General features: G+C 38.2%; 4 protein-coding genes across 7 annotated transcripts; 3 read left to right on the forward strand and 1 right to left on the reverse strand.

Annotated features, from left to right (window-relative positions):
- Positions 1 to 46,131: 46,131 nt before the first annotated feature.
- Positions 46,132 to 86,524, forward strand: LOC114242859 (uncharacterized). 3 transcript variants are annotated; one of them, XM_028174154.2, is made up of 4 exons: positions 46,132 to 46,286; positions 83,786 to 84,013; positions 84,773 to 85,784; positions 85,859 to 86,524. In XM_028174154.2, the coding sequence occupies exons 2-4, from the start codon at positions 83,839 to 83,841 to the stop codon at positions 86,031 to 86,033; spliced, it is 1,362 nt and encodes a 453-aa protein (XP_028029955.1). In that variant the 5' UTR covers positions 46,132 to 46,286; positions 83,786 to 83,838; the 3' UTR covers positions 86,034 to 86,524. The 3 variants fall into 3 exon arrangements, with proteins under 3 accessions (XP_028029955.1, XP_028029958.1, XP_028029956.1); XM_028174157.2 differs by having other exon boundaries at positions 46,142 to 46,286; positions 83,799 to 84,013; XM_028174155.2 differs by lacking the exon at positions 46,132 to 46,286 and adding an exon at positions 46,332 to 46,530.
- LOC114242860 (trypsin, alkaline C) lies at positions 63,417 to 76,130 on the reverse strand. Its single transcript, XM_089727457.1, has 4 exons — positions 75,776 to 76,130; positions 73,190 to 73,361; positions 68,460 to 68,718; positions 63,417 to 63,759 (listed from the first exon to the last, which is right to left on the reverse strand). The coding sequence occupies exons 1-4, from the start codon at positions 75,819 to 75,821 to the stop codon at positions 63,469 to 63,471; spliced, it is 768 nt and encodes a 255-aa protein (XP_089583583.1). The 5' UTR covers positions 75,822 to 76,130; the 3' UTR covers positions 63,417 to 63,468.
- Positions 86,525 to 87,478: 954 nt separating the features above from the next.
- Positions 87,479 to 89,109, forward strand: LOC114242842 (uncharacterized). Its single transcript, XM_028174138.2, has one exon. The coding sequence runs from the start codon at positions 87,573 to 87,575 to the stop codon at positions 87,852 to 87,854; it is 282 nt and encodes a 93-aa protein (XP_028029939.2). The 5' UTR covers positions 87,479 to 87,572; the 3' UTR covers positions 87,855 to 89,109.
- Positions 89,110 to 92,771: 3,662 nt separating this feature from the next.
- lft (Limb expression 1 family member lowfat) lies at positions 92,772 to 113,481 on the forward strand. Of its 2 annotated transcripts, none has more exons than XM_028174168.2 (5): positions 92,772 to 92,932; positions 105,968 to 106,152; positions 109,549 to 109,742; positions 111,042 to 111,242; positions 113,245 to 113,481. In XM_028174168.2, exons 1-5 carry the CDS (start codon positions 92,857 to 92,859, stop codon positions 113,411 to 113,413), a joined length of 825 nt encoding a protein of 274 aa, XP_028029969.1. In that variant the 5' UTR covers positions 92,772 to 92,856; the 3' UTR covers positions 113,414 to 113,481. The 2 variants fall into 2 exon arrangements, with proteins under 2 accessions (XP_028029969.1, XP_089584020.1); XM_089727894.1 differs by lacking the exon at positions 113,245 to 113,481 and adding an exon at positions 111,724 to 113,185 and having other exon boundaries at positions 111,042 to 111,326.
- The last annotated feature ends 30,698 nt before the right edge of the window (positions 113,482 to 144,179 follow it).

A 144,179-nucleotide genomic window follows, 5' to 3' on the forward strand; every position in this document is an offset into this window, starting at 1 on the left:
TTTAAAACAACTAAAAAAAATCACGACGTATTTTGTTTTTAATCAATGTCCATTAGGATATTCGCTTCTCATCAAATAACAACATAAAGTAGTAAGCAGTGCAAAAGAGGAGAAAATATTTAAAAAAATAATATTTATATTAAGCTTAAGTTTCCTTGGAAAGCAGGCCTGCAAAAAGGTTTTACTTGGTTTTGTCTAAATAAGATTACAGATACAATATAATTATACGACATACAAACACATCATAATGTACAAACTTGATGTGTGGCGTTGAGTGCTTGTGGTAATAATAAGTCAGATTATTATTAGGTACTAGCGACCCGCCCTCGCTTCGCTTCGGAAACTGTAATTTATTATTGATTTCTCCACTATTTAATGGATGTTATTATACACATAAACCTTCCTCTTCAATCATTCTATCTATTAAAAACCGCATCAAAATCCGTTGCGTAGTTTTAAAGATTTAAGCATACATAGGGACAGAGAAAGCGACTTTGTTTTGTGCTATGTAGTGATTCAACAAAATACACTATATAGTTGCTTTCGCCATTGCGTGTTTCAAAGCTTCAGAGATGTCGAGTTCGTTAAGTCTGTTATTGTGGCAGATTAACGTTTTCTGTATTTCTACTCGTTCTAGTAGCTAAGGATTTGTTAATTATGAACACTATTATTTAACGGGTTCGTACTTCGTAGTATTATGGTAGTATCTGTTTACTGGTGGTAGCACCTCTTGTGAGTCCGCGCGGGTAGGTACCACCGCCCCGCCTATTTCTGCCGTGAAGCCGTAATGCGTTTCGTTTTGAAGGGTGGGGCAGCCGTTGTAACTATACTGAGATCTTAGAACTTATATCTCAAGGTGGGTCGCGCATTTACGTTGTAGTTGTGTAGTTGTCTATGGGTTCCAGTAACCACTTAACACCAGGTGGGCCGTGAGCTCGTCCACCCTTCTAAGCAATAAAAAATAATAATTATGTGTTCCCGATATACCGGCGCTGTTGCAGTGTCATGATTTTTTTATGTCTACCTATTCTAGTAACCTCGAGGGGTTATATTAAATTCACCGAACTCGTAGACGAGCTCACGGGGTTCATTCTGGCGAATTTGCTAACACTAGTGTTACAATGGGGAGTGTTCCGAGGAGTTGTTCAATTTAATAGAAGCCGCTGATTTCCGCAACCGATCGTCTCGCCGGAACTATCATCCGCACCATCTGGATGATTGGCGTTCCACTACAATGCGTTTTAAAAACAGTTTTCTGCCACGCACAGTAAATCTCTGGAATTCGTTGCCATCAGCGGTCTTCCCCAACAACTGCGACATTGGGTTATTCAAGAAAAGAGCATATTCTTACCTGAAGGGTAGGCAACGCACTGGCGTCGCTGGTGACCGTGGGCGGCGGTGAATCACTTACCATCAGGTGACCCGTCTTGCTCGTTTGCCTCTTAACTGTTATAAAAAAAAAAAAAACTAGCCCTAGCAAGGGACAGTGCTTCGCTGAACCTATCACCGGATCGTAATCGCGGCTCACTGAAAAGATTCGGCGAGAAACACATTGGGCTAAGCGTGACGATCATAGTACAGGATCCCTGGTACACTTTTCATCATTTATTACTGACAAGCTGATTTTTCGTGAGTAGCTTCCTTTTGACTAGACGCCCAACTTTTTCCTTACACTTGACGTTGGTAAACGGTAGCTTACTGGGGGTAGCAAGAATAAAATATGTTGATTTCACGAATGAAGGGTCTTTGTCGCTGTTTGTCAATGTCGCAATGTACCGTTGAAAAATATTTTACTCAAAATACCAGATTTTCTTTAAAAATCAACCCTCGGAGTTTACGTATCAACGATGTCTGGATTGTGTTTTAGCTAACTCGCTGGATATAACAGAAGGTGCGATCTCTTTTAGTGCCATTATTGCGTTGGTTATATAACGTTTGTTACATAAACCTCTCATGTTTACGGTGTGTAGTGTAGTGTAGTGTAGTGTAGTGTAGTGTAGTGTAGTGCATGGATTATTTGATATTTCTGTACTACAGAGATCGGTATAACCGTGGATGATAATCGCGAGAAATATTTAATGTTGGCGCAGATTCTTTCATTTAAACTAATGTAGACAAATAGATAAAAATATAATTTGGGTAATTAATGGTGGTAGGACCTCTTGTGAGTACGCATGGGTAGGCACCACCGCCTGCCTATTTCTGCCGTGAAGCAGTAATGCGTTTCGGTTTGAAGGGTGGGGCAGCCGTTGTAACTATACTGAGATCTTAGAACTTATACCTCAAGGTGGGTGGCGCATTTACGTTGTAGATGTCTATGGGTTCCAGTAACCACTTAACACCGAGTGGACTGTGAGCTCATTCACACCCCTAAGCAATAAAAAAAAACAAAAAAAAGGCAGAGGCGATACATTCAGTATTTATAATAATACGTTTTCTGTACATTATTATGTACGTTTAAGTCTGTCCTTACCACGATCTTTTTGGAGTGTATTTGCTCACGGTTACCGGAGCCCATAGACATTAACAACTTTAACGCCCCCAGCTACTTTGAGATATGAGTTCTAAGTCTCAGTTCCGCAGTTTAATGACAGTCCAACCCTTTAAATCGGAACACATTACTGTTTCGCGGCAGAAATAAGTGGGGTTGTGGTACCTATCCGGTCAAGTTCACAAGACGCCCTACAAGTAAATGTGTAAAATTACCAATATTAAAATAAATTATTAATTATATTTAGGTCGTGATCAAAGAAATTTATTTGAATTTAATGTTACAACTCCAATATTACATAAAAGTTACTTAGCAAACAAAAATATCAATGCACTGTACGTGTAATAATTTATATGAATATCATATTGTATCGTTTATGTATTTTTAAGCTATTGCATAGCTTCTATCGCGGGCCTTGAGCGCGGCGACTGAATCAAGAAATTCCGTAACGAAAATAACCTGACACCCCCACTACGCCTACTATGTAGCTCGCGTTCAACACATTTACACGTTGCGCTGGTGTAGTGTTTGTGAATAAGCGCGCGGCGTAACGTCGCACTGCATGAACATCATGAAAAGTCTGCCCATCTCTCTCTCACGCGGTCTAGCTTATGAGTGTGAAGGGGACAGTTAATATTTTGCTTTTGTTAATGTTTATAAATATAGCGTGGTCTTATTTTTATTATTGTTTTAATATTAAATTATTATTTTCTAATTGTAATTGCATAAGTTGATAAAAAATGCTTTGCAATAGCTTTACCGCGGCAGTCCCCGAGTGCCACACGTCTTTTTTATTTATATTCAATCGCCCGTGATACTCATACAAAAATTAGCATAACAGCCAATGAAAACAAAAGATTTTTATCGGAAAATTTCCACGTTTCTTGAGAGTTTCTATTCAGCCTTTTATTCCACTTCGGAGAGAGCTCGTCTAAAATCCGTTAAGCACTCAACGATGCACGTATTTTGTATCGACAAGGGTCTCATGAGCCAGAAATGGTTTAAAGGGTAGCGGTTACGGCGCTTCGGGTAGAACGAGTTTTAACGCTTTTGAGGGCTGAGATTAAGACGCTTTACGTTCTAATGGCCGTGTTTTGAACGATTAATAAATTCGACTAATGTTGCGTTGTTGTGAATGAAAGTGGACTGTGTTTATTAGTTTGATATATATTTATTAATACGTAAAGCAAAAACTTTGTATCCCTTTTTACGAAAATTGCGCGGACGGAGAAGTATGAAATTTCGCAAACTTATAAAGAATATAGAGAAGCAGTGCACAATGCTAATATTTTTTTTAATTACGCGTTAATAATATATTAAATCAATAGAAAAAAATTACACACACTACCATGTATTTGACATATACGCATATAATTATATACTCTTTGCTTATTGTCAAACTTTTGTTATTGCTTGAAGTCTGTGGTCAAATTGAGAGTAGGAGAGTTTTAGTGGTAGGTATCACCGCCCTGCTTGTTTCTGCCGTGATGCAGTGGGGCGGCCGTTGTAACTAACTATACTTGAGACCTTAGAACTTATATCTCAAGGTGGGTGGCGCATTTACGTTGTAGATGTCTATGGGCTCCAGTAACCACTTAACACCAGGTGGGCTGTGAACTCGTCCACCCATCTAAGCAATAAAAAAAAAAGTGACAAACTAAAGATATATGAATATAAGAAATATGAAATAGATGTGTCGCCCTTGGAGGCTGGAAATGAAAAGGGGTTAAAGCGTCATAGCGGATGTCGCTCGTTGACACTTGAGGTTCCGAATTCAAACAACTAAAAGTAACCAGTTTTTTTTTCGCCAACCATCACTTTATGGCACACCATCATGCTTGTGTGTAAACTGAACTGTTTTTTTAAGTGCAGTTTTGACGATGCGTTGCTCCCGTTTTGGTTTACATTTTCGAATGTATTTTTGGACAGCAAGCATTGAAAAATAAACGAAAAGCTATAATTATTAAACTTATATATCGTTTGGCGATTTGTTGGCCGACAGACAAAAAGTGTTATTCTCGTATTAATAATACCTAGTACTTGCTATATAATTTAAGCATAAAAGTAACTAACTTCCAAAAATATTTACAAGAATTTCCAATTTAAAATAACCCATCAAACACGATCATCAATAATGACACAACTAAGACAAAAAAGAGATGTTAAAGTTTATTGAAAGCGGATATTACATGCAGTGGAAACATTTTTAGCACTCCTAGTAGCAAAATGTTAAACAAGATATACATATAAACTCATTAACCTGGACCATAGACAATAATATTCAGTTCCACCTAGTAATTCTTACATTATGTTTAGTTAATGGATGAGAGTGTACTGTGAGGGCGGAGAACAAGATAGCACTCATGTCTGTGGGTCAAAGACATTATCACTACACGTGTGAATAATTGTCGTAAATTAATTAATTTGTATCAATTTGCATGGCCAATAGTGGTCGTCTTAATTAGATAATATAAATCTATCTAGTTATGCATCCACAGATTAATTTGTATTATATGCAAATCTTAAACAGACTTTTGTCTGTACCTATCTTTCCCTTGATTTTAATACCAGTAAAGAAACTGTGTCTAAGTTTTTGTTTTACACGTTCGCTCATACCGAAGCTATGCTTTTAAACGAATAAATTTAGGGTACTATTTTATTAATCTTTATACTTAATAGTCTAGGTTTGTTATTCAGTGTAGCTTTGTTCAAATGTACTGCAGGATTAGGATTGGGCTCTCAGTTAAAGTAGATATTACATCTTGCCACTGTAGATAGACCTAATGGTAAATAGTCATTGTAGATGGAGTCAGTAATACCAGACGTACAGACCAACCGCTGCGGACATTCATGGTATTCAGGGTGTCTGTATACTTTTCATTATATTCCGAATATTGAATATTGAATATGAAATACCCAAAACCGAGTACGTATTTCCATCGCCCATAACATTGAGTGATATCTTAGCTTCGGAGCGTTAAGCGTTTGTTTTTTTATAAATAAACCTATACATTTATGAGTATAATTGGTTCTATTGTATAATAGATTATGTTGTTCTTTTTTCCTACCTATTAGCTGGTAGCCTAAGCGACTATACCAACCACGCCCGGACGGGCAAGTGAGCTAATGGGCTCAACTTGAGAGAATTTGCTATCACTAGCCCTAGCAAAAGTAGTGCTTCGCTGAATCTATCACCGGATCGGGATCGCGGCCCACTGAGAAGATCCGGCGAGAAACTCAGTAGACTGTGTCAATGGGTCAGTTTGCTCGTCGAACGTAATCAATGATTCGACGAGAACGATGTCCGGTGGCGCATTTCGGCATTCGATTCCCACGTCGGACAAACATTCGTGTGATGAACGGACTTGTTTGCTCTTTGTCTGTATATGTCAGTCTCTGGTACCCATAATACTAAATTGGGGCCGGAATACCATGCGTGTTTTGTTCACAGCTATTTATTAATCTATATCTATACTAATATTATAAAGAGGAAAGATTTGTTTGTTTGTTTGTTTCGAATAGGCTCCGAAACTACTGGACCAATTTGAAAAATTCTTTTTCCATCAGAAGCCGACATTGTCCCTGATGAACATAGGATACTTTTTTTATTTTTTTTTTAATTTTTTTTTTTTGGTTTCATGTGTATTTTAATGTTTCCGAAGCGAAGCGAGGGCGGGTCGCTAGTTAATATATATAAATCTACAGTGGTTTTTACGGATGTTCCGTTATAACCATGCATCCAATTGACTTGAAACTCGGTATATATGTAGAAAATACATTTACTTAATGGATAGGTTAATATTTATATGAGTGTTGTACTCCCTACACCAGTTCCAGGGGCGTTAATGATGAGAATCTTTGTGGGGGTGAGAAATAATAATGTTAATTTTAAATGCCTAGCGAAGCGGACGGGTACAGCTAGATATTTATAATTACAAAAGTAAGCCCAACTATATAATAATATAGACTTTCGTGGAATTTACATAAAATAATAAGTATGAATTATAAATCACGATAATATAAATGTAAGCTATTCACCTCGACATTTTGAGAATTTCTATCAGTTATTAATTTCTGGCGTGCTTGCCAAATATAAAAATATAATGTACATGAAGTGGTCTGATTATATTTCAGATTTAGGGCCCTCTGCAGACCCTATTATTATATTATAATAGTATATCGTTGACCTGTAGCGTGTCTTTAGTCACTAATTTTTGACCTAAAATGGGTAATTTACTTAGGTTTATTAAATACCCTAAAATAACTTTCTTACTGATGGTAGGACCTCTTGTGAGTCCGCACGGGAAGGTAACACCACCCCGCCTATTTCTGCCGTGAAGCAGTAATGCGTTTCGGTTTGAAGGGTGGGGTAGCCGTTGTAACTATACTTGAGACCTTAGAACTTATATCTCAAGGTAGGTAGCGTATTTACGTTGAAGATGTCTATGGGCTCCAGTAACCACTTAACACCAGGTGGGCTGTGAGCTCGTCCACCCATCTAAGCAATAAATAAAAAAATAACTTAAAATATTTTTTATTTTTTTTATTATTATTTATATGTATATGTGTCTATATTTTCAGATACGTATTTATATTTCAGCTAAATTAACAGAACAATAGAACAAGTTTGCTGTGTAATTAATTATTATTTTAATTCATTATGTAGACGTTGTGATAGATGATGATCTGGAAAAGTGAAAATCACACAAGTATATTTAACTTCGTTTGTAAGTTTGGAGAAACTTTGGAATATAAATTAATCTCTATTATGCTTTGCTCATTACTGTATTTAATTTATATGATTTTTTTTTAATTAACTTCAGAAAAAGTTAGAATTGGACTTAATCTTTATACTGTTTTAGGAAGGTACAGGATTGAGCGAATTCAAAGTGCTTAGACAATAGTGAATCAGTCCACGTTCTTTTATTTATTCTAATTCTAAATTATTTAAGTAACTTCATAAGCGTCAAGAGTCCAGAAACAATATACACTTAAATATGAAGCAATGCTAATAATGTTACTTAGTTTTGTCTTTTTACTAATAATGAACTTTAAACTGCGTACGATTTGTTGACATAAAGTCTACTGTAAAATATCAGTAATATGTCTATTGTATTTATAAAGTGGAATTTTGTATACATTAACATTACAATGCGAGGGTCGGCGCCTATTTTGAGATATAGTTAATATTATTTAACATATAGATTATATTTCATCCCATATCATCTCATCTTATTTCATTTAATTTCATGCCAATTGATTAAGGTTTCAAATTACTAATTAATTAATCAAACTAATTATTAATCAACTTCATTTCGTAAGTTAGAGAACAAGAGTATGCAAGCGTGAGTGTGTCAAATACATGGTAGTGTGTGTAATGTTTTCTTTATTGATTTAATGTACATATCTTGTTTGAATTATTAAAAAAAAAATTAGCATTGTGCACTCCTTCTCTATATCTATACTAATATTATAAAGAGGAAAGATTTGTTTGTTTGTTTATTTCGAATAGGCTCCGAAGCTACTGGACCGATTTGAAAAATTCTTTTTCCATTAGAAGCCGACATTGTCCCTGATGAACATAGGCTACTTTTTTTATTTTTATTTTTATTTTATTTTTTTGGTTTCATGTGTGTTTTAATGTTTCCGAAGCGAAGCGAGGGCGGGACGCTAGTTCTCTATAAGTGTGGGAAATTTCATATTCCTCCGTCAGCGCAATTTTCGTAAAAATGGGTACAAAGTTTTTGCTTCACGTATTAATATTCTATTGAAATTACTGAAAAGCGGCTTTACTACCTTTTAAATCGAAATGTAGCACGGCTTGGTAGCAAAAATAGGCAAGTGTGGTTTTACATTACTACCCGAGTTCGTCCGTTTATTTGGGTTATTATGTAAAGTTTGAATCTAATTCTAACATTCTGAATATGTGTTCAATTCAGTCCCTGTAGAGATTATGACCATAACCTATCGTATTATGGGCTTATTACCAAAGTGTAGTTGTAGTTGCTTGCAATAAGCAATATTCAACTAGCGCTTGTGTCGATCATCTATTGTGTCCTTGTTACAAAGTTAGTACTGAATCGCTTTGTCCTCTTACGTCGTTTGAAATGGGAGTAGCAATTCTAGTAGTCTGGTTCAGACAGCTGTCAGTGCGTTAATGTTCTTGCATTTATAATAGCATGAATACAATATCAAGTGGTATCAACTAATGAGGAATCAAATATGTATGTACCCAATTGATCTATTAATTTTTGTAGATCACATATTAGTGGCAATTTTATTAAACCTTGTTTTAAAAAGATAAACTCTAAAGTGTTTAAATGACACTGTTTCTTTTTGAGCAAAGAATTACAGTAGCTCTTTATAAATTACACAACAACTGTATTCGGATGATGGGGAATTTATTGTTCACAAACATGGCGGTTTTTTTTAAAAAGATTTTATGGTAACAAGACTTTTAAGCCAAAATATGGGCGAAAAAATTAAAACAAAAACGTAGTTTTTCCTCGAGTTATATGACTGTCCCGCTTATAAAATATATGTACATACAAAGCAATTTTACTCTTGTGTTTAAATGTTAAGAAAGTTATTGACACTTTGATTGAAGTAGGTAGCGAGCGGCTCGAAGTTCAAAAAACTATGTATTCATGAAATATTTCTTTGTATTTTACACGAGAAAAACAAACATATGAAAACATATAAACTAAAACAATAAAAATAAAACAGTGATACGTTTTCAAGATTAAAATCACTAGGAAGTTTTTACAACTCTACTACAATGTATCTTTACGACTGAATCGCAACAAAACTGAAGTTTAAGCTTAGTGAGGCGTAAAATGATCTTGTTTGTAGAATATCTTGTTCGAGAACAACTTAGCCGTTTCAATGGCTTGAGCTGAATCAACATTGTAAAATATATGGAGTGTTATAAATTGATTATCGTCTGTGACAAAACTTTGTATAGATATTATAGACTAATTTTCATGATTAAAGAAGTTGTTTCTTCGTACTTGTAACGTTACAAAGAAATATTCTTGTAAATTAGTAAGCACGAAACAGAATTAATGCACAAGATGTTTTTAATAGCAGACGTTCTTACGACACACCTCAGGGCCAAGCCAAAGTGAAATTTATTAGCGTGTTGAAAGTATAGAAATGTATGGGATTGACATAAGCTAGGCCAAGTGGCTTTTCGTTAGCTTTAGACGCTAGCGGATTACACTTTGGCTAGGCCCCTTGATGTCTCAGACATGGGATTGAAGACTGATAAAATAATATATTCTAATTTCATTGCTTAAGTTTGAGATCGACGAGTTATATAACTAATTTAGATGTTTTGGATTTTAATGACAAAGGGAAAATCTTCCACTGAGCGAGCGTAATTGCTCGGTTGTCGGGACGGTCTAAATATTTGTTTTTTCCTACCTGAGCTGATAGCTTTGAGAGCCTATGTAAATGTAACCTAACAAGTAGCTGACCTTACGGGGCTCTAATCTAGCGGCGTTGCTAACACTAACCCTAGCAAGAGCAATGCTTCGCAGAACCTTCCATCGACTCGGAAACGCGACCCACTGAGAAAAGAAACTCAGTGGGTTGGTCCAAATGTTGTTCGGATATATGCAAGCTAATCTTGAAAATGTGGTTAACGAGATTCAGTCATCTCTTTTATATCTTGTATTCTATGATAGCTACCGGACGATAGTCGAAATAGACTATCATTTTTTGTTTTTATGTTACGTATTTGATTTTATTCGTATGTATTTTCCCACTCCAGTGAAGATTTGCAAACAAAACGCGTTGTTGAGAGTAGCCTTCGTTGCTCTATTTGCGTCGAAAGAGCGTTGTTTACCCGGTAAATACGACACTAGCTAATCAGAGCGCTCGGGTAAACAGTGCCCGGGTCAGTTCAGCCCGGATAAGTAATAAATTCAAAACTTTTGACACGTGCCGCCCGCCTGCCAGTCAAATCAGCAGTGAATTTCCGTAATTACCGGACTTTCGGAGCAGGGGTGTCAAAGGTCGTATGAATACTGAATACTTATTTACATACATTATTATTATCTGTAGCGCAAAGTATAAAGAAATTTACGAAATTTAATTTTTTTTGTATTACTCCTTTCCTACACTAAAGAGATAACAAATATTATTTAATATTATTTAGATAACAAATATTTTTACTGGTGGTAGGACCTCTTGTGAGTCCGCGCGGGTGGGTACCACCACCCTGCCTATTTCTGCCGTGAAGCAGTAATGCGTTTCGGTTTGAAGGGTGGGGCAGCCGTTGTAACTATACTTGAGACCTTAGAACTTGTATCTCAAGGTGGGTGGCGCATTTACGTTGTGGATGTCTATGGGGTCCAGTAACGGCTTAACACCAGGTGGGCTGTGAGCTCGTCCACCCATCTAAGCAATAAAAAAAAAACATTTTTTTACAAAGCTGTGTAATTGTGTAACCTATACTATATATACATATTAATATGCGAAGCAAAAACTTTGTATCCGTTTTTACGAAAATTGCGCGGACGGAGGAGTATGAAATTTTCCACACTTATAGAGAATATAGGGAGTGCAGAATGTAAATGTTTTTTTAAATTGTACATAAAAAATACATCAAATCAATAAAAAAAATATTACACACACACTACCATGTATTTGACAGACACAACCACACATATACCTAGTCAGGTCATAAATTCTGTCACATGTTTAATGTAAAATAATTGAAACAAGTTTATTCATTATGTAACCATTCATATACCAAAATGAACTTAATAAAACATAGATTCTTATGACACTAAAGTTTATTCAAAATGACCTCCGTGATTTTGAATACAGGCCTTCAATCTGCGCGGCCAGTCGTCTAACGCAGCACGAACGAGGTCCATGTCAATATCGGCGGCTGCTTTAATCAAGGATGTCTTGAGTGACTCGAAATTGGGATGAGGCTTTGAGCACGCCTTTTCCTCCAAGTGTTGCCATATATTGTAATCTAACGGATTCGAATCTGGACTGGAGGAGGGCCAGTCTTCGTGCCGGATGAAGTCGATTTCACGCGCCGCCAGCCAGTCATGTGTGCTCTTCGCTCTATGAGCTGGCGCCGAATCTTGTTGGAATACCCAGTGCCTGTTATTGAACATGGTATGAGAAACAGGTTCCACAAGGTTCTTCAGGACTGTATTTTGATACACAACTGCGTTCGTTTTTACACCTTTCTCACAAAAATGTACCTCTGTTAAGCCCCAATAAGAAACTTCTAACCATACCATGAGCGAGGATGGAAAATAACCTCGTTGGACACGCGGAATACGGTTGCTCGCTTCTTCACTACTGTGTGCGTACACCTTATCATTTTGTTTGTTGTAGCTCTCTTCTACGGTAAAAATTTTTTCATCCGAAAAAAGAATTTCCCGATATTTTTTTCCCGCGTACCGCTTCAACAAAGCGCGGCATCTCTTCAGTCTCAGGTCCATTAGACGAGCATTCAAACGATGTCCTGTTTTTCTTCGATATGCCCGAAGCCCTAAGTCTTCATTTAACACCCTTTTCACCGTGGTTCTGCTTAACCCCAGCTGAAGGGCCAACACTTTCTGCTTACGTTTGGGATTTCTTTGAATTCGCGTCTTCACAGCTTTTATCACTGCTGGAGTCCTAACAGACCGAGGGCAACCACTTCTTGACCTGTCATCTACACTAGAGTCTTCATTGTATCGTTTGATGGTACGATAAACGAATCTTTTGTTTATATTCAAAATTTTCAGTATGTTAAAAATTTGAATTGGCGCGTAACCGCAACGATGCAACGCAATAACTGCAACACGGTCTTCTTTAAGCGTCCACTCCATATTTAAAAATGAGTAAAATTCTAAAAGTATACATTTTTATTTTCATGAACAATTCGAAATTCGAATTCAATAAACTTTTTTGTGGCCAGCATTCTAAAAGAAAAGTTTTTACTGTGTGACAATACTTATGACCTGACTAGTTATATATACTCTTTGTTTATTGTCAAGCTTTTGTTATTGCTTAAAGTCTGTGGTCAAATTGAGAATAGGTTAATATTGCTTATCTTTAATATTATTTGTCTATGGTTGTAGTCTTGACGAAATCTGTGATTATAGAAGTATAATAGTCATTGACAATAGAACCATAATAATGTTCAAACTTATAATTTCAACAAATCTAAAAGGAAACACCATAAACCTAAGAGATAGATAGATAGATAGATAATTTCAATTATAGTCGAATTTTGACTACTGCGGGACCACTAGTATAACTATAATAACGTGTTCTTATTAACTAGTAATTTAGTATTTATTAACTGTTAATCCTACGATAGTTTTTATTGTTCATTGGAGCATCTGAAAATATACGTACATACATATTACCATAATGTAAAATACATACCACATTGGAAGTGAAAATTATGATTGACATTGATTTTAACCGGAATTAATAGGAAGTTTGAGTTTTATGTGTTATTCGTTAATAGAAACAAGGTATTTTATAACTTGTTAGTTGACGCGACGAATAGCCAGTATTAATACGACCTTACTAATAATAATAATAAGTTATCCTGTTCAAATTAGGATTCCGTGTGCTATGGGAAGCAGAGACTGCTAAACATATTTACATGTTTAAATAAATAAATAAATTGCTTAGATGGGTGGACGAGCTCACAGCTCACCTGGTGTGAAGTGGTTACTGGAACCCATAGATATCTACAACGTAAATGCGCCACCCACCTTGAGATATAAGTTCTAAGGTCTCAAGTATAATTACAACGGCTGCCGCACCCTTCAAACCGAAACGCATTACTGCTTCACGCCAGAATTAGGGGGGGTGGTGGTACCTACCCGTGCGGACTCACAAGAGGTCCTACCACCAGTAAAGATGCATAATAATATGCTAATATGCATATATAGATAATAATCATTCGAACTGAAATGAAAATGAAGTTGGTAAGAGAGTATTAACTATGAATGTGGAAGGATATAGAAGAAGAGGTAGACCTAAGAAGAAATGGATGGATTGCGTGAAAGACGATATGTGTAAGAAGGGAGTGAGCGAAGAAATGGTATATGATAGAGGAGTATGGAAGAAGAAAACATTTTGCGCCGACCCCAGGTGACTGGGAGAAGGGCAGGAGAATGATGATGATAATAGATGATCCAGAAAAAGAGTATACAAATCTGTTCATCACACGAATGTTTTGCCCGGTGTGGGAATCGAATCCGCGACCCTTCGATTCAGCAGTCAGGGGCACTAATTACTGCACCATCAAATTGTTAATATTTGCCAAAAGCTCTTTAACGAATTAACCTCTCAGATAATATAAGATTAACTTGTAAGTTTTCGCACTACTGGGACATGATTGGAAATACTTTCTCCCGATAGTCAGATTAGCGTCAGCCCTGTCTTCGCGTACGTTCCCGGATATGCTCGTTCCGAACGTCACTTTCAAGCTCCTAATGCTAACTAATCAGAGTTTTTACGCAGTTTTTCCTTTCAAGAATTTACCACACTGAAAATCGTGAATTATGTCAGTCACTCTTAGCTTACATGGAGAGGATATCAATGAGGGAGCTTCGACGGTTCAGTTAATGAAATTTAAATTAATGTTTTTTTTTTCTCCCATGTAGGCAGACGAGCATACGGCTCACCTAATGGTGAGTGGTTACCCATGGACTTCAGCAATGCCAGGAGCAGAGCCAAGCCGCTGCCTACTATTGGCTGCTGCATTGGCTTTTAAAATGTGAGTCTTGAATAGAGTGTAGTGGTACTTCATGTTTAGAGAAGGACTTTTTGTTTACGCTTTTTATTTTACGTGAAAACTTTACTGGTCTTTGCTTTGTTTTCCTTTACATATATATTTTACTAGCGACCCGCCCTCGCTTCGCTTCGGAAACTGTAATTTATTATTGATTTCTCCACTCTTTAATGGATGTTATTATACATATAAACCTTCCTCTTCAATCACTCTATCTATTAAAAAAACCGCATCAAAATCCGTTGCTTAGTTTTAAAGATTTAAGCATACATAGGTATACAGGAACAGAGAAAGCGACTTTGTTTTATACTATGTAGTGATTGTTATTTTGTGTCTGTTTTGTTGTCTTTTGAACTCTTTGAACATAATGATGTGGATCTATCTCTGTTTTGCTATTGCGGTCCAAACCTTAACAATATAACCCATGTATTTTCGATACATATTAAATTTTCTATTCATTAGTAAGCTTCTAACATTTTACTTAGCACTTAAAAATTTAATAATATTTACTTGTGGTAGCACGTCTTATGAATCCACACGGGTAGGTACCACCAAACAGCCTATTTCGGCCGTGAAGCAGTAATGCGTTTCGGTTTGAAGGCTGGGGCAGCTGTTGTAAATATAATGAGATCCTAGAACCCATGTCTCAAGGTAGGTGGCGGCATTTACATTGTAGATGGGCTCCGGTGACCACTTAACATCAGGTGAATCGTGAGCTCAACCACCCAAGCCTCAAAGCTAAGACTCAAAAAATATGTATACCCAGAGCACCTCATACTAGAGTTTTGAGATGATATGCCCCTCTAGTGGCGATATCAACGTGACATAAATATTATCAGGCCAGTAAATAAAGTAATAAGAAGAAAATTATCAGAAGGCAATTTTACAACTTATCCAATTTCATATTACAGAAAAGCTATCTTACAGTTCATTTGAACTTTTCGTATCGGACAAAATTACTTTGTTCTGTTTTGCGGAATGTATCAGTTTTGAGCAGAAATGTATTTATTTTATTATGTTAGTTTATTTTGAAAACTCTGTGAAATTGCGCATCACATAATTGTATTATGGGGTATATGCACCACGGGGTATATGCACCACGGGGTATATGCACCACGGGGTATATGCACCACGGGGTATATGCACCACGGGGTATATGTGGTTTCCGTTGATTTAAATTTACGTTTCTACAAACGTTTACGTTTTCTGGCGGTAGGACCTCCTCCAGGTGGGGGGTAGGGACCTGCCTATTTCTAATTCTAAATTTTTTGCTATCACAGAAGCGCTTCGTAATTATTATTTTTTTATTGCTTGGATGGTTGGACTGGCTCACAGCCCACCTGTTGTTAAGTGGTTACTGGAGCCCTTAGACAAAGTAAATGCGCCACCCACCTTGAGATATAAGTTCTAAAATCTCAGTACAGTTACAACGGCTGCCCCACCCGTCAAACCGAAACGCATTACTGTTTCACGGCAGAAACAGGCAGGGCGGTGGTACCCACCCGCGCGGACTCACAAGAGGTCCTACCACCAGTAATTACGCAAATTATAATTTTGCGGGTTTCATTTTTTATTACACGATGTTATTCCTTCATCGTGGAAGTCAATCGTGAACATTTGCTGAGTACGTAATTCATTAGAAAAATTGGTACCCGCCTGGGATTCGAACACCGTTGCATCTCTCAACACGAATGCACCGTACGTCTTATGCCTTAGGCCACAACGACTTCAAAATTATTACGTTTTTTTTCAGTTAGTTAATCTAAATTATTACGTTTAGATTATTTTCTGACTAGACTGCGCCTTAAATGCTTACCGGGTGCTATAGACACTTATATGTGGATGTGGTCGCCCACCATTAGCAAAGTCTCAATGTACAGTAATAGCTGCTTGATCACGTCCCAAACCGCAACGCATCGTGACTTAAATAGACAACGTGAACAGTAGAACGTTTAGTCTATGCAGATCTATAGGTTATGATTTTATTGCTTCAGAGAAATTCGGCGGCGTGTTGACATATAAATAAAATTGGAATGTCTGTTTGTAATATTGAAATAACCGCTTTTTACTACATGCATATGAATATATATACGGTACATACACCAAAACAACATTTTTTACAATTTTTGTCTGTCTGTCTGTTTGTTCCGGCTAGTCTCTGGAACAGCTCGACCGATTTTGACGAGGCTTTCACTGATACGTAGCTGATGATATAAGAAGTAACTCAGGTTTTTTTAGACTAGCTTCGCCTCGCGGGGTCACTCGCGATACGACAATAACCGCGGGGAGCAACGCGGGACTCAGCTAGTAAGTAATAATTATATTATACATGTAACACGTCTCAGGGTGGACTGCGATCTTCACATTGTGAGTATGAAGTCCGGTATCCTTTAAGCAAATAGTCTGCCGTGTCTATAGTTAATGCAATAAAATACAATAAATACGTACATTAAATTACTGGTGTGTTACGTTTCCTAGATTATTCGTTCAATTCTACAAAAACTGTTAACGCCAAGAATACTTAGTCTGGCCATAAATACTGTTACAATTAAAAATAAACAAAATATTACATTTGAATTTGGAATCTCTCATTTTTATATGGTTGCTCATTGAGTTTTCTCATTTTGGCGCCAATACATTGTACAATGTTTTGCGATATTAAAATGGAGTGGGGTGATAAAGAGAACCGAATCGCTGTGATTGCATTACACAAAGTAGGTATGGAGCCAATTGCAATTTTTAAAACTCTCCATACGCTTGGTATTAGTAAAATGTTTGTGCACCGGGATATTAATAGGGGCAATGAGACCTCCTCTGTTTGTGACAGAAAATTATCTGGCCGTCCACGTAGTGTTCGTACGAAAAAGGTGGTCAAAGCACCAAGGGAAAGAATTCGAAGAAATCCTGTCCGAAAGCAAAATATTTTATCTCGGGAGATGAAGATAGCACCTAGAACCATGTCGCGTATTTTAAAAGATGACTTAGGACTTGCAGCCATAAGAGACGTACTGGTAATTTCCTAACTGATAATTTAAAAGAGAATAGGGTGGTAAAATCGAATCAACTTCTGAAGCGGTACGCAAAGGGAGGTCATAGAAAAAAATTGTTTACGGATAAGAAATTTTTTACAATTGAGCAACATTTTAACAAACAAAATGACCGTATTTATGCTCAAAGCTCTAAGGAAGCTTTCCAATTACTCGATAGAGTGCAACGTGGGCACTATCCGACTTCAGTGATGGTTTGGTGGGGTATTAGCCATGAAGGAGTGACTGGGCCATACTTTTGTGAAAAAGGTATCAAAACATCGGCACAAGTGTATCACGATACCATTCTTCAGAAGGTAGTGAAGCCCCTTAACAGCACCATGTTCAATAATCAAGAATGGTCCTTCCAGCAAGACTCGGCGCCAGGTCATAAAGCTCTACGCAGTCTTGGTTGGAAACGAACGTTTCCGACTTCATTAGAGCTGAAGACCAGCCGTCGTCTAGTCCCGATCTTAATCCGCTGGATTATGATTTATGGTCATTTTAGAGAGTACGGCTTGCTCAAAACGCCATGATAATTTGAAGTCCCTGAAACAATCCGTACGATTGGCAGTGAAAAATTTTCCCATGGAAAGAGTGCGTACTTCTATTGATAACTGGCCTCAACGTTAAAAGGACTGTATTGCAGCCAATGGAGACCAATTCGAATAAGCTTTTTATACTTTAAATTGTTTTATATTTATGTATTAAACTAACACACTGCAAAAGTAATAAATGTTATTTGCCATAGATGTTTTTTTTCCTTTGTAACAGTATTTATGGCCAGACTAAGTATATTTAAACTTTGTATTTTAATTCGATCGTATTAACAGCATCAACAGATCAAGTCAGATCCTCCTCCTCCTTCAGTCGATCACTCATTGCTGAGCATCGTGATGCACCCGCCTGTTTCAGATACTAAATTCAGATACTAAATGAATTAAATGTTTACCGCCAAAAAAAAATCCTAAACTTAACCTAACTTTCCTAATAACAAACACTACGAACAAAATTATTAGTTTATTAGATGAAAGGCAGACAGACACAAGATACAGTAGTGTCGAATTGAAAATCTTCCCATTAAAATGACATCCAATCTTATATTATTATAATAAATTATGTAAACGCCTTCACACATAAAGCAATTTCTGTTATTTCGCGCGTTCAAAACCTTTTTCATTTCCATTCGTTTCGTTGTACGTACGTTTATGGTTCCGGTTCAAAGACTCGTGACAATGGTTGCCAGCTATTTGTGAATACTGAAATCTAATGAAATTTAATAATTTGAAGACCTTGATTTTCCAGAGCGCGAAACTTGTTTATGTTAGTATTAATTAAGCAATTCATGAATTCTATAGATAGTTTTTATGTTTCAGTTAGTTCATAGTATAGTATTGTAGTGTTTGTTATAACCTATTAAATATAGCATGATAGGAGATACGTTTGGGACAGTGATCTTAATTTATGGTAGCGATATTTGTAAGGTTTGATTCTGTTCGAAAAATCTATTGTCGAACTTTAGTTTAAAATGAAATGTCATTGTATTAATGTTGATTTGATTTGCTATTATATGTCGTTATTACTGAGCAAACTAATGCTTACGGAAACTTCATTGCTTGATATATTTAGCTTAGTTATCATAGCTAGATTTTCATAAGAATCTTGTGTTAGAATTTCGGTAATAAATGTACAAAATCATTTTCTTTTTTTTACGACCAATTCGGATCCACCAATCGGCAAGAACTTGTTCCTATTTTCCAATATTGGTATATTTTGTTTTTTTTTTATTGCTTATATGGGTGGACGAGCTCACAGCCCACCTGGTGTTAAGTGGTTACTGGAGCCCATGGACATCTACAACGTAAATGTGCCACCCACCTTGAGATATAAGTTCTAAGATCTCAGTATAGTTACAACGGCTGCCCCACCCTTCAAACCGAAACGCATTACCCGCGCGGACTCACAAGAGGTCCTACCACCAGTAAAAATGTATGTACTTACATCAGATACAAATAAGATTTTGTTTTGGATTAAAATTTCAAATGAATTCAAATTCATACATTGAAAATTTTCTTAATAATCAGAGCTTCAGTATCCCCCACCAATTACATAATATAAATATAGAGAGCATTTGTTCGCGTTGCCTTTGTGTGGCGGTGACGGCAAACAATTTGAAATTCGCAACTTACAAATTAGGGCATACAACCGCTTATAAATAGGTTCAAGTTCGCAAGCAATTTAGTAGTAACAGGCTCAATGAAAGATCTACGCTGTTATATCCTAACAATCCACTTGTAGGATTCTAGCAGGAAATTCTATATGTATACCGTGTATATGTTTCTTTCTGTAATATTATTATCAACGGTTATTTTCGCAATAACTAATGCACCTACTACAGGATTATTTACACGACCCCTGGTTGACTGGCAGAGAATGCCCCAGGCATTAATTCCGCCATTGTACATTTGTGCATGAAGTTGAATAAATAAATAAATATGTACGAGACAGCTTTTTTTTTATAAATTCGGTATTAAATGCGAGTTGTAAGTATGGCAACTCCGATCTAGTTACGAAGCACCGAGATTTATTTATATTAGACAAGCGCCCTCCCGCGGCGCCGCTTGTGGTTGCTCGACAAAGTGTATAGCCTCTGAGCTTCGCAGCTTTTAACATAAATTTACCTTTGTGCTACACGATAGTTTTAGAGCACGTTCGTTTTGCATAGAAGTTGGAATTTTAAACTTCGTTTTATACTTTTGTTGCATTTTTTTTAAATAACATTGTGTTTGAGTGGCGGTCTTGCGTTCATGTGTTAGAAGTTTATTATTGTTACGACATTCTTGGTTTTAAACTGCATAACCTTAAAAGTTCTTGATTTTAACTGAATTTTTAGCTTAGTTTATTAATTATTAGGGCTGTACATGGATTTAAATCCCTCGAGGTTATTGAAGTTTATTTAGAAAACACCATTAAGAAAGGTTTCGTGACATTTCATTTCTAATGTGTAGGAGTGATGAAGCTTACATAAAATATTTGTTTTTCATATCATGTTTTCTTGATTTTTCTATTCCTCGCTGCCGTCGTAATACAAAAGAAACAAACAGGTGCTTGTTTCATTATTTTTTCCTTTGGGTAGAAGGTGGGCGATAAAGGTTACGTATTTATTAATCTTGTAAGTTATAATGTTAGAGTTGATTTGATTTCTAGCTACTTATTAACCGACTTCAAAAAAGGAAGAGGTTCTCAATTCGACTGTGTGCTTTTTTTATGTTTGTTACCTCATAACTTTTGACCGGGTGAATCGATTTTGATGATTCTTTTTTTTATTAGAAAGCTGACGCTTTCCGTGTGGTGCCATTATCAATTTGGTCCAGTTCTGATAATGGTATCCATGAGAAAACCATATGTCTTAAATTTGCATTAAGTACGTGCGCGATAAATAGATGAATAACTCAATATCACACCAACCGATTTCGATGATTATTGTTTTTAGTGTATATTCATTTGTTTTGGAATATCTTTTTTTTTTCTATTTGAAGTCGGTTTTTGTTAAAGCATGTCTATTTACAATTATTTCTGCTTCGAAATGCATTTGTATTTGAAGAGTGGTACAGCCATGATACTATAAATTTGAAAATTTTACATCTTTACACTTCGAACTCTCATGTCTAAAGTTAAGTGGTGTTTTTTTATTTTTTTTATTGTAGGACGAGCTCATGGGGCCCCCTCGTGTTAAGTGGTTACTGGAGTCCATAGATATAAACAACATAAATGTCACACCTCACCTTGAGACATGAATTCTAAGGCCTTAGTTTTTATAATACCAAGGCTGATCCAAACTTCAAAACGTTTTATTGCTTCACGGTAGAAACAGGTAGGGCGGTGTTTCCTACCCGTGTGGCTTTTCAAGAATCCCCACTAAACCACTTAACGCCAAAAAATGCATTATTCATCTTTTTAGTGAGCAAGGCTTCTAAATTAATTAAAAGGTTTATGATAGATGTTGGAGAGGGGGGACTCCTTAACAAAATTTTGTAAGACTAATATTTTTTCACGTTATTTAGATAATTATCTCAATAATTAACAAACAAAAATTCGGTTAGTAATAATTTTTTTAAATTCGTGTAATCAACATATTTTATCCTTGCTATCCCTAGTAAGCTACAATTTACCAACGTTACTGTAAGGAAAAAAGTTGGGCATCTAGTCAAAAGGAAGCTACTCACGAAAAATCAGCTTGTCAGTAATAAATGATAAAAAGTGTACCAGGGATCCTGTACAGATGTGAACAGCAGAACTAGTCGAATTGATAATAGCTTGACGATGTCCAATTTACGATAGGTTAAAGTTGTCAGATTACGTATCGCACATGATTTTTTTAGTTGAAGTGGCTTTAATTTGCGCACATTGGATTAACGAATGAGTTTTCATGTGAGAAAATTATCGATATTTTTCCCTTTTTAATACGCTTTTATTACATGACTAGCGACTCGCCCTCGCTTCGCTTCGGAAACATTAAAACACACATGAAATCAAAAAAATAAAATTAAAAAAAATTTAAAAAAAGTAGCCTATGTTCATCAGGGACAATGTCGGCTTCTAATGGAAAAATAATTTTTCAAATCGGTCCAGTAGTTTCGGAGCCTATTCGAAACAAACAAACAAACAAATCTTTCCTCTTTATAATAGTAGTATAGATTGTTGATATTATATAACATGATTTTGACCCCTTCAAAACGTCGGATTAACTCGAAATTTGGTATACTTATTAAGGGCCGATGACAATTCAATATAAAAAAAAATATGAAAAAATAATAATTGAAAACACTAAAATTCAACTAAAATATGAAATATAAATAATAGTTTCATAAAACTATAATAACAACATACGCTTTTATAGAAAATCCAACTAAAAAATAGAAAATAAATGTTAACAAATTTGAATTAAAAATAGTGTAAGATAAAATGATTTTATTGTAAAAAAAAGCGTGGGATGCATGGTATCAGTAGTTATAAATATTTTATGAACAGATTAAGTAGAAGGGTTATTTGGATAATATCCTGAAAAACACCCCACGCTTTTTTACAATAAAATCACTTTTCTTACACGATTTTTAATTCAAATTTATTAAAATTTATTTTCTATTTTTTAGTTGAATTTTCTATAAAAGCGTATTTTGTTAGTTTTTTTAAGCTATTTTTTATTTACATTGATGTCTTCAGCATCGATAATGGGTGTGGCAGATTTTCGAAATAAATATATTGTCCTCGCAATCTTAGACCAATTGCAAAATTTATACAACCGAAACGGATAGTTCGAGGAGGGTTTGAAGTCAGCGTCGGAACGGTACTTCGATAAGGATATGCGTCATGATCATCGCCTTATCGTAGCCGCCGCTGACTACTCCCCGAATCCTGATCATGCAGGAGCCAGTCACCGTCGACGCCCTAGACACGTCCTTACGGATCCATCAGATCCAATAACCTTTGCACTAGACGCCTTCAGCTCTAGGAGCAGGCTTAGGGACCTCGGTAACCGTACTCGTCGAACTCGACAAAGAGTTCGCCGTGCAACCTAACCCATGAATCAGCTCGCTGAGTTTCTCGCCGGATCTTCTCAGCGGGTCGCGATTCCGATCCGGTAGTAGATTCATTCGCGAAGCAGCTACTCTTGAGTTGTTAGGTCTCCTTCGGAGGCGCTCGGGCAGCTGTTAGCAAATCCCACCCCTCCTGGCTGAGCCTTTGCTCGCCCACCTGTCCTGGTGAAACTGGAAAGGCCTCCGGGCCACCAGTAATCCTTCAATCATAAAAAAAAAAAAAAAAAAAAAACTAAGTGAGAGAGAGAGTAGAACGTTAATTGTTCGGGTATTTAATGAGGAGAGATAATTCATTGCCTTGTGATTGTGATGTATTGTGAAAGGATGTCTTTGGGATTTGTGTTAGAATATATTGTGTATGCCAGTATGTATTACTGTACGGAATCGTAGAGCAAAAGCGTTTGTGGGAAATCGGTATAAACGAAATATCTATGAGAGCTTTTACTTTTTTATTTTTTATTGCTTAGATGCCACTCACCTCGAGACATGAGTTCTTAGGTCTCCGTTTTAATAGTACAACGGCTGCCCCGTCATTCAAACCGAAACGCATTACTGCTTCATGGCAGAAATAGGCAGGGTGGTGGTCTTGTGAGTCCGCACGGGTAGGTACCACCACTCTGCCTATTTCTGCCGTGAAGCAGTAATGCGTTTCGGTTTGAAGGGCGGGGCAACCGTTGTAACTATAATGAGACCTTAGAACTTATATCTCAAGGTGGGTGGCGCATTTACGTTGTAGATGTCTATGGGCTCCAGTAACCACTTAACACCAGGTGGACTGTGAGCTCGTCCACTCATCTAAGCAATAAAAAAAGAACCTACCAGTGCGGACTCACAATACGTCCTACCACCAGTAAAACCGGTGTTCGTGAAACGTAAATAAGACTAATTTTACAATCTAATCTGGATTTTTTTATTATTTTTATATTATATCGGACGTTTCGAATACTGCACAGATTTCGTGAGCACGGACGACTGATCATTAGTACGTCAGTCAAATAAAGAAAATTAATTGAACTATTACCATCCTTCAGTCTTTGCCTTCGTAGTTGAAGTGGTAATTGCTGTTTATTCGTACCATGGCTTGCGATAAAAAGTAGCCTTTCTGTCTAAGCTGTGATACGAGAGGCGTGAAGATATTCAAGGTCGTGACGTATAACGTATATGTATTACTAGTGGACCCGCAGTAGTCGAAATTCGACTATAATTCTTCGACTATATTATTATTTCTTTATTATAATTTAATCATTTTCAATTTGACCACAGACGTCAAGAACAAAAGTTTGACAATAAATAAATAGTATGCATGTGTGTGTGTTTGTGTCAAATACATGCAGTGTTTGTAATGTTTTCTTTATTGATTTAATGTATCTTTTATGCATTATTAAAAAAAAAATTAGCATTGTGCACTCCTTCTCTATATTCTCTATAAGTGTGGAAAATTTCATATTCCTCCGTCGGCGCAGTTTTCGTAAAAAGGGATACAAAGTTTTTACTTCAAGTATTAATTTAAGTATTATAATAATCTAGTCAGTAAAGCTGAAGGCCTTGACATATTTGGCGATTCCCTTCCAATATTCAGGAACAAAATTATAAAAAGTTGTTGTTGAACCTCAGCCTCAGCCTTGGTCTGAGTACTCAGGTATTACTGTCCTTGTTGTCTTTCTTTTGTTTTTTTTAAATATTATTATTATTATTATTGTTAAATCTCTGCTGATATATTAATGTAATGCATGCTGTGATTGCCTCTAATTAGAGTTGCAGTTATCAATTGCTCTATACATGTCAATGTTATTTTATGTCTTACTGTAAATCCTATTGGTAATCCTTAAATAAATGTAACCTTTGTGTTGATGTTGACGTTGACGTTGACAGAAACATTAACATTTGGGTATGTCATGTATTAGTTTAGCATTCAACGATAAGAGGGAGGCACAACTGGGACAAAGAAAGAACATTTAACATTTAAAGCATGAACATTTAATTGTCGATTCTCTGTTTTAAGTTAGTAGTTATTGTATTAGTTGATATTTGTTAAGTAAAAGATATCTGTATTTAATAAATAAAACTTTGTTTTAGATGAATCACATAGTGTTTTGCTTTAACAAGAAATATAATAAATAATCTTATATAAATAAATAAATAAATATCGCATTTTACCTTCAGGCATGAGGTCATATATTCTTAATTATTTTGCACGGATCTTAGCGGTAAAATAGGCAGAATGGTATACTTACCCGGCGGGCTTACAATAGGTACTTACGTCAGTACATGTTTTTTCTCATGCCCAATCATTCCGACTATGCCCGTTTTCGCATTTATCGAATACTTTCCACATTCCAATCGAATTGGATTTGAAACGAACAAAAGAATTCCGTGAGCTTAACTTGATATAAATTACTATGATCACATTTTTAGCTTATATTTAATTAAATTCCCGGCTAAATTAATTTAAGAGTGTCGAGGTCATCCTAGATCGCTTATTTATACACCGAGACGTAAAACTATTTCGATATATTCAATATATAAGTAAATTAAAACGTAATTAGTTCTAATAATCCAATCTAATTTTTTACTGGTAGGACGTCTTGTGAGTCCGCACGGTTGGGTATCACCGCCCCGCCTATTTCTGTCGTGAAGCAGTAATGCGTTTCGGTCTGAAGGTGACTCCGCACGGGCGGGTATCACCACCCCGCCTATTTCTGTCGTGAAGCAGTAATGCGTTTCGGTGTGAAGGGTGGGGCAGCCATGTACTGTAAAATTTAAGACCATAGAACTTATGTCTCGAAGTAGGTGGCATTTACGTCGTAGATGTCTATAAGCTCCGGTGGCCACTTAACTCGAGGTGGGCCGTGAGATCGTCCACTCACCTAAGCAATAAAGAAAGTAGTAGTTGTCTTATTCTGACTAACTTTCATTATATTAACTGTATTCATTTTGTGCTACATTATAATATTTGTGTAGTTTTTAAATGAACCACAAATCAATAACAGTAGTTGTACCTACATACTGAAAACCGAATAATGTTTTTTAGTCCATTTAATATTAATGGAATGCAAAACGAACTTCAGTTTCATTGTTATTTAATTGCATTACCCAAGCTTAGCGCGCGTAACTAATCGATAGTGTACGAGTAACCTAGATATACTACGGTTAGAGCTTCTATCTATAAGCTCTCCATGTCAGAAACAGGGCTGTATCAAGATAAGTGAACTTTTCGATGAATCTGTGGCGGTAGTCATCATAAAACGCAAGATATTTGACAGATGCCGGAATCTCGCTTACGACATTTTCAAGATAAGCTTGCATATACAAGTTCCGAACAACAACATTCGGACCGTCGGTCTACCGAGCAATGTCACCCGCTCGGTGGAAGATCTTCCCTTTGTCGTATACCTAAAAATCTAACAAATACCTCGTCATATTTCCATTATAGAATGACCTATGACTGAATGGAACTGAGAATTCGATTTCGGACCTCGATTGAGCGGTGACGCTTATCTTCTGTTACCTATGGGATTCGGTAACTCCTTAACGTCAGGTGCTACGTGAGCTCATCTTTCATCCACGCACATGAGTTACGACACGAAAGGAGACGAGAGCTTTCGTTTAGGAGTTCGAGAGCATTGAGGCTTTTTTGGGGAGGTAGTTCAGAGATTGAGAGAGAGATTTAAAGGTTACTGGTGGTAGGACCTATTGTGAGTCCGCACAGGTAGGTACCGACACCCTACCTATTTCTACCGGGAAGCAGTAATGCGATTCGGTTTGAAGGGCGGGGCAGCCGTTTTAACTATACTGAGACTTTAGAACTCGTATCTCAAGATGAGTGGCGGCATTTACGTTGTAGATGTCTGTGGGTTCCAGTAACCAGTTAACACCAGGGTGGGCTGTGAGCTCGTCCACCCATCTAATCAATAAATAAATAAATCAATAGTACTTTACATTCCACAATAATTAAACAGTTAATACGTAAATTTCCTTGAAAAGCAAATTACTATTAATTCGCAGTCAGTTATCCGTTTCAAAGCGGGACGTATGAATATTGTATGTACGCGCTGGGAACATAACACCTTGTGCAACTCCTATAGGTCGCCACTTTAATTCATATTGAGCTGTATAAAAACCGTTAAACGTTAAACAACAAATCGTTGCCTAGCAACGCTTTACTAGTACGACTTTGTGGGCTGTATGGGTATTTCTAATGAAGGAAGTCCTTAATTCACGCCCAACTGCTTGCTTACTGTCAAATATTCGTACATAATACAGACATTAACAAAAAAAATAAATATATTTTATTTCCAGCCAAGACTTTCACATTACCGAACTCTTGGCCATTAAAGGGCGGTAGGACCCCTTAGCATTTGGTACGCTTCGAAAGCCTTGAAAATTCGAATGCACCATGTGCTAATTATTATCCTAGTATAACAGCCATGACTATCATAATTCGACACGGTAGGTGGTACTGAATTACCAGTAAAAAAAAACTTTAGCATTGACAATGGTGTACTGTGCTTTTTGTTTTGCATGTGGATTAAGATGAGGTCTTAGCAGTTAATTAATTTTATAGAATGTGTATTCATTCGTATGAAATGTCGTGGGTATTAGAATTTAATAGTTTAATATAATCTCTCAGCGGTACCTATGACATTATATGTGTGTTCAAGTGTATATTTAAGCATTACAGTACAGTTTTTGTGACAAATTTTCCGTGAACAATTACTACGCTCTCCGTCACGGCAAACGTTTACACATTACGAATAGAATTTACGACACGTTAACTGAGTTTAAATTGGGGTAATCGAGCGATCACGACTAGCGTGAAATATGTTCGTCCAAATCGTAGTTAATTTAACATTTTACAGTATGTTGTTTACTCGACTTACATTGTTATTTCTTTATTTATTTAAATAAGTACTGCCACATCACAAACATCTAACATTGAAAATAAATTTAAACTATTTAATTTATGGCCTGATGCATGTGACCAACAATGGCGTACATAGCATTGGCAATTCATCGGCTCGAAAATGGAATACAATAATAATAATTTAAAAAAAAAACAGTACTATTTGTTGAAATATTAATAAAAATGTCTAGAAATTTCATGTCATATCAAAAAGAAGAAAAGAAGAAATGTTAATACAATGTCAAGCAACAGCAAGTCAGTTATAGAACAACAAATGATTAACGATTAAAGTTAAGGTGCGTTTTTTCTTTCTTTTCCTATTTTGTCCTTAAATACACGCAATTAATCACGCAAATTTCACGGAACTAATGTTCTATTAGTTTATTATTAATATTTAGAAAAAGAAAAAAACGTGACTTTTATGACTACAATACGTTTCTATATTCAACCTGCGACCTAGAAACAAGGAAGTACGTTTTTACGTTTCAAATGGACCGAAACGAAAAAGAATCGTTCCGATTTCACTCCCGTTTCCGACTGATTTCCATAATGATGCGGAAGAACAGGAAAATATAACGTCGCCTTTTGTCGCAGCTGTTCAGAGCTCAAATTTTACAGGTCATTTAAAGGAACCGAAAAAGTTAAATCTAAGTCGAGCCCGTCTGTGTTTGCTATGAACTTCTGTCGCAGAGTCACGATGAAACCCTTTGCGCTCTTGACATTTGAGAATAGTCAAATGTTTTAATTATTTTACTATGGCAACATTTGGATTAAATGAAAGGAGGAAGCAGCGGGCCGCGCAATTTTTTTTTTTCGCGAATCGTAGACTTTTACGATTTGATCTGGCGTTTTTATCTATATATTAATACGTGAAGCAAAAACCTTGTATCCCTTTTTACGAAAATTGCGCGGACGGAGGAGTATGAAATATTCCACACTTATAGAGAATATAGAGAAGAAGTGCACAATGCTAATATTTTTTTTAAATAATGCATATAAGATACATTAAATCAATAAAGAAAACATTACACACACTACATACCATGTATTTGACGCACACACGCATGCATACTATTTATTGTAAAATTTTTGTTCTTGACGTCTGTTGTCAAATTGAGAATAGATTAAATATTGTTTGTCTTTGTTAATATTTTTTATAGTGTAGTCTTGGCGAAATGTGTGATTATAGAAGTATAAAATACAATCATAATAGTGTATAAACTTACAATTCCAATTAATTATAGTCAAATATCGACTACTGCGGGAAATCTAGTTTTCATTAAATTTCCATCGTTTCGAATATTTTACAGTTTTCAAAGTCACGGGTGTAACTTAATTATTTAAATGTGTAGAAATTTTATGTATTGACGCACTGTTGTCTGAGTAGTCGTGATCATCATCACAACACTGGTGGTGGAACCTCTTGTGAGTCCGCGCGAGTAGGTACCACCGCCCTGCCTATTTCTGCCGTGAAGCAGTAATGCGTTTCGGTTTGAAGGGTGGGGCAGCCGTTGTAACTATACTGAGATTTTAGAACTTATATCTCAAGGTGGGTGGCGCATTTACGTTGTAGATGTGTATGGGCTCCAGTAACCACTTAACACCAGGTGGGCTGTGAGCTCGTCCACACATCTAAGCAATAAATTAAAAAAAAACTAGGTTTTTGGCTTATTTCAGAATTTGCGGTCAGTTGTTTTCATTTACCCAATTGTGCATCGCGGCTTTTTCTATTTGGGGTACCGAGTTTTCGCTGTTCCCTTGTAATTAATTTCTACAAAAGCCAGACCGGTTTGATGGCGGTAATATTTCCGTTAGCTCCGACTTCCCGCTCGAAGCCGACATAATGTAGCCGCGTGGTGATAACAAATAGCTTGCAATGTTTTTTTTATTATCTTAGCTTCCATTTGTTTTTCGCAAGCTATTTTCCGCGGCTTTCTCTTCTAGAAAATTCTGCGTACTAAAGTAGTGAAAAAATGTTTTTGTATAGTCTATACTAATATTATAAAGAGGAAAGATTTGTTTGTTTGTTTGTATTCAATAGGCTCCGAAACTGCTGAACCGATTTGAAAAATTCATTCACTGTTTGGATACACTATTCCCGAGTGACATGGGCCATAATCTTTTTTGAAAAAAAATTGTGATCCTTACTAAGTTTCCAATAATTTCCAAAGGTGTAAAAATTACCTAAAATATTCTTTATATCGCGTGCCCTGCGAAAACTATTGCTGATAGAATAAAATAATGTACTACGACTTTGTAGAACACATTATTATTAACAAAAAGTGTCGTGGCAGCATATGTCTAACTATTATACTTATGCCGCTATAAGTGTTCTTTTATTTAAAAAAATAAAACAACGTCGATTATCGTTGAAATTTTTGTTAAAGACCCGAGCGGAGCCGGAGCGGGCCGCTTGTACATAATAAAGCAGTAGAATCCGGTATGTTTGAACATTGAAGAAACTTATCAAAACCAGAAACTATTAATAAAACATATGCAGCGTTTTTTGGGTTTCTTTTCTCTATCTGAAAATTTCTTTATACGGTTCGATGTTATATTTTTTTTATTTTTTTATTGCTTAGTTGTATGGACGAGCTCACAGCCCACCTGATGTTAAGTGGTTACTAGAGCCCATAGACATCTACAACGTAAATGCGCCACCCACCTCGAGATATAAGTTCTAAGGTCTCAGTATAGTTACAACGGCTACCCCACCCTTCGAACCGAAACGCATTACTGTTTCACGGCGGAAATAGGCGGGGTGGTGGTACCTACCCGTGCGGACTCCCAGGAGGTCGTACCACCAGTGATTACGCAAGTTATAATTTTGCGAGTTTGATTTTTATTACACGATGTTATTCCATCACCGTGGAAGTCAATCGTGAACATTTGCTGAGTACGTATTTAATTAGAAAAATTGGTACCCGCCTGCGGGATTCGATCACCGGTGCATCGCTACATACGAATGCACCGGAAGTTTTATCCTTCAGGCTACGACGACTTCAAAAAGCGTGTTAAAAGTTACATAGCAAATAATATTATCAATACGAACGTACCTCTGCCTGTCTCTTACGTTTTTATACCCAAACTACTGAGCTGACTTTGACGTAATTCGTTATGGAAATAGTTTGAAACCTAGTAATGAATATAGGCTAACTTTCATAGCACACCTGAGGACGGGTCTCTGCTCACGTCATGTAAAGTGTAATCCACGCATGCGAAGCTTCGATCGGAACGCTAGTACATAAATAGAACTTCATTACATTCGCATGATTGATCGTTATTACCTTAATATTTTTATTTCCAAAGTTTATATATATATATAATTTTTTTTTATATATTTTTTTTCTAAACGTTCGGCAGCGGTTTATCTCTGCCCTTGGCATTGCTGACGTCCATGGGTGACGGTAGCCACTCACCATCAGGTGGGCCGTACGCTTGGCTGCCTACAAGGGCAATAAAAAAATAATTCAAAACACTTCGTTTTGCATTGTTTTTATGATTAGGTTTGGAAAATCTGTATTTAACTAAAATGAGTTAGGTATTTGAATTGTTATCAATCTCAAACGGAATTGAAGTCACTTCTGCTAAAGGCTTCCATACTTCCAGAACTTTCCATACGAGTGTACAGAATACATAATAGCGTTTCCTCGTTGTTATAATGTGATATTATTTATGATGCCCATCCTGACGTTAAGTAGGCAATCTGTGAATAGATTTTCTCGTGAAACTGCTGCAGACCTTCAATAAAGGTGATTGATAGATGTATGACGTTCAAAATTTCTTAGTCACGTTTTGCGAAAGAACATTTTTATATTGCTATTTTAATGTATTAATTTTGTTACTATTTTCTGGAACGTTAATCATATTTTTTGTGTTTATTTTAGAATTTCTCATTATCTAATTGAAAATGGAAATTGTCAAAAGTATTATCAAAATAACTAAACGAAAAAATGAATATTGATCACGCATATTGTCCATTAATTTCGTGCTGGTATCACTATGCCTACCCTTAACATAATCCAGAAGTAGTAGAAATTCAAATTTCTTACAATTCCTGCTTCGTAGCTTCGCTTGTGTTTGGAGGGTGGAATAAATATCATTTCCACATCCTTAAGGATCGGATCAGGTCCAATAACTCTTGCAAGAGACGCCTTCAGCTCTTAACGCTTGGAACAGACTTAGGGACCCCGGTAACCGTACTCATCGAACTCGGCGATGAGTTCCACGTCCAACCTAACCCATGCATCAGCCCGTTGAGTTTCTCGCCGGATCTTCTCAGCGGGTCGCGATTCCGATCCGGTAGTAGATTCATTCGCGAAGCAGCTGCTCTTGAGCTGTTAGGTCTTCTTAGGAGGCGCTTAGGCAGCTGTTAGTTAATCCCACCCCTCTTGGCTGAGCCTTTGCTCGCTGTCCTGGTGAAACTGGAAAGTTCTCCGGGTCGCCAGTAATCCTTCTATCATAAAAAAATATATCATTACAATGTAGTTGACACATCAAGCTCAAGCTCAAGCCTCAAGTTTGACAGCAGCATGCCTGTTCTAGTTTCTGAGGGCGATCTCAAATATGGCGATCGATCTCGTGTGCGTTTGTAAAAAGGAGATTCTATAAATGTATCAAATACACGAAAGACATTTACGAACCCCTTTATTTCTTTATAGAGATTAAGCCTAACTATTAGAAATATATATCAGTATCACGGTTTATTACCCACGGCCTCCGCTCCAGTGGAAAAGTTATGCCTTGGAAATCTTTAATCCCTCCAGGCTCTTTGTTCATAGTTTCTAACAACTTCAACGTAATGCGAGTTTTGCTTTTGTTTGCAACGCGGATCGTTACTAATCAATTTGTTAATGTTTCGTAATATTATAATATTATGAGTGGCTCTTACGTATTGCGCTAGCCAAAGGTTGCGGACTGGTCAATAACCAGTGTAATTTGAGTTTTTTCCAAAATTCAAATAGCCATTTTTTTAGGTGTTGTATTCATGTCTAGTGATACACCCTGGCCTTAGATTAAACTCGGGGTCAGGCAGACGTGCAAATGACTTCCGCAATGCATGAGAACATTATGTATATCCTAAAATGAAATTTACTGAATTTTTTTGTACTTATTGATGTGAAGTATTCGTGGTCGATTTTAAATCGTGAGCCTGAAATCAAAGACACCGACTCCGACGATGGACTTCGTATCACATTGGGCAGTTACTAACCACAAAGTTACAGAGGTCACCCGATTTTTTGCTTACCTCGGGCATGACACCGTCCGGGAGAGTCCATTAGACATAGGTATTGTTTTTGGCTGTTCTCGTTTTGCTAATGGCGAGTACTTACTTTGCGTAATTACTGGTGGTAGGACCTCTTGTGAGTCCGCACGGGTAGGTACCACCACCCTGCCTATTTCTGCCGTGAAGCAGTAATGCGTTTCGGTTTGAAGGGTAGGGCAGCCGTTGTAACTATACTGAGATCTTAGAACTTATATCTCAAGGTGGATGGCGCATTTACGTTGTAAATGTCTATGGGCTCCAGAAACCACTTAACACCAGGTGGGCTGTGAGCTCGTCCACCCATCTAAGCAATAAAAAAAAAAACTTGCATAAACACCACCAAATGGCTTATCCATCAACAGTTCGCCCTGATATGGTTTTGTTGATTCTGCTGTACCGTTTTACCAATACCAACCTCAAGCATTGAAAATGGTGTGTGCGTCGAGCAGTATTGGCAAACAAGGAGTAATTAATAAAATGTTTAGACCTGGCCCACGAGACTGCCGCAATGTGGTATATTGATTCAACCATCATTGTTCCGATAATGGAGTCGGTACCCAGTTTGATAGCGAAAGGTTTCGTCCAACATCTTAAGAAACTTTTATTATCCAGCTGGTTATTATTTAATAATTATAGTATAATTACAATATCTTACGACAATTGCCCGATTTGGGAATCGAATCCACGATCCTCAATCTTGCAATCGGGCAATAATAATGACTATGCCACCGATCCAGTCGTCACTAATAGATATTGCTAATGATTCAATGTACCTCGAGTGCAGCTGACGAGCACAGTTGTATATCCAACAAAATAAAAATAAAGCTATTTCTAGTCGATATGGACAAAACCTAGCGAAGAATATATCAAGTCATTAGAAATAACGTTCGTATTCTACGTGCATTAGATGGGCTGTTGAATTCACCGCCCATTTGGTGTTAAATGGTTATCAGAGCCTATAGAATCGCAAAGTAAATGTCGTCTCTTAGTTTTGGAGATAAGATGGAAAATTGCATAGCGTCATAATACTGTGCTACTCTTCAGATCTGAATCTACCCATGCTACAAAATACGTAGGATAGTTGCGGGTACACAATAATACCAAGTGTGTACTCCTTTCATGGCTTTTCCTGAATCCTGTTTTTTTCATATCAGGTTTGAAAGGTACCTCATAAGACAGTGGCCTGTTTATAACATTGTTATTGTGCAAGATCTACGGTGATCTGGCGACTGGTCAAAGTGGTCCTGCTTCCGAAAACAGTAAAATAGTCATAAACGAAACTAGAAATGCATAGAAGTTACGATCGCGTCTTTACAACACTGTTGCTTCCTAGACACGGTTGATTTCACCAACGTTTTTATAGATGTAAGATTTGCGAACATAAAATGTCTGGTGGTGATCTCGTGACTCGAAGCGCGTTTTACGATTGCATTTTACGTTCATCTCTGAGTATATGAAATTCCTTGTGACATTTCTCTGTTGCCGGACCAACGATGGTTTCGACGCCATATTGGCCCTCTCTCGTTTTTAATAACCGCGTAGAGGTGGGCGTTAAATAAATATTTTATGGTAGGGACAGGCTTTTCTTCCCGGATGCGTTCTTGATGTTTTTATCGCTGAATTTCGACGGCGCGTAACCTTAATGGCACAACCCGAAGACGTGTCACGTAGCGATTCTCGTTTTTCGATACGAGTTTTATTTATATAAAAAAAAAACAAATATATCTATCTCTATTGTTTTGTTCATGATGGAATAAGTAAGTAAATGCAAATAAAGGTATTACAAGCGTGGCAAGAACAAACAATCCGAGAACACAAATATTAAATTTAAATTTATGAATTTGTTTTTTTTTTGTTTTTCAGCCCGATTCTTGGAATCAAATCAAATCAATTTTTTTTATTCAACATAAATGAAAGCACATACTTGTTGAACGTCAAAAAGAATTACTGCCAATTCACAAAAACTAGCCTCCGTCCTGAGAAGAACTGGCAAGAAACCCAGCGGGCATGTCTTTTTTTTTAAATATTAGAGTTTTTTTTAAATATTCATTTTTACAAAGAGTATTGTATCGTAACCATTATTGCAATATTGAAATGCCCGGAGTGAGCAACTCATTCCCACTTTGTGCAATCTTCTAGATAATCATCGACTTTATTGTAAGCTTTATTGCACAGACGTTCTTTAATAGTTTTCTTAAACCTATGTATATGTAGATTCTGAGTATCTTATAGGATTTTGTTGTACAGACGTACAGACAAACACCCGAAAGAATTTCGTATCTTATGTAAGCTACTCATCGGCACATGAAGCTTGTGCTTGTTCCTAGTATTTCTATTATGTAAGTCAATCATAATAACTTAAACAATGTGGCAAGATGGGTTGCCCAAGCACATGGCCTACATGATGAAGTTGTAGTTATCAGGCTCAACGATAGGGACACAACTAAGCCCCTGCAAATAATTCGAATTTTATATCGTTACATTTCTTTCAACTCCCAGAAACCATGAGTACTAACCACATCTGTAATGCAATTTGAACGAAAAGTGAGTAAAAATTCATAAAACACTATTATCAAAAAATATCTATTTCTATTTATGTGACTTATATCTTTGCAGGACAACCATGGTCAGGTTTTATATCATTATTCTCCGTGACTTCAATATACGGTTCTCATTATTAATGAACAATAGAAAACCAATCACAATGCTATACAATAGACGGATCGCAACCCCTCGATAAAAGACAAGACTATGCGGGAAGTTTTATATGTGTGTACACTTTTACTTAGTAATGGATATTGGATGCTCGTGGCAAGTAGTTATCGCCCAAAGAAACTTAATGAAATCTCTCTTCAGATAAAGACTCCATTTATTTACGGTTAACAGCATTAAATTGTCGGATATTTGGTTGTTAATATTTGTAGGATTATCCCGTAATGAAGGTAGCGTTGTCAAGTCAAACTTTTTAAATTGTTAAGTTCTTTTGTTTTATTTTATTTTAATTGTTTTATTTATTTATTTTACACGTCTGAATACCATCATAGGATAAAAGGATAGATAAATGCTAATATTGTTTATCGCTCAGACAAAGCCTTGGATGAGACGGGGCAAAACAGGAAAATAGGAAATTTTTTTATTTAAAAAAAATCATAATGTTTTTTGTTCATTGCTTCGTTCGAGCTGACAGCCCATCTGGTGTTAAATGGTTACCGGAGCTCATAGACATCTTAGACCACAGACAAGGTAAATGCCGCCATCCATTCAAGCTCGAGATGCAAGCCAAAGATTCAAGCTCGATCTAAGGTCTCAGTTTTATAGTAGAACGGCTGCCCCATCTTTCTTATCGAACGGCAGAAATAGGTAGGGTGGTGGTAGATAACACGCCTTACCATCAGTTTTAGATTTAATCAAGGTAGAGAGCTTGAAGCAAAATACGTTATGTATGCCTATCAATAAAATCGTTCATATAGCTCTCACGGTCAGGACATTTTCTGCACATTTTAATCATAGTTCATTGAAATATATGATAGATATTACAAAAAAATCTTTACGTAAACATATAAATCCGTTATTTTAATTATCTGCGATCAGCCCTGGACTATGAGCAGATGCGTTGCGTCATTCCGATAGAGGCACCCGTCACGTGCGGACGTGCTCATCGTCCACTCGATCGCCCGGTCTTTGTTCGCCCGGCTTTTGTTAGCCCGGCCATTGTTCGCGCGGCCTGTGTTCGTGATACATCTGCCGACCAAGTGTTTTCCTGCAAGTATTTATTTGTTTTGTTTCTTTTTGTAATTTCTGTTTTGTTGTGCTTTTTCTTTGTCCTGTAGTAATCGCGCCGCATTGCCACCTGTGTTCAATAGAACCGCTCAGGTCCGAGAAGTTGGGGCCTCGCCGCAAGGCGAGTGTTTTCAAGACCCGGGGCCGCCCCACCTGGGTACTCAGCGATCATGGACGCTGTATTCGCGGAATTCCTCCGACTTCGCCACCCACAGCTCGCCTCAGAGTTTCTGGCCTTCAAGGCCAATCACACTGCGAGCCCTCTCGAGGACTCCGCCGCGCTCGCTGCTCCTGCGTCGCCTGTACCTGCGTGTAGAGCTTCTGCATTGAGCACCGCAGCCTCTGTCGTGCCTGCCGCTCCCGTGTCGCCTATACTGGCGAGAAAAGCTGCTGCGTCGTCCGCCGTGACCATCGTTTCAGCTGAGCGATCATCCGCGGCCTCCGTCGCGCCCTCTAAAACACCTACACTTGCTCGTAGGTCGCCTGCACCCGCCTCCTCGTGCTCCGACTCTGACTCGGACATGGAGGTCGACCTCGCCCCCGCCTCATCGACGGATGGATTCACCGTGGTACAGAAGGGTAAGAAGCGTGCCGCGGAGTCTCGAGCTCCCGCGGCCGCTAAAATTAGCAAAGCCGTGAACGCGTCGCGCCCCCGCCCTCAGACTCCCGTTGCGCCCCCAGCCCGTGCCACTCCGTCGCCGCGTCCGGTGGCACAAAATAAAACCCAGACCCCTCCCCCGGTTATCCTTCAGGAGAAGGCAGCTTGGGATCGAGTTTACCTGGCCCTTAAGGCCAAAAATATAAATTTCACGAATGCCCGTAATCTCGCGAACGGCATTCAAATTAAGGTTCAAACACCCGACGACCATAGGGCCCTCTCTTCTTACCTCCGTAAGGAACGTATAAGTTTCCATACTTATACGCTCCAGGAGGAGCGCGAACTCCGCGTTGTAATACGCGGAATCCCTAAAGAGTTAGATGTAGAGCTCGTCAAGGCCGATCTGTTAGAACAGGGCTTTCCAGTGAATTCTGTGCACCGTATGCACACCGGTCGCGGTAGGGAGCCATATAATATGGTTCTAGTCACCCTCCAGCCTACCCCCGAGGGTAAGAAAATCTTCAACACACAGACCGTCTGTAGGCTCTCCGGTATCGCCATCGAAGCCCCCCATAAAAAAGGCACTCCTAGCCAGTGCCATAACTGCCAATTGTACGGGCACTCTTCCCGTAACTGTCACGCGCGCCCCCGATGTGTTAAGTGTTTGGGCGATCACGCCACGGCCCTCTGCGCTCGCGACCAAAAAACCGCGACCGAACCGCCTAGCTGCGTCCTGTGTCGAACACAGGGTCACCCCGCGAATTACCGTGGTTGCCCCCGAGCCCCTAAAATAAATCGCCGCGTCGCCCGCCAAAACCGCCTCCGAGCTTCCGGCCCAGACATCAAAGCCTCGGCACCCTCTGCGTCGCAGGCTAAGCCAGCGTTCGTTCCGGCGGCGGTGCCCAGTGTCTCGGCCTGGGCAAAACCGCTGCCGTACACGAACACGGCTACAACTCCCTCCTCCGCGATTCGTCCCGCCCCCGCGACTCGTCCCTCTCCCGCGACTTGCCCTTCGACCGCGTCCGAAAATCTCGCTTTAGCGATCGACTTCTTTCAGTCGATCAACTTTGAGCGCGTTAACGCTTTGGGCGACGCCATTCGCGCTGCCTCCACTGCACAACACTTTATCGCCGTTGTGCAGGAATACGCCGACGTATACGCGTCATTAAATACGTACGTCCTCCCCTCACTCCGCCGGTAATCAATGGCGTATATAAGTAGAATAAAGCCCCTATCCGTAACGATAGGATTTTTTAACGCTTACGGTCTCGCAAATCAACGTGATCAGGTTTCTGACTTTTTGCGTGACCATCAAATTGATATCTTTTTAGTGCAGGAGACCCTACTTAAGCCCGCGCGCCGTGACCCTAAAATCGCGAACTATAACATGGTCAGGAACGACAGGCTCTCTGCCCGTGGTGGTGGTACCGTCATTTACTATAGAAGAGCCCTGCATTGCGTCCCGCTCGATCCTCCCGCGCTCGCTAATATCGAAGCATCAGTGTGCCGAATCTCACTGACGGGACACGCGCCGATCGTTATCGCGTCCGTTTATCTTCCACCGGATAAGATCGTTCTAAGCAGTGATATCGAGGCGCTGCTCGGTATGGGGAGCTCTGTCATTCTGGCGGGCGACCTAAATTGTAAACACATCAGGTGGAACTCACACACTACAACCCCGAATGGCAGGCAGCTTGACGCGTTAGTCGATGATCTCGCCTTCGATATCGTCGCTCCGCTAACCCCGACTCACTACCCGCTAAATATCGCGCATCGCCCGGATATACTCGACATAGCGTTATTAAAAAACGTAACTCTGCGCTTACACTCGATCGAAGTAGTTTCAGAGTTAGATTCAGACCACCGTCCCGTCGTTATGAAGCTCGGTCGCGCTCCCGATTCCGTTCCCGTCACGAGGACTGTGGTGGATTGGCACACGCTGGGCATCAGCCTGGCTGAATCTGATCCACCATCGCTCCCGTTTAACCCGGACTCTATCCCGTCTCCTCAGGATACCGCTGAAGCCATAGACATCTTAACGTCACACATCACCTCGACATTAGATAGGTCATCGAAACAAGTTGTAGCGGAGGACTTCCTTCACCGCTTCAAATTGTCCGACGATATTAGGGAACTCCTTAGAGCTAAGAACGCCTCGATACGCGCCTACGACAGGTATCCTACCGCGGAAAATCGTATTCGAATGCGTGCCCTACAACGCGACGTAAAGTCTCGCATCGCCGAAGTCCGAGATGCCAGATGGTCTGATTTCTTAGAAGGACTCGCGCCCTCCCAAAGGTCTTACTACCGCTTAGCTCGTACTCTCAAATCGGATACGGTAGTAACTATGCCCCCCCTCGTAGGCCCCTCAGGCCGACTCGCGGCGTTCGATGATGACGAAAAAGCAGAGCTGCTGGCCGATACATTGCAAACCCAGTGCACGCCCAGCACTCAATCCGTGGACCCTGTTCATGTAGAATTAGTAGACAGTGAAGTAGAACGCAGAGCCTCCTTGCCACCATCGGATGCGTTACCACCCGTCACCCCGATAGAAGTTAAAGACTTGATCAAAGACCTACGTCCTCGCAAGGCTCCCGGTTCCGACGGTATATCTAACCGCGTTATTAAACTTCTACCCGTCCAACTCATCGTGATGTTGGCATCTATTTTCAATGCCGCTATGGCGAACTGTATCTTTCCCGCGGTGTGGAAAGAAGCGGACGTTATCGGCATACATAAACCCGGTAAACCAAAAAATCATCCGACGAGCTACCGCCCGATTAGCCTCCTCATGTCTCTAGGCAAACTGTATGAGCGTCTGCTCTACAAACGCCTCAGAGACTTCGTCTCATCCAAGGGCATTCTCATCGATGAACAATTCGGATTCCGTACAAATCACTCATGCGTTCAACAGGTGCACCGCCTCACGGAGCACATTCTTGTGGGGCTTAATCGACCAAAACCGTTATACACGGGAGCTCTCTTCTTCGACGTCGCAAAAGCGTTCGACAAAGTCTGGCACAATGGTTTGATTTTCAAACTATTCAACATGGGCGTGATCTCTAAGCCGAGTAAAATGTCCCTTCGGAATTTGAAATTGATTTTCAAACTATTCAACATGGGCCATGATCTGTAAGCGGAGTAAAATGTCCCTTCGGAACAAGGTGACACTTTACAAAACTTGCATAGGCCCGTCATGACTTACGCGAGTGTGGTGTTCGCTCACGCGGCCCGCACACACATAGACACCCTCCAATCCCGCTTTTGCAGGTTAGCTGTCGGGGCTCCGTGGTTCGTGAGGAACGTTGACCTACACGACGACCTGGGCCTCGAATCAATTCGGAAATACATGAAGTCAGCGTCGGAACGATACTTCGATAAGGCTATGCGTCATGATAATCGCCTTATCGTTGCCGCCGCTGACTACTCCCCGAATCCTGATCATGCAGGAGCCAGTCACCGTCGACGCCCTAGACACGTCCTTACGGATCCATCAGATCCAATAACCTTTGCATTAGATGCCTTCAGCTCTAATACTAGGGGCAGGCTTAGGGACCCCGGTAACCGTACTCGTCGAACTCGACAAAGAGGTCGACGTGCAACCTAACCCATGCATCAGCCCGCTGAGTTTCTCGCCGGATCTTCTCAGCGGGTCGCGATTCCGATCCGGTAGTAGATTCATTCGCGAAACAATTGCTCTTGAGTTGTTAGGTCTCCTTCGGAGGCGCTCGGGCAGTTGTTAGCAAATCCCACCCCTCTTGGCTGAGCCTTTGCTCGCCCACCTGTCCTGGTGAAACCGGAAAGGCCTTCGGGCCACCAGTAAACTTTCAATCATAAAAAAAAAAAAAAGATGCGTTGCGTGTGCCATCGCGTCGAAGAGGCTCCTCACCGGGAGACTCCTCATTAATCACCATCTGTCACCAACTCCCTGTATATCATGGCGTTTCAGTCGTTTGATGTAACTGACTTTTGTCAACGCATTAGCTAGGGTATTTGGGTGGTTTTCCAGCCGAGTTCTGTACTTAGTCCCTGTTAACCTTATCTCTTCCTTAACAGTTCTCATGTTCATGGCTTCATGGATCTCAGTGCTTGTCACAATGTATTATGCATATGCGTTACGCAAAGGAAAATGTGACAGCCAATTTAAGTTGCCATGAGGTGTGAATTCGGGTCGCTCTATCCGCCACACTATAAAAAATGACAGATTTCAGAAAACAGTAGCGTGTAGCACCTTTAAAATTCCTCCCTGAAACCTGATTCATTAACGTAGAACAAAGCACTGCATTGTCGGCATTAGGGTGGGGAAACAAGGGGGAGATTATTATATTTAGTAGCCCCCTCGTGGTATCAGAAACGTTAAGGCTTCGACAGACGGCCAATTAAGGCGTTTGGTGTGGACCGGCCGTGCCTACAGATCGTTAATGAAAATTAGATTAGTTCGGGACGCGTTCTCCAATATATCCCGGGACTCGTCTATACTAATTTCATTTGACTCGGTACTGGAAAGGAAGCCGTTGAAGACTGACACTATTTTTTAGTAAGTGTTCAAGGAAATTCTGAAAATAGCAGTGATAAAGTATAAACGTCAATAAATAATAGTACATTAATAATAATAATACATTTACGGAACGTACCGACACATTTTTGTTTTTTTTAATCATGCACGTACCTATATAAGTATAATACTAGCGGACCCGGTAGACGTTGTCCTGCAAAAATTCATTCAAGTCGATCCAGCCGTTTAGTTGTAGTATAGATAAATAACCTCGATACCGACTGCAGCGCCATATACCGGGTTGATTTGTAAATCTAAACCATCCAGGGTCCACCCAAACGCATATGAAGAAAATCATTCAAATCGGTCCAGCTGTTTAGGAGGAGTTCAGTGACAAACACACGCATAGAAGAAATAAGAATAACTAGCTGACCCGGCAGAGTTCGTAGTGCCTCAATCAATAAATAAAAGACCTAAGATTTTGTATAAAATAAACTTAAAACAAACAAAAGGAATCCGTTCGACGGGGGACACATCAAAAGGAAAACAAAATTATTATTTTTATTTAATTTCGAGCATTTTCATATTTATCTACCTTTTAAACCTTCTTTGGACTTCCACAAATAATTCAAGACTAAAATTAGCTAAATCGGTCCAGCCGTTCTCGAGTTTTCAGTATTAACAATAACGCATAGTCATTCTAGTGGTTAGTATCAGAATTATTTAGTAGTTCGTTACTTATTTATTGAGGGATAAAGTAGACAAGGAAAATACGATGTCATCAGTTTCAGTAAACATCTTCTTTCCAAAACGATTCTTGTTTACGTTTACGAAAATAGCTCGGATCAAGATTTTAATTTAAGGTTGTCTAAGGTCTTCATAGATGTGAAGTGGTGTGTTTGTGGATGCCGGATGTAATAACTTCACGTTTGAAATCATATATCATAAAAAAGTATCGAATTTTTTTAAGGGATTTTATGACCCGGTAGCGAAGGCCTTTAAGTCATGTCTTTTTTAATTTATATTCATAATTTTATGAAAAGTGATAATATGGAGTGAAATGAAATGAAATGAAGATGGTTAATTTGAGACATTAATCAACTGGGATGAAATTAAATGAAAGGAGATGATATGGGATGAAACATAACTTAAAGTAAAATGGTGGTCTTTTACTGAAATTTTTTTCAGTGGTTTTTTTGGACGATCAGGAGAACTTACGTCCAGCGGCTTTGTTTCATTTTCCCACACTTGTGCACATTCATAGATATTAAACAGATAATAACACTAAATAGACGAAATAAAACAAATCACAAAACTTCACTCCTCGCGTTCCCGCCAAAAAGTCCGTATGGAAATTTTAATATATATTTTTTGAACTACCCGCAATATGAGACAATTACAATTCAGCTGTCGCGCAGGTTTAGTGGCCTAGTGTGACGCAGAAGGTGTCCGAAAGTTACAATCGTTTTTGGGGCTATGTTCACGAAATATAAACTAGGTTAAACAAAAGGTATTTCTGGCATAGGATGAGCCCTTGGTGGGGAAAGCCACAGCCCACCCCGAAACAAGAGGTGGAAGTCCCAATGACTTTTCAATACGACTGTTCCGCTCTTCAAATGGGAACGAAGATATAACATTAGGCAGATATAGTTGGAATAGTTGTCCCACCCCTATTGATTGGGTAATCCGCTTTACCATCAGTAAAAATGGTGGAAATTAATCTTTTCCGCAGTCTCTTTTGGCTTCGGGAATGACATCTATTTATATACAATACTTGTCTGCTATTCAATTTATTATTTAGGTATTATTATATTTAGACGACAAGAGATGTGTTCGAACCAAAATATCATTTTTAGGACAAGAGTGTCTCCGTTAGAGTCGCTATGAGTACATAATAAACGGTTTATGTTTACTGTATTAATAATGGTTGATGGCTATTAACATGATCGTCATCATAAAGTTATTAATTAGACATCAACTGATAAACATGGAGGAATTACGAAGAGAATAATAACTATTTTAACCTTTTAGGAAATTATCTATTATAAATAAGAATTGAGTAAAATTACAAGTAGCTGATGAAATACAGTAGCAAGTTATAATTCTGCTTAGATTATTAAATAAAAATGCTTTTTCTCTTTGGCTTCAAATAAGTCAGGTGCATTCGTATCTAGCGATGCACCGGTGTTCGAATCCCGCAGGCGGGTACCAATTTTTCTAATGAAATACGTAACTTCTTAACAAATGTTCACGATTGACTTCCACGGTGAAGGAATATATATCATCGTGTAATAAAAATGAAACCCGCAAAATTATAATTTTCGTAATTACTGGTGGTAGGACCTCTTGTGAGTCCGCACGGATATGTACCACCACCCTGCCTATTTCTGCCGTGAAGCAGTAATACGTTTTGGTTTGAAGGGTGGGGCAGCCGTTGTAACTATACCTTAGAACTTATATCTCAAGGTGGGTGACGCATCAGTCCAGTAGCCACTTAACACCAGGTGGGCTGTGAGCTCGTCCACCCGTCTGAGTAATAAAAAAAAGTAGCGTATTTGTTTTCACTGCACAGAGGATATCTGCAATGAAGAAGTGTGTGGTGTGTGTGTAAATACGAGTAGTTGCACGCACGCACACAGCTGCAGTCCTGTATCAAGGGAATGCCACAAATCGATCGGATAACCTCCTTTAATAGGTTTTCGCTTTGAGTTCACAAGCTTGAGTGGTTCGTTTTAATTCTATCAACCACTTTTCAGTAAATATTACTAGCGCTTAGTTGTGGGATTGGTTTTCGATATTGGGGTTTCGTTCGTTCGTTTTTCGTTCGAGCGTTTTACCTTTTATAATGAGTTTCATATGAGCTGGATTAGAATTAACGCTCCAAATCGGATAATATTAAAAGCTTGCAATAATTTCGAATCTATCTGCGAACCGAGAACAATAGCAAGGTTCACACGATTAGTGCAAACGTGAAATATAGCATTTCGTATTAAATCCGCATTTTCAATTAGGATAGTCATCGTAATTTAAACTCACAAATTACAGTTAAAAACTCTTTGGTGAAATAAAAAAAAAAACGATTTCATATGCAGCACTGCTCACCTAGTTGAAAACAACTACAGACTACCTATTCTCAACTTTCAGCACGATCTGCCCAATGGAAATTTGAAAAGTTTCACATGAAAATATCTCCGAGTTTCATTTACAGAGTTACAAGTTTTAATTTCGTTTACATTTATTACTAACGTTCTAGGGCGTAATTTCGAATAAACTTTGTTACGAAAGGAATTAATTATGTTAATAATTCCTTTATTCTTTTGTCGTCGGTACACACGAGGCTAGAGAAACGCGTCAGATTTTATAAGGAAATCAGGATAAAATGAATGTAACTTTTATCACCTATGAATTATTTACGTGCGCGTTACGAGGTACGTGTGGGATTTCGACATGATTATTCCATAAATTATGTTTGTAATAATTCTCAGAATGTATCATGCTTACATTAGCGAAACCCACTCCTTCTAGGAATTTTAGATTCTGACGATATATGTATAAATGCATATAGAAAAAGACTATAACAGAATTGTTTGCTTTCATAAGTAATTAATTTCGGTTGTTTGTCTGTTTATTTTATTATCGGTGAACGCTATTCCAAGTAAATGAAGTTCTAAAACGTCTGAAGTTGTGTTCGCGACGGGAGCGTGAAAATGACGTTTGGTAATTTCATTTTAAATTGCCCCGCATGACTTCTTTTCCATTGTGCACGTTTGCAGACGAGTTGTTTGCGAAGTGCGAGGGTGCGGGCAGGATCCGGGAGCGCAGCCTGCCATCCGGCACGGGCCGGCATCTTCCGGCATTTCCTCGCTCCACAATCTCTTTTCCCCCTGCTTCATTATTCGGGACCCGGCCGGGTCGGAGGGGCTCGGGGCGGGCGCCAGTGTTGCTAGTCAATGCATCGATTTTAGACACATTTCGTGGAAATTTACGTATGAAAACAAAAAATAATTTGGTAACATTTTGTATTTGCTTAAGTGATCGTTTTAGTCCGGAACAGTATTCTAAGCTTTAGTTATGTCAAGTGATATGTTTGTCATATTTTAAATTAGAATATTCTTAAGGTTAAGCTTACAGCTTTTTCAAATTGTAAAACATACAAGCCTAACTAGATAACAGCTACTCATACATTTTTTGTTTATTTAAATATAGGAATTTTGATTGGTGGAATATGGCAACCCCGTGATCGGTGAGGCTGTGACGGTGCGCGCGGTGGCGGCCCGCGTCAGTCCGCGTGTAGCGGCGCGGCGTCTTGCAGTCCGGAGTGCCGCAGCCTCCGGACCCCCCCGCACCCGCCGCCCGCCTTCAGGTACCACGCATGCATCGCACCTATCCGCCCTGTTGCGCACTGCACACCACTGTTTACGTACTACGGCGGCTCTCACTTCACTGCCAACATTCTTTATTTTTGGCGGGCATTTTCCCAAGTCTATCTTTATCTACTCTGTTAATTTTACTTATTTGTATTTCTGTACTGTTTCCGAGACTTTTCAATGTTATTCGTAAACGTAAAAATAAAGTAGTTACGATCGAACCCCTATTGTGTTAAGCGGGTAAGTCACCTCTATGAAGTAATAGACGTAGTTAATTATTTAAGTAAGATTTGTGGCCTTTATTCAATTTAATTTTAATTAGAGGAATATTCGTGAAGTAAAAGAATACTTCATGAAAACATTGTCGAGAAGGACGTAACTAATTAAAAATGTATTCACTATTACGAGTTCTAAGATTCATGATTTACAATTGAAATGGAATTCATTAACTTCGAAACTAAATTAAGAAACATTGCCCGAATCCTCGCTGGAATATTTGAGATAGGTATAACATATTTACCACGAGTCAAAGGCGCGTGTTTTTCATAATTCACATTCAGTTTCATGAATGTTTTATGTATTTACGCTTTACCAAGAAAAGTCGCGCATATATATATATACACTTACTATTGTAAGTACACAGTGAATTAATCTTGCTATTTACTTCAAGAGGCTTATGTTTTATTATTTGTTATTTTTGTAGGTACAAATTGAATTTAGTTTATCGGTGCTACTTGTGTTGTATGAAATTTATAAGGGTACAGGTAACCTTTCAGATTACAATAATAATTATTTGCAATAGAGTTTGCAAAAGGTGTGTGTAGTATTTTAGATGTAAACAAAGGGAAGCGGGTAGAAATTCCTAGGTTTTTTTCAAAATATTCTTGTCTTCAGTGCTGATTCCTACATAATTAGGATATATCGTTTTAAATCTTTTGTTTATCTAAGGCCTTACATTACTCTTGAACATTACTGTCATATTATATTCAATTTTCAAATTTACATCAAAGCATTTTCTTGACAGCTTTAAGACAAACAGCATTTTAATAGGTATACAATTTTGAGATTAATCGCTGTTCCATCTATTAGCTATATTTTAAACTACATTCGAGGTTAATAGCTTATCGGTAAGTGACTAGGTTCAATATTAGCTTTTGGGGACATTTAAAATTTTCTAATGTATCGAGTAAAATATATATTCTAACGCATTTACAGTTATATCAAATGATGGCAATGGCTAATCTTGTATAATTATGTATATAAAAAATAAATAAACAAAATAATATATATAAATATAATATTATGCTAAGCAAAACTTAATTGTACTAGATAGACGGACGAGCTCACGGTTTTAAGTGGGTAACAGAGCCGATGGGAATAACAATGTTGTTGTCACCGCCGCCCATCTTGACACAAGAGGTCGAAATCTCAATTAAATTGTGTATCACCTATGGCACTTGCCTGTACTCAAATTCGAATGCATCACTGATTCGTAGTCACATGTGCGAGCTTACCACCTATCCGCCTACCTTTAAGGGGGGGCGGTTTATACTTTGGAGTACATTTCTCCTCGTTACCCTACCCTGACGAAACATCACATTGACGGTCATCGGTGCCACGAAAAATGGATCCGACGGTGGACCATGCAAAGCCCTTCTAGGTATATGTCTCCACATACATCCCACGGGATATCCCGTATAGACAACTGCCACACAAATTCCACGATTCGCCTTAAGACGAGGTCACGAAATAAGAATCTAACGTTTTCTTTAGGACAGATCTAAGAAGTTCGTAAACCGTACCGGCGAGTTTACCTTATATGTATTTACATACCTACCATACGGATATTGGATCGATGTACAAAAATATTAAGCACATCAAATGCTAAAGGATAGATCTTATGAATATTTAATGGCTGGAATAGTGGGTAGAGTAAAAATAAATGGGTCACACGACAGGCTCCGTTTCGGGGGAATTCCTCTGCGTATTGGCGTCTACGCTGTAAGGTTTATAGCGGTCATCATAAAGCCTTTTTATTATTATTGAGTGAGGAATGCTATGACTAATGACTCGGGATAGTTAAATTGCGGCTCACGACCGCTATTGGCATTGGTAGGATTCGTCTAGCACATGAGATGCGATAAACTTTAAATTTTCGGGTTTGAAATCACCTCTAAATACGCCATTACTTTCATCAGGTCTGCTTTGCATATAATTACATAAAAACGTTCCGAAAACAAAAAGTGTATTTGCTAAATAGCTTAAATCGCATAAGATTTTATTCTAAATGTTTCCATAAAACACTTTTAAAATTTCATATCGTTTATTCTTTGTTCGAACATAAAGTTTTGTATAAAACAAATTTATAGCTTCATAATATAATAATAATTATTCAAAAGTGCTCTGTGAATTATTTAATACTCTGAACCGCAAACTCATGAATGTGATTGTAGACTAAGTTTTATGCTTCAAGTTGATATTGCAAATGTATTTTTACCCCTCAATTGAACTATTGTGTTTCATACAACACATAAAATCAATTCGTGACTGTTGAAACTGGGGAATTATACAATTCAACCGCACCGTTCGATATAACGTTTGATTATGACAACACACAAGTTCCACAATGCATTCATCAAACAAAGCCTTAATTTACATTCTGTCTGTATAAGCTTTATTTATTTATTGTTTTCATTTTTCATCGCGTACATTAATATTGGTTCGTTTGCATATTTGTTCGAAGTGTATTTTGGACGTGTGGCGATTTTTCACCAAGCGGGTGAAATTGCTCTGTAGACCGACGGTCCAAATGCTACTGTTGGAAACTTTTATATCTACAAACTTATCTTGAAAAATTCGTAAGCGAGATTTAGGCATTCGTTAAATATCTATATATCTATCTATCCATATATATAAAAATGAATTGCTGTTCGTTAGTCTCGCTAAAACTCGAGAACGGCTGGACCGATTTGGCTAATTTCTGTCTTGAATTATTCGTGGAAGTCCAGAGAAGGTTCAAAAGATTTTTAGATAAATATGAAAATGCTCGGAATTAAATAAAAATAACAATTTTGTTTTCCCTTTGATGTGTCTCCCGTCGGACGGATTCCTTTTGTTTGTTCTAAGTTTATTTTATACAAAAGTTTACGTCTTTTATTTATCGATTGAGGCACTACGAAGTCTGCCGGGTCAGCTAGTCTTGTATATATTCTATGGTGACTATCTCCATAGACGTCAAAACTTTTTTGTTGGTGAATTGGAGAAAGAAACAGACTTTATACATGCAGTAGAGTCCTCGGACTCCAATCACAAGGAGTTCACGTCGTAATGTCTATTGTCCGTAACCACCTAATGCCGAGCAATCTGTGAGCTTGTCCATACAACTAGTGCAAAAAACAAATGAGTTATTTTTTATGTCTGGTAGCTAGGTAGGACTGGTTTCAGGCTTAAAAAAATTCTAGACAAATTTTCAATCACGAATATGATAAAACCTGTGAATGGACTAATTTTAGAACACCACATTCGCTTAACAAGGAATCAGGTTCCAAAGACTGAATATAAAGACCAACGCTTTGAACTTTTTTTTTTGTTGTTGTTTATATTGTTGCTTATATGTGTGGACGAGCTCACATCCCACCTGGTGTTAAGTGGTTACTGGAGCCCATAGAAATCTACAACGTAAATACCTCGACCCACCTTGAGATAGGAGTCCTAAGGTCTCAGTATAGTCACAACGGCTGCCCCACCCTTCAAACCAAAACGCATTACTGTTTGGGAGGCTTAACGACAAAGGGAAGATCTTACACCGAGCGGGTGATATTGCTCGGTAGACCGTCGGTCCGAATGTTGTTGTTCGGAACTTGTATATATGCAAGCTATCTTGAAAATGTCGTAAGCGAGATTCAGGCATCTGTCAATTATCTTGCGTTGTATGATGGCTACCCGCCACAACTGCTTCACGGCAGAAATAGGCGGGGTGGTGGTACCTACCCGTGCGGATTCACGAGAGGTCCTGCCACCAGAAATTACGCAAATTATAATTTTGCGGGTTTTGATTTTTATTACACGATGTTATTCCTTCACCGTGGAAGTCAATCGTGAACATTTGTTAAGTACGTATTTCATTAGAAAAATTGGTACCCGCCTGCGGGATCCGAACACCGTTGCATCGCTATATACGAATGCACCGGACGTCTTATCCTTTAGGGCACGACGACTTCGAAATTACTTGAAATTACTTAATCACATTAATACGTAGTGTATTTACATGTTAGTTTTTTTTAATTACTAGGTGATTTTCTGTTTAACACTAAAAGACGTAACGAAGCGATTTCAGTAAAGCTAAACTTTCCTTAGCTGTAGAAGATAGGGTTGTTGACTTAATCGAAAAAGTAGATAGATATGAAAATAACGTTTTTGCTATTTTGTGATTTACATTTTAGTAAGTTGGGATTTTGTTCAATCTTTAGGTCTTACGATCACGGTCTTATAGTCCACCTGATAGAAAGCGGTTACTGGAGTCTCTTGACATCACAATGTGAATACTGATTGCTACTTTCAAACAATAGCTTAAAGTCTACGAAGCTCACGTTGTTGTGTGGACTCCGGTGGCCACTTAACACCGAGTGGGCTGTAAGCTCGGCCGCTGATGCAGACAACAAAAAAAAACTCGTGTTGTTTAATAACTGTTCAGCGTTTCAAATCAGGATGGATAGCTACCTCGCGGTGCTGATAGGCGAAATATTAGTCCCTACCTCAGTAATTTAGTAATCAATTAAATTTGAGATATATACCGCGATCAATGTAGCTATAAATTTGAGCGATTGACATTTGTTCTCTAAAAAGAAATGCAACCGATTTTTGGTGACGCACAGATAAAGTATTTTCGAAAAATTTGATACGGATCATTATATTAAGCACTCAGTTTCAATTCATGTTTAAATAGATGAAAATCGCAGAGTCCGAAACGTTCAATATAATATTTAAAATCAAATTAAAAACAAAAAAACAAAATTCCTACATAATATACCATACTAAATTTTATGTATAGTACTAACAGGAATTGTTATTAGAATAGGTCGATTCTAAATAAGATTCTAATATTAAGATTTATAATCCGCCAAACAGTTGTGATGGTATAAGACCTAACAACCTCATATGCAGGATGCTCGGTTGATACAATATTTTTTAATTAAACGCGCGAACTGATGAATAAATTATAAAGTGTGTCGTATAGTGTCATTTCTCTTGTCTGAACCTGTGCTCGCCCAACTGTCCTGGTGAAACTCGGCCACCGGTGGCCTCCGGGCCACCAGTAAATCTTGCTTTTTATAACCAGGTGTCTGCTAAACTAATATCATATCATTGGCTTTTCCACAAAACAATAACACAATTTTTCCACAAAACAATAATGCTTGGACAAACCCTGCGCTAAGATTATTTTCTAGATGGGGCTTCAAAAGTATTACGAGTTAGGTAGCGGCTTAGTTTTGTCCCTCGCACTGATGATGTACGTAAAGGTATAAAATAATAACGGTAAATGCTTTCGATCGCGCAGAAGGTCGTCTCCTATCGTTGATTAAAAAATACGATTTGCTGTCTCATGATTGGAGATGGCATCTGAAGGCCTACGGTTACGAATAGGACTATAGTTTTTGTGGGTCTTGAGCGAGTTGCTTTATATATATGTCATATAAAAATTACAGTAAGCTGAGTCGACTGTTCAGCTTAAGACAATTTTGTGCTTTAGTTGAGTCTTAAGCAGCTACCGACGTTTGTAGATGCTGCATCGTAAATTACGTCCCTTGAATAATTAGGTCGAAGTCACTTAGGACGAAGCTATATATACTTGAAACCTGCAATTGCTTCGCATTATAATAAACAAGACGGTGTTACTAACTAGGTGGGTTGACCGCGCGCTCTACAACCAGTGTCAAAGACACCAATTGAGTGATCGTGCAGCCTTGCAATGATTGTACACCAATTCGTTAATTTATTTCTTCTTCTTCTTCTCAATTGTGTTACTCTTGACAGATTTGTTTTGATCGTTATTTATTGTTAGATATCCCTCCCTGCTCAAGGGCACTCATTTAAACGACCTCTTACTGTAGTTTTAATTTGGTCGGCCCACCGTATTCCCCTTCTCCCTTCCATGTAATCAAAACTTTATTTATTTATGATCAGAAAGATCAACTGCAATATTTTTATACTGTAGTTAAGTATGAGCAAACTGCTTACCTTGTATTAGATAGGCATCAAAGCCAAGAGGCATCTGAACCTGTACGCTGCTACCAGTCATGAAACGTGGAGTCGAAATCTCAATTGTATGGCTTGTACCTTTGAACCTTCGCGAATTCGAAATTGCTCCACGACAGAAATCTGTAGAAACAGGTTATGCACATACACGTGCGCATGGTAAAACCTACCACCCCGTTATTGCCTAGTATATGTTCTCAGAGAACGTGGTTGCCAATTAAGTGACTTTTACAACACCTACAGGAACAGACGAAACAATAATAATAACTGGGAACAAATCACACACGGTCATCCGGCCTCAAAATTAATGTTCCCTGTGTTAAGCGTAACAGACACTGGCATACATACTTAAAATTCGAATATACCTAGTCTTGCCATAAATACTGAGACAAAAGAAAAAAAATACTATTGCAAATAACATTTATTACTTTTACAGTGTGTTAGTTTAATACATAAATATAAAACAATTTAAAGTATAAAAGCTTATTCGAAGTGGTCTCCATTGGCTGCAGTACAGTCCTTTAAGCGTTGAGGCCAGTTATCAATAGAAACACGCACTCTTTCCATGGGAAATTTTTTCATTGCCAATCGTACGGATAGTTTTAGGGACTCCAAATTATCATGGCGTTTAGAGCAAGCCGTACTCTCTAAAACTGACCATAAATCATAATCCAGCGGATTAAGATCGGGACTACACGACGGCCAGTCTTCAGCTCTGATGAAGTCCGAAACGTTCGTTTCCAACCAAGACTGCGTAGACCGAGCTTTATGACCTGGCGCCGAGTCTTGCTGGAAGGACCATTCTTGATTATTGAACATGGTGTTGTTAAGGGGCTTTACTACCTTCTCAAGAATGGTATCTTGATACACTTGTGCCGATGTTTTGATACCTTTTTCACAAAAGTATGGCTCAGTCACTCCTTCATAGCTAATACCCCACCAAACCATCACTGAAGTCGGATAGTGCCCACGTTGCACTCTGTCGACTAATTGGGAAGCTTCCTTAGAGCTTTGAGCATAAATACGGTCATTTTGTTTGTTAAAATGTTGCTCAATTGTAAAAAAATTCTCATCCGTAAACAAATTTTTTCTATGACCTCCCTTTGCGTACCGCTTTAGTAGTTGTTTCGATTTTACCACGCTATTCTCTTTTAAATTATCAGTTAAGAAATGACCAATACGTCTCTTATAGGCTGCAAGTCCTAAGTCATCTTTTAAAATACGCGACATGGTTCTAGGTGCTATCTTCATCTCCCGAGATAAAATCTTTTGCTTTCGGACAGGATTTCTTCGAATTCTTTCCTTTACTGCTTTGACCTTGAGACGGTACCCCTTGAGCCCGGTACAGCGTATGGAGAGTTTTAAAAAATGCATTTGACTCCATACCTACTTTGTGTAATGCAATCACAGCGATTCGGTTCTCTTTATCACCGCACTCCATTTTAATATCGCAAAATATTGTACAATGTATTGGCGCCATAACGAGAAAACTCAATGAGCAATCATATAAAAATGACAGATTCCAAATTCAAATGTAATATTTTGTTTATTTTTAATTGTAACAGTATTTATGGCCAGACTAAGTAGATAAACACCCTGACGAAGAGTAAAAAACCTGTACATCACACAATTTTTTGTCCGATGTGGGAATCGAACCCACGACCCTCGGCGCTATGGTCTGGGGGGCTAGATACTGTACCACCGAGTCAGTCGAATATTGCTATACTCGTATATTCTAGGCCAACACATCACACCCAATACACTTCTCAGCGGGTCGCGATTCCGATCCAGTAGTAGATTCATTCGAGAACTAGCTGCCATTGAGTTGTTAGATCTCCTCCAGAGGCGTTCGGGTAACTTTTTATTTTTTTATTGCATAGATGGGTGAACGAGCTCACAGCTCACCTGGTGTTAAGTGGTTACTGGAGCCCATAGACATCTACAACGTAAATGCGCACTCCACCTTGAGATATAAGTTCTAAGGTCTCAAATATAGTGACAACGGCTGCCCCACCCTTCAAACCGAAACGCATTACTGCTTCACGGCAGAAATAGGCAGGGTGGTGGTAACTACCCGCGCGGACTCACAAGAGGTTCTACCACTAGTAAATTAGCTGTAAAGCAGCTGTTAGAAAATCCCTTCCCTCCTGGCTGAGCCTTAGTTCGCACATCTGTCCTGGTCATACTGGAAAGATCTCCGGGCCACCAGTAATTTCCATTCCTAAAAAACACATAAAGCGGTTGCACAAAGGCTTATGTACACAACAATTCGTTGCCAGAACGCTGCCTAAATAAAATTATGTGCCTATCAGAACAAGTTATTGCATGTTTAATTATCCAACGAAGCGTGCTACCTCGTACACAATGAAATATTGTTTAATTAATGGCACAAAGCAGTATATAGCTCGGTCACAAACACGATGCTTAAAACGAATACAGACAAGCGCCTTCATAGAATAATATGTATAGATTTATGTATAATTAAAAACCTTTTTTGTTAGGGCCATGGACGACCGTGAAAACTAAAAAACCGTCAAAGCGTCGAAAATAATATAATGATAATAAAATATATAAAAATTTAAACCGTATAAGTAGGTTTAATAACTTTTTTTTATTGCTTAGATGGGTGGACGAGCTCACAGCCCACCTGGTGTTAAGTGGTTACTGGAGCCCATAGACATCTACAACGTAAATGCGCCACCCACCTTGAAATATAAGTTCTAAGGTCTCAGTATAGTTACAACGGCTACCCCACCCTTCTAACCGAAACGCATTACTGCTTCACGGCCGAAATAGGCGGGTGTGGTACCTACCCGTGTGGACTCACAAGAGGTCCTACCACCAGTAAAAAACCTATATGTATGTACATATATTAATCAACTTCATACACAAATGGGAACAGTAGCGTTACTGAGTACCTAAGATATTTTCTCCTTCAAATTCATCCATATGAGTGATCGTAGCATTTACGAGTATTCATATCGCCTATTATCTTTATATTAATATTTGTATTCACTTCACTGACGCAATTTAAAATTACTAAATTAAACTTCCTCTCCTTATCAATGCGTATGGTTTCCAAAACATTCAGAACGATCTACTAGAAATAAAAAAAAAACGTTAAAATATTTTGTGATCGAAGTCTAAATAAAAGACATGAATAATTATGATAGTTGTTATGTTATGTTAACATGAATTCATCATTACGACAGTTCCGACGTAAAATCGATATAGGAAAGATTAAACTGTAATTTGTCAAGTTTGTAAAATAAGTATTGTGTGGACAAACTTTATGTACGTCGTCCGTTATCTGTCTTTGCTGCTAATTTATCGTTTTTAGATAATTACTTTTAGTAAACCCAGAAGAAATGAACGATGTAATGATATTATTGTATCAAGGCTTGGTACCCTTTGCCTTACTCACCGCCGCCAGCGTTGCTCGTTAAATCGCTTCTCGTGGCCGCCTACTTTTCAGAATTGAATCAAGTGGAAGTCAGTCGCCCTAGACATGGATCCAACTGATCTACTGACACTTTTGTTAGAGGCTTACTGCACTAAGAGCAGGCCTGTATACGGAATACCGGCCCTGGTGACTGTAGTTTCTAGCTGGATGCATTCGTGAAGAAGCTGTCCATGTTAGATCTCCTTCCGAGGCGCCGCTGGGGTAGCTGTTAGCGAATCTAATCCCTTGGTTGAGCGCATGCTCATCCACCTCTTCTGGTAAATCTGGAACGGCCTCTGGGCCAGCAGCAATGGCTGCATCCCAAAAAAATGAAATTTTTGTCTTGTACGAAATGCTCTTACTCTGAAAAATTGTGTCAGTTTATTCAGTCGAACCTGCGACGGAAACAGAGTATGTTTCTATAATCTATGCGTCTGCTTTTTTTTTTATATATTTTTTTTTACTGGTACTGTGTCCAGAATCACTAACACTGCCACTGTCTTCGTTTTCCAGAACGATTACAGTCAGTCTGTTTATTTGATACATCGAAAATCGATTAAAACTAAAATGATTCACGATTCCGACATTAACATTTTAATTTAACACAGTAATTTTTTTTTAAATCCATTCGATTATTCATAAACGCGTAATTCTGTTCCATTAATGGACAAAGGGGTACCCGAGTTACGGAAATGTTACCCTAATAACGTTTGATAAACGAGTCGACCGGTGGAAATAATTTTAAAGGATCCCATTTATTTGAAAGGGCAACAATTATGTGGTAAAATTAATAAGTTTTTGATTTTTATTTGCCGGCAGCACTAAACATTTCAAGAGAGATTAATGTCGTTAACGTTTTTATTAGGATCGCGTTATAAAGGATCAGATTGACCTGCTATTTTTAACCAGTCTATTACTACTGAATAGCTTTCGACCTTTTATCGAAGTATCTGTAGGTGCTCTTAGCACATTGTAACATTTATTATTATTCCTACATTAAAAATGTATGTCTTTACTCCGTTCGTTTTCATGAAAGAGCCACTCATGTTTTATATAATAGGGATTAAATTAAACCAGATTAAAAATAAACGATTGCGGTCTCACAATTATTTCATACCTCAGTTATTCTACCGTTTCGGGAGGTTTATTACACGGTTGGCAACACTGGTAATCGGTACTCAAAATCGCTTGTTGGGAAATTGAGTGTTATAATGAAATGTTTTCAGAGTAGCACGGAAGAGTGAGCAACATTTTTAAAATAAGATTTGGATTTGTGGAGGATTAAAAGAAAAACAAACATACAAAATTTTCATTTATGATTTGTATGAGTTTTTCTTACGTTGGTTTAACTTTACATCATTTTATTGTTTTTTTTTTATAAGGATTCTTCGACTAATTTGGAATTAAAGTAAATAGCCGGTGTTAGGTATTGATTGACTTGAATAATTTCTTAGCTGCTATAAAACTACTTTTTTAAAATCTAAGTACCAATTAAATTATTATATGTTTGACTATTTTATATGAAAAAAAAAACTATAAAATTACTTTTGCTGGTGTTGCTTACTTAATTAGGTGAGCTCACGGGGCTCTAACTTGACGAAGTTGCTAACACTAACCCTAACGAACGATCACAGGCGACATGTTAAAAATAAGGCCAAACAGCGCCCTTTCTAATTAAATCTTCCGATCCACTATCGGTGTTTTTTGGCATTCCGAACACCGGTCGACGAAGGGTTCGTCGTGAAAATTAACTCACAGACACGGCCCACTGAGTTTTTGTCGGAATGTCTTAGTCGTAGTGTATTTACTGGTGGTAGGACCTCTTGTGAGTCCGAACGGGTAGGTACCACCGCCCCGTCTATTTCTGCCGTGAAGCAGTAATGCGTTTCGGTTTGAAGGGTGGGGTAGCCGTTGTGACAATACTGAGACCTTAGAACTATATCTCAAGGTGTGTGGCGCATTTACGTTGTAGATGTCTATGGGCTCCAGTAACCACTTAACACCAGGTGGGCTGTGAGCTCGTCCACAAATCTAAGCGATAAAAAAAAAAAAAAAAGTCGATGGCAATTCCGATCCGGTGGTAGATTCAGCGAAGCACTGCTAGTGTTAGCAAAGTCTCTTGACTGAGCCCCTTGAAATCGCCTACACGTCACGTGCAGCGAATATACATTTCTTTACAATTACTTTAGTAACTAGTACTTTAATACTAACTTGTTATAACAAGGCACTCGATAACAAGTGAAATACTAGTTTTCAAGTTTTAGCATCAACCATATTAACGAGTTTTCGATGTAAAAGTTTTAATTGTGTTCGTGTGTACGTTAAGTCGAGTTTCCTAATCTATGTTAATAAGTTTTTAAGACTTAGCGGGTCATATCGGAGCATCGAACACGCGAGCCTTGCGTTTGTGTGAAGAGTTATGTTACATTTGAACACGAACGATTTTTCAATTGTAAATTAATGAAGAAAATCTTTGTTTCTTTTGTAATTTAAATAATGATTGTTGATTGAAAACTGCGCAATCACACACTTTTCATCAAAACATAATTTGCAAAGCATAAATAGCTCTGCCTCAGTTTTATCAATTATAATAACTAATTTAGCAAAATTACAATTTGCGTAATTACCGGTGGTAGGGCCTCTTGAGAGTCCGCGCGGGTAGGTACCACCACCCTGCCTATTTCTGCCATGAAGCAGTAATGCGTTTCGGTTTGAAGGGCGGGGCAGCCGTTGTAACTATACTGAGACCTTAGAACTGATATCTCAAGGTGGGTGGCGCATTTACGTCGTAGATGTCTATGGGCTCCAGTAACCACTTGAAACCAGGTGGACTGTGAGCTCGTCCAGATATCTAAGCAATAAAAAAAAAAATTTTTTTAGATCCGTAGATGTAAATAAGTCATATTTTAAATTAATATTTTCTTCGATTTCCGCGAGTGGTCGACATAATTAATTAAACCTGAACTAGGCTTGCTCTCGCATTTATTGTTGTTATTCTATCACTTCCGACGTCTCAAATACTTTTTACAGTTTTCCTGGTCACTGAAGACTTTGAGTATTATGCTGACTACCCTTTAGTTCACCATAAAAATATTTTATTAAATACAAGGAATTAACTGTAAAACTAATTTTAGTTACGCGTTCAATTCATTTTACCATTTAATAATTTAAAGTAATGTCTGTACAAACAATGCCAGCGAGTTTATTAGTTACGCAAATGTGGGGTATGACCGGAGGCCGCGTAGATGTTTTAGGCATTCTCGTTAGTCTAATAGCAGTAGGGAACTGAGGCCTGAGAACCACTTACACTTTGAAAGTCGTTGACAAGACGACTTCAGTTCTGGTCGTAGACAGCGTGGTTCATATAAATGCGGTCGGCAGTTGTCAAGTTGTATTTTAAGCTAGAGACCCGCCCTCGCTTCGCTTCGGAAACATTAAATTTTATTATTGATAGCTGAGCCCCGAGATGTTATGTGATGAAGCCGCGGGGCGAAGCTAGTCTAAAAAAGTAGCCTAAGTTACTCCTTATATCATCAGTTACCTATCAGTGAAAGTCCCGTCAAAATCGGTTCAGCCGTTCCAGAGATTAGCCGGAACAGACAGACAAAAATTGTAAAAAATGTTATTTTGGTGTATGTGCCGTATATTGTATATATATTCATATCCATTTAGTAAAAAGAGACTATTTCAATATTACAAACATACACTCCAATTTTATTTATATGTATAGACTGCTTTCAAAGAAAAATAGGGAGGTTACTACTTCGACAAATTTTTTTATACTTTTTTATTTGAAAGCTCGTGTTTCTCGTGTGGACTCATTTAAACATCTAACCAGTAAAGTTAAAGATCTAACCAATAGGTTTTGAATTTTTCTTAATAATGCATATTCGATTGATGATATTCCTATTTAATTTTGTTGAAGCCGGTTTTCTTTTTTGTATTATTGTTACATTGCTGAACAAAGGCAACTCAGAGCCTACCTGAAGTTAAATAAATATAGTGGATGGTGGAATCCTGGTATATTCAAATGACTCCAAGCAGTACGCCAACTGTTTTGTCTGTCTGTCACCGTATTCCCACAGAGGTATATTATATATGTATTGATCGACAGTAGTTAAATAATTTAATAATCGGTGATAAATTCCACACGACCATTTATGACGTGACTAGAATTTTCTGTACTATGGTAAGCAAACACTGATTGATATGCATACATATGTATGATGCATAATATTAATTTTCTTTTTTATCGCCCGTGTAGGCAGACGAGCGAGCATACGGCTCACTTGATGGTGAGTGGTTACCGTTGCTCATGGACGTCAGCAATGGCAGCGGCGGAGCCTAGCCGCTGTCTAACGTTTAATACTCTCAACAAGCCTCGTTTGAAGAAGGACATGTCATAGCGCTCGGAGAGGGGACACCGTAGAGGGGAGCACATTCCATAGCCGCGGAAAAGTGGCAAAAAAGATCTCTGGAAAGGCACTGTGAGTGAACGCAGTGGCTCCAGGTAGTATGGATGAATTCTACTCTGTGACAGATATTTAAAGTTATTTTTTATTGCGTAGGTATGAAGTCGAACGAACTCATGACAAACCAATGATTAAAATGGTTAGACAGACGTGAGAACTTCAGGCCTGAGGTTGAAATTTGTGGTATTGGCGAAATAATTGTATTTTAAAACAGATGTTCCACCCTTCAAACTGGAATACGTCATTGCTTTGCGACTGAAATAGGCGGAATCTTGATTCGTGCCCGTCCGAGCTTGCAATACGCCCAATCATCATTTAAATAGTGAAAAGGTTAATACGGAATTCCATTAATAACACAAATTGTTGATCTTAATTATAACTTTGAAAATCAAAGCGTATTTCACAATAATGATAATTTTAACTATATGCACACTGCATTACGGATTTATTTATTCAAATTATTATTATTTATTATCTATTATTATTATTATCTATTATTTTATTTAGTCTCGTCTCACTAAATTTACTCAGGAATTATACTACACGAAAATGGATGTCGTTTTCAATGACTTTTCATTGAGCAATAGAGGAAATGTAAATGGTTTCCAAAAATTCTATGACGTATGTCACAGTGAGAAATGAAGTCACGTCCCGTTCTGTATAAATACGAATGAGCTCTTACAAAAACAAAAGTTTCCGTGACACATTCTACGAGTATTATCACAACATATTATGTGCCAGAAGAGATGTCTTATTGTGATACCTTACCTACGTAAATTTTTATTCATACCATTGTTATGAAGGTAATGTGGAATATGTAAATATATCCAAAGTACTTTGATATATAGTCGGCTTAATGCGATATTTCCGAGCCCGTTGTGTGAATAACGCTTACATACGTCAAATACAATATGCCGCGATACGCCAAACGGGCGGTGCTCTTTCTTTCCCTTTTTTATTTATTTATCACTTAAGGTTGAAATAAATCATGTAAACAACAAATAATTCAGGCTTTCTTTAAAGGTGAGCATTCGTTTTTATGTTATTATTATAGATTGGACCGAAAAGATTACGATCCTCCCGATATTGAGTAGGCTTACGTGCTACGCGCTGGGGTTCGGGATAAATAAAAATTCTATCGAAGTATAAATTAAAACTGTATTAACACTTAGAACACTTAATGAACACTTTAAAATTCTCAATCTATTTCTTCCGTTTCGCTTCAGGTGATCCGTTCGCTGTTTCGCTTCGAGTAGCTCCGATTACTGACTGACTGCGTGCCATCTCTGCAACGCTTTTATAGTCGATACGACGTCCCTAGATTTATTGAGAACATTCTGGGCAAGTCGAGTAGTTTCGATACGTGTTTCTGTTATCTGACAATAGATGGCGTTGTACTTCTCGATTTTACTTTCGATATTCGTTTCTGCTATTCAGTGATAGATGGCGTTACTGTTACCCGCTTAACAATAGTATACGTCACAGCAGAGATTCCAGAGTAATTTTTAAAACTGATCTAGCTTTGTCTACTCTCTATTGGTATAACAGAAAAGCCACTTGGTATAATTCCCACAGCTATAATTGAGTAATTTTTATAGTACAAGCAGATGCACAAGAGAACCTCAGCTGGATGAGATTTTGACGAGTACCATGAGCTTTGCTATAGCTACTGCTAGTATTAGTACTAGGAGCATCCTGGACCTTTGAGATTAAATCAATAGGATCCCACCCACGTGCTTAAGGCATAGACTCTACCAACGATGTTACCTATACATGTAATTCAGGTTCGTAGAGTACTGATATAATATTCGGAGAAGAGTAATGTCCATTTTCTTGTGAATCCCTGAGTCGCCATTTACGACACCCATGGGAATTCTAAATGGGATATTCTAGGCCAACAGCACACAACGTTATCTCGTCGCGTTATCCTAATATGCCCATTCATGAAACATGTGCACGGAAATTAAATTATGAAAATGTTAAAGAAATTACATTGTAAAAAAGGGCTTTTACATTCACTGAGCTGTATTATTATTAATTCATAAAGCGAAACAGGTCACGCTCGAGAGTAAAAGTATGAATTTATGAGAACCAATAAAATAATTTTAATAATAGGCACAATTTAGATTTCAGCTTTTTGATAGATGTTAAAATAGAGCTCGGGAAAATAGGCAAACATTTAATTATGAAATTTTAATGCTGGATATAGTTTTCATTGTTATATATACGAGTATTTGACAGAAATAGTATAACTTGTTTGATTGCGTGATTAATTGTTTTAAGGCGCTGTCTAAACAGAAAATTACTTAAAAAACCCACGTTTAAGTAAACTTCGGCATCAAAGCACAACTTACTTAAGTTCTCAGTGATAACAATAGAATTTTTACGCATAGCATTTTCACAGATTGTTATTATGATTGAGTCAATGAAGACTTTAAAACTAATACAAAATTTGATTAGGTGTGATTAAACAGTTGGATTGTCTCACCTGATATGAATGGGGTATTAAACGAAATCACACTAATCCAATCATTTGACGATAATTTAATAGTGTTTTTCGGAGATTGACAAAGTTAATGTAACTGTCTACTTATATTATTAGTACACTGTATATGAACGAGCTATCCAAAGGAGCCAAACTGAAATCAAACGAACCAATATTACACACACTACTGGCTATCTGATTCTTACCACGGTATTCACATTTAAAGAGTCCTTAATATTTCGAGTAAATGCCGCCACCTACCTCGAGACATCGCTATTAAGGTCTCAGTTTTTACAGTACAACGACTGCCCCACATTTCAAACCGAAACGCATTACTGCTTCACGGTAGAAATAGGCGGGCTGTGTCGTGGTACCTACCTGTGCGGACTCACAAAACGTTCTATCCCCAGTACAGACTTAACGTAGATGGCCGCGAAAGTTTAAAACAATTCAATCAAATAAAATACTAGAATCCTCAGTTTATATGATTTATTTTATGACAGAAAGTAATATAATAAATTGAATTAAGAGTTGCTTTGAATCCATGAAGTGTACCGGGATACGCGAGCGTAGACGCCAGGGTAGCGGGCATGACCGCAGTCACGTCCGAAAGAGCTCACACCAACGACCACGTTGTTGTGATAAAGCGGACCTCCAGAGTCGCCGGTGCATGTGTCGCGGCCGCCTACGTCCAGCCAGCCGGCGCAGAGCATGTTGTTCGTGATGGTATTACCGCCATACCGAGATCTACATACGCTGTGGTTTACGACCCAGATTTGGACGTGACGAAGTTGCTCAGAGAGTGAGCCGCCGAACTGCAAGGGATAATATAATAATTATTATTATAAAAAAACTAGCTGACCCGGGAAACATTGTTTTGCCATATATAAGATTTTTAGGAAATTTCTAGTGTAGAAAAAAAAACTAACTTTTTGTATTTTTTGTGTAGTTTTTGTAAGGATGTGGTAAATGAGTGAAAGAGGCATGTAGCGCTTGAATGATGAGGGAATATAAAAATAACAAAGCCTCATTCAACCACATAATGCCTCAATAAATAAATAAATTGTCCGAAAAATAAAAATTAAATCCAAGCGTTGGACAACCCTTCACTTAGGGGTAACCGTTTCAGAGGAGTATGGTAACTAACATTGTGACATGAGAATTTTATTTATAAGATTTTCGGGAATAAATGACATATGTTCATCATTCGCGTTATGTTAAGATTCCCCTTAATAAGGATCTAGGAACTGGATAAACATTCATGCATAATTTTTAAGCTGAAATAGATAATTTTTGAAATATAAAAATTTACTTCATTTTAAAAGCGGTTAGAAAGGAGTTCTTAGTGGTGGGCAGTGTTAGAACTCATGTTTTAAGGAGGATGACAGCATTTACGTTGTTTATGCCCAAGCAATAAATATATACATTTATATTGTATACTAGCTGACCCGGCACACTTCGTAGTGCCTCAATCGATAAATAAAAGACACATCAAGGGGACACATCAAAGGAAAAACAAAATTGTTTGTTTTTATATAATTCCGAGCTTTTTATATTTTCTCTTTACCTTTTAAACCCTCTGTGGACTTCCACGAATAATTCAAGACCAAAATTAGCCAAATCGGTCCAGCCGTTCTCGAGTTTTAGCGAGACTAACGAACAGCAATTCATTTTTATATATATAGATTAATAGAACGAATTTAATTGTAATTGTAGCTTGATAGTGCTCTGATAACTTAAGGCGCTATTCCAGCTACAAGCAGACGGGAGCTCGTTCAATGATTGAAGTAAAATATTGACAATAATGACATAATATCGAGATTTTTTTGGGCGTTTTTTTTAATTTAAAAATTAAATTAAAAACTTATTCCCATAATTATTTGGTTGACGTTAGCATCGAAGATTGTTAATAGGTAATACCATATTTAAAAAAAAAAAAAACGATTGACAAACAGAGGAGAAGATAATATTGTTTTGTTTTTGTCTATTTATATATAGAATTTAAGACATACCTAACAAAATTATTTTAATTCGACAACGTTAATTACGGGAAATCTGAGATTAGAAAATTATCGATTACGTGTGTGCGATGTCGATATAATTACGATATATTATAATTATTGACCTTATCGATCGAGGAAAATATTTTATTATCGTTGAATCACTGCTAACAGTAGTATTAAATTCGATAAGGATTTTGTATTTGCAACGTGTGGTGGGAAATTTGTAAAAAACTTACCTACTGTACCCATTTTTAATGACAATCAATGAATAAATGAAATCTGCAACACTTTACTTTTAATTTGCATAATTGAAGAGGATCGGATCACAAAAATAATTCAATTTATATGGATATACTTGATTAGAAAATGCAATTTACCATAATCTACTCAACTACAACCTCCCAAACTTTTTTAATAACAAATACGCCCTCAGATTACATAATGTTTTTTTTTTATAAACGTACTCTTATTAATTTTCAGTGCGGTTTTGTAAAAAAGTAAACCAATTTTTGTATTAGCCGGTGTACAGGGAACAATATTGTTTAACATAAGCCTGTAAGAGTTTGTTGCACAGATGCTATTTTTGTTTCTATTTTTTTGTCTGTGAAAAATAAATAAACCATTCTGCTTGAGAGAGTGTCCCTAAATTGTTCTAAATTAAAAAAATAAACTACTACCACTTCTACTGGTGGTGGTACGGGTATATAAAAATGAATTGCTGTTCGTTAGTCTCACTAAAACTCGAAAACGGCTGGACCGATTTGGCTAATTTTGGTCTTGAATTATTTGTGGAAGTCCAGAGAAGGTTTAAAATGTAGATAAATATGAGAATGCTCGAAATTAAATAAAAATAACAATTTTGCTTTTCCTTTGATGTGTCCCCCGTCGGACGGGTTCCTTTTGTTTGTTTTAAGTATATTTTATACAAAAGTTTAGGTCTTTTATTTATCGATTGAGGCACTACGAAGTCTGCCGGGTCAGCTAGTTGTTAATAAAAAAACCGCTCGCAACAAATAACAGTGTAATAAGTAATCGGGTTTCTTATTGAACTCCAATTTTTTATTTTTATTTTATTCAGATTTTGCATCCATATTACTTTAATTAACAATTATTGAGTAATAGTACTATTTTGTTACATTGGAAACCAATCGAATATTCCGATTTTAAGTAGTGGTGCCCTTATCCGGCTCAACTTTTCCAATAATCACGTGAATGTCAGTATAAAGTGCAAAACCGTGTCCGAACAGAGCGGCAAGAGTTTCGTTATACGAATCTGCACATACGTAACTTAGCGGCTTTAGTTTAAATACTCCAGAATTCCTATAAACTATTGGGATGTTAATAGGGATGAAATGTGTTTTTTTTTTGGCTAGTTGGGTGGACGAGCTCACAGATCACCTGATGTCAAGTGGTTACCGGAGCCCCTAGACATCTACTACGTAAATGCCACCATCTACCTTGATTTAAGAGTTCTAAGGTCTCAGTATCGTTACAACGGCTGCCCCACCCTTCAAACCGAAATGCATTACTGCTTCACGGCAGAAATATGCGGGGTGGTGGCGTGCGTATTTACAAAAAGACTTTAGTAAAGTGATATTGTAAAATATATATGTTATCTTTTGAGCAATCTTCAAACTTTTACTAAAGGAAGGAATTACACTGTTAATCACATTTAGCAGAACTGAGTTACAATGCTATTCTTTGCATCTGTTGACGTAATGATATTAAAGTTGGATTTTTTTTTAAATTTAAATTTTATTTATTTAACGAATCCAGCTGTAGTGGAATCTAGCCAATAGCTGTAGGATTGAAATGATTTTAATAGACCTACAAATATATATTTTCTACGCATCGAATATGGTTTTATTGCCTATCATTTATGTACAAAGCAGTTATTATCGCTTAGTCACGTTTGCCTTTCAAGCGTCGATATATATTTAAATATATACATATATTTACTAACAATCACGCCACGTTAACTGGTCCCGTGGTAAAGATCGTAAAGAACTTGTGTTACAGGTACAAGATAACGGAAATAAATGTAAGATTTTTATTATACACATACAATATATTTAATATACATCCATAACCCTGGAAAAGACATTTTATATTTATCATACAAATATCTTCCCTTGGCGGGTTTCGAACCCGCGACCCCCTTGTGTAGTGACCATGTCACTTACCACTACACCAGACGGCCGTTATATGATTTGTTGATAACTTGAATTCTGTTAGGAAGTAGGTATCAATTCTTTGATTTAGTGTATAATCTTGATATAGATATGTACGAATATCAATCAATTAATTAATCAGATTTAAACAAAACGAGATTAAACAGTAAGCCGCCCAATGAGTTTATTTATTTTATTTATTTATTAAGTTGCACCAACAAAGTGATCATCAATACAAAACATTGAACAATTGACAAAAGTTCATGGCAGATGTCACCTCAATTATAGGTGCAATGGACAGTGCATTGACAACAAAAATAAAAAAATATACAGCTAAGATTTGATTACATGAGTTTGTTATGATTAGCCTAAAACAGTTTAAGAATGTAAAATAATGTTGATTTTTCATTAACCGATTGATGAATAAAATAAACTAACGAAGCAAATGATAATCCAACTGCATTATTGATTTTTGTTTTAATGATTAATTTGATGTCATAATTTTGTGCTGTTTGTTTTTTTTTTCGCGGTCTCCATAATAAAGTAATAATATACCAAATGTTACCTTTTCAGCCTAATGACAATATATTATATTGGACTCTGGCAAAAGGTAATGGCTGTGCGGCTTACCAAAGAAATCCTCCTTCGATTATAGATCATATTAGAAGAGTAGTTTGTAAACAAAATTTATCGATTAGATTAACAATCACACCTAGTAGTTAAGGTTTCATTTTTTAAGCTATAAAAATTGTTTTAATCAGTTCACTTCTGCACTAACCCAAAAAAGGTTTTTTTATTTATTTTTTATTGCTTAGATGGGTGGACGAGCTCACAGCCCACCCGGTGCCAAGTGGTTACTGGAGCCCATAGACATCCACAACGCAAATGCGCCACCCACCTTGAGGTATAAGTTCTAAGGTCTCAGTATAGTTACAACGGCTGGGGCCCTTCAAACCAAAACGCATTAATTACTTCTTCACGGCAGATATAGGCAGGGCGGTGGTACCTCAATAATTATTTATATTTATTAATTTCCGAGTAATGTTTTAGAATGATTAGCGTTGTTATTCATACGGAAGGTGGGCGAAATATTTAGACTGTCAATAAAACACTTTTGAAGAAGATATAATATGATTTACATGACAAATAACGTCAGTTAAAAGTAAACGCACAGTTATTTCATCAATTTTAGGCCTTCTATGTCTAATTTTATCTACCTATCAGTTTCAAATAAAACTCCTACGGCCTGGCGTTTAAACGAGAGATCAAACCATATTTTTATTAAGGTCTGCAACTTCGAAATGTCCAGAAATGCTGATTTAAGTGTTAACGTTCTCTTACCCGAGTGACTCCCCAGCCAGCCGCCCAAACCACCTGGTTGTCGCCCAGGTTGTAGTTTGATCCAGCAATGCGTGCCGGTTGCACAGCATTGTTCACGTAGTTGATGTTGCTTGAAGTGCGCATGATGGCAATATCATTGTCACGAGACCATCTGCCATAGTTTGGGTGTATTATGTGTCTGTTCACGTGATGCACCACACCTCCACTGTTACCCCGAGTCGAACCGACTCGAACTCGCCAGACGCCAACTGCGTCGTCGCTGAAAATTGAATAACAATAACGACAACCGCTACAGTTAGCGCGCTTTACTGCTGGGCCGAGGGTCGTGTGTCCTATCTCTCACATAGGGCAACCAATCATGCCACTTTTTTTCATACATATATGCTGATAGCTTTGGGAAGATATACGACAAAGGGAAGATCTTCCACCGAGCGGATGATATTGCTCGGTAGACCGACGGTCCGAATGTTGTTGTTCGGAACTTGTATATATGCGCTTTATCTTGAAAATGTCGTAAGCGAGATTCAGGCATCTGTCAATTATCTTACGTTGTATGATGGCTACCCGCCACATCACTCCCCTCCGAGACTGGAGGTCGTGTCATTTTTAGTTAGCGTTGTCCGTGCTGAGATTAGCTTGCAAGAGCCAGTGCTGCTCGAAGCCTGCGGTGAGTCGAAACTGAGCTGAATGCTGCGTGATTGTCGCCAGTGCTGCTCGGAGTCTGCGGTGAGTCGAGACTGAGCTTGAATGTTGCGTGCGTGTCGTGCGTAGTCCATGTGATGCAGAGCTGCCACGCCGGAGATGTGTGACCCCAAGCGTTGATGATCCGATCGTGGGCTGCGATGAACTGTAGCGGCGTGATGAGGCAGTGAATTTGCGTGCCGTAGGACCAGGAAGCGCGGTGAGTCGGCTGCGATGGTCCTGTTGAGGCTGCGATGCTGGCTTGCTGTGGGACGACTGTCAATGACGTGCTTTTATCTGCGAGAATGCGGGGATTGTGGTAGCCGAAGTTCTTGATGCGCTGATGATGAATCAGAAGCTTGCGTGGGAATCACGTCGGGGTCACAAGTTTGGGGAGATATACGACAAAGGGAAGATCTTCCACCGAGCGGATGATATTGCTCGGTAGACCGACGGTCCGAATGTTGTTGTTCGGAACTTGTATATATGCGCTTTATCTTGAAAATGTCGTAAGCGAGATTCAGGAATCTGTCAATTATCTTGCGTTGTATGATGGCTACCCGCCACAATAGCCTTGAGAGGTTATTTCAGCTTTACCCTAGCGTCTACTCAAACGGGACTCAAACCGGAGGTGTTGCTAACACTGGCCCTAGCAAGAGCAGTGCTTCGCAGAATCTAAGACCGCAGGAGGCCTTTCTAATTTCACCAAGACAGGTGGGCGAGCACAGGCTCAGCCAGGAGAGATTGGATTTGCTAACAGTGGCCCTTTGTCTCGGTGTTTAATATCTATATATTTAAATGTACATCAGTCTCTGGCTGTCATAGTACAAGGAGTCCTATAGTTTGTGGCCGGGTAACCATGTGACTTTTTCTTTAAAAAAATATTTATTGCCCTTGTAGGCAGACGAGCATACGGCCCACCTGATGGTGAGTGGCTATCGTCGCCCATGGACTTCAGCAATGCCAGGGGCAGAGCCAAGCCGCTGCCTACTGACTTATACCCGGTTATATTAAAGTAACAAGTGCCTATGACGTCACAGATAAGTCGCTAATGCATAAATGTTATTACGAAACCACCTACGATCTCCCAATTTTTTCAGACGCACTAACAGGTTCCGGTTTCACGGGTGGGACAACCTTTGTACATTACAATCGAAATTTAGATATTTCTTAAGGTGGCAGCCATTATTTAAAAAGACAGGGTGGGAGTGGCGGTATCACATTTAGTCGTGCCTAACGATGTGTAATCTACGAATAAATAATAAGACTTATTACTAATAATAAGACTTATTAATTTAACATAATAAGTCTTATTATTTATTTGTAGGGTGTAATGCTCCAAATCCGTGCAGATAAAAAAGAAACATTAAAAAACTCCAAATTATTATTAATTTTTATTTTTTTTTATTTATACTTATTGTACACAAAAAGAAAATACAATAAAAACAGATTTATAGAATGTCTAAATACTATGTACAAAGGCGAGCTTAACTCATTCATGAGTTTTCTTCCAGCAAACCATTATCAGAGAGAAATACGATGTATAAGAGGGGAATAGTGTACAATATAAGAGCTATTAAAGCATGATTTTTATACTAAGCATTAAAAAAAATATCTAATATTAAATGAAAAATATATATAAATAAAAATACATAAAACAATAACTTAAATACGATTAAAGTGACAGGAAATGTTTCTTCATTTGACTCTTAAAAACTTCTAGAGAGGAACTAGCACGAATAGGTTGAGGGAGAGAATTCCATAATCGCACTGCTTGTATTGTGAAAGAGCCACTATAGCGACTAGAGCTGTGTATGGGAGTTTTTAAAAGAAGAGAAGTAGCTTGTCGACTAACTTTGCCATCAGGAATCAGATATTCAAAGCGTTCACGGAGATAGATAGGGGCATCAGGATTGTGAAGAATAGAATAGAGAAAAGAGAGGATGTGGCAATCTCGACGTCGCCTAATCGGCAGCCACCCCAGCTCAGCCCGGAAATCAGAGACATGGTCATACTTCCGGAGACCAAAAATGAAGCGGATGCACAAATTCTGCAGACGTTCGAGTTTATCTAAAAGCAATTCAGAAGCATCTAGAAAACAGATATCAGCATAATCGAGAAGAGGAATTAAAAGCGTTTGGGCAAGATAAATTTTAGTGCGAAGAGGCAAGAATTTTTGAAGGCGTTTCAGAGACTGAAAGGAGTAAACTGTTTTTCTGCTTACTTCGGAAACGTGATTAATCCACGAGAGGTGACTGTCGATGTATAAACCTAGATTTTTGACACATTTCGAATACGCTATCGGAACGTTGTCGTAGAGGATGGGCGCTAACGAGCTGTAATCGAGAAGGCCGCACATATGCCTACCACCAACAATGAGAGCTTGCGATTTCGAAGGATTCACCAAAAGACCAAAGGACTTGGCCCAGTTGTAAATCGCAGAGAGATCCACGTTGATTGCCGAAATGGCAGCCCCAACGTCAGCAACCCTCGTATGACGATATAGCTGCAAGTCGTCTGCATAGAGATGGAAGTGTGAAGATAAAGATTGAGAAATTGTGTTTATAAACACAGAGAAGAGGAGAGGAGAAAGTACGCCACCCTGTGGAACACCCGCAGTGAGGTCACACCACTCAGAGAAAGACTCTTCATAGCGAACCGACTGCGAGCGTCCACGGAGGTAAGAATTAAACCACTGAATTACCGAAGACGAGACATTAAGAGAGGATAGGATACCGAGAAGAATGTCAAAATCAACTGAATTAAAAGCATTGCTAAAGTCCAGTAAAACCAAAATAGTAATTGATTTCCGCTCCATGGCCAAGCGAATATCATCGGTGATTTTCACCAACGCGGTGACAGTGCTGTGACCTGGACGGAATCCAGATTGATACGGACTCAGTAGGTTATTCGAAGAGAGGTAAAAAGACAGTTGTTTCTGAACAATGCTCTCGAGGACTTTGGAAAAGATCGGAAGAATAGAGATGGGACGGTAATGGGACAAAGAAGCAGGTTTTGCAATTTTAGGCAAGGGTAGGACATGAGCCTTTTTCCAAAGTGACGGAATGGAACTGGACTCAAGAGAAAAATTTATTATGTGGCAAAGGACAGGAGCAATTTCCTCCATGATAAGTGTGAACATTTGAAGCTGCAGATTATCACATCCTACTGCCTTGGTGGAAATGGATTGAAAGGATTTTTTAATATCCCGCTTAGCAATTGGTGTAAAGGAAAAAGAAGTATTTAATGGCTTAGAAAGATTTGAGAGATGGTTAAGAGTAGAAGATTTGATGGTGGCATCGAGCGTGACTGGAGGCTTGGCAAAATGCGCATTGAGTGCGTCAATATTCGCCATCACGGTATTCTCCTCAACAGCCTTACCGATACCAAGAGACTTGAGAAATCGCCATACTTGTGTAGTATCGAGATTAGTTACGGAATTGTGAATGTGGCGTCTCTTTGCATCCCTACACAGGCGACTGCAACGGTTGCGAAGTTTTTTGTAGACTGCCCAGTTTTCCTCAGACGAGTTCTTCCTATACCTCATTTTTGCTTTATTGCGCCTACTCATAAACAACTTAATTTCATCAGAGAGCCATGGTGCAGGCAAGTGCCTAACCCTGATTCTCTTGAGAGGTGCATGGTTGTTGTAGAGATCTAATAGTAGGTATTATAGTATAGTAGGTATATTAATTAGTATAGGGTCGTAATAATATTTCATATTTAATGTTGTTTTGTCTGTTTAGATGACTGAATGAGCTTTCGGCCCATCTGGTGCTAAACGGTTATCGGCATCTATGCCCATGGGCGAAGTCCATGGGCGACGGTAACCACTCACCATCAGCTGGGCCGTATGCTCGTCTGACTAAAGGAGCTATAAAAAAAAAAAGTCAAGACGTCAATACCGCCACCCACCTCAAGACATGAGACAATGAAGGACCCACTACTTAAACCAGAACGCAATACTGCGTCGCGGTAGAAATAGGCAGGCAGGTAGGTTGATGTGACTCGTGTGGCCACAAAATGCGAAAGAGAGAAAAAAAACTCACATGATACAGTGTGCTGCGGTCAAAACGGATCGGTTGTTGAGAATAGCACTTCCGCAATTTTGGGACCAAGTACTCCAGTTCCTGGTCATAAGCAGAGCAGCTATTGTTGGGTACCGATCTATCGTCGTTGCACTACCACCGACGATCCTCAGAGACGGCCCCGCAGAGATGGCTGCCGATAAAATTGAGTGATAGAGTCTAATTGCTATATCTGTGATTAGCGCTCAGAATAATTACATAATTATATGCTTTTTTTTTATTGCTTGGATGGGTGGACGAGCACTCAACCCAGTGTTAAGTTGTTACTGGAGCCCATAGACATCTACGACGTAAATGCGCCACCCACCTTGAGATATAAGTTGTAAGGTCTCAGTATAGTTACAACGGCTGCCCCTCCCTTCAAACCGAAACGCATTACTGCTTTACGGCAGAAATAGGCGGGGTGGTGGTACCTAGCCGCGCGGACTTACAAGAGGTCCTACCACCAGTAATTACGCAAATTATAATTTTGTGGGTTTGTTTATTATTACACGATGTTATTCCTTTACCGTGGAAGTCAATCGTGAACATTTGTTGAGTACGTATTTCATTAGAAAAATTGGTACCCGCCTGCGGGATTCGAACACAGTTGCATCGCTCGATACGAATACACCGGACGTCTTATCCTTTAGGCAACGACGACTTCAAACGAGAAGAAACGAGACTGAATGAGAACCAGATAAATTAATTTGCTTCAATGATTCTTTTGTAATTCTTTGGGTGCATGCGAATTTCTCGGAAGGTAGCGATTCTAAACCGCTTCACAACACTTCTACCATTCTTGTCCATTCCATCCATACCAGTCATGATAACAATAATTACAAAGTGAAGGTATTTCCACTAAAAAATTGATGGTAAAGTACTGATGGTAAAGCCGGAAAGAGTATTATCTCTCCGAAACTGCTTATCTACAATTCGGTATATAACTAGTCAGGTCATAAGTATTGTCACACAGTAAAAACTTTTCTTTTAGAATGCTGGCCACAAAAAAGTTTATTGAATTCGAATTTCGAATTGTTCGTGAAAATAAAAATGTATACTTTTAGAATTTTTACTCATTTTTTAATATGGAGTGGACGCTTAAAGAAGAACGTGTTGCAGTTATTGCGTTGCATCGTTGCGGTTACGCGCCAATTCAAATTTTTAATATACTGAAAATTTTGAATATAACCAAAAGATTCGCTTATCGTACCATCAAACGATACAATGAAGACTCTAATGTAGATGACAGGTCAAGAAGTGGTCGCCCTCGGTCTGTTAGGACTCCAGCAATGATAAAAGCTGTGAAGGCGCGAATTCGAAGAAATCCCAAACGTAAGCAGAAACTTTTGGCCCTTCAGATGGGGTTAAACAGAACCACGGTGAAAAGGGTGTTAAATGAAGACTTAGGGCTTCGGGCATATCGAAGAAAAACAGGACATCGTTTGAATGCTCGTCTAATGGACCTGAGACTGAAGAGATGCCGCGCTTTATTGAAGCGGTACGCGGGAAAAAAATATCGGGAAATTCTTTTTTCGGATGAAAAAATTTTTACCGTAGAAGAGAGCTACAACAAAACAAAATGATAAGGTGTACGCACACAGTAGTGAAGAAGCGAGCAACCGTATTCCGTATGTCCAACGAGGTCATTTTCCATCCTCGTTCATGGTATGGTTGGGAGTTTCCTATTGGGGCTTAACAGAGGTTCATTTTTGTGAGAAAGGTGTAAAAACGAATGCAGTTGTGTATCAAAATACAGTCCTGAGGAACCTTGTGGAACCTGTTTCTCATACCATGTTCAATAACAGGCACTAGGTATTCCAACAAGATTCGGCGCAAGCTCATAGAGCGAAGAGCACACAAGACTGGCTGGCGGCGCGTGAAATCGACTTCATCCGGCACGAAGACTGGCCCTCCTCCAGTCCAGATTTGAATCCGTTAGATTACAAGATATGGCAACACTTGGAGGAAAAGGCGTGCTCAAAGCCTCATCTCAATTTGGAGTCACTCAAGACATCTTTGATTAAGGCAGCCGCCGATATTGACATGGACCTCGTTCGTGCTGCGATAGACGACTGGCCGCGCAGTTTGAAGGCCTGTATTCAAAATCACGGAGGTAATTTTGAATAAACTTTAGTGTCATAAGAATCTATGTTTTGTTAAGTTCATTTTGGTATATGAATGGTTACATAATGAATAAACTTGTTTCAATTATTTTACATTAAACATGTGACAGAATTTATGACCTGACTAGGTAGATATAGGAATATAAAGTATATTGATTTTAATCCAAGCGATAGATGGATTGGCCAGAGAAACTTCTAATAATCTTTAAAAAATTATGTTTCTGGTCAATAACAGAAATCGATGTAGAATTGCATTAAAATAACAACGCTTTAATTAATTTAGGGAATGATTGAGAAACGATTTAATACAAAAAAAAGAGGTATTTGACCTATATATATATATATATATATACCATATACTCTCAAACCAATCAAGATCGGGGGTTGGAGAGATTTATTTTCTATATCAATTATCGTGGTAGATAAACACATATGTACATACCCGTAAAAGCTGTGAGGCTTAACGCGAGAATGAATATGGAACGCATTTTTTAATATTATCACCAATTAGCACGGGTGATTTTGGTTTAAATACTCTCGGGAAATCTGTGATTAAATCGTATGGTATTGATTAAATGATGATAGGTGCGAATGTAATACGTAAAATTATGATAAAATATGATAGATGTTTGCGTAATTATAATTGTTTTTTTTGGCAGTAAATACGTACTTCTGCTAATTAGACAATGTTGTTTTAATAAAATGCTTTGTTCATTAAGGTATGATAAAATGATCCGTAAATATTTTTTATAATATTGAATAGAAATTGATATATGAGCTACCCTCAAAATAATATACCTAGTCAGGTCATAAATTCTGTCACATGTTTAGTGTAAAATAATTGAAACAAGTTTATTCATTATGTAACCATTCATATACCAAAATGAACTTAACAAAACATAGATTCTTATGACACTAAATGCGTGGCCAGTCGTCTATCGCAGCACGAACGAGGTCCATGTCAATATCGGCGGCTGCCTTAATCAAGGATGTCTTGAGTGACTCCCAATTGGGATGAGGCTTTGAGCACGCCTTTTCCTCCAAGTGTTGCCATATCTTGTAATCTAACGGATTCAAATCTGGACTGGAGGAGGGCCAGTCTTCGTGCCGGATGAAGTCGATTTCACGCGCCGCCAGCCAGTCTTGTGTGCTCTTCGCTCTATGAGCTGGCGCCGAATCTTGTTGGAATACCCAGTGCCTGTTATTGAACATGGTATGAGAAACAGGTTCCACAAGGTTCGTCAGGACTGTATTTTGATACACAACTGCATTCGTTTTTACACCTTTCTCACAAAAATGTACCTCTGTTAAGCCCCAATAAGAAACTCCCAACCATACCATGAGCGAGGATGGAAAATGACCTCGTTGGACACACGGAATACGGTTGCTCGCTTCTTCACTACTGTGTGCGTACACCTTATCATTTTGTTTGTTGTAGCTCGCTTCTACGGTAAAAATTTTTTCATCCGAAAAAAGAATTTCCCGATATTCTTTTCCCGCGTACCGCTTCAACAAAGCGCGGCATCTCTTCAGTCTCAGGTCCATTAGACGAGCATTCAAACGATGTCCTGTTTTTCTTCGATATGCCCGAAGCCCTAAGTCTTCATTTAACACCCTTTTCACCGTGGTTCTGCTTAACCCCATCTGAAGGGCCAACAGTTTCTGCTTACGTTTGGGATTTCTTTGAATTCGCACCTTCACAGCTTTTATCACTGCTGGAGTCCTAACAGACCGAGGGCGACCACTTCTTGACCTGTCATCTACACTAGAGTCTTCATTGTATCGTTTGATGGTACGATAAACGAATCTTTTGGTTATATTCAAAATTTTCAGTATGTTAAAAATTTGAATTGGCGCGTAACCGCAACAATGCAACGCAATAACTGCAATACGGTCTTCTTTAAGCGTCCACTCCATATTTAAAAATGAGTAAAATTCTAAAAGTATACATTTTTATTTTCATGAACAATTCGAAATTCGAATTCAATAAACTTTTTTGTGGCCAGCATTCTAAAAGAAAAGTTTTTACTGTGTGACAATACTTATGACCTGACTAGTTATATTGTATACTTATATTATAGTAGAGCTACTAGTATAGAGAGAGATATATAATAGAGTTATAATAGAGTACTCGTCGAACTCGGCAAAGAGTTCGACGTGCAACCTAACCTAAACATCAGCACGCTGAGTTTCTCGCCGGATCTTTTCAGCGGGTCGCGATTCCGATCCGGCAGTAGATACATTCGCGCTCTTAAGCTGCTTTTGAGCCTTCGGAAGCTCTCAGGCAGCTGCTAGCAATTCCCGGGAGACCCTATGCTCGCCCATATGTCCTGGTGAAACTGGAAAGGCCTCTGGGCTACCAGTAATGCATCAATTACACAAAAGACTCAAATGTCAGTTTTTTTATGATTTTATTGATATGTTAACCACAAAACACTTTTCTAATTTCTGAACAGAAAGACAAACTTATCTATGAATGTGGTGTAAAGCAATCTGAATATGTTATCAGATCTTTTTATTTAGTTTGTACAATAAATAGAAATAATTGATTAAAAGAACTGGTGACATTGATAGAAGAATGAAGATTTTCTATGAAAAATTAAATCTCGACTTCAAAAAAAATCAATATCCATTTCTAGTTAATTCGTATAGATTCGTTAATTGTACGGGTCAGTATCGTATCCAGTAAGTGAATGTCTTAACCTCAATGGCTTAATAATAATAATAATAAAGTCTTCTTTATTCCCTAGAAAAATTATTAATAAATAATTAAAATATTTTGCTCTATAAGTAAATTAAAATTTAACATAAATGAATTGATAATGATGAATTTATATTCTTTTTATTTATTTTTTTTAATTTATTTATTTTTATTGCTTAGATGTGTGGACGAGCTCACAGCCCACCTGGTGTTAAGTGGTTACTGGAGCCCATAGACATCTACAACGTAAATGCGCCACACACCTTGAGATATAGTTCTATGGTCTCAGTATAGTCACAACGGCTGCCCCACCCTTCAAACCGAAACGCATTACTGCTTCACGGCAGAAATAGGCGGGGCGGTGGTACCTACCCGTGCGGACTCACAAGAGGTCCTACCACCAGTAATTACGCAAATTATAATTTTGCGGGTTTGATTTTTATTGCACGGTGTTATTCCTTCACCGTGGAAGTCAATCGTGAACATTTGTCGAGTACGTGTTTCATTAGAAAAATTGGTACCCGCCTGCGGGACTCGAACACCGGTGCATCGCTACATACGAATGCACCAGACGTCTTATCCTTTAGGCCACGACGACTTCATAATTTTCTGCAGACTCTATTCGGATAAGCCTCCTCTAAGCTATACAACTTCTTTTTAATCCTTGGCGGTGTTCAGCCAATTTTTGCCAATGACACAATTTCGTCAAAGGCTTAAATAGGTATATATATATATATATATATATATATAATATCTCTATACTGGTATATAAATCTACAGTGATTTACGGATGTTCCGTTATAACCACTGAACCATGCATCCGATTGACTTGAAACTTGGTACCCGTGTAGAAAATACTTAATGCTACTACTGCTACTGAGCTGGCGCTATAACCCCGAAGTGGGTCTTGGCCTCCGACAATAAACTTTGCCATTCATCCCGGCGCTGCGCATCACCTTGCCAGTCCGACACTTGGAGCTCCCGTAAATTTCCTTCCACAGCGTCACACCAGCGATACTTGGGCCTGCCTACGGGGCGGCGTCCCTCCGGTACACCCGTGTACACCCGTTTCACAGCCCGATCCTGCTCCATACGTTACTACATGTCCGAGCCATCCGAGCCTCCGTGCCTTCATCTCCCCAAATACTTAATGGATAAACTAATATTTATATGAGCGTTAGACTCCCTACACCAGTTGCGGGGGCGTTAATGATGAGAATCTTTGTGAGGGTGAGAAATAATAATGTTAATTTTAAATGCCCAGCGAAACGGACGAGTACAGCTAGTACTATATTTTATAAGCTTGTAGGCTCTCGCGTTAAGTAGACCGAGAGCTCCCAACCATGAAGTCTTATCACGTCCCACTAGACACTGGGGCAGTGGAAGCAGTGAGCTGTGTGCTTTGTGCGGGTTTCTTAACGTTCTCGATAGCGTAAAAGTTAGCCCATATTTGTATAGAATGGGATCGTTTGCCTACGTTTACCGCTAGGGGCGCTGTTCCAACTGCGTACTTGAGTTAACTTTCACGCTATCGAGAACGTTAAAAAACTCTCACTAAGCGCACTGAGGAGGTCGCATATGTACCTATGTATATTCTGATTAATTTCCAACTAGACTACTACGGTACCTAACTTATCGTGAGTGCAAAGTGAATATAAGATAGGTCAAAACATTATCATGAAATATAATAAGTAGTAAGTAGTATAATAAGTAGTAAGTAGTATAATAAGTAGTAATATAGAATAAATATTCTAGAATAATATACAAATGAAAACTGAAAACTTAGTTTCCTCTGTTTTGTTCGACTTCAAAGCTATTTCTAGTTCAATTACTTTAGGTTTATGAAATGGAAATAATTATTAGAGGAATTAAAGAAAGAAAGAAAGAAAGAAAATCTTTATTCGCCAGAAATATAGTTTACAAGATATAGGACATAGCTTCATATATTTCGCCTGTTTAGGCATGCGAAAATTTAATTTATTTTTATATTAATTATAACACAAAATTTACTAAATCTATCTAATTTTTACATTCTATCACTTCTTATTCTAATATTTTATTATGTACAACACTTATCATTTAAAAATTCTTGCACACTATAATAAGCCTTGTCTATTAGCCATAAATATAATTTTCTTTTAAATTGAGTTAGTGGAAGATCTCTTATGCTGTTTGGTATCTTATTAAATATTCTGATAGTCATAGGATAACAGTTTGTATGATAGTAACGAGTATTTATACTTGGTAACATTAGTTTAGTAGGGTATCTTGTATTAAATTGACAGTACTCGCCATACGATTTATATAATTGTGGGTGCTTTTTAACAAACAAACAACATTCTTGTATATATATGGATGGTACAGTTAAAATATTATGTTTTTGGAAGAATGGTTTACAAGAAGTCAGAGGATGAATATTGCACATGGCACGAACACATTGCTTTTGTGCAATGAACACTCTATTTATGTGACTAGAATTTCCCCAGAGGGGTATACAGTATCTGATATTTGAGGCGACATACCCATGATAGGCCTGTAATTGTTTATCAAAACAAAATTGCCACACAATTAATTTATATATTATGTAAACTGAACTTATGTTTAAAATTTGAAGCAGAGATTATGTCTATTTGAATACAAATATTTCAAATATGCGTCATACGACTCCTTCAAAACTTTTATACTATAGGTATATCCATTTAACGTTTAAATTCCCTTTCTGGATTTATCAAAGCTGTGTAACTGTTTACTTTTCATATATTGTACTAGCTGGCCCGGCAACCCAGTGTGGTCAGAGCGCGGAGGGCCCAATCTCGGCGGTCCGTGCTGGAGTCATGGTCCAGACGGCTGGCTGATCCTTCGGCTGGTCGTAGGACCGTCGAGGCGATTCGCCCGGTCCTTGTGGATTGGGTGAATCGTGACAGAGGACGCCTCACTTTCCGGCTCACGCAGGTGCTCACTGGGCATGGTTGTTTCAGTGAGTTCCTGCACCGGATCACAGCCGAGCCGACGGCAGAGTGTCACCATTGTGGTTGCGACTTGGACACGGCAGAGCATACGCTCGTCGCCTGCCCCGCATGGGAGGGGTGGCGCCGTGTCCTCGTCGCAAAAATAGGAACCGACTTGTCGTTGCCGAGTGTTGTGGCATCGATGCTCGGCGACGACGAGTCGTGGAAGGCGATGCTCGACTTCTGCGAGTGCACCTTCTCGCAGAAGGAGGCGGCGGGGCGCGTGAGAGACGCACAATCCCGCCGCCGTCGAGCGGGGGCCAGGGAGGCGGATCTCGCCCAAGCCCTGGCCCTCTAAGTGTTTCGGGTCCCCCTCACATGTCGGTCTGGGGACCGGCGAGGGGGGCTTAAGAAGACGACGTGCAAGCTGCTCTGCACGCGTTTTACGCAAGAGCATCCGGGTGATGGAAGGCCGGCTATCCTCGACCCACGCTGGTTCTGGCCCAGCGGGGTATTCCGTAGGGTAACCCACTCTAACCGGCGCCATCTAGGCGGGCTTCGGACAGTCTGCCGACCGAGAGGGCTGGTGGTCGTGGCGCCGACGACCGCCAGTCCGGCGTCCCGAGGGGGAGGGTGATGGGAGAGATGTGGTCGTCGTGTTTGTGGTCGTCGTGGCCTAACGGATAAGACGTCCCGTGCATTCGTGTTGAAGCGATGCACCGGTGTTCGAATCCCGCAGGCGGGTACCAATTTTTCTAATGAAATACGTACTCAACAAATGTTCACGATTGACTTCCACGGTGAAGGAATAACATCGTGTAATAAAAATGAAACCCGCAAAATTATAATTTGCGTAATTACTGGTGGTAGGACCTCTTGTGAGTCCGCACGGGTAGGTACCACCGCCCCGCCTATTTCTGCCGTGAAGCAGTAATGCGTTTCGGTTTGAAGGGTGGGGCAGCCGTTGTGACTATACTGAGACCTTAGAACTATATCTCAAGGTGTGTGGCGCATTTACGTTGTAGATGTCTATGGGCTCCAGTAACCACTTAACATCAGGTGGGCTGTGAGCTCGTCCACACAGCTAAGCAATAAAAAAAAAAAAAAAAAAAAAAAAAAAAAAAAAAAAAAAAAAAAAAAAAAAAAAAAAAAAAAAAAAAAAAAAAAAAAATGTGCTCCGCAGTAAACGCTTCACTTTCCCCCTTTGCCTTGTCATGAGTTCTGTCTCATGCGAGGTTTGGACGTTGGTTGTTGAGCGACAGGAGGTTTTAGTCAGTTCGACTCTGACATACCCCGCCCAGTATCCCCAGAAAAGAGCGCAAGTCCGGCGATTTCCTCCAGCCAAAAAAAAAAAAAAAAGAAGAAATATCTCATACTAGCTGACCCGGCAGACTTAGTAGTGCCTCAATCGATAAATAAAAGTCCTAAACTTTTGTATAAAATAAACCTAAAACAAACAAAATAAATCCGTTCGATGGGGGACACATCAAAGGAAAAACAAAATTGTTATTTTTATTTATTTCCGAGCATTTTCATATTTATTGACCTTTTAAACCTTTTCTGGACTTCCACAAATAATTCAATACCAAAATTAGCCAAATGGGTCCAGCCGTTATCGAGTTTTAGCGAGACAAACGAACAGCAATTCATTTTTATATATATAGAAGATAAAAGATAAAGATATGATAAAGAACTCGCGAAATGCATAATGACAAAAACCTTCCCTGAATTACCCACAACTGTTACGTAGTTTCATTTTTCACAATCGAATAAATAATTAGTTTGAGAATGCAAACAGTGCATACAAAAAGTATAAAAGAGTTCGTTTTTTATTGATATAAATGATTGTACAAAGCTTGTGATCGTGTATGATTTCAAATTTAAGCAAAAAACTGTGCTGTGGCTAGATATGTGGCCCAGCGCATTCGAATCGAGCGGTGTGAATATGCCGGTGTTTGAATCCCGTAGGCAGGTATTCATTTTCCTAATGAGATACGTACTTAACAAATGTTGACGAATGACACCGTGAAGGAATATTTGCGCAATAGCTGGTAGTTGGGTGTCTTCCTATAGCCCGTAAAAGTAGGTACTACCACCCTACCTATTTCTGCCGTGAAGCGGTAATGCGTTTCGGTTTGAAGGGTGGGACAGCCATTATATTGTAAAACTGAGATCTTAGAACTCATGTCTCAAGGTCAGTGGGGGTATTTACATACTCTATGTCTAGGGGCTCCGGTAATCACATAAAACTACGTGGGCTGAATTCATTCTTCAACCTAAGTAATAAAAAAGTTGTGGTACACAAATACTCTGAACGCCTGTTAGATTTATTTATATTCTCTATTGGACCTCAGCTGGGCTGTGCTTGTGCAAAACCCGCAGGCGCTATCCGCGTACTATTCATGTACATCACTGCCCATTATCGTATTTAGCCTTTTGATAGTTATGAAATTTTCTATCCCAATAGGCAACTATACAATGTAACTATACTTGAGACCTTAGAACTGATATTTCAAGGTGAGTGGCGCATTTACGTCGTAGATGGCTACAAACACCAGGTGGGCTGTTAGCTCGTCCACCCATTTAAGCGATAAAAATAAAAAAAACATAATTTTTTTTCTCTAACTGATCATAAAGCAACTTTTAGTTAGGATTGTTTCTTTGAAAGATCGCGATATTTGAATTTTGCAAATATAATAGAAAGCAATCGATTTCATTAATTTAGCGCTTGATTATTGATTAGTTTTCGATATTATTTTGTAAATGATTAATTGGTGAGAAGACAGCGTAAACGGTGTGACAGTGTATGTTGCCAGGGAGGCGCTCAGTTTGGGCCGGTGTGCGGCGAGCGAGCGTATGGCTCTGCTGTACCGAGCGACGCGGCTGAAGGACCGCGCCGACACCCATGTCTTCACTTTTGTGGTCACGCGCTCCGCCACCAGGGAGCCCGACCGCGATGTCACCTCCAAGGACTTCTGCTGCGCCCACCAGAGATGGGCGGTCGCCTTCAGCCGCACTGACACCTCACTCGGTTCGCACTTTTTAATTTTTTTATGATATCCAGGGCCGAATTCTAACTTAATGTCGTATCTGGGCACCGGAACTAAAAATCCGCCCCAATACTTTTTACAATTTTACTTAAACTTATAGTTTATATATATTTTATTTTTCAAATTAAAGTAATTAATTTATTGCAAAAATTTTGTTATTTAATCCAAAAACATAAATATATATAATTTTTTTCTAAAAATTATAAATTTGGCACTAATGGTGACTTATAATTATACCCTATTACATAAAAAAAAAATTAATTCTTTAATTCCAGAATATAGAAAAATCTATTTTAAATTTAAATCTCCATGGAAATAAATTGATTAAATCATTTTCATTATTAATTATTACCAAAAGTGCCAAAATTATAATTCACAAATATGTAATAGATTAATTGAATTTCTTGAACTATCAATTAAACAGAAAACAGTTATCTTGATAAGAATATTTTTTTATTTTTTTATTGCCCTTGTAGGCAGATGAGCATACAGCCCACCTGATGGTGAGTGGTTACCGTCGCCCATGGACTTCAGCAATGCCAGGGGCAGAGCCAAGCCGCTGCCTACCAAGCCGCTGCCTAGAATAAAAAATATTTTTTTTTTACTATCAAAATTTTGCCCCCCTAAAAATTGCCGCTCTGGGCACTTGCCCCGACTTCCCTTAGTGTAAATCCACCGCTGGTCGATATTCGTGTATATTCAAAATTAAATTGGTAAAATAACAGCAATATTTGTTACAGGTGTATATCTGGTATGGAGAGGGGCGTGCGAAGGAATGAGGGTTTATGTAGACTTCACTTTTACTCTTCTAAGCCGTGACCATTTTACAGCCAACGAGGGCTTCTCCGGCAAGCAGGTTCGGTTCAGCGCCGGATGCGCTGCCCAAGGTCGCGGCAGATGCGTGTCGCTCGCGGAGCTTAACGCCAAGTTCGCGGACGCACGCGGCGAATTTCAACTTGAACTTACTATGTCCCGAGTGCGCACTCTCTACTCTTGCGAGATACGCGCGCCTCGCCTTGATACTCCGCCAATAGCATTCGCCGGCTTCGACTGGCAAGTTTCAGTCAGCGGCGGGAACAAAGAACCCTTAGCTTTACGTCTCGTTCGATTGTCTGGCGAAGGGCAGAAATGCCGAGTTCGTTATGCTCTTGCGCTTGGCGAGGGCGAGCGGCGTATACACTCAGGACCTCTAGAGTGTGTCTGTGATTCTGAGGGACGGACCCCGCCTTGGAACCCTCGTCCGCCTTCTCGCCTACTGCACAAAGGCGTTCGACTTACTGTAGAACTGGTTTGGGCACGAGCAGTAGCAGAGTTGGCGGTTTCGGCTTCGGGAAGAGCAGCCACTTGCTATGATCGTGATAAGCAAGCGTGGGCACTTCGGTGCGACATGCATTCGGAAACAGTGCGTCTGCACATGTTGTATAGAGATGTGCATCACGTCCCGCGCAACCACCTGCGCTACGTCAGCTGGTCGGCTTGGTTGGTTCGCGCTACTCCTGCAGACTCGGAATCTGAGGCAGAGGAACTTCCTGGAGCTCCTTTCGAACATTACTACGCTCAAGACAGTGCTGATGAGGGTCTCATGATGGAGACCGCTTTGCGGGTGGAAGACGTTTCACGAGCCGGTTGTTCTTTTATGCACCCTGGAGGGGAACTTCGCGTACGCCTCGAATGGGGCGACACCTATCTACTCTTTCAAGCAACTTATCACGTTTATGATGACTTGTGCCGTTTACATGCCCACCAAATGAGGTAATCATTGTGAAATGTGGACCAAGACATGTCTTCTAATACTTTGATTTTGAACATTCACGTGTTTATTGCAGACGGGAGATTGCAGCACTTCAGGCGGAAAATTATTCATTGGAGCGACAGTTGTTTAGCTATCAGAAGAGTCTGGCCTATGCTCAAGCACAGGCGGAGGAGCCACCGGTACCGGAACCCGGCGGGCGGCGGTCGCCGGCCGAACGCTCCCTCTCTACAGACACGGAGTACGCGTGAGACGGGCTCTAACGCCCGTTCTCGATCCTTCTATCCTCTCGACTGATTCTGACATTTTTGAGCGATTTATCTATTTTTCTAGACGTTTTATGGCGAGGTGCGCCTCGTCCGCACCGCTTCCCGCCGGTCGCCTGCACCCTCGCCGCTCGATTCTATCGATAGCCGATTATTATACTCGACTACTTTTCTATTTATCTGTACATAAAATATATTTAGATATTATATATTATGTATATTTCTTAACTCGAAACTCGAATTCATATACTTAATACAGTCGATTTATGAATAAAAGTCCGAAATCTTATGTGGATTTTGAGTTTTAATCGTATTTTACCTGAATCCTTTCACCTTTTTACATTTCTTAAAATTAAATAGAGTTCATAACTATCTAAAATTACATAGGCGTTAACTATTTTTTTTAACGATACATACATTTATATTTGTTAATACCTTTCGTCAAGTAGTTTCCTTATCGTGTGCGCCGAAAATTATTAGTAGTTAATAAATAGCATTTATCCTTCATTGCATAATAGTACATATTCTATTTTATTTCCTCACTTGATATTTCAGAAAATAAAACTATATAAATCTGTATATTTCATCTGTAGCGTTTGGATATGTAAATAAAGATAAAACATAAATGTTCTTTCATTTAAACCAGTAATAGCCTGAGAGATCATGGAGTTATGAGTACATTAATCCACATTATACTTTTTTTTGTTACGATGGCACCATGGCACGTATTGTTGACATTCCATTTTAAAATATCTATAGATAGGTGACAGATAGACAATAAATGGCAACAAATTTAGAAATACATTGTTTAATTCAATTTTATCATATTGTAAACAATACGAGTACATTACGTAAGTATCAATAGGTAGCAGTAACAGTAGATTAAGTTACCTACTATAAAGTTTGATAGAGAATAAATCTGTAAGAACATTATTTTGGTACCATCATTATTGGTTTAAAATTATTGTGCCTTACAAAATGAATATGAGCCTAAAATCACACTCGAAGCGAACTAGTTTAAGGAACCTAACTTCGGAAGAAATACATATGTAGTGGTTCCATCACTGTACTGAATCTTCCAAGTATCACTTGTTACCATTTGGCCATTTGACTACATACGAAGAAAGCCTCTTGAATTATCGATAATCAAGGAATTTTAGTATATTTTGGCCATTTGAAAGAAATATTTGAATACCTACTTGAAGTATATTTTTTCTTGGCGAGAACGTGAGAGGCTAATTCAAATGGAGTTTTAACTTTGTTGATTTAATATATCTTGTAATAGTGGATACTGAATCTTTATTTCAATTCATTGAATTTCATCCCATAATCCATTTCCAATACGTACGGTAGTGGCATTTAAAATAAAATATAAGATAAGGCTGTATGGTACGACGCCTTCGCTTTTCACATAGAAGTGACAGTCTTAAAAATAGTAAAAAATCAGTCAAAACAAAAGCACGTTTCAAAAATTATTTTGATCTGATTCATTTTCTGAAATAAAACTTAGTAAAGAAATTGAAAATGGCTCAGGGCAAGCTAAAAGTAAAAACGAAGCTACCCTCCGGTGCTAAAGCTAAAAAGGGCAAAAATAAGGCAAAAGGTAAAGCGGTCACGAAACGTCCTAACGCGCCCGTTCCAAGTAAATCTTTGATTGAGCGTAACAAGATGAAAGCTGCTGTAACGAAAATGGTGAATTCTGTTGCTGAGCAACAACTTCGAGCACTGGCAACTACCACTCCGCAGCTCTCGGCGGCCCAGCAGCGGGTGGCAGCCGCTCCTACAGCACCGGCACCTGCTAAATGACCTCAAACAATATCGGGATAACCTAACGTGTGATTGTTCAGATTAATAATCTGTAAAAAAAACCTAATAATCAGATTATGTATAATTTTGTACAGATTAAGTGATATTTTTATTAAAATATAAGTATCCGAGTGCCCAACTTATTACCTGGTAATGAATACCTAAGATTTAAATCTGTATGTTTTTCACAAAAAAAATTAATGTCCTAAGATCATATTAAATATTAATATTATCACATCAAATAATAATATCATCAATAAAGCACATATAAGCTGTTTTAAACTTTTACAGGTACATAATATGTATATATCGACGCTTGAAAGGCAAACATGACTAAGCGACAATAACTGTTTTGTACATAAATGATAGGCAATAACAATATTCGATGTGCAAAAAAAATATATTTCTAGGTCTATTAAAATCATTTCAATCCTACAGCTACTAGCTAGATTCTACTACAGCTAGATTCGTTAAAATAAATTTTGTTTTCAGGTATTTCAACTTTAAATTAGCCTACTGTAAAATTCACGCACTGTCGCTTAGTCACGTTTGCCTTTCAAGCGTCAATATCAATATTAGGATTATGAATACTGCTATAAATAGGATCTAATTATGCTAGTTGCTAGAGTTCAAAGTTCTAACTTTATATCTAACTTATCTTGGGACATGAGGACTTCATACTGGAACACATGACTACCAAGTTGTAGAGAGTGAGAGATAGTGGTATTTTTTTAATTAAAATATAAGTATCCGAGTGCCCAACTTATTACCTGGTACTAAATACCTAAGTTTTAAATCTGAATGTTTTTCACAAAAAAAATATGAATGTTCTAAGATCGTAGTAAATATTATTATTATCACATCAAATAATAATATCATCAATAAAGCACATATAAACTTTTACAGGTACATATGTGTATATCAATATATGAATTATGAATACTATGAGATAATGGTATTTGTCCATATGGGTCCATGACATACCATAACATCGGAAATTATGAACTCATAGGTTTTATTTTAAATTACCTTAAATGCTGTTTATGTTGACCAATCTTCATCATGGAAGTTTCATGTCAATGTGTTAGGGATGAATTAAGGTTTAAATATTTCTTCGAGTGAGTTATGGTCGCTTTGGTTTTTAATTCAGGACTAACTTTAAAATAACATTGGTGTAAAACCATGCTATATCATCCGAAACTATTTTATGTCATTGTTATAAATTAAAAAATAAAAATGTTGAGTTTATAACTGCTTAAGGTTTTCTTTATTACAATAACCACACGTTTGAAACATTTTAATTTTGCAAAACAATATATGGAAATATTTGTGTTTTTATGAATTAAAAGTGAAAATACCCACTTTGAATGCCATTATTTATTGTATTTACTAATATAAATAAATAAAATAATAAATATAAATAAGTATAAATTACCATGCTGGAGAGTTCTTTCCAGAGTCAGATGACCTGTGGGGAAAACTGTGGTGGGGCCATATTATGAACATGCACGGTTAGGTACCGCCATCAAGATGGTTTTTTTTTATTGCTTACATGGGTGGACTAGCTCACAGCCCACCTGGTGTTAAGTGGTTACTGGAACTCATAGACATCCACAACGTAAATGCGCCACTCACCTTGAGATATAAGTTCTAGGGTCTCACGTATAGTTACAACGGCTGCCCCACCCTTCAAACCGAAACGCATTACTGCTTCACGGCAGAAATAGGCAGGTACCCGTGCGGACTCACAAGAGGTTCTACCACCAGTGGGTAAAGATATTCTGTTTGTTTTTGCCGCGCAGCACTCATGCGATCCGGCTTAAGATGTCGAACAGCCGTAATACAATATATTTGAAACCTTTACCACAAAATGGTATATAGTCTCCGGTATATCGCGAGTTCGTGTACCCTTAGTCTTCTGAATGAATGACTTTCTCGTTATGTAGTATAATTTTCGTTTTCTTAAATAACATTCTCATTAGCGTATTGAAATTTGATATCAGTAGAAATACGTAATTATTCGCGAATGTAAATTAATGAATTAGCATACCCATGTACGATAATGCACACATATGTATCAATTCAAGGCAATGTCGCACGGTGAGTGAACTGTCGCGGTCATTACGGGCACATGGTGACCATTAGTTTAAATTAATAAGGACAAAATCGTATTTTATTTGCTTGTTTTCTTTTATTTTCTCTATTGAATTTCCGTTTCAACAATGTGACCCTCCTACAAAACGGTTCCACTCTAACACGATAAGAAAAAAATCCCCAAAACCCTCTGACAACACGCCACGTAGGTATACAACGCGATAACAAGATTTTTGTTTAAAATTATTTAGGGAAATACATTATGCTATGAACACAATATAATAATAAATGGTAATAAGCGAAATTTTATTGTTTATTTTTTTTATCTAAAATAAGTAAGAAAAATACATAAAGGTATAGTATAATAATAGTACCTACAGATATTTCATTCGAAAAATTACTCTCCTTTTTGTATTGGCTTCTAGTCTCATTTATAACACGGTTTCGCACAGCACGGGACTTTGTAGGAACATATCTACCATGTTATAGGAGGGTTACCTGTACTATAATGTTTCTAATTCTTTTAAATACAAGAAATCTTAAGTCACTCTTCGTTGATGGTCTGTACTTCTGTTTTTTTTGGCTTAGATGGGTAGCATGCTATAGGTAGTTTTTTTCTAAAGGTACCTAGTCCTATGACGGTCAGTAATCGCAATATACCAGTTTAATACCCGAATTTTTTGTCTCTACCTATTTGCTCCTAAGAGGCTATTCTAGCTACGCCCGGATGGGTAGGTGAACTCACGGGCTTAACCTGTGAGAATTGGCTAACACTGGCCCTAACAAGGGCAGTGTTTCGCAGAATCTTCCATCGGATCGGAATCGCGACCCACTGAGAAGATCCGGCGAGAAACTCAGTGGGCTGTGTTTATGGGTTAGTTCGTCGTAATCTTTGATCTTTGTCGTAATCGAAGAGTTCGACGAGGATAGTGACCGGTGCTTGAGAGGCCTAAAAGCACCGAGAGTAAATCGACGGGATCCGACAAGACATGTTTAGGGTGACGGTGGTTTTTCCTTGCCCCGTTGCGGTCGGAATATACGATACTCACCCCAGATATGGTACCAGCGAATAGCATGAGGGCTTACAATTCCTTCCCTTACCAGTCATCACGCAAATATATTATACCGGCAATAATCCTACTGCTCTCTTTGCCTCGTTTATCTTCGGTGTTGTCCATTACCGTATTCGTTGGCGAAAATAATTCTGTTTAAGCTTTGAAATCGTGGAGTCACTACGTTAGTCTGAGCGGGGGCGAGAGCAAGATCGGGTGATGCGTCGATTTCTTCGAATAAGATTAATAAATACAGGCGGCGGAGAGCAGAGCCCATCGTGGCTAATGACACGCGCTGCTGCAGATTTATATGTATTTTTTTTATCGCAAATTTAAAACCTAAACTGGTTCCGGCGATGGCTTTCCCCCTCATCCTTCGACCTGCATGGTTCATTATTGCATGCACCTAATCACACCTAGCGCCAAACAAATAAAACTTTGTTACCCGCCTCACGACGCATGTGATAATTATCTAGTTTGTGATACAGGTGTCTATTCCACGGTGATTTGATACATTGCGAGATAACTATCCACAATTAAGACATAATACGAGTCGTTTGATACGAGTTCTAGGTCTAGTTTTTGTTTGTTAACGATTAGGTAGGTGTCCGCTGCGGTGTTGTTTTGAATGGTAAGAATGTGATTATGTTGGAGTGGTTTAGAATTGAGATCGATTGAATCAAGGCTATTTGTGTTACGGATATTTAAAATGGAGTTCGGGAATCTTTAAAACAAAAATGTCTTTTAAACATTTTTACAGTTTTTTTTTTGTAATTTCCACATTACGTATCCTGCTGTTAACGAGAATATTGTATCAAGTTAATGTTTCGGAAGTCATAAAACTGTAAGATACGTAAAACATTGCAATTTAAAACTAAACTAAGCTAAAAAATATTTGTTTTTCCAAGACGTGAATCGCGAATGTGTATGTGTAGCAATATTGCTTAGTTTATTAATGAAAAACTAGAACAGGCCAATTTTAGGGAAAATTTCGAAAGGAAACAAATGAAAACGTATAGTTTCACTTTCACTTTTAAGAAATTAAACAATCACTCATAATCATTCGACTTAGACTTAGGCTTAAATGAAAGGCTCTCGTTGATGTCTTTTACACGAGCTTTAAAGCGCTTTATTCGATACTCCTACGCATGAAGGATGATATTGATTTAATATTAGTTCTATTTCTTAAATAATGTTTCTACGAAAATGTTAAAAATCAAATTCACCATATATGTAATGAAATATAAAATTATTTATTTATATTTATTCATGTATTTATTTACATCAGTGAACTTAATGCTTGCATAGTAATGGTAGGTGCATTGAAATATCGTTATGAAGTGCAAAATGCGGGAGCGAAATTTCTTGTTTGTTCGTGTCTCGTCAAGTTTGAGGTGATATCGTTCGGCGGCAGACAATAAATCCGGTTCTGGCAGCAGAGCGGTGGGTTGCAATTAAACTAGTGTCGCGGACCGTGCGAAAGTGAAGCATAGGGGGGGGGGCTGGAGACCCGATCTCAGGAGGGGAGGGGGTGGACACCGCGACCAAGAGCGCAGATCACTCTTTTGCACATTAGATACAGTGGTAAAATTATAAAATCGTTGTTCAATTTCAGCGAGCTTTTGTCGAAGTTATCTATCGCCTTAGCTCCCGATCCTGGATTTAAATGCGGTGATAAGGTCATATTTGTCTCAGCGAGTGTCTGATAGAGAAGTCAACGGCCGCGCGTCCTCGTCGTCGGAGGTGTGATGAGGATGAGAGGCGAGCGCCTGTGGTGGGCTGGTGGGTGTCAGTGTGCACGCAGACGCCGGTGCAGCCGCACGCGCCGCGAGCTGCGATGAGGTAGCGGCGCGGCCATGGTGTACCCGGAGCCGTCCCGCTGGGGCGCGCCCGACGCCGCGCTCGCGCCCCTCTACGACGACGTCTACAGAGGTCAGCTGACATTTGCAACCTCCGCTATGCGAATGCAAGCCTCTTTGTTTCTGTGTTAGAACCTGTAATTCCCGTGCACGCGACCCCCTTTTGCTTTCCCCTTTTATGTTAACGTTCTCATTTCTGGTTTTCGAATCCTATTTAATCTTAACATAATGGCACATTTCATGCTTTCCGCTCTAACATTATTTATTACTGTATCTTATATGACGATAACACGATTCGGTGTCTTTATATAATAAAAAAAAAATATTTATTTCATTTATTAAAAAAAAAAAAACTGAATAACAACAAAACTGACTTTGTGTTTTAACGTGCATTATTCTTGAATATATATCATAAATATCTGTCCCGGAATACGTTTTCAACTGGTTATAGTACCGTTTTAGGTATCCTTTTGCTTAAAAACCTGCTTTGGTTCGAAGAGTGCAAATAATTGCAATATGACTAATCCGGCGGCGAAAGGTACGTTGAATAAAGTCTAGATTTTTCTTCGGTGTCTACAATTTTTATTTATTACCAATCGGCTAATTTAGAATTCATTTAGGCGAAGTCTCACGAAGAAAGCGGCTAACGTCTGATTAGAGAACAGGTTTATGCGAAATGTTCGTTTTCGATAAAACGCTTTGAGCACTAAAATATCAATCGAGAGTCGCTTATTTACATTTAACTAGAGGTCCCGCAGTAGTCGAAATTCGACTATAATTAATTGGAATTGTAAGTTTGTACACTATTATGATTGTATTTTATACTTCTATAATCACAAATTTCGCCAAGACTACACTATAAAAAATATTAACAAAGACAAACAATATTTAATCTATTCTCAATTTGAAAACAGACGTCAAGAACAAAAGTTTGACAATAAATATTATGCATGCGTGTGTGCGTCAAATACATGGTATGTAGTGTGTGTAATGTTTTCTTTATTGATTTAATGTATCTTTAATGCATTATTTAAAAAAAAATTAGCATTGTGCACTTCTTCTCTATGTTCTCTATAAGTGTGGAAAATTTCGTGCTCCTCCGTCCGCGCAATTTTCGTAAAAAGGGATACAAAGTTTTTGCTTCACGTATTAATATATAGATTCTCAAATGTGAACTTAATCGGAAACAAGTCTAACCGAGCGGCGGCCTCCCGCTCGCGTCCGTCGCGCCAAACTTTATAATTGCCTGTTAGGTATTGCCCCATTTGTTTTTGCGTGCCGTTTGTTTGTGGATTCGGCTTGTTCGAATTTGTTTTGTTGATTCGAATATCAATATCGTATGGCTTCGCGTGACCCTTTGTGTTATGAATATAATTTTACGAATCGGAGGAAGGTCTTTGATGTGTTTAGCTTTGCGTCTTTACAGACGAATAGCTGTCGTTACGGTCGGTCGACCTTCTGTCGCAGTTATTAGAGTCTAAAGTTGCGGATTGAAAACGCGATGGGAATAAAAGCAATAAAAGACAGATGTGATAATTTAAAAAAGTAGAATAACGAGTTCGCATAAAATATAAAGTATACTGAATGATATCGGCACTTTGTAAAAACAATAATCAGACTATAAACGGTTTTTGATAGTTCATTAAAGGCTTTCAGTGGGCGCTGTCGCTATCGTCAATGAAAAAGCTTATATCACTATGGCACTATTAATATTTTCGAAAAGAACTTCCGCGTTTTGGATGTAAATTTTAAAAAGTATTATTTTTCTAGTTGCGCGGCCTTTTTGTGCGTTCCAAACGACTGCAACATAACATAAAAAAAAATTAACATAAATTTTCATTGTGTAAGGAGACCTTTGTTTCTTGTACGGATTGTTGTGTTTCTGTGACGACAACACCGCCACATCAGTTGCATCCCGTACTCACGCTGTAGAGAATTGTCGATGATGATTTAAACGCTGCACGTAGAGACGTAACCAGGTACCTAATGCTAGTCAAGATTTTTATGAACACGAATGTTAATATTTAAAATGGATTTCCGTAACAAATCTTAAAATTCTAATTTACGCTATGTGAATATTTGATTAAATAAATAACACTAGTTCGTGATCAGAGATATTTAGTACCATGTGCCATTCGATTCTGGAATTAAGTTCTCTCTACGATGGTTTTTGGACCCTATGACATGTGCTGCTTCGAATAAGGTTTGAAAGGAATCCTGAGAAGTGGGCAGTGGCTTAGCTGTAGCCTTGTCATAGGGGACGTCCACAAACCGCGGTGACTACCCACAAAATGATCAATATAATCGTATCCGTGGCATAGCTGTAGCCTTGTCATAGGGGACATCCATAAGCCGCTGTGACTACCCACAACATGATCAATACAATCGCATCAGTGACTTAGCTGTAGCCTTGTCATAGGGGACGTCTGTAATCCGTGGTTACTACCCACAAAATGATCAATATAATCGTATCCGTGGCATAGCTGTAGCCTTGTCATAGGGGACATCCATAAGCCGCTGTGACTACCCACAACATGATCAATACAATCGCATCAGTGACTTAGCTGTAGCCTTGTCATAGGGGACGTCTGTAATCCGTGGTTACTACCCACAAAATGATCAATACAATCGATTCAGTGGCTTAGCTGTAGCCTTGTCATACGGGATGTCCGTAAGCCGCGGTGACTACCCACAAAATGATCAATAAAATCGTTCCAATGGCTTCGCTGTAGCCTTGTCTTAGGGGTCGTCCGTAAGCCGTGGTGACTACCCACAAAATTATCACTGTATTCATTTCACTTTTAGGAAAGTGTGTGCATAAGTTAAATAAATGACATAGAAGTTCATGGTGTGGTCGCGCGGCCCCCGTCCCGTCCCCAAGTCTGCGCCCGACTCAATAGCCTCCCGAACGGTTGTTTTATTGATAATTGGGAACTACGGCTCATGTCGGTGCTTTAAAACTCAATTAAACCTTGAAAATTGAACTGTCTTAAGGAAATTCAAATTGTGATTTTATAGTACGTATCTCGTTTACGATCGTCTATAAAGTTGCTTCATGATGTGATTCTGTGATGGCCAGCTAGAGAGCAATTTGTACTGTTCACAGACGTATTGTAATATTTTGATATTATTCAATAAAGTCTCTGTAGATTTTTTAGTTTTAAACAGGGTTCGTGTGAATTGTTTACGGCCCTAATTAACAATGGTATTACGATTTAAGGTTGAGCTTCAAAAAAATTAATTAATCATGGTAGTCTATTGATAATCTCAACGATTAATACCAAAATCATGTATTAATAATTACCTAATGGATTGAGTGTTTTAGTTTTGACATTTGACATTTTGACGTCCGGATTTAAATAGATTCGCGTATAACACGTTCCTTATTGTTATTCGTTAACCTTACGTGTGTCCATGTTATCGAATCTTTCAAGGTAATTTTGATCGATTTCAAGACTATTCCCATTAAAATGAGAGTTTATACGCGTTACAAGACAATGTTCTACCTCGACCGATGTCACTACAATCATTTTATTATTTTAACCTAAATTTCTGGTACAATAAACAGCATTGTTATTAAAAAATTAATCACCTTTATTGTTTAGTTCGCCCGTTATGAATCCAGACATCTTTAATTTCATTTACTCGATTAAAATCTTAAGAAATGCGTTCGGGAATTATGAAGGATTCGCGTGGGATCCGCGGTTTATGAGACGCGCCTTATTCTCGGAACGAAGTATTTTCTTTTGAAAGTAGATTTCTCAAGTGGATTCCTCGGATTTATAAAGTTCATGATACGTGCAAACACAAGATTGGATCGAGGATTGTTTGTTTTGTTAAAAAATCTGTCAGAAATCTTCGAGATTACTTTGTTAATTATTCTTAGCGTTTAGAACTTAGCCGAAGTGGCCTAAAAGATAAGATGCCTAGTATACTCGCTTCAACCATCGCGGTTGGTTTGGCGTTCGAATCCCGCACGTAGATGCTCATTTTTGAATATAAGCACGTATTCAACACGTGCTCACGAACCACTTTCACGACGAAGAAATAGCATTGTGTAATTGAAAAAATTGAAAAAATAAGTTTGCGTAATTACAGCCCATTCGGGTAACTACCACCATCCTGCCTATTAATGCCGCAAGCCAGTCATGTGGTCCGGTGCAAAGGCGGTGTCATTAGTTAATACAGTATTATTTAAATTTCGACCTCATGTCTCATGGGTGGACGCATGACATTGTCTGCGAGCTTCGATAACCACTTAGCGGGTGAGTCAGCTCGCGTTCAGTTATTAACAATAAAGAAGTACAATTACGAGATTTACATAACCTAGACGAATTTAAAAAAAAGGTTGACCACATATTTTACCTTGCATTTTGGAATGAGGCAGTTATTAGTTTGAATTGAATTTCGTATGCTACATAAAGCAATGTATATCGTAGAAATGTCTGTATAAGGATAATTTAGTTTATGTATTCAAAAGACTACAACAGTGAACGGGCCACATAGACGCAGCCCATTGAGTTTCTCGCCGGATCTTCTCAGTGGGTCGCGTTTCCGATCCGGTGGTAGATTCTGCGAAGCACGGCTCTTGCTAGGGCCAGTGTTAGCAACGCCTCCTGGTTTGAGTCCCGAGAGCTCACGTCAGGGTTACGCTGACATAGTCTCTCAAGGCTTAGGTAGGAAAGAAAAGAAACGAACGGGACAGGTTTAATGTTAAATGTTATGACTCATCCGATGATGCTATTAAATAGAAATATTATGTAAGATATTATGACTCGTCCGATATTATGACTCTAAAACGTCCGAGTACGAGTTAATCGTCCAACATACAATAATACATGCACATGTGACATCATGCATTGTACTTGTTTAGCTCGCCGTTAAGTAAATAACATACAAACATTTATCGAAAAAGAAAACTGACTTCAACTAGATACATATAAAAAGAGATACCGTCTATGGAGGCCAAGTCAAAATATTCATAACTAAGAATAATTCAAAAACTACTGGTAAGATCTAGATAAAATTTACCTTTCAAATCAACCAGTTTTCAAACAAAAAACAAAAGAATTATCATAATTGGTTCACCTAGAAAAAAGTTCTGAAGTGGCTCCGAACAAAAATACAGTTCAATTAATTATGTGAATAAATTATGATTTATTTCGTTGAGTCTATTCCATTTGTTATGGCATATTTTGGTATACGGAAGGCAACAGGTTGGCTCTGCCCTTGGCATTGCTGACGTCCATGGGTGACGGTAACCACTCACCATCAGGTGGGCCGTATGCCCGTCTGCCCAAAGGAGCAATAAATAAATAAAATGTAGATTACACATATAGTCTTTAGATTGTTTAGCCTCTTATGGTTGCTATGGAATAGGTAGATAAATCCGCTACATATTATGTATTTTTATTTAGTTGAGAATTTAAAAATATCTTGAGGACTTTCAACGTAAATAGACTAATTATATGTTTAAAGAACAAAAAAGTTCATCTGTTACAAGTAAACGGATTATATTTTATTTGCTTTAAAATACTTTACGGAGTATTAGCTGTGAAAGAAAAAGATAGATAATCTTATATATTCTGTGCAACAGAAGCGATAAGGACATACATTTTTTGTATGTCGATGCCGCATTCTGTATCATAATACCATTGGTAAATGATAATATTACAAGCTTCCAATTATCGTTAAATATTATTTCGATGTCGCCAAAAATTTTGACGAGTATCGCATGGAATTTCGTTAACAATGAATGAAGCCTTAACGATCGGGCGTAGCGTTACAATTTGTTAAATTGCCTGCGATTACTGGAGTCGGTTCACTGTTATTATCGGCATTCATATTTGTAACTTTTGCCTTTTATTGGATTGACTGTGAATATTTAGATTTTTTGATAAAAAATATTTTTGTTCTTGTGCGATTGAGTTGATCAGATGAAAAAGTTTGAACGTTTTAATTAAATTCCCTGTATCTTGATTATGATTTAGAGAAGCTATTGTTAAAATGTTGTCTACGGGCTTTGGTGACAATTTAACATCAAAGGGAGTCAGGTGATCTACCCATTATCAATTCTATGTTTGTGTAAATATTGTCCATGTTGTAAGCTTGCACGGTCGACGCGTCTATCCTGACTATTTATACCGCATAGCAATAATTTATTCTGTTTGTAGGTTGTAGAATACTTACTACCTTTAAGACTTATACTTAAAGCGAGCGTCAATATTCACAAGACGGGAATAGAACATGTCTGATGTACTGGTGGTAGGACTTCTTGTGAGTCCGCGCGGGTAGGTACCTGCCTATTTCTGCCGTGAAGCAGTAATGCGTTTCGGTTTGAAGGGTGGGGCAGCCGTTGTAACTATACTTGAGACCTTAAAACTTATGTCTCAAGGTGGGTGGCGCATTTACGTTTGTCTATGAGCTCCAGTAATCACTTACCACCAGGTGGGCTGTGAGCTCGTCCACCAATTAAAGCAATAAAAAATTAAAATGTCTGTGCATTTAAAAACGTCCAAAAAAGGGGACCGATTTTTTCGTAAATTTCAACTTAGCCATTCATTCTCGCGACTATGATAATTCTCACAGTTATCCTGATAAACAGACAATATCATAAAATGTATTCACAACTTCTTTGTTGTGGAATAACGAATAAAAACAGAATAATAGTCTATAATTGCTTCATCAGTACAATTAAACGTGAAACGCTATGTTCATAATATGATTTTCTCACGGGATCTTTACGACTTTTGTATTTGGAGCCTGTGCACTAGAAAGTGTTCGTTGGTTAAAATATGAATACAACAGTTTGATATGATGAAATAAAAAAAAATTAAATTAAAAAGAGGACACGTACAGCTACAAATAAAGCTCAATTTTGTATTTTAGTAACAAAGAGTAACAAGACTAAAATTCAGTGAAATAATAAGGGCTCTAGTTACATTCGTGATAGACAGTGTCTCCCAAAAAAAAACAAGTTGAAGACTGAACCTAACTAAAATGAAATAAAGTTTAAATTAACTCATAAAAGGACTAGCAATTAATATTCTAATAATGTCAAAACTATATGTTTCTGATTATTGTAGGTGAGCAGATAGATAAATCGCCAATCTAGCGTTAAGCTATTGTTAGAGGCCGTGGATATCACGGCGTTAAAAAACAATCCCTACCAATTCATTCGTAGCCTAAGAGGCTATTCCAGCTACGCCCGGACGGATAAGTGAGCTCACGGGCTCAACCTGAGAGAATTTGCTAACACTAGTCCTAGCAAGAGCAGTGCTTCACAGATTCTAACCACCGGATCGGAATCGCGACCCACGCGAGAAGATCCTGCAAGAAACTCAGTGGGTTACCGTTAATGCTACCTCCCATTTGCCCGATCTAGAATCTTCTTCTTATTGCCCTGATCCCATTATGTGGAGTGGGCGCGGCATGTCCTCTTGTTTCATTCAGGCCCATCATATTATGTCATCTCAGCACAGAGACGTTTTTCTTACATATCTTCATTCACACACTTCATCCAAATGTCTAAGGGTTCGCCTCTTTGTGATATTAAAGGTAATAATTAAAGGTATTTAAATTGCATATTTAAATTTTACAATGTAGTTTTTTTTTATATTACTAAAGTTAGCAAAAATCTTAATTTTGCATTTAGCGTGTGTTAATTTAAGGTAAACCTAAAAAAGCCTTCCAAAAAATAACATATCACAATTTTCAAAGTAAAATAACGAATATTTTCTTTTACATCGAGGGGTGCTTGCTCATTACGACTAACACAATGAATTAATTAAATGTTTTATTTAATATTCTTTGTGATCTCAAAATAAAACACAGTTCTTGTTTTTGAGTGTTTTTATTTAATTAAATGTTTTACAGAGTGTTTTGCGTTTTGTGCCCGTGTCGTAATTGCTTTTAATATTGTTTTATTATTCTTAACCCCGATAATGACATCAAAGCCGGACCGAATACGATTCGATGTTAATTAGTTTGTGTATTCGGTATATATATACGTTTAATAATGCTTACAAAACGTACAGTTTATCAGTTCATCACAGGATCATTGGGCAAGCTTCTATTTATTTTACTTTCTTAGTGCCTATTTCATCTTTCAATGATAGCTAGGTTTAAGGAAACTTTAAGCGTGCTATTGATGATTCGCTTACCCGTAGTACCCGCTTACCGACAGTACCCGCTTACCAATGGCACCCGCTTACCGACAGTACCCGCTTACCAATGGCACCCGCTTACCGGGCGTACCCGCTCGCCGGTGACACACGCTTACCGGCAGTATCCGCTTACCGGTTGTAGCCTCTTACTGGTTGGATTCGTTTATCCGCATACTAGTAACGTCTGTATGCAACGAAAATTGCTTAACTTGATGTGGGTTCGTTTCTGCCGCACTATGTGCAACAAAAAACAACTATTGAAATAAAATATTCATCAGAAGTATTAATTTATTTAATTTAAAATACCTCTTTCGTAATTTAAAATTGAAAATTTGAAACGTAAAACCCGAAAATTCTCGATGCATGCGTGATCTAACTTATTTTAAACCATGAATAATTTGGTCCGTTGAAAATAACCGGTCAAAAATTTGAAGTCCACACAATCAATCTACCATCTAATTTCGTATCGATATTGCATGTTGACTAGTCGATTTTGTTCTATTATAGAATAAATCGCAATTTACCGCTTCAGATTTTCGAAATCCTGGTGTCTGCCTTGCGCCAAAGTCTTAGTCAACTGAGTTTATCGCCGGATCTTCTTAGTTAGTCGCGATTTCGATCCAATATATTACAGATGCATTCTCGAAGCAGCTGCCCTTGAGTAGGCAGGTCTTCTTCGAAGGTGTTCGGAAGGCTGCTAGCGAATCCTACCACTCCTGAGCCTGAACTCGCTTACCTGTCCTGGTGAAGCTGGAAAGGACCCTGGACAACTGGCCATCCCTCAAACTAAAAAAAAAACGTTCCCCCGCTGACTAAATAAGTCGAATCACAGTGGTACCATAACAAATCATGCTCTCAAAAAATCCTACGCGCCCAGAAAAAAAAAAGTAGATACATCACCTTCGTTTTCATCGAATCTAAATGTACAAGATTGTCAAGGTGAAGCCACGAGCAGAATATTTAATGATATATTTGAATAGACGATTCCTACAGAGGTACGCATTGATTTACATGAATAAAAAAATAATACTAAAACCTAAGGAATGAAATTGAGTCATTTCCTTTTTTGTTAGTTACCTGTTTACGCTAATTGAATATGAATATGCGAATTAGATATTGGATCCGTAATATTTGTACAGAAAATTCTGAAATAACTTAGCTTAATTGCACTTGGTTTCTTATTTTATTGTTTTATCTCACGATCCACCCGGAGTTAAGTGGTTACCGGAACCCATAGACATTAGCAATGTAAATGTCTATGGGTCTAACGTCTAATTTTTTTTTTATTGCTCTTATGTGTGGACGAGCTCACAGTCCACCTGGTGTTAAGTGGTTACTGGAGCCCATGGACATGTACAACGTAAATGCGCCACCCACCTTGAGATATAAGTTCTAAGATCTTTGTATAGTTACAACGGCTGCCCCACCCTTTAAACCGAAACGCATTACTGCTTCACGGCAGAAATAGGCAGGGTGGTGGTACCTACCCGCGCGGACTCACAAGAGGTCCTACCACCAGTAAAATGCCGCCACCCACATTAGGCATAAGTTGTAAATCTCAAATTTGTAGTACAACGTCTGCCCCACTCTTCAAACCGGAACGCAGTGGTGGTACCTAACCGTCCGGACTCACAAGAGGTCCTACTATAAATAATTACGCAAATTATAATTTTTTTGCGGGTTTTCATTACACAATGTTGATTCTTGACTCTGGAAGTCATTCGGGAACATTTTTGAAATAGGTATTTTATTAGAAATTTGGTAATGCTTACCTTCCATTTTAATTTCATAAGAATGTAAAACAAACGATTGGCACGAAAATGAGAGAACTCAATATTTTACATGAAAATGGCAAATTCAAATTCAGTGCCAAATTGAAATATTATATTGTTGTTTTTTTTTTTGTAACAAAATTTATGGCCGGATTACATTTATTTATACGTATAAAATTGAAAACTGTCAAGAATTTTAAAAACATTTCTTTAGTTTCATTAATCATTATTAATGTCCCATAGCTATTATTTTGCATAAATTAAATGTAGGAATGTATGTCATCAATTTTATTTAGTTAAAATATTTAAAAAATACTAATGCCTTATGTTCTTTCGGTTCAATTATTAAATCTTAATACAAAAACAATAAGTCAATAAATAATGACTAAGCAATTGAGACATATATATATAGACTTGAAGTCCAAGGTGGGTATTCAGGTTTTGATGTTGAAATAAAAACGTAATTTAAATATTAATATTAAATTTCTAAGATTAATTATTATTACAATTTTTGTTATATAAAATTGAAATTGATATTAATGTTAAGCAAATTATGCCTTATCAAGTCTTCTGGGCCATTAGGAGCACGTCTTTAATAATATCAGGACGTATTGAACGTTGCAAACGTATTAAATGTAAATCTCTGTATATAAAAATGAATTGCTGTTCGTTAGTCTCGCTAAAACTCGAGAACGGCTCGACCGATTTGGCTAATTTTGGTCTTGAATTATTTGTGCAAGTCCAGGGAAGGTTTAAAAGGTAGATAAATATGAAAATGCTCGGAATTCAATAAAAATAATAATTTTGTTTTTCCTTTGATATGCCCCCCCTCGGACGGATTTCTTTTGTTTGTTTTAAGTTTATTTTATACAAAAGTTTAGGTCTTTTATTTATCGATTGAGGCACTACGAAGTCTGCTGGGTCAGCTAGTAATAAATAAAATACACTAAACGTATTTTACGTAGTTTAATGATTCTAAGGTTGTTTTCATGTAGCAAGAACAATTTAACGGCCCTCCAGTCATAGCCCTCGTCGAACCCGTCGCTTGGCGACGAAGGGCGTTTCCGATCCGGTGGTAGATTCTGCGAACCACTGCTCTTGCTAGGGCCAGTGTTAGCAACACTCCGGTTTGAACTCCGAGAGCTCACCTACATGTTAGGGCGAAACTGAAATAGCCTCTCAAGGCTATCAGCATAGGTAGGAAAAAAAACGGCGTTAAAAGTATTGTACAACTTACAAAAAATATCCTAGTACTGTCTTATGTATTGTAACTCTAAAAAAACTGTAAATAACTGAATTGTGTCTTAATGAAATATTGGTCTATTGAATGGAAAACAGGTTCTTTGTGTACTAAAAATAACGTTTATATTTATATGTATGTATTATCTTTCGAATTTTGATCAGTATGGACGTGTCAATGGAATATTGAGAAATATAAAAAAGGAAAAGGAATATTCGTGTACATTCGCGTTTAATGCAAAGTGCAAATTCGAGCTTAATCCGTAAGTTTTCTATGGTGACATTTATAGCAAGAGAGCGTCCCAAAATATTTATTCAGTTACTGAATAAGGACCATCTATTAACCCAGTTATACTCGCATGATGCGAAAGAATATTATAAACACTGGTACGAGACAGTGCATTAATTAATTTACTCGATTTTAACTGAAAATCATTCCTTTTATTATTTTTTTATTTTTTATTTTTTATTGCTTAGATGGATGGACGAGCTCACAGCCCACCTGGTGTTAAGTGGTTACTCGAGCCCATAGACATGTACAACGTAAATGCGCCACCCACCTCGAGATATAAGTTCTAAGATCTCAGTATAGTTACAACGGCTACATGACATTCTTCACAAACATAGTATTTAACTGTATGCTGCGGAGTGTTTATTTTTTTATTGGCCTTCAATGAGTTATTGTTGTTCTGGCGAGGCTTGGAGAAGACCCATGTACAGAAGTCGACGTCTGTTGACTGAAAGATTGATGGACAGATAACTAAAAATATAGACAACTATATAGAAATGAATTATTGAAAGAATTATTATCCTGAGCATTGCTCGCATAGATATCTGTAATAAGCTCATTCAATCCAGTTACAAAATCAAATGTTTCATCTGATTTTTTTTACGCTTTCGAGAGAGCGCTTGTGACAAAATCTGTAAATGGTCAACATTGTTTAGCTGATCTAAAGTCTATGTAGCAAATGTTGTCAACCGAAGTTACCAGCATCAAAAAAACTAGTTAAATCATCGAGAAAATAATACGGTCTTCGTATCCTGAATCCTTGGCATGATCCTTCTAATGATGAATCTTGACAGAATCCTTATAATAGGAAAATAATCTTATTGCTTCACTCTTCATTATTATTTTGAGACATTCCCCCTCGGACGATCATAAGCTTGCATTTCAATTAAAACCACTTGGCTTTTTTTTGTTTAACTCTCTATTTTAAGGATCATTTTCGTGTATTAATATATACATTTGGTTTTGGAGTTTTCATTTTATAGAATTGTTAACAATTATGTATCCATAATCATACACACATACATTTTTTAATAATATTCTATGTTTAAATATGTAAGGAAAATTGTTGTAACTGATTTCAGAGTTTTTACTTATTTTTCTGTTCACGAAGAAATGAGGTCGGGGTCTTGATGTTGTTAAGTGGTAACCAGCCAATAGATATTACATGAGTGGGGCCGCCCATTAAGACATAAGGTTGAAGTATCAAATATTTTTTTACGAACGTATTTCTGCAAAACGGAACTTAGTGATGTTTTGCGGCAGAAATAAACGGGTGGTGGTACTTATAGTGTAAAACCACGAGTAATTAAGAAAATAATTAATTTTGCGGGTTTCATATATTTACAACTCTACATAGTTGAGATCGTTTGTGAACCGGTGTTAGGTATTTATTTAGAAAGATGATGGGACCTAATTGCCCTTGACTTTCAACCTCGGTATAGGACTTCACTCTATTGAGTACTAATTCAATAATTAAAGCTATTTTTACGAATTAATATCGCGTTTTTTATTATCATTTCCTACGAATAAATAATAAGATCATTTCACATTTTTCGACGTTTCAAATTATTCTGTTTATTATTTATAATATTATTATAGTATAGATGAATATATATTTTAATAAATAAATGTGTGTTACACAGCTGATGGAGTCCTCTCGACTGTGAACGTAGTGGAAGCCCTCCAAGAGTTTTGGCAGGTGAAGGCGGCACGAGGCGGGGGCGCGGCGGGCGGCGCCCTCGTCATCTACGAGTCTGTGCCGGCTGCTCATCCGCCCTACGTCTGCTACGTCACGCTCCCCGGTGGAGCGTGCTTTGGCAGTTTTCAAGTAAGCTCCTTCTTTAGTAAATAAATAATAATTTAAAAAAAACTAACAAAATACGCTTTTATAAAAAATCCAAATAAAAAAATAGAAAATAAATCTTAATAAATTTGAATTAAAAATAGTGTAAGAAAAAATGATTTTATTGTAAAAAAGCGTGGGGTGCTTTTCAGGATATTATCAAAATAACCCTTCTACTCATATCTGTTCATAAAATATTTATAACTACTGATACCATGCAACCCACGCTTTTTTTACAACAAAATCGTTTTGTCTTACACTATTTTTAATTCAAATTTATTAAATATTTTTTTTTTTAGCGGATTTTCTATAAAAGCGTATTTGGTTAGTGTTTTTAAACTATCATTTATTTTTAATTTTTTAGTTAAATTTAAATTTTTTTCAATTATATATTTTTTTTTAAATATTTAATTGTCATCGGTCCTTAATAAGTATACCAAAATTTGAGTTAATCCGACGTTTTGAAGGGGGCCAAAATCATGTTCAAAGATTCCGTTACAAACATACATACGTCTGAAGCTAATAAAAGCGTATTAAAAACTTACTTGTTAGTGAGCTGTTAATTAATTAAGTAAGTCATAATTTGCAATTCATTCTATTGCTGATCTTTTTTAGAAAATATTTCACACATAAGTGGAATAGACATTAAATTACATAAGATTCATAATTAACTTAAGAACTTAAATTAGCCTTAGAACTTCAATTTATACAATACAATATAATAATAAAAAATATTTACAACAAATTTCATATATTGGAAACTTTTATATAATGACTTTAGTTTGCAAACCGACCCGAGCCGAAAAACTTTTAGCATTTAGCGTCTAAAGAGGTCTACACAAAAAAAAAGATAAGCAATAACAAACGTGTATTTATTCGATCATCAACCGTCCCAGTTGACAAGCTCTATCATTATGAGCTAACTGTTGATTCGGAATTAGCTACGAATAATCGATGCTTAATCTGATACAGTTATATTTTACTGTTATCGATATTTTTTTCATAACAACTCGACTTTGTTTCGTGCGATTTCGGTTGATGGCTATCTTTATTTATATATTTCTTCTGTGCGTGTGTTTATCATTGAACGGCTTCTAAACGGCTGGATCGATTTTAATGTTTTTTTTGTATGCGTTTGAGTGGTACCCTGGATGGCTTAGATTCACAAATCAGCCCGGTAAATGGCGCTGCAGTCTGTATCTAGGTTATTTATCTATACTACAACTAAACGGCTGGATCGACTTGAATTAATTTTTGCAGGATAACGTTTGTCGGGTCCGCTAGTTATTATATGTTTTAGGCGATGTCACTTGAGCAAGTAATATGGATTTGCAAGTTTCTCATTCACCGCGTTCCAAGTTAACCAAGGAAATTAGTTTCTATTAGATTAAAATTAAAAAGAATAGGGTAAAATTTGTTATAGTCAATGGCCGTGTGAGAAGTACCAGTACCACGTGTATACTCGTTTAGATATTACTACAGTGCCACCTTAATATAACGAACCTTAATATACTCAGAGGTTTTAAATAAAACTGAGCTAAAACACAAATAACACTTATTCCCTCAAACCATTATTACTTATGTAAGTGATTCCCGCCATTATTTTAGTAACTTTTCACATTTAATGTAATATCAGGAGCTTACATCCTAATTACTTGCCGATATCCCTAGAATTATTACTCGAGAAAATACTCCGAAAATTACTTAGCGCAACTTGGAGGTAGTTCGTAGATAGTATTAAGGATGCTAGGCATCAATTAATCATTCTTAGAGCGTTCCGAGAGACGAAATTCCCTAGAATCTTTCTGTATAATTGCCAACCTGCCGTGTCATTGCTGAGATGGAAAGCGTGTCAGCTATTTAAGCGCTTAAGTTAACGTTGATTGTTCAATGTTAATTGGATTATTTTGGGTTATGTCGAAATAGAAGTGTAATGTTTATGAAATATTAGATAAGCTCCGTTGTTTCCCCTGAGTTGAAGTGAAAGTGTTGTGTTTTCCCGGAATAATGAGATGTATCACTATCGAGTGCAGAAATCATCAGTTTATTTTTAGATCCGTTAAATCACGATACGCATTGTCGTAGTGATTTTATCAGTGTTGCATTGTGGTAAAAGTTTTATTGAGATATTTAATTGTTCTTATATGACAAATTATAAAATTATATTTTATATTATAATTATAAAGACTGAATACAAAGTAATATAAAATCGCTGCTTCGCTCTTGGCGGCTGGATTTTAAAGAGAAAAAGTGTCATGGCGGTCGCTGACACTTTTTTTTACAACTAGTGGTCCCGCAGTAGTCTAGATTCGACTGTAATTAATTGTAATTATAAGTTTGAACATTATTAAGGTTCTATTGTCAAAGACTAATAGACTTCTTTCTTCACAGATTTCGCAAAGACCACACTTAAGACAAATAATATTAAAGATAAACAATAGTAACTTCTTCTCAATTTGACCACAGACTTTAAGCAATAACAAAAGTTTGACAATAATTAGAGTTTATATATGTGTGTATCAAAAACATGTTAGTGTGTCTAATGTTTTCTTATTGATTTAACTTATTATTAAAGCATAATTTTAAAAAAATATTAACATTCTGCACTCCTTCTCTATATATATATTCTTAAGTGTGGGAAATTTCATATTCCTTCGTCCGCGCAATTTTCGTAAAAAGGGGTACAAAGTTTTTGCTTCACGTATTAATTTAGAGATGTTATTCACCAAGATTGATCTAGGTTATAAGTTTCACATACGTTTGTAGTTTTGGTCTAATATCGGATAGTGAACTGTAGGGTTGCGATTAGACCTATTCTATGAGTTTAGGTGAGCAGATAAGTTCATAGCCCACTTGAATTTAAATGGTATTTGCAATCAACAAGCAGCCCGGTTGCAGCACGTTCCTTTTTAATATTATTGTAATGTCTCAATATTCGACTAACATATTAAATCTTCAAACCAGAATGAAGAATTTCCTATACGAGCTTGCCGCGTTACCTACCAGTAAATAATTTTAGTTACATTTAACCTTCCTATAACGCGGTATTTCTACAACACGATAACGAGATTTTTGTTTAAAATTATTTAGAAAATTACATTATGCACTATAAATTCACGATATATGGCAATAACCGAAATTTTACTGCTTACTTTTTATGAATAATAGATATAAAAAATACACAGAAGCATAGTTCAAATGTTTCATTCAGGAAAATTATTCTTCTTTTTGTACTGGCTTCTAGACTCATATATCATGGTTTCGCACAACACGGGACTTTGTAGGAACGTATCTACCGTGTTATAGGAGGGTTATTTGTATAACACATAGCGGATACATTTAACTACTTGTGCCCAGTTTGAACTGTTCTTCTTCGTTCAGAACTGCCCAACTAAAGCGGAAGCAAGACGCAGCGCCGCTAAAATAGCATTAATGAACAGCGTATTCAACGAGCACGAATCTCGGCGGATATCCGACCATTTCATCGAGAAGGCGGTGGCGGAGGCGCGCGCGTCCTTCGCCGGAGACACGAGCAACCCCCACCAGGACCCCAGCGCTGGTATCGCTGCGTTTAGGTAACCTACAACATTATGATACGATTGTAATTGGCATTATAATATATGTGTAGTTTAAGACGTCGTGGCCTAAAGGATGAGACGTCCGCATGCATTCGTGTCGAGCGATGTAACGGTGTTCGAATCCCGCAAGCGGGTACCAATTTTTCTAATGAAATACGTACGTAACAAATGTTCACGATTGACTTCCACGGTGAACGAATAACATCGTGTAAAAAAAATCAAACCCGCAAAATTATAATTTGCGTAATTATTGGTGGTAGGACCTCTTGTGAGTTCGCTTGGGTAGGTACCACCACCTTGTCTATTTCTGCCGTAAAGCAGTAATGCGTTTCAGTTTGGAAGGTGTCCCACCTTTGGTGGGACAGCCGTTGTAACTATACTGAGACCTTAGAACATATATCTCAAGGTGGGTGGCGCTTTTACGTTGTAGATGTCTATGAGCTCCAGTGTTAATACCCACCCAACAATGCAATAAAAAAAAGTTGAGGCTATAAGTCATTCTCATTTATAATAGTAGACTGTTAAGATATAATGTTTCATGTGTAGGGGAATGATACCCTGCTCCACTTAGCTTACTAGACAGTTTATACTAGGTAATGATCCATATACGTATCTTGATCACTGGTTGCAGCGATCCACCGCGGTCGTTGATGCGAATAAATATACCTACTTAGTATTTCATTCATCTCTTCGATGAGGTTTCCGTAGGATAACACAACCAACCATAAATAACCTCACACATGTATACATGTTGTTACTTACCCAATATCATCTACAACAACAAAATAGAAAAACATATTATCTAAATGATGGCGATCGCTTTGAAATCTTAATAGTTATAGATTAGATTGTAGTATTCGGTGTTGTTTCTAAAGTCCTATGGAAGCGCTTATAGCACAGTGAATGCACTGACGACAGTTACAGTAAATAATAATAATATTTTATTCAAGCCTCTTAAAATACAAACACGTACAAGAATCTATAACACTAGTACAATAGTATACATGGCTTTTTTATGAGGTACACATTAACAATATTCCCGGACTTTTATGCTAGGAAAACCTGTGTTATAAAAGTCAGTGGTTCAGTGCTAGGTCACCAGGTACAGTACGTACGTGTGTGTGTGTGTGTGTGTGTGTGTTTGTGGGTGTGTTTATGTATATGATTGACAGTAGGATTATAGCAGTGCGTAAATTAAGATTCTTGCCGAAGTCATTAACTGCCCGAATAAATTATTTAACTTTCTTATTCCTTGTGTATTTTCATCGAATATTGACCGAAATTGTAATGGTACAGGTTCATGCTGGAAGCGAACAAAGGTCGGACGATGCTGGAATTCCAGGAGCTGATGACGGTATTCCAGCTGCTCCACTGGAACGGGTCGCTGAGAGCGATGCGCGAGCGGCAATGCTCGCGGCAGGAAGTCGTAGCGCACTACTCGGCTCGGGCACTAGACGACGCGATGCGGGAACAGATGGCGCGCGAATGGGCCACCAGGTTATTAACATTGTCAATACGTTGGTTTTTTCATTTATACAAAAACTACTGGTGGTAGGACATCTTGTGAGTCCACACGGGCAGGTACCACCACCCTGCCTATTTGTGCCGTGAAGCAGTAATGCGTTTCGGTTTGAAGGGCGGGGCAGCCGTTGTAACTATAATGAGACCTTAGAACTTATATCTCAAGGTGGGTGGCGCATTTACGTTGTAGATGTCTATGGGCTCCAGTAACCACTTAACATCAGGTGGGTTGTGAGCTCGTCCACCCATCTACACAATAAAAAAAAGTAGCGACCCGCGACATCAACGACGTAAATACCCACCTGCTTCTGGCATTGCTGACGTCTACGAGCGACCGTAACCACTTACCATCAGGTGGGCCGTATACTCGTCTGCCTACAAGGACAATAAATAAAAAAATCAATGTACAAAGGCTGCCATCTCCTTCAAACCGAAACGTATTACTGCTTCACGGCAGAAATAGGTAGGCCAATGGTAGGTACCGTACGTACCCGTGTGGACTCACAAGACACCTAGCCACCAGTACTTCCTAATTAAACACGTCAGTATTCAACGTATTGTCAGCATTCAACAGAAACACTAACTATACTGAGACCTTAGAACTGATATCTCAAGTTGGGTCTCGCATTTACGTTGTGGATGTCTATGGGCTTCAGTAACCACTTAACACTAGGTGGGCTGTGAGCTCGTCTACCCATCTAACCAATAAATAAAAAAACACATTTCTGCTGCTTTCATTCAAGCCTTGACTTCACTTTATATATATACCGCCTGCTTTACAATGGGGATTTGTTTTACTGCTCTTTTCTTCGTTAGAGACACGATAAATTTTATTTAAAAATGTGGTCATTCTATTTTTACTTTTATTCATTATTATTGAAAACAGTATTAACTTATATACTCTCAAAAGCCGGTAACTACCATTTACCATTACCACGTGTTGTTAGGACATACTCTGAGCACGCGGGTAGGTACTATTATTCAGAGTTTTTCTGAATGCATGAAGCAACACTGTGCTATGCTTTGAAGGATGAAATAGCAGTCCCACAATATAGACTATTATTGTTTTAATTGAGAGACGATCCCGATGTTTTGTTGCCCCAAACATTTATTTATCGTGGAGATGTGTATAGCCCTTCGAACAGAGCGTCCCTTCTTCCCCAATTATTGTTTCTGATCGACTACAGATCAAAAATAAGGAGGTTTTCATTTCGGGGCTCTTTAGCGTGGTCTTTGTTTCTTTTGTAACTATTTTCGGCCGTAACCAAAGCAATTATAATGAAAATGGTTTTCTTGTTCTGTCGTCTGTGACTAAAAGTTTTCAAAGTTTTAATTTGTTATTATAAGTTATGGGGTTATTATTTATTTTTAATTTTCACGTTTGTCTAAACCAAAAAGAACGTTTTTGACGGGTTCTTAACAGATCAAATGTCCTCATTCTTATTCGCATTCCGTGTTACCACCGGAAATCGTCCCGACAAATTTTTATTTATTGCTTTGATGGACGAGCCCACGGCCCACCTGATCTTAAGTGGCTACCGGAACCCATAAACGTCTACAACATAAACGCCGCCACCCATTTTTAGATATCGCTGTTGGTAGGACCTCTTGTGAGTCCGCACGGGTAGGTACCACCACCCCGCCTGTTTCTGCCGTGAAGCAGTAATGCGTTTCGGTTTGAAGGGTGGGGTAGCCAATGTAACTATACTGAGACCTTAGAACTTATATCTCAAGGTGGGTGGCGTATTTACATTGTAGGTGTCAATAAGTACAAATAAATGTAACTTGATCAATTCAATAGTGATTTCCATTTACTTCCTTCTCTATATCCATACAAAATATCTATCAAACAAATAAAATTAAAATTTTCTTTTGAAAAATGAAACCATTCCATCAGTATTTTCTTATGACGTTGTCACGTTCAATTATCGTCAGTAAACCGACTTTACTGACAACTGATTTTTTTTGTTAAACTCAGGGAGCGTGAAGCGTCTTCGTCCGGTGGCGGAGTACTACGCGCGGAGCTGGCGAGATCTGAACGCGAGCTCCGGGCCGCGAGGCTGGCGGCGCGCGAGCTTCGCTTCCCTAAAGAAAAGCGCGACATCCTCCAACTGGCCGCCCGTCTAGCGCCGCCGCCGCAACCGTGATCTCAACAACACCACGCACGTCTGACGCCCGCAACGCGTTACTTAATTATAGTCTTTAGTTTAAGATAGACACGTTTTTTATTTCAAGTCCTTAAACCCCATCTTTTTGTTTTTTTTTCCTACCTACGCCGATAGTCTTCAGAGGCCATTTCAGCGTAACCTTAACTAGTAGATGAGTTCGCGGGGCTCAAACCGGAGTGATGCTAACACTGACCCTAGCAAAAGCAGTGCTTCGCAGAATCTACCACCGGATCGGAAACGCGACCCACTGAGAAGGCGGCGAGAAACTTAGTAGGCTAACCCAACCTATAGATAGAAGACATAAAATTAAAAAAAAAAACATTAAAAGACATTAAAAAAAAACAACATGATTGCGTTTAGATGTGAACAAAACTTTAAAAAGCATGCATATGTACATTTGCAGGTAGAATGCTATAATTTGATGAAACAATTTAATTAATGAACACAACGCAAAATTCACAAAATAACAACTTTACTCATAAATTTAGCATCATATCTTTATACATAATAGTTACAATAGAACAAATTATGTGTTACATAGACACAGCAACAAATAATAACTTGATTTATTTTGATGAATCCAATGAAATGTTGATTTTTTAAAGTTTATGTAGTTAGTCTTTATATTAACATACCGGTTTATATCTTATCTCGCTGCGATGACGGGAGCTAAAGATAACGAATAATAAAACCCTATGCCGGAGTTTGAAAAAGAATTACAAACTTTTTTGTTAATTAATTTAAAAACAAGTAATAAATTTGTCTCGTACCAGTTGAAGTTTTTTAGTTAATGTGTAAAGGATTGTATCATACGACAAAAGAGCGATTTAAACTTCTTTTTTTTAGTGCATATATGGGTGGATGAGCTCATAGCCGCTGCCCAACTTGAGATATAAGTTCTAAGGTCTTAGTATAGTTACAACGGCTGCGCCACCCTACAAACAGAAAAGCAATACTGCTTCACTGCAGACATAGGCAAGGTGGTGGTACCTACGCGTGCGGACTCACAAGAGGTCCTACCAGTATTAGCTCTTTTGTGTTTAAACAAACAACTACCAAACAGAATAAACACAAAAGCAATTAGATTAGCTACTTTTCGGCCCGAACTTTATCGACAGTGCATTTCGATCAAAACTGTAAAATACTACGTGTTGAGTAATTTATATTATACACTTTGAAACAGTAATGATAAATGAATAAATCACGACATGGCTTCATTCGTTAATAAAGGTTTGTGTTTCTAAAATTTCACCAAAGAATATTCAAACGAATCTATAAACAATTCATTTGTTTCTGTGCTTCACTTCTTATTATTCATTAGCACTGAGTTAAATTTTACAAAACGTCTTTGATAGCGAACAAACACAGAAATAAATTCCAATATACAGCGATTCCCCGGATTATTGGAGTTACTAGCGACCCGCCCTCGCTTCGCTTCGGAAACATTAAAACACACATGAAACAAAAAATAAAAAATAAAAAAATTAATAAAAAAAAGTAGCCTATGTTCATTAGGGACAATGTCGGCTTCTAATGGAAAAATAATTTTTCAAATCGGTCCAGTAGTTTCGGAGCCTATTCGAAACAAACAAACAAACAAATCTTTCCTCTTTATAATATTAGTATAGATTGAGAAATGCACAACTAATAATAGATCAAAATTTGATTTGACTACATTTAAAACAATGTTAAATTCTCTAATGATAAGCGTAATTATTACAAGTCTCTCTCTTCTTTAAACCGTGTCCACCCAATGCTGACTGTAGGTCTCTTCGAATGCACCCCATTCTCTTCGGTCTCTTGCCTTTCTCATCCAGTCCTTAGCAACCACTTTGACCAGATCATCGGTCCACCTCGTTGGCTGTCTGCCCACGTTACGACGTCCAGTACGAGGTCTCCACTCCAGTACTTTTGTGCGTTTTTGCGTTTATTACAAGTAGTCTCAGTCAATTAAGCTTATTGCAAATAAAATTATTAAAACAAAACATTCAAATAAACAAACCAAAATGCTACCCGCCATTTTCGCTCTGAAAATAGCAACACAACAATCTCGCTTCATACGTGTGAGCTACGTAATGTAAACAGGGTGAGGTGAGGCTTCTATTGTACGATACTAACTCGACGCCCGACGTGCGCCGACACAATAATTTCCTGTTGTTCGTACCTTCAAACTCACCGTTCTACAAACACAATTCAATGTAGAATACAATCTATTTTGTTGGGCTAAATATAGCGTTTTACGGAGCATTCAACAACATTCGTGGTAAAGGTATCGCAGGTAAAATCGGACTCTTGGTGTAATACAATGAACGATTTCCTTTTGTGTTTCCAAAAAATAATTCTTTTTTAAAAGAAAAAGCTACCGTCTGTTTTACTGAATTGGTTCATGAACAGACTGGATCGTAGTCCAGCTGTTCTTAAATTGTTACAGGGGTCCATTAATATTCAAACATGAATGTTACTGTCCATCTTGAAGTAAAAGGTTGATTTTTTTCCTACCTAAACTGATAGCCTTGAGAGGCTATGTCGGCGTAACCGGGCGATTAGGTGAGCTCACAGGGCTCAAACCGGAAGTGTTGCTAACACTGACCCTAGCAAGAGCAGTGCTTCGCAGAATCTATCACTGGATCGGAAACGCGACCCACTGAGAAGATCCGGCGAGAAACTCAGTGGGCTGTGTCTGTGGGTTAATTTACTCGTCAAGCCTTCGGCGCAAGTGACGGGTTCGGCGAGGATGGCGACCGGTGCTTGAGGTACCTAAAAGCTCCGTTAATGGATTGGGAGGATCCGTAATGACGTGCTTAGGGCGACGTCGACTGTTTACCATTCGGTCTACAGGATCGGGTATGGAAAGGTTGAAATTTCGATTGATTTCACTACACACAAGTGCTATGCTTTTTTTTATTCTAATGAGAACTCTATTCGCATCTCATTAAAGAAACACATGATGCAGCGTTACAGAAATACAGATGTGGTTCACTCAACAGTCGAGTATTTCAGATATGATCTCTGGCTATCTACTGTGGATGAGCGCAGGGGTTCCAGGAAGTAAGTGTGACCTCTTCTACGGAGACATTTCAAACAATTCACTAGAACATATCCTGGCCTTTGCGCTTTATAGCCGGCATTTAAGAAAAGCACCAAGAGGTTAAAAATTCGGGAGTTTAGTATGAATAGGTGATAATGCTGATGTTTTTTTTTTTGCTTAGATGGGTGGACGAGCTCACAGCCTACATGGTGTTAAGTGGTTACTGGAGCCCATAGACATCCACAACGTAAATGCGCCACCCACCTTGAGATATAAGTTCTAAGGTCTCAAGTATAGTTACAACGGCTGCCCCACCCTTCAAACCGAAACGCATTACTGCTTCACGGCAGAATTAGGCAGGGTGGTGGTACCTATATGGTAAGATGGGTGGCGCATTTACGTCCGACCCGTTCTGGAAACATTAGGTTGAAATTTCAATCGTATTGTAAAAGGAATCTATCTTTAAAACTGAAAAGCATCATTAAGAGATTGTACACAGACACCTACCACTGTTTATAAAATAATATCTAAATTAGTGAATATTTTTAATGATCTGTAGTTACTCATTCGCGTTTTTTGGTATTTTTCTTTTTACGGCTTTTGGAAATTTTAATTATGACATAATAATAATAAAAAATGGCAAATCATAGACCAAAAATCGTTGAGGAAAAAGAAACACCAAAAGAAGAAATAGTAAAATTCACTACGGCACGTTGCAATTGATATACTACTGGAGATAAAACCCAAGAAGGGTTGATGTCAGGCAGGCGGTCGATCGGAAAACTCATGCTAAAGATCTGTACAGCATGGTAAGACATGCTGTCCCGATATCAAATAATTAAGGAGGATGAGAGTAAGTATAAGAAAAAGTTACACATTTGTCTGTGGAAAATATTGCCTATTTGATGGATTGTAAAATGAAAAGTAAAAAAAATGGTACCTACATGAAAACGTAGCTATTTCATATACTAATATTTCCTGTTGTAGGTTTTACGTTGACTATTGACGAGACATACACTCTAATTCCTAATCACGAGAAAAACTAGGCCCTATTTTTTTTTAAATCTCTTTTACACACATTTTCTTTACCTATCCTCTTTTAAATAATCTTCAAATGAATTGCTCAATAAAATTACATAGTAAAAACATTCGCATAGATTATACAAAATCGCAACAATAAGATGAAAACAAAGACTACATAATAATAACTTGTAAGAAAGCGGCTGCGCTAACAGTGGATACGACTTTATGCTTCATACCTCCCGATATGTATTTAACGTTACAAACCAGGATTATCTGAGAGTCTGGGCCGCGTTGTGGCATACGAGAGTTAGTATCAAGTTTATACCTGGCTTGTTGATTTTGAACATAGCAATTTGTTCGTTGATATTAATATTACTTTTATGAGTACTTTATTTCATCAGTAGTAAAGCGTATTGAAAGTCGCTTGATCGTGATCAGAGGTGCCATTAACTTGCCTATTTATGCCACGAAGCGATCATAAGTCTGACAAGACAAGATAGGATAGTCTTGTCTTTAGTCTTTGAGACTTTGACTGCATCTTTTAAGTTGAACCGTGGCATTAACGTCGCGATGTCTATGAGCCCCGGTAGCCACATAACATTAGATGGATTGTAAGCTCGTTCACTCATCTATGCAATAAGAAAAAAAACTGATGGATCTGTGGTTAACAATTAATTTCTCCTTCAGATTGCGTGTTTTGTTAGTGCCTAGCTATGGACTATCTTTTCTCTAAATAGGTTGTAAACATTCCTGCTTTCGAAGGGAGAATGTGAATAGTGACGTCAATTGTTCAAATTAATCTAGTCTACGTTTACCATAACACAGAAACGCTTATGTCGCGCCTTATTTCTGTATTTCTAAACTAAAAACAAATCATCAATACGCGAATTCGAATAATTGCCAAGTAAAGTCAAATGAACTGACTAGTCGGTAGTTGTGTTTGAATTTCAGTGGAGTTGAAACCGCATTTGCATTTACGCGTCGCCGGCTCTCGGTAGGTCGGTTAGTTAGTTTCCGAAACATCCCAACATTTTCCCTGTCAGGTCAAATAGACGGGATTCCACGTATCCCCATACATCGTCGAGTAAATTGAAACTGCGTTTGCCTGAGTAAGGACATGACGATATTTTTACAGTTATATTTATTGAATAAACTTTGTTTTATGTTGTACGATTTAGATTTCGCATTTTTTTTTTTATTTTTTTTTATTAATTTATCGACGAGGTTGCTATTCATCTTATTTTATGGAATGTCAGTGTGACCGTTCTTATTATGGTACGGTGTTGGATTCTGTCGACAGATGGTAAGACATTGTGAGCTACGAGTAGATACTAATGTTTAGCCTATTTCTGCAGTAATTCAGGTTCGAGATTTCCACCAGGTCACATTGTAAGCGTGAACACCTAGAGCAGGGGTGAGCAACCTTTTTAATCAATGTTTGGCCCATTTAATTAATAGACCCATTAAATTTAATTTTTTTTTTGAGAGTCACACATAGACTATCTCTTGTTAATAATTAACGAAACTTTATTTATTTATTAAAAAAAAACAAGAAAAGAACAAAAAAAACGACTTGATGGGAGAAAGTCGATAAAATAAATTCAATTTTAGAAATGTCAATATGGCGAGCCGCGTGTGGCTCATCCTTGATCCTAGAGCAATAAAAAAGTAATCGAGATCTTAGTTAGACCTCCATGTGGATGTCACCACGTTACTGCTTTAGCTAGTTCTGTAGCTACAGAAAGAAGCAATTTACTGGTGGTAGGATTTCTGGTGAGACCGCACGGGTAGGTACCACCGCCCCGCCTATTTCTGCAGTGAATCAGTAATGCGTTTCGGTTTGAAGGGTGGGGCAGCCGTTGTAACTATACTGAGACCTTAGAATCAATTATATCTCAAGGTGCGTGGCGCATTTACGTTGTAGATGTCTACGGGCTCCAGTAACCACTTCACATCAGGTGGGCTGTGAGCTCGTCTACCCATCCCAGCAATAAAAAAAAAAGTTTGATACTACGAACCAATTCGGGCGTTTTCCATCTTCTACCACTAATTCACCAGAATCACTTTTTTCATTTACGAGTCATTCTGATAATGAGATGCTTGAGGCGCTGATAGTAATGCTAAGTAGCTGCTAATACTAAATCTCCGTCTCAATGATTCAGCGTTGAACTAGCCTCCGTAGCAAACTAAAACAAAACGGATAAAATAGAAACAAGATAATTCCACTAGTTTAGCTATCTCACAGTTTATTTTTAAAATAGTCTTATCGGCGCTTGCAAACATTTTAATCTTTTAATTTATACGCAGGATGCATCGGTTTTAATTAATGTAAAAACGGCATCGTTCATATCACCGCATCATACTTTACTCAGGAACACATTAGCGCTGATAAAAGATAATTATTTTCCCGAGTACGACGAGCTCTTGCCGCCCGTGCTAATTGATGTATGTAAATATGGACGCGCGATAATCTGCGCGCTCATCTCCACACGAGTACGCGTCCGCACTATTGCTTTATTAGTGAACAACTGTTCTTTTTAAATAGCATTACGTTTGTTGTTCACTTTATTTTTAGTACAATCGAATTAATTAAGCCTCTAGGCATAATTAAATAATCGAATCGAAAATAAATCGATAATATTGGCGATCAATTTAATATTCTTTATTATTTATTGTACGCACAGTTAATACAATACAATAATTGAGAAAAGTTATAAAATGGCAAGCTTAACTCAACAGTTGAGCTATCTACCAGTTAAAGAGGGAATGCTTTACATAAGTCGGTAGAAGGGTACAATCTATTCAATTTACTTATTGATACAATACACAATAACACATATAAATAACATAAACATATACATACACGTTATAATTAAATACATAAAATAAATACATATATTATTTACATACATATATTTAATATATTTCGACTGCAGAGTTGAGGAGTGTTCATAAAGCTTTTTAGTAATACAGTGCTTATCAATTCTTAATGAGCGTCACTTCGGATACTCCAAGCCGGTGTCACCGTTTTTGTCGAACCCGTCAAATGCGTCAAAGGGTTCATCGTGCAATGTAACACAGACACAGCCCGCTGAGTTTCTTGCCGGATCTTCTCAATGGGTCGCAATTCAGCGAAGTACTGCTCTTGCTAGTTAAGATATTAGTAGACTTCCAGACTAAGACCTATGAGCTCGCCCACACGTCTGGTGAAGCTTGCGTAACTAATCGAGGCTACTAGACATAAGTAGAGAAAAAAAAATAACTTAATGATCTGGTGGTAGGACCTCTTGTGAGTCCGCACGGTTAGGTACCACCACCCTGCCTATTTCTGCCGTGAAGCAATAATGCGTTTTGGTTTGAAGGGTGGAGCAGCCGTTGTAACAATACTGAAATCTTAGAACTTATATCTTAAAGTGGGTGGCGCATTTACGTCGTACATGTCTATGGGCTCCAGTAACCACTTAACACCAGGTAGGTTGTGAGCTCGTCCACCCATCTAAGCAAAGGTACCGCATAAAAGTGCTGTATTCTATTACGTCTTAAATTGGTGCACATAGTTTTAATAGGTAAACCATCTGACAAACTCCAACCGTAAGCTAGCTCGAGTGCGAGTATTGCAGAGATATGAAATATGACGTCGCGATAAATACACATACACGGGAATCCGTTCAACTGATGACGCCGCTTATGGGAACTTGTTGAAGATATTTCAGTTGATGTCGATGTCGCGCTCCTATTAAGGGGTTAGATTAACGTGTTTATGTAGAAGCTCTGTTGGCGAATACGAATGCCCCTTAACCCTTACAGCACGAACCGTCGATAGATCGAGTCTCTGTTATTGCGTATAAAGAGCGGAGCGTCGGAATACCGATTATTGCGCAGTTTAATTATGAGGTATTGGGTATCAACGTGTAGGGACGTGTCTTAGCGCGCGCAAGTATAACGTATTTAATAAGTTGATCACATTTATAAATAACCATTTAAAATTATTTTGCTGTGAATTTAGCATTGATTTTGTATATTTTTTTAAGTGCAATTTCTTTTTATAAATTTCTACTTTTAAAAAAAAAAACTTTATAAATTTCAACAAAATATGTGAAAATAAGCTCAGCACTAGAAGGGTTAAATGAAATCAATAAACTTAGACGCTAGTTGAGAACATCTTCGGTTAAAACTATTTTCACGCTTTAATCTTGCGTTTTTTACAGCCATTATGTTTTCATTTTATACTAGTGGTCCCGTAGTAATCGAAATTCGACTATAATTAATTAAAATTATAAGTTTGAACATTATTAAAGTTCTATTGTCAAAGACTATTATACTTCTATAATCACAGATTTTACCAAGGCTACAACTACAGACAAATTATATTAAAGATAAACAATATTAAGTAACCTATTCTCAATTTGACCACAGACTTTGAGCAATTACAAAAGTTTGACAATAAATATATGTATGTGTGTATGTTACAAATACATGGTAGTGTGTGTAAATTTTTTTATATTGATTTAATGTACTTTTTATGCATCATTTAAAAAAGCATTTTGCACTCCTTTTCTATATTCTCTATTTAATAAGTGTGGGAAATTTCAATTTCGTCCGCGCAATTTTCGTAAAAAGGGGTACAAAGTTTTTGCTTCAAGTATTAATATATAGATTTCCGATGTTTTGAATACAGTTTCCTGCGTTTATTTTTTTTTATTGCCCTTGTAGGCAGACGAGCACACGGCCCACCTGATGGTGAGTGGTTACCGTCGCCCATGGATTTCAGCAATACCAGGGACAGAGCTAAGCCGCTGCCTACCACTGTTACTACCACTGTCAGAGACAACTAAGGTTTTATTTGTCGTCATTTCAATGTTTAGGTTACTATCGTCTATTTTTTCTATTAAAAAAATAATAGTTATGTCTATGACTTTTGAAATTTGTAAAAAATAATAACCGAGTAGACTATTCATATTAAGGACAACCTATCGTCCTTAATATTAATAGTCATGGTTTCAGGTTACAATTGAACAAATCTAAATATTATTAATACAATATCAAAAAAATGTTACCTCAATAATTCAGTTTCATGTCCTTTCGTGTCCTTTTATTTGAGTAAGGGTCAGCTGAGAGCGCTCTTGACGACTATTTCTGGAATAATCCACAAATACTTAACATAGTAAGAGGTATCAATTTCAAAATATATCTCTCTCTCTGTGTTATTATAAATGTGTTATTATATTATATTATGTAACAATATTATTATACTGATTGCATTTATATAATAAATCAAAACAATACGTAATTACATTACCTCAGTATAGTACATTACCCTTAATTTAGTTTAATAGCTATAAAACCTTTTTTGAGACACTTTCTGAGGTCGACATCGCGAACCAGCCTTATTTTTTTGCCGCGAACCAGTTGTTTTCTGCAGCTTAAGGAATAAGCGTTATTTATTCCAATGCACCTGCGACGTAGCTTAGTTTCCTGTTTCGTGCAAATCGATAGCACGTTAGTAAAAGGAAACGAGGCTTAGTATAAATAAACTAGCGACCCGCCCTCGCTTCGCTTCGGAAACATTAAAACACACATGAAACCAAAAAAAATAATAAAAAAAAGTAGCCTATGTTCATCAGGGAAAATGTCGGCTTCTAATGGAAAAAGAATTTTCAAATCGGTCCAGTAGTTTCGGAGCCTATTCGAAACAAACAAACAAACAAATCTTTCCTCTTTATAATATTAGTATAGATTCAAAATAAATTATTGTAGTATTTTAAAAATATTCAAATTTATAGATTTAAACTGTGTAACTATACTTGAGACCTTAGAACTTGTATCTCAAGGTGGGTAGCGCAATTACGTTGTGAATGTCTATGGGCTCCAGTAACCACTTAACACTACGTGGGCTGTGAGCTCGTCCACACATCTAAGCAATAAAAATTTTTTTATTTTTATTTCTTTTACTTGAGGGCGGGTGAGTTGGCATTCCTATTGGTTTTTGACAACACTGTTAAGAAATTAACTCTTCGACTGTCATATTCCCTACGCGGCGCACTCAAGTAATTATGTCGATTTCGTTTTATTATGTTTTCGTTACGCGTTACTAAGCGCGTCTGGATTACCTAGCTTTGCCTTCTTTTGGTTTATTATAATGTATGTTTTAGTCTTTTAGGTCGCTTAGAAATACCGTCTTTACCATAAGGGCACACGGGCCCGTGCCCAGGGCCCCCATTCTCAGGGGGCCCCGAAAGACCGACAAATTTCTCTCACACGTTTATTCTCAAAACATTTTTGTCAGGCACAGTACACTTTTTTCACAAATCAGTAATCAGAAGGTATTTACAAGGCATATACTATGACTATAATAGAAGATTTTGCTCAACAGAAATCCCGAAAGAAACCGTTATCGAAATCGTAACCAAAAAACCAGCAGCATTCTAATATCATTAATGACATATTTTATCATACTATATTTGATTACCTATAATAAATGGTCTCAAACTCAGTAATTTTTTTAAATTATAATTCGCTTTTTTTACTTTCCAAAAGGGCCTCAAATTCTTGTATGCCCAAGGGCCCCATCCTAGTTTAGGACGTCCCTGGTCGCTTAGAAATATATTCGTTCTCAGTATCATTCGGATTCGTCTTTCTCAGAGTCTAAGTAGATATTCCGGCGCCTTAGTAACAGAAATCGACGTAATTACTTCAGCGCGCCGCGTACGGCACCGGTGACCTACACGGCAGTCAAAGGGTTAAATGCAGTTTTAAGATCAACCAATGTAATTCTTCAATAAAAGTTTTAATTGATTAGGTGCCCATCCCAGGTGTTAAGTGATTATCGCAGTCCATGGGCATCAACAAAAAATGCCGCCACCCACCTTGAGTTCTAAGTCCCAGTTTTTACAGTACAACCGCATCTTCATTCTTCAAACCGAAACTCTACTGTGAGTAATATATATCAATTATTTTATTTATAGTGATATAGTGGAACCAAAATTTCAGAAGCTCAATCAATGCCCCATTCTTCGTTTCTGAAGTATGCATCCATTGCGAAACGTTCAATTGCATAGCAAATATTTCAGCCGGAAGCAATCCGGAGCGACTGAACTAGAGTGTTGTAACAACATTTCGATACGGGTTTCGTGGTCTAAATTTGAAACAAGCATCTGGAAATTTATATGCCATTTAATATGCAAGGATGTTGACACATTTTTTTTATCTTATACCTTTAAACGAGCAATTCTTGTATATTAATATACATATATACATAGTCAGGTCATAAATTCTGTCACATGTTTAATGTAAAATAATTGAAACAAGTTTATTCATTATGTAACCATTAATATACCAAAATTAACTTAACAAAACATAGATTCTTATGACACTAAAGTTTATTCAAAATGGCCTCCGTGATTTTGAATACAGGCCTTCAATCTGCGCGGCCAGTCGTCTATCACAGCACGAACGAGGTCCATGTCAATATCGGCGGCTGCCTTAATCAAGGATGTCTTGAGTGACTCCAAATTGGGATGAGGCTTTGAGCACGCCTTTTCCTCCAAGTGTTGCCATATCTTGTAATCTAACGGATTCAAATCTGGATTGGAGGAGGGCCAGTCTTCGTGCCGGATGAAATCGATTTCACGCGCCGCCAGCCAGTCTTGTGTGCTCTTCGCTCTATGAGCTGGCGCCGAATCTTGTTGGAATACCCAGTGCCTGTTATTGAACATGGTATGAGAAACAGGTTCCACAAGGTTCGTCAGGACTGTATTGATACACAACTGCATTCGTTTTTACACCTTTATCACAAAAATGTACCTCTGTTAAGCCCCAATACGAAACTCCAAACCATACCATGAGCGAGGATGGAAAATGACCTCGTTGGACACGCGGAATACGGTTGCTCGCTTCTTCACTACTGTGTGCGTCCACCTTATCATTTTGTTTGTTGTAGCTCTCTTGTACGGCAAAAATTTTTTCATCTGAAAAAAGAATTTCCCGATATTTTTTTCCCGCGTACCGTTTCAACAAAGCGCGGCATCTCTTCAGTCTCAGGTCCATTAGACGAGCATTCAAACGATGTCCTGTTTTTCTTCGATATGCCCGAAGCCCTAAGTCTTCATTTAACACCCTTTTTACCGTGGTTCTGCTTAACCCCATCTGAAGGGCCCACAGTTTCTGCTTACGTTTGGGATTTCTTTGAATTCGCGCCTTCACAGCTTTTATCACTGCTGGAGTCCTAACAGACCGAGGGCGACCACTTCTTGACCTGTCATCTATACTAGAGTCTTCATTGTATCGTTTGATGGTACGATAAACGAATCTTTTGGTTGTATTAAAATTTTTCAGTATGTTAAAAATTTGAATTGGCGCGTAATCGCAACGATGCAACGCAATAACTGCAACACGGTCTTCTTTAAGCGTCCACTCCATATTTAAAAATGAGTAAAATTCTAAATGTATACTATTTTTATTTTCATGAACAATTCGAAATTCGAATTCAATAAACTTTTTTGTGGCCAGCATTCTAAAAGAAAAGTTTTTACTGTGTGACAATACTTATGACCTGACTAGGTACTTATATAAACTGAATCTCGGAAACGGCTCCAACAATTTTCATAAAATTTAGTATACAGGGGATTTCGGGGGCGATAAATCGATCTAGATACGATTTATTTTCAGAAAATGTTGTTTTATTCGTGTTTTCAATAATCAAATCTGACCTAAAGAATGAATTGTACTGGTGGTAATAACCTGTCAATTGAAGTTGTCATGCATTCTGGTTTGACGGGTGTGACAGCTGGTATTTAATACGGTTATGACTTCGACCTCAAGTGTCAATATATTGGCTCCGGTTACCATTTAGCACTTGATGGCCTGTGAGGTCTTCGTCCGAACGTATGCAATGAATAAAAAAATAAGTCGGTAAGCGAGTCTATGAGTGGATTATATTAGAAGACGTGAGTATACGGAGTGTGTTTACAGACGGGTGCTAACAGCTGACGGCGTGGCGCGGCTCGCTTTTAACTACAGAGCATATAGTACTGTATTTCTATAGTCAAGCTCGCTGAACCACGATTTATTATTATTAACTATACAGGGTGTACGGAAACTCTCCCGACTACATGTTTTTTGTGATTTTTACCATCCTAATATATAGTTTTCTGCATAGCGCGCAATGGAATGCGATATAAAATGAACTGATTCGCTAAACATGGATTCGGAGGAACGCGGCGTCATTTTCCCGCTGATTTCGCGTTGTATTGCGGGCTCACGAAAACGCGGGCACACAAACTAACTGAAACTACAAGTATTCTAGCAATTATGCCTACTTTATGCGCATTAACTCTCTCTAGGTCGTCCAATCCTGTTTTTGCGGCATATTGTGGAGAGCCGTGGTACGCGAGGAATGTCGAGCTTCACGACGACGTAAATTTAGAATCGCTACGTATTTATTCTAACTTTAGTAAGTATTATATATAGTAAGTAAGTGTCAGAACGCTAATTTAAAAAAGCGGCGCGACACGATATCTCTCTTATTGTGGCCGCCGCTAAAGACATAACCGACCCAGACGACGGGGCAATGCAAAGCCGCCGTCACCCAAAACATCTTGTCTTGTCTTGTTGGATCCTCTGGATCTGCTCTCGGTACTTTTAGGCTCTTTAAACACCGGTCACCGTTCTTGTTGAACTCAATGGAAAGTTTGACTTGCGAACTATTCCATAGATATAAGCCACTGAGTTGCACGCCGGATCTTCTCAGCGGGTCGCGATTTCGATCGGGTGTGAGATTCAACGAAGCACTGCTCTTGCTAGGGGCCGTGTTAGAAATTATCTCAAGCTGAGTCCATGAGCTCACCTACCGGTCCATGAGTAGTTGATATAGTTCTTAGACTACCGACGATTAGGTAGGGATAAAAATACATTTAACATTATGGTTTCAGTTTTATGAACAATCCCAATACACACATACAGAGTGATGTTGATTTATACAGTCAGTATACAGGATGGCTTTTTTCTTCTTTAAGCGTAGTGTTTTAGTTAGATTCTTGTAGTTTTGTTAGAAGAGCTACACTCTGGAACTTCATCGTTTCCTTGCGGAATGAGCTTTAAGCCTCAATTGCTATCCTACCTTACTTTTGGTTAAATTATTACATGAATAGGTATTTGAAAGTTAACATTTGGACTGTGTATAGAAAGTTTCTAGAAACTACCACCGTGAACTCTGCCCCTCTTTTGTGTTCAGTTGTCACTCCAATCCCGTCACTCAGTTGTTCTCTTTAATGACTGTTCTGAAATAAAATTAAAACGCACAATTACATCAATTCATTCCCCCTATTTTCATAATTAAAAGGCTTAGAAAATAATGGTTCGGAACACTGTGGATTCTTCTTGCGTTAATTTCAACTTAAGTCTAGGAAATCACGACGAACCTTAATAGTCTGTGTTTATTTCGAAAGTATTTTGTTCATTTCATCACTCCGATTTAAATAGCAATTTTTTTAATGTTAGAAATAACTAAACGATTGCTTTTTAATATGTAATGGCTGAAATTCTTCCCAATAAATACTGAAAGCTGTGTATGTAGCATGCTAAAATAAAAATGTGGACGAAACTTAAAATAAATAATAAATTTAAGGCGTCGTGGCCTAAAGGATAAGACGTCCGGTGCATTCGTGTTGAGCGATGCACCGGTGTTCGAATCCCGCAGGCGGGTACCAATTTTTCTAATGAAATATGTACTCAACAAACGTTCACGATTGACTTCCACGGTGAAGGTATAACATCGTGTAATAAAAATCAAACCCGCAAAATTATAATTTGCGTAATTACTGGTGGTAGGACCTCTTGTGAGTCCGCGCTGGTAGGTACCACCGCCTTGCCTATTTCTGCCGTACAGCAGTAATGCGTTTCGGTTTGAAGGTTGGGGCAGCCGTTGTAACTATACTGAGACCTTAGAACGTATATCTCAAGGTGGGTGGCGCATTTACGTTGTAGATGTCTATGGGCTCCAGTAGCCACTTAACACCAGGTGGGCTGTTCGTCCACCCATCTAAGCAATAAAAAAAAATAAAAAAATAAAAAATATGAATGTGAGAGTATGTTTGTTTTTAACCACTCCAACTCCTCATGAAATTTTGCTGAGCTACAAAGAAACATAGAACCCATAAGAAGAGAAACCATTAAGTCCTTGAACCTTTTAAACAAATTTGGGTTAAACATATTTTAAAAAGTTTATCATGTTTTGAGATGGATATCTTTGAATATCATTACTTACATAAGTGTACACGTATAGAATTAATTGTGCTTTTGATCGTCGCAACGTCCGCCAACAGAATGAAGTTCATCCTTATTCGCGCATCTGTGTTTATGAGTGCGTTTCCGTAATATAATAACCTATTTACGCTTTCCCCCCTTTGCCTTTTCATGAGTTCTGTCTCATGCGAGGTTCGGACGTTGGTTGTTGAGCGAAAGGAGGTTTTAGTCGGTTCGACTCCAACATGCCCCGCCCGCCATTCCCAGTGGAGGGCGGAAGTCCGTCGATTTCCTCCTGACAAAAAAAACTTATTTACGTTAATTATTAAAACTCTAAAATTTTTTAATCAATTAAAACAAAACTTATCTCCCGATCATAATAAACATTGATTAATTACTTTAATTGCCTTCGAAGGCTGACGAGCGAACGTCTGATGGTTTTTGGTTATTTATTACTCATGGCCATAGTCATGGTCTCTCATGGTCACCAACAGGTTCTGCCTACCGCAAAGTATTGTCATATCGCTCAGGGAACAACAAGGAAGAAAGGTAATCTCAAATTCGGATGGTACGGCTTCATAATCCACCCGTTGTTGAACGGTTACTGATGACTTAAGAATCACTAAAAAGTAGTTTATTTCTCTTTTTTTTGTTGTTTAGATGGGTGGACGAGCTCATGGACTACCTGGTGTTAAGTGATTACTGGACCCCATAGACATTTACGACATAAACGCCGCCAAGCATCTTGAGATATGACTCCTGACGTTTCAGATTTTACAGTACAACGGCTGTTCCACCCTTCAAACCGAAATCCATTACTGCTTCACGGCAGAAATAGGCAGGATGGCTGGTACCTATCCGCGTAGATTCACATGAGGTCCTACCACCAGTAAAAAATTGCGTTGTAAAATCTAGCATTTAATGTGGCGTTAAACCATATTTGCTCCACGTCTGAACCTCTTAGACGCGCTATTCAATTACAATCTGTTCTTTATAAGTCACGTGACGTTAGCGCGTGATGTCGCATATGAGAAATCCTAGCTGACCTGTAACATACACGAGAATTTAGATGGAAATAATTTAACAATAAAATAGCAATGAACAAAACAATTAAGAAACCGAAAGAAGCGTTTTGAAATAACGCACAAGCGGTCCACATTCAACTATTGACACAACACGACACATTCTCGCATTCACCAACCGTATCAGAGCCTCTCCTAGAATTTTGTTTAAGAAATATTTTTAGTTGTGTCAATAATAATAATATATGCACCCTGTAGATCTGACTTGTGTGAACAGCTGCGATAGCGTCGCACGCGCATCCCACCGACTAATATTTACTATAGTCCCTCGAACTACCGTGACCTCCTCATATCCGGTGACGAACGTCGGCATACTACGTTCAACTGAGCCATTGTTATAGGTATTTAGAATTTTAGAAATTGTATGAGTAGTAAGTTGTATCTCGGTTGTTTTATTTTACTAAAATCTTTTTAGACTTCAGTAATAATATCGAAGGGTGACAAACTATTTGGTTAAGTGAAATTTCGGTTATTGAAGTCGTCGTGGCCTAAAGGATAAGACGTCCGGTGCATTCGTATCGAGCGATGCACTGGTGTTCGAATCTCGCTGGGGGGTACCAATTTTTCTAATGAAATACGTACTCAACAAACGTTCACGATTGACTTCCACGGTGAAGGAATAACATCGTGCAATAAAAATCAAACCCGCAAAATTATAATTTGCGTAATTACTGGTGGTAGGACCTCTTGTGAGTCCGCGCAGGTGGGTACCTCCACCCTACCTATTTCTGCCGTGAAGCAGTAATGCGTTTCGGTTTGAAGGGTGGGGCAGCCGTTGTAACTATACTTGAGACACCTTAGAACTTGTATCTCAAGGTGGGTGGCGCATTTAAGTTGTGGATGTCTATGGGCTCCAGTAACCACTTAACACCAGGTGGGCTGTGAGCTCGTCCACCCATCTAAGCTATAAATAAAAAAAAAACAATAATGTCTAGGGGTGACAAGCTATCTGGTATAAGTGACGTTTCGCTTAATACGCGATATATTTCTTCATAATTAAAGGATGCATTTTATTTGGTATTAACTTCAACAATTCGATTCGGCATACTACGTTCAACTGAGCCATTGTTATACGTATTTAGAACTTTAGAAATTGTATGAGTAGTAAGTTGTATCTCGGTTCTTTTATTTTACTAAAATCTTTTTGGACTTCAGTAATAATATCGAAGGGCGACAAGCTATTTGGTTAAGTGAAATTTCGCTTATTACGCGACATTTTTGGTTATAATTAAAGATACATTTTATTTGGTACTAGCTGACGCGGCAGACTTCGTAGTGCCCCAATCGATAAATAAAAGACACATCAAGGGGACAAATCAAAGGAAAAACAAAATTGTTTGTTTTTATATAATTACGAGCTTTTTTATATTTGTTCGCCTTTTAAACCTTCTCTGGACTTCCACGAATAATTCAAGACCAAAGTTAGCCAAATCGGTCCAGCCGTTCTCGAGTTTTAGCGAGACTGTAGTGTAACTATGTATTATTATTATTACTATATTATAAGTTTGACTTTGTTTATAATAATATTAGATGTAGAATTATTATATTTAAAAATTATGTTGATTTTTAATATTGTCTAGTTTTTGGGACAAACATTCTTTGTATATAGTCAGCAATGACGCACCGTGCGCAAGCGCTACGGGTGGCCCCCGCGCGCACTTCACCAGCAGTCCGTAAACTGCCTTGCCGTCGGATACTCGTATGATTTTACCTGCTAACCCGCTTCGCAGTGCTTGCGCATAGTCTTGCGTAATTTTAGCTTATAGTTGAAGTCTGTTTATTGTTATTATTGTTGTTTCCTCTTCCCCTTCTATGTGTTTGTTCTTAATATAATATTATAAGACAATAAAACTGAAAGTGTTTTTAAAAACTGTGCGGGTGGTTTAATTTGACTAACACTTCATTGGTGACCTCTCATACAGAACGCAATATGAGTGTGGAAAAAACAGTTGCAAGTGGCAGTAGTGACCTTGGTCGTGTGGGTGTAAGGGTACCACCGTTCTACCCGGATAAACCTGCGCTCTGGTTTGCACAGCTGGAGAGCCAGTTTCTGTTGTCGAGCATCACCGCTGACTCGACAAAATTTCACTATACCTGCAGCCAGTTGGATGAAGCCTACGCCTCGACAGTGGAGGATATCATCACCAATCCTCCAGCTAGTGGGAAGTACGAGCGACTAAAGTCGGAGTTGATTAACCGTCTTTCCAAGTCCCGTGAAAAGAAAGTCCAACAACTCCTGCATCACGAGGAACTCGGTGATAGAAAACCCTCGCAATTCCTGCGACATCTAAGGGACCTCGCCGGGGCAGACGTACCAGAAGACTTCGTGCGCACCATTTGGGTTAGTCGTCTACCCTCAAATACCCAAGCTATTGTAGCATCCCAGTGCAACGCCTCGCTCGAAGACGTGTCGCAGTTGGCAGATAAAGTGCACGACGTAGTATCCAACAGCCCACAAGTAGCAGCAGTGGGAGTACCCGAAAGCAGTGCCGTTAACGCTCAGATAGCGGAACTCACCCGCCAGGTACAGGTACTGTCAACAAAGTTAGACAGGATGTCGCGCTCAAGGCAGAGATCAAAGTCCTTCCATCGGAACCACACACGCGCTTCCAGGTCCAGGACCAGATCTGACTCAAACTACAGAAAATTCCCGTTATGTTGGTACCACTCAAAATTTGGAAATCGGGCTAAGACATGTGTGAAACCTTGTGATTTTTCGGGAAACGCAGCGGGCATTCGGTAGTAGCGACCACCGACTGTCTAGGTATTGGTCGCTTATTCGTTACAGACCAACGTACTAAAATGCAATTTTTAGTGGATACAGGTAGTGACTTATGTGTATTTCCGAGAAAGTTTTTAAAAGACAACCGTCAAAAAACAAAATATGATCTTTGTGCAGCAAACGGTACAATTATTAATACCTACGGCTATGCTCACTTAGTTCTTAACCTAGGGTTGCGCCGCGACTTTGCTTGGCGATTTATTGTAGCGGATGTCACAAGGGCTATAATAGGCGTTGATTTTTTATCTTATTATAATTTAATTGTCGATGTTCGCAGGCAACGCTTAATTGACGCTGAAACTTCACTTGCGACCGCGGCTTCGCTCGATCATTCTCATGAGGACATTTCTTCGGTGCGGGTTGTATCAGGTGATTCTGTTTATCATTCTATACTAGCACACTACCCTGACATCACTCGTCCATCAGGCATACACAGTACACCGAAACATGACACTGTACACTATATTCGCACCACACCTGGACCACCGATTGCAAGCACACCACGTAGACTGGCACCGGACAAATTAAAAATCGCAAAGGCTGAATTTGAGACTATGCTGCAAAATGGTACTTGTCGACCGTCATTATCACCATGGTCTTCACCACTACACCTCGCTCCTAAAAAAGATAATGGATGGCGCCCCTGCGGGGATTATAGGATGCTCAATGCACGCACCATACCAGACCAATACCCCATACGCCATATTCATGATTTCAGTCATAGTCTCGCTGGTTGCAAAGTATTTTCATCGTTGGATTTAGTGAGAGCTTACAATCAGGTGCCCGTCCACCAGGACGATATCGCGAAAACTGCCATCACAACGCCGTTCGGTCTTTACGAATTCCCATACATGACGTTTGGATTACGTAATGCCGGACAAACGTTTCAGCGTTTTGTTGATGAAATGCTTCGGGGCCTAGATTTTACGTACGCCTATATCGATGATCTTTTAATATTTTCTAAGGATGAAGAGGCTCATAAAAAGCACCTGCACCAACTGTTCTCCAGGCTTCAAAAATATGGCATGGTTATCAACACAGGAAAGTGTGTGTTCGGTGTCCCAAAGATCACATTTTTAGGTTACAGCATTTCTGCTGAGGGCACTAAACCTCTTCCCTCAAAGGTGGAAGCCATTAAGACTTTCCCTCTACCAAAAACGGTCAGAGAGCTCAGGCGGTTCCTAGGGATGGTAAACTTTTACCGCAGATTTATCCCTGGAGCTGCAGTCAATCAAGCGCCTTTGAATCTCCTCCTAACAGGCTCCGTCAAAGGGTCTCATCCCGTTCATTTCGGAGACAGGGAACATCAAGCCTTTGAAGCCTGCAAAGAAAGCTTATGCAAGGCCGCCATGCTAGCACATCCGGAATGTAACGCAAAGCTCGCGTTAGTTACGGATGCCTCTGATTCGGCAATAGGCGCAGTCCTCCAGCAGCAAAAGGAAAATTCGTGGCAGCCGTTGGCATTCTTTTCACGAAAGTTGAGTTCCACACAGCTCAAGTATTCCCCTTACGACCGTGAACTCTTAGCCATTTATGAGAGTGTGAAATATTTTCGTCACATGGTGGAGGCCCGAGATTTTACCATCTTTACGGACCACAAGCCATTGACGTATGCTTTTCACTCTCGTAAAGAAAACTGCTCACCACGCCAATTCCGACACCTTGATTTTGTCTCGCAGTTTACCACAGACATACGCCACATCTCAGGGAAAGACAATGTTGTTGCCGACACGTTATCCCGAATCGAAGAGATCGTGCAACCCATTGACCTTGAGCAAGTAGCAAAGGCTCAGCAAGGAGACAACGAGGTAAAAGACCTTTTGGAGGATAACTCTTCCCTTTGCCTCAGAAAGGTGAAGCTACCTGGGTCACGCACAGAATTATACTGTGATGTGGGTGAGACAGTACAGAGACCTTTCATTCCGAAGCAGTTTCGACGACAGGTCTTTCAGAGTCTACACTCACTCAGTCACCCTGGCGCCAATGCGACGGCGAAACTAGTTTCTGAGCGATACGTGTGGCCTGGAGTTCGAAAAGACTGCAGAGAGTGGGTACGTACCTGCTTAGCTTGCCAGCGCTCTAAAGTCACACGTCACGTTTATTCGCCCATCGCTGCCTTCAAAGTACCACGAGCTAGGTTCACATTCGTCCATATAGACTTAATCGGTCCATTACCGGTTTCACACGGCAATAAATATTGTCTTACAGCCATTGATAGATTTACGCGATGGCCTGAGGCAATACCCTTGCCAGACATAAGTGCCGAAACTGTTGCAAAAGCACTAATTAGCGGATGGATATCGCGGTTCGGCTGCCCAACGGACATTATTTCTGACCGTGGCAGTCAGTTTCAATCGGAGCTGTTCAAAAATTTGTCACAACTGTCCGGATTTCAACACCGACGGACCACTGCTTATCATCCCCAAAGCAATGGACTCGTGGAGCGATTCCACAGACAGCTTAAAGCTGCTATTATATGTCATGCCAACGACAGTTGGGTTGAATCGCTTCCACTTGTTTTGCTAGGGATCCGTAGTGCAGTTAAAGACGACCTCCGAGCATCATCTGCAGAACTTTTATATGGAGAAGCGCTACGTTTACCAGGAGAATTTTTTAACCCCGAAGTAAGCGATACCGTCAACGTAACAGATTACATGGCACGACTTCGCAAGTTTGTTAAAGACCTACGACCCACACCAGCCTCTCGTCACGGCGGTAAGCGTACATTCGTCTTCAAAGACTTAGCAAAAGCATCCCATATATTTTTGAGGGATGATACATTGGGAGGTTCGCTTAAACAAGCATATTCTGGACCTCATGAAGTCTTACAGCGTGGTGACAAAGTGTTTAGAATAATCCTAAACGGTAAAAACGTCGCAGTATCTATCGACCGCATCAAGCCGGCCTACATACTGCACGATTCAGATACCACACATACACCATCACCCACACATACATACACTCACACAGATTCACCTGATACTACAGACCCAGTTGTCCTCGATGCCGATGAAGGTGTCATCAGGAGAACTAGATCAGGGCGTAGAGTGAAGTTTCCGCAATATTATCGCCCGTAACCCGGTCTCTGGAGGGGGGTGATGTAGTGTAACTATGTATTATTATTATTACTATATTATAAGTTTGACTTTGTTTATAATAATATTAGATGTAGAATTATTATATTTAAAAATTATGTTGATTTTTAATATTGTCTAGTTTTTGGGACAAACATTCTTTGTATATAGTCAGCAATGACGCACCGTGCGCAAGCGCTACGGGTGGCCCCCGCGCGCACTTCACCAGCAGTCCGTAAACTGCCTTGCCGTCGGATACTCGTATGATTTTACCTGCTAACCCGCTTCGCAGTGCTTGCGCATAGTCTTGCGTAATTTTAGCTTATAGTTGAAGTCTGTTTATTGTTATTATTGTTGTTTCCTCTTCCCCTTCTATGTGTTTGTTCTTAATATAATATTATAAGACAATAAAACTGAAAGTGTTTTTAAAAACTGTGCGGGTGGTTTAATTTGACTAACACTTCAAGACTAACGAACAGCAATTCATTTTTATATATATAGATTAGCATCAACAATTCGATGCTTGTAATTGAAATTCAATTATGTTTACCCCATTGAATGAAAATAGCTGAATAAATTTTTATTGTCATTATATTTTTTCAAAATTTTAAATATTAAATGGCTTTCCTGTAAAGTTGCAAATCTGTCGCTCAAACCAAACAGCCCCGCGATATAATGACATAAAAAAATACGTGATTAAACCCTTAGAGTAGTTTTAGTTATGTCTACGACTCACAAAACCCGAAATACTTTAATACATATTAGTTCTAGTAATCAATACCTTAAAAGTAATGGATAAAAAGTACTTGTTGTATATACCTAGTCAGGTCATAAATTCTGTCACATGTTTAATGTAAAATAATTGAAACAAGTTTATTCATTATGTAACCATTCATATACCAAAATGAACTTAACAAAACATAGATTCTTACGACACTAAAGTTTATTCAAAATGACCTCCGTGATTTTGAATACAGGCCTTCAATCTGCGCGGTCAGTCGTCTATCGCAGCACGAACGAGGTCCATGTCAATATCGGCGGCTGCCTTAATCAAGGATGTCTTAAGTGACTCCAAATTGGGATGAGGCTTTGAGCACGCCTTTTCCTCCAAGTGTTGCCATATCTTGTAATCTAACGGATTCAAATCTGGACTGGAGGAGGGCTAGTCTTCGTGCCGGATGAAGTCGATTTCACGCGCCGCCAGCCAGTCTTGTGTGTTGTGTGTAAAATTCTAAAAGTATACATTTTTATTTTCATGAACAATTCGAAATTCGAATTCAATAAACTTTTTTGTGGCCAGCATTCTAAAAAAAAAGTTTTTACTGTGTGACAATACTTATGACCTGACTAGTTATAGTTCTAAAAGTCATTTTTACAAAAATGGAATCAGTCTCATACTCCTAATAGATTAGAAGACGCTACTTCTATTAAAGCACAAAATATATATACAGATACCTGCAACGTTTACAGGAAATAACTTACCAACTTGAATGCAATGCGCGCCTCAAACCGACAGAATAAGGATTCGACTCTGCCAGTATGTGTGCGTTAATATTTTAGGCATACAAGTATTCCAAGATGGTTGTCTGCTGCGAAGTGGTTTGTCGTGTATGCGAAGGCAATTACGGCCACATTTCGAAGCCCTTCGTCCCCGGACTCCTTGAATTTAGCAAAGAAAAAAAAATCGAAACGGCCAGTAACTTAACTCGTGTAATTCAAAATTGATTAATCTGTGGTTTTGACGTTTTTTATTGGTGGACGAGGTCATGGGCCAGCTAATGTCAAATGGAATTCATGACACTATATAGTGGATGGTGCGATTCACCTTTTTAATCAATATTGAATGATGCCTATCCTACTCTTTAAGCAGGGAGTCATGATCAAGTTAGTCACGATCATTCCGTGGCAGAAATAGAACAGTGTTTCTAATCGGTGAGAGTTCATGGGTAGATAGTAGCAGTAGTAACAGCCCGAGGAGTTCACTAACTATTGTATTATACCCGTGTTTTGTAATGAACACCCAAATATATATTAATCATATAGGTATCAATTTGTTGACATATAGACATTCGCCCTATGTACCTATTTTCGAAAAGATAATGGCATATTTCTAGTTTTGGAAAGGTCACATTGATAAGTATATAAAAAAATCATAGTACATTAAAATTGATGCACTGCAATTTAATTCCACTGTAACCTGATGCAAGTCTCAGTGTCATTCCCGAACAGGGGAAACAAAAACTACATCAAGTCCCCCGAAAATTGCAACTGCGATGTTCGACGCAATTACCGCTTTTTACTGTCCACTCTTACTGCATCTCTCGAAAACGTGAAAAAACCGGCCAGCGTTATTCTGGACCCGCCATTATATTTGACAGTGACATTTGTGACATTTGTCACACAAAAACTCTAAAACAATGATGAAGTCACTAATTTAATTCGATAATTAATTCCGTAATATCGTCAATCGAACGCAGGCTGCATGCGTAATGTCTTGTTTTGAGAATCAAAGCAACATTGTTGCAAATGATTCTTGTCTGTATAATTTAAATTCTCATAATAATACCACTTGCCGTTCGGATTCGAGGTTCTTCGATTACATTTATTCGACATCGATAAAGTGGAATTAATGCTCGTTTTTGGAAGGGACGCCAAATTTGGCATATATGTAATTGTTTGCCACAATAAATTTTCAACAATCTCTACATTTCTTAGAAATAAACATATTTTTATAACTTTGTAATTATAGTATTTCGTAACTATATGATAAATGTAAATCTTGTTTTTGAAGGTATAAATAATTGCAGGAGCCCTTCATTCTTTTATTTTCTGCAATACCTGTCCTGAAGAGACAGCTGAACTCAAAAACCAATAACAGAGGGCCATAGACAAGAGAACGTGTCACTGCTCCCTTTATTAGAGTCTCACTTGCATTAGTACAGCGGCTGTCTTACCTTTCAAACCAAAGCGTTTAACTATAAATCTTGTAGCTGAAACAAGCAGAATTGCATTAAAAACTAGCATTTCGTCAGTCATTAAAATATGAAATTTAAGGTTAGAAACCAGAGAGTTGGAGTTAATTACTTACTAACTTAAAATTATTAGTTTATAATATTTTTTTATTATTATTTGGGCAAACGAGTCCACTCTGGTTTTCCCACATAATCGGAGCCCACATTAATCACACTATGAATTTTGCCACCAAGCCTCAATTATATTGTATAACGACTGTTCCAAGGATCAAATTGGAATACAATGACATGATTTTTCGCGCAAAATATACGGGGTCAAACCAACTCCTTTTTATTCGGGCCAAACCTAAATGGAAACTGCCTCTGGGTCCTACAATAAGCCCTATCACTAGTAAAAGGTGGCCCCGCAACAAATATTTTTTAGTGTTAGGTAAGTTTTTTTTTTTTTTAGTACTTTGATGTGTGGTCGAGCTCACAGCCCACCTGGTGTTAAGTGGTTACTGGAGCCCATAGACATCTACAACGTAAGTGCGCCACACACCTTGAGATATAAATTCTAAGGTAGTATAGTCACAAAGGCTGGCCCACCCTTCAAACCGAAACACATTACTGCTTCACGATAGAAATAACTACTCTTAATCTCCTTCTTAGTCTTATCAAAATACTCAATTACGACTTAGGAGGTCACATTATATCCGTATATACTGATAACATCCAAGCAAATGTTATCGTGTTGAGAATGTAATAAATTTTTGTGTAAATTACATAAATTAAATTTAAATAAATTATACTAAATAAAAATAATTTTATACATGAATTAAATTCAAAAAGTCCTTCATTCAAAATAACAGAGATTAAGCTTACGAATACGAGCGAATATTTTAGTTAAATCAATTACTCTGTTTTGTCTGAGAAAGTTTTCAGAATAAGGTAGTTAATAAAACTACACAATTTTACTTCTATTATTTTCAACACCTATTCCGCCTGTCTCTTCTTTCATACTGTTATCTCACTCTTTTAATCTGAAGTAATGAATTTCTTTACGAGTTTAAAACTAAAGATTTTATAACGAATGACTGCAGATATTAGAGCTATATCTATATTTTTGGTTAAATTAAAATCGTTGCTTTAAAACTTGTTAACGACGTGTCGTTAAAAAAGAAATAAACACTGCAATTTCTCGCAATAGTGACTGGTTACTGTCTCTATATTTATTATATAGAAGTATCTAATGTACATCCTTCTCTTCCTTGTATCAATTCCCATCATTAGAGCAATGAACCATCACAGCTTCAATTTTTCCTCTATATGATGTGTCGACTTTCAAGAGTAGATACTGTCTGTGAGCGGTAGGCAGCGGCTTGGCTATGCCCCTGGCATTGCTGAAGTCCATGGGCGACGGTAACCACTTACCATCAGGTGGACCGTATGCTCGTCTGCCTATAGGGCAATAAAAAAAAATACCTTAATGTTGAGTCCTTTATGGGTGTGATCGGTTAAACACCTCACAAGTCTTTTCTCCTAGATTAATGTACTCTATATTTTTAATGACGATTAGTTTTTAGGGGTCCGCATCGGATGTAGGTGGTATGTGTTCAAATCTGAATCTCTGATGAAGTAAATCTACCACCGGACCGGAAACGCGACCCACTGAGAAGAAAGAAACTCAATGTCTGTGGGTTAATTTGCTCGCAGAGCCCTTCGTCGTAAGCGACGGGCTCGACGAGAATGAGAATAATGAGATGACTGGTGCTTGAAGTACCTAAAAGCACCGTTAGTGGATCGGGAGGATCCGAAATGACGTGCTTAGGCCGACGTCGACTGTTTACCATTCGGTCCGCGGGATGGAGAATCTGTCCACCGCAGTCATGCGGTTGGTACTCAAATTCAATAAGAAGTCTTACTGGTTGGTTGGTTAACATCTCATCAGTCTTAATCTCATCTTTTCATATCCTCTCAGGCCGTTAGCAGTATACGAGTATAATATTATCGTAATTGAAATATATTTTGTTTCAGATGATAAATAAACTTATCGTGTTTAAGGTTCAGAATCCAAGTTCATTTGCTTCACTATGCACATGAGCACCGGTTTCAATAAGTCAGATAATAATTCAGAAAGGACATTGTAAATCTATAAGCGATTCCGGGCATTAGCCATAAATATCTTAGCTGCAATTGAGTGTTTGCAAGCCAGTATCCGTGAATACGCCAAGAGGAATAAATAGTTAATACAAGTTGAATGCGTCGCTCGAATTATATACGGCAATTTCTAAATTGTTTTCCAGACTGTTGCTCATTGAATATTATTTAAACTTTAATAATGTAAGTAAATTATAAGGGAATTTCAGTACACAGTCAACATCTCTCATAGACTTCAATATAACAAAGCCAAGGATAATTTCCAAAAATGTAGTTTGAAAAAGGATATGTTATGGTAGAAACAAAAACACCTTGGAGTACAATTTGTCTTTGGCTCCGGTGGCACGCGATACGATGGTACAAAGCATTAGGATCATCTGAAACTTTATCTCAGAGACTATTTTAAATTATACGCAATTAAGTTTAACAAAAACCAAACCGAAGGAACAGAACAACTAAAACTTATTTCACGCCTAGTCTAACGTAATGTCAAAACGTTGTAATAAGATCTAAAATTCGCATGGCACATCCAAGGTTGGCGATACATCAAATCGGCATGAGTGCAGCCGGTCGTTGACCTCGCCGGTCGTGGGAGCGACGGAGTTTTTGCAACTGAACTCACCAGGCCCGTCAGGTGCCCTGCATCAGAATTCTGTTAACAGATCCTGCAGGAACGGTCTTTTTGTCTTTGTGTTTTTATTAGAGACAAGTCACACTCAACCGTTTGACCTGAACCTAGAATTCCCTAAGCCATTAAACCTAGGCAATTCTAGCTTCAGGTCAAACAGTTGCGTGTGACTTGTCTCTAATAATAAAAAAAAAAGATATGAATCCATTAAGCAGTCAGACAAAAGTCAAACTTGTTCATCGTTGAAATTGAACCTACGACCTTCAATCCAACAATCAAAACCCTAACAACTTCTCCACCGAGTTAGCCACTTTAAAATCCACACTACACTATCTTTTATTTTCATATTCCAGAAGTTTCATATACACATATCGAGGCTGAAAGGTTATTTCGTTTGAGCGACATTTCGCTTAATACGCGTTTTGTCTTTGTAATTAGATTTGTTTTATTTGGTAGGTACTAGCCGTAATCGCCCGCTTCGCTGGGCATTTAAAATTAACTTTTTTTCTTTTTTTTTTATTGCTTAGATGGGTGGACGAGCTCACAGCCCACCTGGTGTTAAGTGGTTACTGGAGCCCATAGACATCTACAACGTAAATGCGCCACCCACCTTGAGATATAGGTTGTAAGGTCTCAGTATAGTTACAACGGCTGCCCCACCCTTCAAACCGAAATGCATTACTGCTTCACGGCAGAAATTGGCAGGGCGGCGGTACCTACCCGCACGGACTGACAAGAGGTCCTACCACCAGTAGACAGTAACTTTATTATTTATTATCATTTTTATTAGGGAGTCCAACACTCATATAAATATTAGCCTATCAATTAAGTACATGTATTTTCTACATGGATACCAAGTTTCAAGTCAATCGGATGCATGGTTCGGTAGTTATAACGGAACATCCGTAAAAACCATTGTACGTTTATCTATTAGTATAGATGAGTATCAACAATTCAATGTTCTTAATTGAAATTCAATTATGTTTACCTCATTCAAATTAGCTGAAGAAGTTTTTGTTATGATATATTTTCTAAATTTTAAAGTTTAAATGGCTATCCTGTAATGTTGCAAAAATGTCGCTATTAACCTTTCACCCATCGATATATAGATAAATCCCTTCGAAATACTGATGTGGAAGGACGTGGGAACCCACCACAATTACACCCCAAGAGAGTCATGGACAGAGAAACATTTAAACTGTTTCAAGGCCATGACCACGACCCTCAGTAATGAGGAAACCGACGCAAGGAGGAGGATATAGATAAAAGATATAGAACAAGAAATCAAGTAATTTGTACTAGTAGCGTAATCTAAGCCTTGTGCCTAATTACCGTCGGATATATACATTTGCGCATGTACATATGTGTTCGATTGGTTGACTGAATTAAAGCTTTTTTCCGAGTTGTTTGTATAAGCTTTTCTGACATAATATCATTAACGTATAATTTGGTCGCTTTGTTGATCTATACCGGGACAGTCCAGGCTGGAAATGTTTAACGAGCCAAAGTAATTACAACATTAACCGGCGGGCCACATTAACCAAATCTTATCAGTCGTGAAATAAAGGCAATATACCGCGGAGAAATTTAGTAAAAAGGACGTTTATTCTCAGAGATTATTCTTAATATTGTGACAAGATTTGTAATTAAGTTCTACGGGCCTCGCTAATATGGATAGCGGGTCAATTGAGTCGTCTATTATCAAAGGTGGCAATATGTGCATTTGGACAAAAAAATGTTATTGATATGTCAATACAGATTTATTTGAATATAATCGTCTCCTTCAAAGAATACGGTTCAAAACCTGGATTAAATAAAGGTTAATACTTAACCTGTTATTTATCTAAGATGTCGTTCAGAAGAGTTTTGTGACTGCCAATGGAATACAAAGTCAATAATTCGTTTATCTGATTTACCAATAATTGTCCAAAAGTCACATTGCCGGCTTTGATAATAGTCGACTCAATTGTGGCTTGGAGGCCTGACCAACTGACCACGGGATCAGAGTTCGATTCCAGACGCAATTAATACTTTTGTTGAAAGTATTTATAATGTATGGTTTGACGTACTTGTCTCTGCCTATGTGCGTATCTAATACCCATAACATATATTTTTTAAATTGCTTAGATGCCTGTACGAGCTCACGGCCCAGCTGGTGTTAAATGGCTACGGGAACCCATAGACATCTACAATGTAAATGCGCCACCCACCTTGAGATATAAGTTCTAAGGTCTCAGTATAGTTACAACGGCTGCCGCACCCTTCAAATCGAAACGCATTACTATTTCACGGCAGAAATAGGCGGGATGGTGGTACCTACCCGTGCGGGCTCACAAGAGGTCCTACCACCAGTAAAGTCTCCATTGTATTGTATAAAGAATGTCCAAGCCTTCGAATCGGAACGGATGATTGCTTCTGAGTAGACATAGGTGCTGGAATCTCCCCGTGGGGAATCACAACGAGCCCTAGTATAAGTTAATGCGGCATTATTAAATTCCTAACTACTTACTAAATATAATTAAATTTAATCTTGTACCGCATTAATTTATCGATTCATTGGCAGTTAGTATTGCATGTTCATTTCAGTAAATCAGCCGGATAAACTAGATATTTTGTTATTACGATACCGGCTCTGGTTGCGCGAAAGTTGATTAAGTTATCGTCGCGACGGAGACTCGCGGGAATGTGTTTTCTAATGAGAAAACGTATAGCCCGCTTCTCTACGGAACTTCTTCGTGTTTCTAGTTTAAGTTAGTTTGAAATGCGCTTCCGAAAA

This window comes from Bombyx mandarina, chromosome 05 (assembly GCF_030267445.1).
Source record: "Bombyx mandarina strain Sakado chromosome 05, ASM3026744v2".
Lineage (NCBI taxonomy): Eukaryota > Metazoa > Arthropoda > Insecta > Lepidoptera > Bombycidae > Bombyx > Bombyx mandarina.

Bases quoted from the DNA above. Each gene is read 5' to 3' on its own strand.
- LOC114242860 (XM_089727457.1), bottom strand. From the start codon at position 75,821: ATGCGTTCCATATTCATTCTCGCGTTAAGCCTCACAGCTTTTACGG. The intron at 73,362-75,775 runs GTATGTACATAT...TTTTATCGGCAG, and splicing joins AAGCCTCACAGCTTTTACGG to CCATCTCTGCGGGGCCGTCT. The intron at 68,719-73,189 runs GTGAGTTTTTTT...TTCAATTTTCAG, and splicing joins ACCGCAGCACACTGTATCAT to CGACGACGCAGTTGGCGTCT.
- LOC114242859 (XM_028174154.2), top strand. From the start codon at position 83,839: ATGGCTCTGCTGTACCGAGCGACGCGGCTGAAGGACCGCGCCGACACC. The intron at 84,014-84,772 runs GTTCGCACTTTT...TATTTGTTACAG, and splicing joins CCGCACTGACACCTCACTCG to GTGTATATCTGGTATGGAGA. The intron at 85,785-85,858 runs GTAATCATTGTG...TGTTTATTGCAG, and splicing joins TTACATGCCCACCAAATGAG to ACGGGAGATTGCAGCACTTC.
- LOC114242842 (XM_028174138.2), top strand. From the start codon at position 87,573: ATGGCTCAGGGCAAGCTAAAAGTAAAAACGAAGCTACCCTCCGGTGCT.
- lft (XM_028174168.2), top strand. From the start codon at position 92,857: ATGGTGTACCCGGAGCCGTCCCGCTGGGGCGCGCCCGACGCCGCGCTC. The intron at 92,933-105,967 runs GTCAGCTGACAT...TGTGTTACACAG, and splicing joins CTACGACGACGTCTACAGAG to CTGATGGAGTCCTCTCGACT. The intron at 111,243-113,244 runs GTTATTAACATT...TGTTAAACTCAG, and splicing joins GCGCGCGAATGGGCCACCAG to GGAGCGTGAAGCGTCTTCGT.